General features: G+C 42.7%; 6 protein-coding genes and 4 non-coding genes across 18 annotated transcripts in view; 6 read left to right on the top strand and 4 right to left on the bottom strand.

The window, feature by feature from the left end:
- LOC121935024 (O-sialoglycoprotein endopeptidase) overlaps positions 1-1814 on the bottom strand; it is a 12689-nt gene extending 10875 nt beyond the window's left edge. The window contains exon 1 of one of the 5 annotated variants that reach the window (XR_006104723.1): positions 818-1657. The gene's annotated coding sequence lies outside the window, so the exon portion shown is untranslated. The other 4 variants (XM_042476021.1, XM_042476019.1, XM_042476023.1 and 1 more) reach the window with 4 other exon arrangements.
- On the top strand, positions 1814-11778 carry APEX1 (apurinic/apyrimidinic endodeoxyribonuclease 1). Of its 2 annotated transcripts, none has more exons than XM_042476024.1 (5): positions 1814-1949; positions 5868-6012; positions 7150-7331; positions 9457-9649; positions 10546-11778. In XM_042476024.1, exons 2-5 carry the CDS (start codon positions 5952-5954, stop codon positions 11058-11060), a joined length of 951 nt encoding a protein of 316 aa, XP_042331958.1. In that variant the 5' UTR covers positions 1814-1949; positions 5868-5951; the 3' UTR covers positions 11061-11778. The 2 variants fall into 2 exon arrangements, with proteins under 2 accessions (XP_042331958.1, XP_042331959.1); XM_042476025.1 differs by having other exon boundaries at positions 1822-1949; positions 5871-6012.
- A 2361-nt stretch (positions 11779-14139) lies between these two features.
- Positions 14140-28256, bottom strand: PIP4P1 (phosphatidylinositol-4,5-bisphosphate 4-phosphatase 1). The gene is made up of 7 exons (XM_042475815.1): positions 27783-28256; positions 26076-26278; positions 22006-22112; positions 21169-21274; positions 18280-18332; positions 17779-17869; positions 14140-16311 (listed from the first exon to the last, which is right to left on the bottom strand). Exons 1-7 carry the CDS (start codon positions 27922-27924, stop codon positions 16168-16170), a joined length of 846 nt encoding a protein of 281 aa, XP_042331749.1. The 5' UTR covers positions 27925-28256; the 3' UTR covers positions 14140-16167.
- A 14849-nt stretch (positions 28257-43105) lies between these two features.
- On the top strand, positions 43106-72776 carry LOC121934893 (purine nucleoside phosphorylase). 3 transcript variants are annotated; one of them, XM_042475812.1, is made up of 7 exons: positions 43164-43257; positions 52057-52180; positions 66592-66761; positions 66971-67074; positions 67488-67663; positions 68352-68542; positions 69695-72776. In XM_042475812.1, exons 2-7 carry the CDS (start codon positions 52098-52100, stop codon positions 69910-69912), a joined length of 942 nt encoding a protein of 313 aa, XP_042331746.1. In that variant the 5' UTR covers positions 43164-43257; positions 52057-52097; the 3' UTR covers positions 69913-72776. The 3 variants fall into 3 exon arrangements, with proteins under 3 accessions (XP_042331748.1, XP_042331746.1, XP_042331747.1); XM_042475813.1 differs by having other exon boundaries at positions 43220-43257; positions 52142-52180; XM_042475814.1 differs by lacking the exon at positions 52057-52180 and having other exon boundaries at positions 43106-43257.
- A 1148-nt stretch (positions 72777-73924) lies between these two features.
- Positions 73925-73996, top strand: TRNAP-AGG. The gene has a single exon. It is a non-coding gene; the product is annotated as a tRNA-Pro (tRNA).
- A 6962-nt stretch (positions 73997-80958) lies between these two features.
- On the top strand, positions 80959-81030 carry TRNAP-UGG. The gene has a single exon. It is a non-coding gene; the product is annotated as a tRNA-Pro (tRNA).
- A 768-nt stretch (positions 81031-81798) lies between these two features.
- TRNAT-UGU lies at positions 81799-81871 on the top strand. Its single transcript has one exon. It is a non-coding gene; the product is annotated as a tRNA-Thr (tRNA).
- A 1740-nt stretch (positions 81872-83611) lies between these two features.
- TRNAP-AGG lies at positions 83612-83683 on the top strand. Its single transcript has one exon. It is a non-coding gene; the product is annotated as a tRNA-Pro (tRNA).
- A 1474-nt stretch (positions 83684-85157) lies between these two features.
- RNASE12 (ribonuclease A family member 12 (inactive)) lies at positions 85158-91562 on the bottom strand. Its single transcript, XM_042472148.1, has 2 exons — positions 91544-91562; positions 85158-85845 (listed from the first exon to the last, which is right to left on the bottom strand). Exon 2 carries the CDS (start codon positions 85756-85758, stop codon positions 85309-85311), a length of 450 nt encoding a protein of 149 aa, XP_042328082.1. The 5' UTR covers positions 85759-85845; positions 91544-91562; the 3' UTR covers positions 85158-85308.
- A 4819-nt stretch (positions 91563-96381) lies between these two features.
- LOC121935104 (C-type lectin LmsL-like) lies at positions 96382-108872 on the bottom strand. 2 transcript variants are annotated; one of them, XM_042476231.1, is made up of 6 exons: positions 108754-108872; positions 105496-105574; positions 104755-104846; positions 102721-102861; positions 97208-97307; positions 96382-96995 (listed from the first exon to the last, which is right to left on the bottom strand). In XM_042476231.1, exons 2-6 carry the CDS (start codon positions 105560-105562, stop codon positions 96883-96885), a joined length of 513 nt encoding a protein of 170 aa, XP_042332165.1. In that variant the 5' UTR covers positions 105563-105574; positions 108754-108872; the 3' UTR covers positions 96382-96882. The 2 variants fall into 2 exon arrangements, with proteins under 2 accessions (XP_042332165.1, XP_042332166.1); XM_042476232.1 differs by having other exon boundaries at positions 108750-108824.
- Between the last annotated feature and the right edge of the window lie 3223 nt (positions 108873-112095).

The following is a 112095-nucleotide window of genomic DNA, read 5'->3' as shown; positions in this document are numbered from 1 at the left end:
CACACACTTTCAGCCCCAGAAAACAGGTTTGTGACAAGTTTGGGTCACCATAGGTTGGAAACTGCTTCAGGGCTCACAACAAGGGCAACAAGGGATGTAACCACACTGCAGAAATACAGCAGTTTGACTTCACTTTAACACTCCTGGGATTTGTAGTTTGGTGAGGCTTTCAGCCTGGTCTGTCAAGAGATCTCTGGTGTCTCACCAAACTACAAATCCAAAGATTCTGCAGGAAAGAGTCATGGCAGTTATACTGGTGTCAAGCTGATTTATTTCTTCCGTGTGGATACACCCAATCCTTGCAAAATGCAACCCCCCAATATGCTTGCAATATGCAGGTGACCAGATGTCATAACCACAAAGGAGGACAAGCCACTATAAAATGTTGGGCATTTAAAAAATATATTGCAGTACAAATAAAAGCTAAAGACACTAAACTCATCTGTCTACATTCACTGGGTTACCCAGCTTACAAAATGCAAGATCCAACCTCCTTGCAAGATCCAACATGCTCGCAAAGAGCAAGAGCCAATGTTTGCAGCAACCAAGATGGTTGCAAAATGCAACAGCAATATGTTTGCAATTACCCAAGAGGCTTACAAAATGCAGGGTCCAATCTGCTTGCGAGACCCAACAGGGTTGCAATGCCCAACAACCCCGCCCAAACTCCCAGAATTCCACAGCCTTGAGCCAGAAAAGAGTCAAAGCGTTGGGGGAAAGAGTCAACATGATCTGTTTGACGGCTGGGGCTGAGGGAGGAGGAGGAGGAACTCGGACAAAGGCCACTGAAGGCTCCGGACGTTGCTTCCAAACCTACAGAAGATGCTGCTGCTGCTGCTTCACTTTTTCTGAGGCCAGAAGGGGGCGCTCTCTGCGACCAGCGAAGAGGAGATCATTCCCTCCAAGGCGAGATGGCGGCGCCTAGGCAAAGGCTTTGGGGGCCTTGCAGCCGGGTTCCAGAGCATGAAGGACGAGGCAAGACGGCGCTCGCTGGGGCCCCTGAAGGCCCTGCTGAGGCTGGCAACAGCACGGTTATAATAACGGGTTTGAATGACGTGGGGCCCTGAGGCCACTTCGGTGGACGCTGTGGAAGGATTACGGCCTTCTCAAGGCGGGAGAAAGAACCAGGCAGCCAATGGCAGCCATCTGCCTTCCAGGCCACGCAGGGAGCCTTGAGGAGGTGCTTCTGTGCTCCTTCCAAGGCAGGAAGCTCCCAAGTCTGCCTCCTCCAAGGAAGCTGCCTTCCTTGGGCAGCAAGGGCCAGCGATGGAGACGCCAAGCAGCAGCAGCGGCAGCGCCACCTAGAGGAGGCCATTGACGTTACGGACGCCATTGCTGTGAGGAGACTTAAGGCTTCATAGCGGAAATGGGCCCCTCAGCCCTCACTTCCGGTGCTCCTTCGACACCAGCCACCTCTGCGGGGCAGGCATTGGAGGGGAGTGTTCCGCCTTCTATGAACCGGAAGGAAAACACATAAAATAAAATAGAGGAAAATAAAAAACGTCTCCTGTTCTCTTTCTTTTTTCTTTCTGCTGCGCTCACTTTTTTCCTTTACGGCGTTCAATTGGGAACCGGACGTGTCGAGGCGGTTGCAGCGTCAGCAAAACCTGCCGCTCCCCTTTGGGGTGGCGAAGGGGAAGTACTCAGGCCTTGGGCCCCGCCCACTCTTCGGGTCTTGGGCCCCGCCCACTCAACCCCTGCCCACGTGACAGGTAGAAGCCCCCTCCTCATCCCAGTTAACCCCTTCCTGACCTGAGAGCCGCAACCTTTCCTTCTTGCCAGGCGCTTTCTCTTCCGGCTTTAAGGGGAAGCCCCGCCTCCTGACGTCACCAGGGACCGCCCCCTCAGCCCTTGTCACGTGACGCCAAGGGGCTCCACGTGCTCCGCTTTTCTGTGTTCGGCTCAAAGGGAAGAATCCTTCCTGACCCTCCGCCGTTGTCTCCAAGGCGGTAAGTCTTGGCTGCCCTGAAAGATACTGGCAAGGAATACATGGTTATTATTAGTAGTATGGGTCGGACCCTGAAAGAAAGCAGCCCTTGGTCTCCCGTCTTTGCAGAGCAGCACCTGCAGTAGGCTGGCTTTGCTTTCCCTACGTAGCAGGTTGAAAGTCAACAGGTGCATCATAGCCATTATTACTACTATTGTTATTATTAATTGTATTACTCAGACCCAGAAAAAAGCAGCCCTTGGTCTCCCCTCTTTGCAGAGAAGCCTCTCCGGTGAGATGCCTTCGTGTCCCCCTTTGTAGTAGGTTGGAATTCAACAGGTGCAGCTTGACAGTTGCACTGTTTGTACCTTGAAGCAGAGGAGTGCCTGGTCTCCCATCCTTGCAGGGAAGCCCTTTCATTTGCTTCCCCTCCCATTATGTAGTGGGTCAAAAACAGCAGGTGCAGCTTAGGCCCATTATCTGTTACACTGCTTAGAAGGTTAAAAAAGGAGTGCCTAGTCTTCCATCTTGGCAGAGAAGCATCTGCAGTGAGGTTGCTTCGCTTCTTACTATGTAGCAGGTTGCAGTTCAACAGGTTCAGTTTATGCCCATCATCAGTTGCACTGTTTAGATCGTGAAATAAAGGACAATTTGGTCTTCCATCTTTGCAGAGAAGCCTCTGCAGTCAGATAACTTTGCCTTCTTCCTCTGTGAAGCAGGTTGGAATCCAACAGGTGCAGCTTTGGCCCATCATTGCATTGGGAAAGTTAGTGCTTTTCTTATCCGCCCTCAGAAAATGTGTCTGCATTTTAAACTGTTTGCACAAAACTAATGATGCATTGTTTCTCAGATATCCTAAATATGAAGGCATTTTTCAAGCACACTGTGTGTATAGAAACACCTTCCAGGTATTCAGTGTAGCCTATTCCTAAATAAGATTGCATCCACACTGCAGAAATAATCCAGTTTGACACCACTTTAACTGCCATGGCTCTACTCTGTGGAATCATGGGGATTGTAGTTTGCTGTGGCGCCAGAGAAGACTAAATATCTCATGAAATTCCATAGCATTATCAAACTGGATAATTTCTGCAGTGCAGATGGAGCCTAAGTGTATATATGGTAGGTTGTCAGCAGTCTATTATTTCCAGGAAAAGCTGCAGAACAGCACTGCCTTAATATTGCTTAGTGCTGGATCATTTAGTACATTTCTGACTGATAAGGCCTGTGGAGGGTTATCTTGGTTGTCCAGTTTTGGGCCTTGATTTTGGAGGAGGGGTTCAGCCCCCGCAGCCTAGCCTTGAAGCTGATCCTCCCCATCACCACCAGCTATCTGTTCAAGGCCTGCCACCCAGTCTCAGCAGTTGACCCATTGTAATAAAAGCATAGGAGCACTGCTTGACAGAAAAGATTGGTATCAGTAGTTTATCTGGAGGAGGATGTGTGTGTGTTGTGTGCCTTCACGTCTTTGCTGACTTATGGCGATCCTAAAGCAAACCTGTCATGGGGTTTTCATGGTAATATTTGCTAAAATGTTTCGCCATTGCCTCACCTTGAGAGAGTGTGACTTGCCAGTGGGTTTCATGGCCAAGCTGGGAATCAAACCCTGGCCAATAGTTGTAGTCCAACACTCAAACCACTGTGCCATACTGGTTCCTATCTGGGCAAGATTAGCTGCTTATAATCCTTTTGGGGGATTTTTGAAACAGTAGCCTGTTGATCTATTCCAATGTAAAAGAAAAGAGGCTTGTGACCCCTATTCTTGGCACCTTGAATTTATATGGATTACAGTCCACTTTCCCGGATGCATGGTTCAGGCGTACAGTACGTATATGCACAGTTTACATGGTTGATGGGGTGGAATCAAAGTGAAATGCAATGCAGAAAACAATGATATTATCTGGGCATAATAAATATTATTATTATTTAATTTATATCACACTTCCTCCCTGCATTGGGACTCAGTGTGTCTGGCTCACAGCTTAAGAGCAATGCGATTATGTAGAACATTTTTCTTGAATGTCCTACATTTTGTGAAGCCCTGGCCTCCTTTGCAGTTAGGACATCTGGTCAATTTGCTTGAAACCCACCTTAAGACTGAAGGAATTGGATTAGACTGTTGGACGGGGATCTGCATAATGCTGATTTTAGATGGAGACAAGAATGTTGGTGTGTGGACAGGGAGATAAGAAGTCATGCCTGCCACCTTGAAATCTTTGAAGGTGGGGTGCAGATAAATGTAATTAATGAAAATAATAAGCCTTTGACTCAGGATATGAGATTAATGGGTTTTTCTTTGCTGTCCCCCTCATGTGATAGCAAACTGAGCAATGGGGGAGGATGTTTTTATCCTAATTGGACTCATTGCTTGTCATGCCTCCGATCTTGTGCTCCTGATAAAGCAGTGCATGGCTGCATTCGCTTCCTTAGCTGCCACACCAAATTGCCGGTTTGCGTGCACTTCATTGTCAGTTAAGACATTTATCCCCTTCTTGTGGATATTGCTGCCAAATCAGGTTTCCCCAATTTGATGCCTCTTCCACAGAGAAGGTACAAATTGGAAGAAGGGAATCTTGTGGGAACAGTGGCAATGGCTCTGAAAAAGGCCAAATGCAGCCAAACAGCATCATTTATTTATTTAGGGTCTCATTTATTTATTTATTTAGATTTGTAAGCTGCCTTCAGTCCCTGTACTGGGAAAAAGGCAGGATAGAAATAAACATGCTGCTGCTGCTGCTGCTGCTGATGATGATGATGATTTCATTTGTATGTCTCTCCTGGGCCTAAAACATGGTGAAAGTGACTTCTAGGGGACTAGTGTAGCCCCCTGGCCATCCACAGTTGCCCGACCCAGATTTAGAGTTGTTGTTGTTGCTGTTGTTGTCGTCTGTCTTCAAGTCATTTCCAGCTTACGGCAATCCTAAGGTGAACCTGTCACACGTTTCATGGCCAGATTTGTTCAAAGGGGTTTTTCCTTTGGCTCCCCCTGAGGCTGAGAGAGCATGATTTGCCCAAATCCATTCAGTAGGCTTCCATGGCTGAGCAAGGATTTCAACCCCGGTCTCTAGAGTTGTATCCAATGCTCAAACCACTATACTGTACTACATTGGTGCTAATCTTGAGTGTGTGTTGTGTGCCTTTGGGTCATTTCCGACTTAGGACAACCCTAAGGCTTCGAATCCCAGCTTGGCCATGAAACCCACTGGGTGACCTTGGGCAAATCACACGCTCTCAACCTCAGGGGAAGGCAATGGGAAACCTCCTCTGAATGAGCCTTGCCAAGAAAAAAATGTGATAGGTTTGCCTTTGGGTTGCCATAAGTTGGAAATGACTTGAAGACACAACAACACTACTAAATCAGGGTAACGGTGGAAGACTAGGGGGCTACATTAGTAGCCTTAGGGTTACTATAATCATAAATGTAAAGGCAAACAACACACACACATCTTGATCACACTTTGGTTGGCCACACTTGCTCTGGGTTTCTTCTGTGACATATTGGCAGAAATTGTGTTCTTCATTCTGTAGAGTTGATAAAGATGATGTCTTCTGAGCCAGTATGTTGTTGAATGGAAGGTGGTTACATATACAGTGGTACCCCGGGATACGAATGCGCCGCCTTACGAAATTTCCGGGTTACGAAAAAAATCCATTTAAAAAAACTGTTCCGGGTTACGAAGGTTATTTCGGGTTACGAAAAATTTTTTGGTGCTTTTCGGCGCTATTTCGCACGAAATCGCGGCTTTTCCCCATTAGCGCCTATGGCTTTTTCGCCTTACGAAGATTTTCGGGTTACGAAAGCGGCGGTGGAACGAATTAATTTCGTAACCCGGGGTACCCCTGTACTGTTAAAGTGTTCTGAGTTGATACTCCAGTCCAGGAGGGCACTTGTTTTGAGGGAAATGGGGTGCCATTTACAGTATTTTTGCTTTTTTACCAGAAGACGTTGGTGCCTAAGAATCTGCAGCTTGCAAGACTCAGCCGCCAGCTGCTTAGGGTCAGACCCAGCTGGGAGGCACTTGCGATGCCAAAACGAGGGAAGAAGAAAGAAGAGGATGGAGTCCCACCAGAGAAGGCAGTGGCAGGTAAGTGTTTCCATCTTAGCCATGAAGGTGGGCAAAGGGGGTAACCTTGTTTCATGGGTGAAGGGTTGTGTGTTGTGAGTGCCTTCATTGGGGCATACCCAAATGCCACAAGAATGTGCAAATTTTAATGTTTTGCAGAATCAATCAGACTGGATGGTACAAAGATGAAAAAAAGCGGCCAAAAATTAGGCAGTGTTTTAGTTTTATGGCAGTGGTACTCAAACTTTTTAAACTTAGGACCCGCTTCACATCTACATGCAGACTCACATGCACACTCTTGCCACTATATGAATAAAAATACAGCAGCCTATTCACGTTCACTGAGATTAAGGACACAGGGACCTCATGAAAATGGAAAAACTGGAAATAAAAAACCATTATTATTTTTTTACCGGAAAGATTACCTCTCCTAAGTCCTCCAGTGCAAGTCTATGGTCAACATCTGGCAGAAGCTGACCACACAATTGCACTGGAATACCTACAAATGCCTAGAGAATTGGTCTTTCCAGGAATCACTATGTCCTCCAGCGTGGCATATGGCGAATGCTGATCATAGAGTCATGATGGAAGACCTAGAATTCCTAGAGAGTTGCAACAATCCTTGCGTATCTCCATAACAAATCCCAACTAAGACCACAATGTAGCAACGAAGTAGAGGAAACATGTTCATCAAATCCATGAATCGTCAAAGTCATGGGGGGGGGTGCGACTGTATTTTATTTAGTGCCTGTATTTTCATACATTTGTGCATATTAATATTTTGATATTATATAAGTAAATAACATCATTCAAATTAGAATAGTTTTATTTAAGTAAATTCAATATTTAACTCAATGAATGTGTAAATTTTACACATAAAAAGTTTGGAAAGAGGAAGAATCATGGACCAAGTCTTAAACGCTCTCTTTAGCAGCTCTCGCACCCCCAACCCCCGGTGGGGTCCTGCCCCACCATTTGAGAACCACTGGTTTATGGTGTTTTCTTAAATCAGGGCAGGGTATATACTTTGTAGACTGCAGCCCCCATAACCCCCTCCCATCAGTGCTGGGTATGGCTTTTGGGAGTGACAGTCCAATATGAAAACCAATTCTCTGTGACTGATGAAATGTTTGATTCATACTCTCTTTTCCCATTCAGAACCAGAACCTAAGAAGGCCAAGAAAGGTGGAGCTAAAGCTGAGAAGGAGGCTGATGGCCCCATCATGTATCAGGACCCTCCAGATAAACTCACCTCTCCCGGTGGCAAGAAATACACATTGAAGGTCACATCCTGGAATGTCGATGGGATCCGAGCCTGGGTCAAGAAGAAGGGAGTGGAGGTAATGCATGAGAAGGGCCCTGTCAGAGTCAGGCCAGGAGTATCTTGTATCTTGTTTTCCAGGAGAACCAACCAGTTGCTTAAAATCTGAACATGCATATACTGTTGAGTCTCTCTTATCAGAAATGCATGAGATTGGAAGTGTTTTGGATTTTGAAATATTTGCTTATGCAGAATGAGACAGGACCCAAATCTAAACATAACATTCATTTATGTATCATGTACACTTTATACATGGAGTCTGAAAGTAATTTTATATATAATATTTTAAATAATGTTGTGCATGGAAAAAAGTTTGTGTACACAGAACCATCAGAAATCAAAGATGTTACTATCTCAGCCACCCATGTGGATAATTTTGGATTTTGGAGTACTTTGGATTCTGGAATGGCTGATAAAGGATACAGTACTTAACTTGTATAAGAATCTGCATCCTTGTGGCATCCTGGGAATTGTAATTTGGCAAAAGTTCAGGACTAATGCATGAAAATACAAATCCCAGGATTTCATAGGATTGAACCACAGCAGTTAAAATGGTATCATAGTGTTATAATAATGGAGTGTGAAAGTGTTCATGTCTTTTGACTACATATGGATGTGTCTTGTAAGAATGCCAGGACAGAAGAGGAATGCCTCATAGTTTCTATCCCTTGTCCACTTTATTTTCTACGTCATTGCTGCATTGTGGTCTTAGTTGGGATTTGTTATGGAGATATGCAAGGATTGTTGCAACTCTCCAAGGAAATAATTATAATTGCTTGTCAAGAAGGAATTAGCAGACTGTAGTACAGTATAGCAACCAGATTCATAGTTTAAAGAAGCTGCACCTTTAGAGCTTGAGACAGCTAGGAAATAGCAAAGTCAAGGCTCCAGCTTAATTCCTGGCTTGATATTTCTAGGGCACATTTCCTCCAAGATATGGACAGAAAGAGAGCCAGTGTGGTATAGTAGTTTCAGTGCTGGACTTGGACTTGGGGAGACCAGGGTTCGAATCCCTGCTTGGCCATGGAAACTTATTGAGTGAACTTGGTTTGTAGATTTGAAAGGCACTAGAGCTCTCTGGCAGATGGTTCTCAATATTCTTCCTGGGGAACTGCAAATCCCAGGATTTGATAGGATATTTCCATGGCAGTTACAGTGGAATCAGAATGCTATAACTGAAAGGGACTCTTGTATATGAAAGAATATGCACTATCACTAAGCTACTACACTCCTTTCCCTCTCTTCCTTGGTGGCTATTTGTATGCATGAATTATGTAATGTAAGAATAGGGAAACCAGATAGTCTTATTTTTCTCTTCCCCTTTTCTTTTTGGCTTGTGCCTCTTCAGTTATATGGTGTTATTTTAAATTATCAGCTGTCTTGATTGTCAGGAAGGTGGCCTATACATATAGTAAGCAAACAAATGAATACAAGATTTTCCAGTCACTTTCCCTTCATAATCTCCCTGAAAGGTAGGTTAGGTTAAGAGAAAGCAAATAGCCCAAAGTCACCTGGGGAGCTTCATAGCTGAAGTGAGGTGTTACTTACTTAAACCCAGGAGTCAGCTCACAGTACATAGTTATAGCCATATGACTCCACTTTAACTGTGTTGGCTGCACCCTATGAAATCCTGGGATTTGTAGTTTGGTGAAGCATTAGAGCTCCCTGGTTTAAAATTCTAAATATCCCTATGGCAGTTTAAAGTGGAATCATGGTACTATAATTGTGTAGTCTGAATGGCCCCCAAGTGGCTTTTCTTCCATGTGGGAGAATTCATATTCAAAGCTACACTGCATGCCCTTTGTAAAAAAACAAAAACTAGTTGGCCCACTATATCCATGGATTGTGCATTCAAGGTTCAACCATCCATGGCTTGAAAATATTCTCTTCCAAAAAGCAAACCTTGATTTTTCCATTTTATGTAAGGGACACCATTTTGCTACGTCATTGTATATAATGAGACTTGAGCATCCATGGAACCAAATCCTGGACAATCAAGACCCAGCAGATACCAAGGGCCCACTGTAGTTCTGTGGGGGGAAGCCAATCCAGCTCCCCCCTTTGTAATTTATTAAACTTCTGTTTCACTTTTATGAGAATATGGCAGTCAGGAGATGCTCACCTAAAGCTGTATCTTCACACAGTGGGTATGCGAGGAGAGCCCAGACGTCCTCTGCCTACAGGAGACCAAGTGTGCGGAGAAACAGCTGCCTGCTGAAATCCGGGATCTGGCTGAATATCCCCACAAGTACTGGGCCTGCTCTGATGACAAGGAAGGCTACAGTGGGGTGGCCCTAATCTCCAAAATCAAGCCTCTTGATGTCAAGTATGGTATCGGTGAGAACATGCAAAACCTTTATGGCAAATTTATACCTCCTTCTCCTATTTTGTTCTCTCTGCTTCCCCCTTTTCTTTCTAACATGTGATTTTATTCTTCTTGCCCTCTTGAAAAATTATTTTTTGGGGGACAACTCCTGGAATACCCCTATCCATGCTGGGTTCCTGGGAGTTCTAGTCCAAAAAAAAAAAATCCCCCTAGCTTTTCCAGGCTTTGTATCCAGTTTGCCTACTGCCTTCTATATTCCTAAAATGATGATGAGTACTTCATCTTAGCTTGCTGGAGTTTTCTATATTAAAAATTTGGGCTTTTTATTCAGACACACTCTGCTCCTGAAGAGAGAACTGATATTCTGGCCTTCTGTACACCTCTTTTCCTTATGGCTGGGGTGGGAAACTGCAAGGGGCCTTTGAGGGAATGCATTGGCTCTGTATAAAACAGTGAAATTCTGTACACCTTGCTGTGACACTCCCCACACCTTTGAAACAAATATTTTGAAAAATTGTTTTACCCCAAAATTGCCTCTACAGCCAAAGGCCACATTTTAGACCAGGTTAGTTCTTTCTTTTCCCCACAAAAAAGGTACCAATATGGCTTCTCTTGATACTAAATTAGTTTAACCTTATTACAAAAAGGACCTCTTCTGGGCCTAAAATAACTTTGGGGTGGGTGATGGACACTTTCTCCACCCTCCTTCTTGACTACTGGTTTCCAAACTTTGGTCTTCCAGGTGTTTTGGACTTCAACTCCCTGAATTCCTGAGTGTTGGCTAAACAGGCTGGGACATCTGGGAGTTGGAAGTCTGAAACTTCTGCAAAACCCAAGTGTGGGAACCACTGCTCATGACCAAGATGTCCAACAACCATTTCCATTGTTGGCTTCCACCCCACTACAGGTGAAGAGGAGCATGACAAGGAAGGTCGTGTGATCACAGCTGAGTTCCCTTCCTACTTCTTGGTGACGGCGTACGTGCCCAATGCTGGGCGGGGCCTAGTGCGCCTGGAGTACCGCCAGCGTTGGGATGTGGCCTTCCGCTCCTACTTGCAAGGCCTGGCTTCCCGCAAGCCCCTGATCTTGTGTGGGGATCTCAATGTGGCCCATGAAGAAATTGACCTAAAGAACCCCAAGGGCAACAAGAAGAATGCCGGCTTTACTCCCGAGGAGCGGGCTGGCTTCACCAAGCTGCTGGAAGCAGGTTTCACTGACACGTTCCGTCACTTCTACCCTGACACGGCTTACGCCTACACCTTCTGGACATACATGATGAACGCCCGGGCCAAGAACGTGGGTTGGCGGCTCGACTACTTCCTAGTCTCCAAAGACCTGCTGGAGGGTGTCTGTGATAGTAAGATCCGTTCTACTGCCCTGGGGAGTGACCACTGTCCCATCACCCTGTATCTGGCCATATGAATCAGCAATGGAGGGGGACAGAGGGTGGTTATGACACTGCTAGTGTAACTAGAGCTCAAGGGTGAAGGAGATAACTGTAGAAAACTGGTGTGTGTAAGATAATGTGGTTTGCTATATCCACACCTGTATAGTAGAGGTTTGAATTTCTGTTCTCTTTTTCTCCCTGGCTGAGGTAACTCGAGAGAGAGTGCCAATAAGGTTACCTACTCCTGAGCTGGGAGGTGAGCCCCCTCTCGTACCTTTTCAGGGCCATCACAATTATACACAGTAGCAGCCTCTTGCCATGGATGTGTGCCCAGTTTCCTTTCCCCTTCATTAAATGTAACAAGCAGGACTAGATGGGACAGGGGTAGGATTCTATGTGCAAACAGAATGAGATAGAAGCTGTATTGTCTCTGCCTCACATTGTTAAAAGGCTGAACAGATTATGGCTCTGGTTCATCAGCTGGCAACTCTGCCTGATGATCTCCAAAAGAGACTTAAGTGGCTAATGGACAAGAATTGATGCTCTCTGTCTTTCAGCTTGCGATACTCCACCTAACCTAGTACTGTTCTTAAACTCCCTTGGTTTCCCATCTTCCTCACCTTATTTTTCTATTGAGTAGCCTTTTCTCTTTCAAAATCCTCCTGCTTTTAGAAGGCTGTGGTGCTTCAAGGTAACAGCATAATGTCTCAGAAAAAGAGCATTAAACTTCCTTTTTATAAGATATAAATGAAACAGTTGTTCTGTTTTGTTTGTTCAGTTACTTTGTTCTAAGATTGGGAGGGGATCCTCAGTCAGGGGATTTTGGATTGAATTTAATGGCATTTGTTTGTCTCACACTTCATCTACAGGGCTAGAGGCAGCATATATGTTTTCTCGCTGTTCCTTTCATTCTTACAATGACCTTGTGAGGTTGAGCAGTCATGAGTATGACTGGCCCCAGAGCAACCTGTGAGTTGTAAGATTGGGGATTCAAATGCAGATCCTCCTGCCCAGTGTCGGCTGCCACTTGTTATCGTATGCTATCTTCTTGACTATGACATAGGTCAACCCTATTGTAGGGTTTTCTTGGCAGATTTATTCAGAGGAGGTTTGCCAGCACCTTCCTCTGAGGCTGAGAATGGCATGCCCAATAGCCAAATGGGGATTTGAATGTTAGTCTCCTAGTCCTAAAGCAACACTCAAACAACAACACTGCACTGACTCGTCTGATGCTACATTGGCTGTAAATCAAATGCCAGAAAATCTTTATTTGGTGAATTTGGCCTGGTTTTGCTTATTTTTCTACCACTTCATTGGCAAACTTCAAGAAGCACTAACATTACAAATGAGTAACTAATGTTTACATCCACTTGCTGAAAGCTAGATTATCGGTTCTTAATGGTCTTGTGCCATCCTGGCCAAAACAAGCAGAAAGCAAGCAAAGGGTCTCAAACCATAATCTATTATTTAAATAAAAATATTCTCTCCTAAGAGTTATGTGAAACCAGGGATTGTATGGAGAATTAATTTCAACTTTATTCTGATGGGCAAGTTCATTTGATTTGAGGACCTACCTAATTGCCTTTTGTTGTACCTTGTAGCAAAACAGTTACAGGGGAACACATACACAAATGTGAACAAGGCAAAAAAAGTTACAAAGGTGCAAGATGCAAAAGCAAAACTGATGTATGAATTTGTTCTTTTCTTCCCCAGTCATACCCTGGAATTTGAATATTCATGTCCAGGATGGGGCAGGACACCATGAAGTGGCATGTTAGGGGTCAATGTACAATGATATTGACAATCTAAGCCATTAATTTCAATGATGCATGGACTTCATGGTACATTGTGCCCCATTGTAAAATGGAGGGGAAATCCTCAGCAGTGAGGTACAGGCTTACAATGGTCAAATAAAGCCCTGGTTAAGTCCTTGCCCCTTCTTGTTAGACCACTGAATGTTCTGGGCATCAACCTTCAGAAGTTCCAGCCAATGTGGACAATGGCAAGGGATTATAGTAGCTGCAGATTAAAACAACTGGAGAGCGAAAGAATTCCAACCCTCTTTATCACTCATGACATGAGTCAACAGCCAATGTGATTCTAAGCTACATCAACAAGAGTAGTGTCTACACTGAGGGAAGTTATAGCACCACTCATCTGGAATACTGTGTCCAGTTCTGGGCACCACAATTCAAGAGGGATATTGACAAGCTGGAGCATGTTTAGACGAGGGTGACCAAAATAATAAAAAGTCTGAAAATCATGTTCTATGAGGAATGGCTTGGGTAGCTGAGTATGTCTAGCCTGGAGAAAAGACTAAGGGGTGATGCAATAAAAATGTTTAAATATTTGAAGGAATGTCATATTGAGGATGGAGCAAGCTTGTTTTCTGCTGCTCCAGAGACTAGGACACGGAGTAATGTAGTCAAGCTACAGGAAAAGAGATTCCACCTAAACATTAGGAAGAACTTCCTAACGGTAAATGCTGTTCAACATTGGAACAGGCTGCCTCCGACTATGAGAGTCTCCTTTGGAGATTTTTAAATGGATGGTCATGTCAGGAGTGCATTCCTGCATGGAAAGGAGTTAGGCTGGATGGCCTTGTGGTCTCTTCCAACTCATGATTCTATCGTATAAGAACCCCAGCTAGTTCAGAAAATGGCTGCCGAACAGCACCTACTTGGGCAGATCTATCATCTTAAACAAAGCAAGACGTTTTGATTCAACCCTGCCTCAAGCACCAAAATGGCTATGGGCAACTCCCCTTTAATTTCTAAGAAGATACCAGAGGCAGTATACCTCTATCAGTTGCTCAGGTGCACAAAATGGAGAATGCAGTTGTACTCATGCCCTGCTGTGGGCTTCCCATGGGCAATTGGTTGGCAATTCGGTCAACAGCAGAGGCCTTTGGTCTGATCCAACATGGCTCCTTCAGCATTCTCATGATGAGATAACAAGGCAAAAAAAACCAACATCAACAACCAGTTAAGCCACAGGGGAAGGTCTGCAGGACTTTGCCCTTTTCTAACCACTCCCTGTGCTTCAAAAAATATAGTAAAGGCTGCATTGCAAGCAAAACCAAAGAGAATCCCCCCTCAGAAATACTCCCATCAGTCTATGGAATCTCTACTTTTATTTACAATCATCCAATCATTTTTGTTCATTCCTCCTTTGGCCTGTGGAGAGAAGGAAAGGAGCGCCAGACAAGTTTAATCATGGTTGAAGGAGGAGAAAGTCTGTGTGTCAGAGAGAGAAAAAGGGAGGAGGAGAATGCAGGCACACAGGCAGGCAGCCACCATGGAGGAGTTATCTTTAAATAGCTCTATGTACACATTAATCATTTGTATATACAAGCTGCAACAGCAAGGAGACGGAGGCTACAAGCTCAAAAGCCAGGAGGATGAGGGGACATGTGAGAATAAGAGAATCTGAGACAAGGATGGGATATGGGTTAACAGAAACACCAAGGCAGACAGGCACAAACTGGACTGAAACATTTCCTTTAACTAGACAGTTTCTTTGTTGCACTGCTGAGGGTCTCCTTGCCTCCCCACCTGGGTTGAATCCATTTCTCTCCTGTACCTGCACACACCAAGTATCTCTAAAGGGCTGGAGTTCTTCCAGCTCAACCCCTAGAGACGTTATGAACAGGAATGGGAAGAAGGAGGAGCATGGGGAGAGGGGGGAAATAGTTTTTCAGATCAAATGCAGAAATGAAGGCTGGAAATTAAGCAGAAAAGCAAAGCCCAAGATGGAATTATTGGCAGGAAAGCAAACAGAGCATTTATGTCCTGTACCAAATCATAGAGTCACAAAGCCAACTGATGCGTAAGAGAGGAAAGGAATTCTATCCCAACACATGGGTTAAGCTCAATGGTCTCAGTGCAGTGATGGGAAGGGTTTTTCCTTTTAATGGAGGCACAAATCAGTGGCATGGCAACGGATAAGATGCTGGTCCCTCCTCCCATCCCACTCTTTAAGTTATGTTTCTTAGAAGTGGCAGAAAAGGTCCTCCACCAAGGAATGTGCAAAGGGGAAAATAATTAAAAATGGGAAAGGTTGATGGGGGAAAAGGAAAAAACAGCAGGAAGTGTCCCAAGATTAAGTTTTTGTGAAGCTACTCAAGTTCTTTTGGATTAGGCCTTTGGATCTTGGGACTGGTCACAGAATAGGTGCAGAGAGGCCTTAGGATTGGATTTTGGTGGTACCAAGTGACAGGAGGTTTGAGAAAGGAAGAATCCACTGCACTCAAACCAGGGTACAATGTAACCAAAGTTCTTCCAAGAGGAATGGGAAATTAGCAGCAAGCTGTTTGCCATTCACATCTCTGGCTCCAACTTGCCATCATTGTACAAGGTGCCTCACCTCCCAGCTCATCAGCGGTCCTTTATAGCTGCCCAAATGACAAAGGATCAGCAGCAGGACAGGGCAGGGCAGTGAACAAGGGATGGATCTTTGCAGCAGTGACTGCTTGGTCCAATTCTGCCCCGGCTAAGAAATGTTACAGCAGCAGGAATGAGTTCATTGATTCTTGTGTGCTCTTTTGCAGTGTCCCAGCTGAATCTCTGTAGTGTAGCTCAAGTGGCTGAGGAGCCCTTTGTTGTTGGGGTTTCCACTTGGATTCGACTATTTTAACTGAAGGATCTCAACCTCCCACCTAACTCTGCTGCCCATCTGTTCCTGCACAACCCCATATAGTTCCAACATCTGAAGGAGGCACTCAGCAACGAATGTCAGTTTCTTGCTCTCCACCCCTGGAAAAAAAAATATCCAGCCACAGCTGACTCCTCTTGAAATTGGTTCAGGCAGGATTCTGTTGCCTAAGGGATTTGAGGGGAACTTTTGCTGGCACCGGGGCAGCCCCAGACTTAAGCAATCTTGAGTTCTTCAAGTGCAATTGTTCACGTCTGGTAGCATGCCAAGCTCAGAGTGACAGCTTTAGGGGGGAACCCTGAGTTGCAGCAGGGTTGCAGCAGCTGAGATAACAAAATGGGTGCTGGAACAGCAGGAAGGTGGCACGGAAGATGCCAGCCCTGAAGTGGAGAGAAGAAGAAAAGGGTGGGTGGGACTGGCAGATGATATGCTGGGAGAAGCATCAGCAGCAACAGCAGCAGCTGGGAATGGAAAAGAGCTCCAGGAAGCTCAGGAGAAGTTCTGGACAGGATGGCTGACCCTCATGCAGGCCCAGTACATCGCTCGGCCCAGACACACCAAAGCCAGGAGAATCACCAGAGCCCAAGAGGCGTAGATCCCACTGTACTTCTGGGCTTGCTGCCATGTGCTGAACTAGAGACGAAGGAGAGGCAAAGAAGAGTCAGCAGAAGGGAAAATGATTTCCAGGCTCACTTTTGCTACTTAGGCAAGTAGCAACTTAAAATGTTTACTACAGACTGGTCTCATACCAAAAAGAGTTGTGGCTGCACCTGCTGACTTAACCTTTCCCAACTTTGTCAGCACAGAGCTTGAGAGCCCATTACCTCAGGTACAGCCAACATGTCTTCAAATCACACTTGATGCAAGTACCTTGAAAAATGAACGTGTCACTGTTCTAGATCCTTTTTAAAGTATCATTTTAAACCACTTAATTAGTGTTTGCACTGTGTAATGTCACTCCTTTTTTCTCAGAAAGAGTAAAAAAAATGAGAGCACGATCTCTAAAATGATTCCAGTAGAAGCAGGAAGTAGTGGTCCTCTCGCAGTCTCTACCTGCAGAACAATGGGTAATCTATTCAGGGTTTTTAGGCTCTTTCACTCAGAGACAGAAAAAGGCCAGAATGATTTGTGGACTGAACAACTACTTCAAATAGTGATCTATCATCCCCATTAGACTGATCATAGAAAAAGGCTGTTGTTGTGAACTAGAGACAGGGAAATGTGTGGCTTTACTGTTGTTAGAACCAACCCCCATCATATCCCACTTATTTCCCGAGGTTGCTCAATGAGCAGGCAGGGTGAGAGGCATAGTTTCTTGAATTTTGGGATGGGGAAGAGGTGCTCCCTCCTGCTCTGGTCACTGGCTATTTCTTTACTGTCTTTGGAAACTTCCCAATTGGGAAATTTTGAAAACTATTTAATTGACCAATACTTAGAAATCCCTGCAGTGCAAACCTATCCATGACACACAGGAAATGTGTGGCTCTCCATATCTTGTTGGACTGCAGCTTCCATCATCCCCCATCACTGGCTATGTTGGAAAGGGGTGACACAGCTCAGTTCAGTAATATCTGGAAGCCCATCTGTTCCCTACCTCTGAATGCAGAGTAATGCTTCTCTGGCTTCTGGTACAAATCTGGGCTCTGATGTTGGAGTCAGGTGGATCTCCAGATCTTGATGGACTGCAGCGCCCAATATTCTTCACTACTGGCCACTGGGACTTGCAGAGCCCGGTGGCACAGTAGTTAAATGCCTCAAAACCACTCACTCAAAACCATAAGGTTGCAAGTTCAATACTACCCAGGGCTCAAGATCGACTCAGGCTTGCATCCTTCCGAGGTCACTAAAATGAGTACCCAGATTGTTGAGGGCAATTAGCTTACAGATGTAAACCACTTAGAGACTGCTTAGTTCAGTAAGAAGCGGTATATAAATGAAGCTGCTAGTGCTGTTGTTACAAAAAGTCTAGAAAGCAACACAACTCCCAGCTCAGTTCCAGACATTTCACAATAAAAGTTAAAGTGCTAAAACTTGTTTTGGTTTCCAATCCAAATGCCAACAAGGGCTGTGTGGGGATTGTGTCCTCTTGCTCCTACTCACCGCGAGTCCTGTTGCTGTCACAGCCATTAACAGACCCAGTAGGAAGCAGCAAAAGCATCTCTTCCGGGGGTAGCGGCGCCCAATGGAGGAGCTGGCAGCAGAAAGGAGGACACAGAAAAATCTTTTGATTTCCTGAAATGGGCTATGTTACAGGTCTCAGCTCTCAGATTTGAGCTCTCAAGGATACAGTGTTTCTTCAGGAAGCTGCTGGACTGGCCCACCCAGACCAAGTGGCAAACTTCTGCTCCAGAGCCCCATGGACATACACCTCTTGATCTCAAATGTCCTGTCTCAAAAGGCATCCTCCCTTTAGGCTGGTGTCCCCACCTCAAACAAGCAGAAACTCCATCTGGAACCCAATATTCAATACAGCTTGTAGAACTGAGCACTCAGGGACTGTTCTTGAGACTTTTCTCTCAACCCCTACTAGTGTTGCTACTCTGCCTGAAAAAAAACCATCCTCTCATGCCTTTTTGATTGAACAAGAGTAGGTGAACTCACACTTTCCGGCAGTGGGGACATCGGGCTAAGGTGCGGTCTGTAAATTCTGTCCACTAGAGGGAAGAAGAGGAAGAGGAGAAAAGAGAAAGGATGAAGAAATGTTAGTAAACTCTGCAGGAAGAATATATGATCTCCAATGTATTCACCTGTCAAGGAAGCAGTATATTAGGTGTGTGTCTGCTATTGATTTACCAACTATTCACTGAAGATCCCCAGTGTGCAAAAACAGAGTGGTCATGATTACAGCTTACAATCATTTCAAAAATTTTGTGAGAACCATCTTACTCCTTGGCTATAAGCATGTTGGCCAATCCATTTGGTAACTACACTTCAATAATAATAATAATAATAATAATAATAATAATAATAATAATAATTATTATTATTATTATCCCGCCTCTCCCTGTATTGGATCGAGGCGAGTAACAAGATATCAAAGACAATAAAATCAAGTAAAAAAAAACATGGAAACAATAGCTAAAAGACATTACATTTCAAATTCCCAAACTCCCTCCCACCCTTTAAAACAATAAAACAATTCCCAACCGATGGCCAATAAAATCAATCAAGATCATTCAATCCAATGGGAACAATTAGGTAAGTGGAAAAATTGGAAGTCAATTCGGGAAGGCTTGCCAGAAAAGATCCGTTTTTATTGCCTTCCTTAAGGCACCTAAAGATGTTATTTGGCGGATCTCATCCGGTAAATCGTTCCAGATTTTTGGAGCGGCAACAGAAAATGTCCTCTGGGAAGTGCTTAATAGTCTAGTTTTCCCTGACTGCAATAGATTCATCCCAGAGGACCTGAGAGTGCAGGAAGGAATATATAGGAGGAGGTGTTCCCTCAGGTATGTTGGACCCAAGCCATTTAGGGCTTTATAGGTAATAACCAACACCTTATACTGTGCCTGGAAGCAAATGGGGAGCCAGTGTAGGGATTTTAAAATAGGTGTAATGGGTTCAAATTTTGAACTGCCATATTTTGTACCAAGGTTGCCCCAAGTAAAGCGTATTGCAGAAATCGAGACGAGAGGTTACCAGTGAGTGTACAACCGTTTCTAGGTTTTTCCGTTCCAGGAAGGGTCATAGCTGGTAAATCAGCCAAAGCTGATAACAAGCACTCCTGGCTGTCGCATCCACCTGAGATGACAACTGAAGCGACGAATCCAGGAGTACCCCCAAGCTACGAACACAGTCCTTTAGAGGAAGTGTGACCCCGCCCAGAACTGGAGAACAGATCACCATACCTGGATTGGGATTACCTATAGCGAGTACCTCCGTTTTATTAGGATTCAATTTAAGTCTATTTTATCTCATCCAATCCATTACCGACCTCAGACAGTCATTCAGAGGGGAGATGTCATCCTTGATCACTGAAGCAGTCCGAGACATAGAGAAGCAGATTTGGGTGTCATCAGCATACTGATAACACTGAGCCCCATGTCTCCGAATGATCTCACCCAGCGGCTTCATGTAAATGTTGAAAAGCATTGGTGACAGTATCACGCCATGAGGGATGCCCGATGTGAGCTCCCTCTTGGTCGAACAACTGTCGCCAAGTGACACCATCTGGAATCTGCCCAAGAGATAGGACCGGAACCACTGCGGAGTAGTGCCCCTGATTTCCAATTCCCTCAGGTGTTCCAGAAGGATAGCATGGTTGATGATATCGAAGGCCGCTGAGAGGTCCAAGAGCACCAATAGGGCCACACTTCCCCTGTCGATGCACAGACGGAGATCATCGATCATGGCGGTCTCCACTCCGTATCCATGTCCAATCATGCCCTTCCTCCAAGGAGCTTAGAGGAAAGGATATGGCTTCCCAACTAATTTTATTGTTTTTTGCTGTTGCATGCTTTCAAGTCATTTCCTACTAATGGCAACCCTAAGGCAAACCTATCACAGGGTTTTCTTGGCAAGATTTGTTCATAGGAGGGTTGCCTTTGCCTTCCTCTGTGGCTTGAGATAGTGTGACTTGTCCAAGACAACTCAGTGGGTTTCCCATTGCTGAGTGGGGATTCGAACCCTGACCTCCAGAGTTGTAGTCTAATATTCAAACCAATACACCACACTGGCTCTCAACCCATTTGTTGTTACATGTCTTCAAGTCATTTCCAATTTATGGCAACTCTAAGGCAAACCTATCACAGGATTTTCTGGGCCTGAGACAATTTGATTCACCCAAGGTCACCCAATGGGTTTCCATGGCTAAGCGGGAAATTGAACTTGGATCGCCAGAGTTGTAGTCCAATATTCAAACCACTATACCAGGTTGGTTCTCAACCCATTTTAGGTCCATAAAAATCCTGCAAGGCAGATTAGTCTTAGAGATCTAAGGCATATGAGTCTTAGAGGGAGCCTTAGAGGCAAAGTTACTAACTGTGTATGTTTTTCCTGGTACTGTATAAATCTCACACTCTGACCAGCTTAGCTAAGCCTGACCACATTTTGGAGGTGACTTCAGAACAGCTATTTTGTGTCTGGTTATGGGGCAACTGTGGCATGTCCAGCGGCACTGTTTTCCCCCTTGAACCCTCCAAGGGTTGCATGGATTACAAAATATGCCAAAAATGCAGTCCACATCCAGTTATGAAAGATGGGTAAATTTTGATGTTGAACAGTATACAAGAACCCAGTAACCTATCTGAAAGACAAATCGCAACATCAACTGTGAGAACAACGCATTATTTTGGGGGATGGAAAATGAAAAAAGGTGGCCTGGGAAGTCTGGAGAACAGCCTTAGAAAAGAACCTCAGGGCCACACCTTGCCCTCCCCTGCTTTAGGTTTGTCACTTTAAGCAGCTTTCTTCAAACACCAGCAAAAATTTAAGTACTGAACCTGATGGTGCCAGACTCTTCTCACTCAACCTCCCTCAAATTTCACTTACCAAGAAATTATTTTTGCAGTGGCCACAGTTGACACGGACACCAACTGGCTGGGGCTCAGGACTCAAAGGACCAGGATGCACTGGGCCCAAATTAATGACTCTTTTACTGGGAAAACAAAGACAAAAGAGTTGTCTCAACCCTTTTCCTCCTGTTCAGAGCATCTGCTTCCCAATGCAAAGCTATTATTATTCCTTTATTCTTCACCAGGCCATTTCTAGGTGCATATCAATTAGTTTCTACTGCTCAAATAAAGCCCCCTCACCCACCCTGTCCTGTTTGGGCCTGGTGATCTAGCCTGACAGAATTTCAGTTGCTTTCAATATCCAAATACCTACTCTCAACAATCCTGCACCACTGCTCCCTCTTCCTCAACAATGATATCTCTTTCTTTTTGGGATGGTGCTTTTACAGTTCCTACTTGCAACAAACAATGTCTTTGGATAATTATAACTGCACAATAAAATAGACATCTTTCAGGAGTGCTGTAGTTGTATATTCCTGGATGGCAGGAGGGTAGACTGGGTGCCTTTGTGGCCCCTTCCAAATGTTAAGATCCTATGAAACTTTGCTTCCCAGTATGGAAGCTTTCTTCTTGAAAAGAAGAAAGGAAAGAACTGTAGTTCACACTGGATCCTGCCCTTCATGATCGACAGCTTTCTAGTAATTTTTATCACCACATCCTTACTGAAACACACTCGTCATAACATGTCAGGCTAATTACAGTTACATATTTTTAGGCTGTGCATCTGTCACATTCCCTAACCAATACAACAGAGCCAGAGGAGTGGAATTCAAAGGTTTCTCTGGGTCAGAACCTCGCCACTCTCTTTCCTTACCAGTAGTTCCGAGGACAAGCAATACGCTGTGACGTCACCTTGCAGATTAAGAGGCAGTTGCACGGGCATCTCACATACTTTTTACCAGGTGGAGCATTTTTTATTGGCTGGAGCAGAAAGAAAGAAACAGGATCCAGAAGTTAAAAGCCTCAAGGCCAGGATATACATTTCAGTTTAAGAAGCAGCAGCAAGAGAATACACACACACACACACACACATATATGGGAGCACAGATCAAACAACCCTGTGGAAAACTGAGATGAATGAAATGGTCATTTGGCTGCTGTGTAGTCACAGAACATCTACAGACATTTTAATTGCTCAAGGTTGAATGAAGAACTTAAGCTGGACAACTTGCCCAAGGCAAGTGTAAGTCCATAAAAAAGAAACTGCAGGAAGTACATCACTTGTGGGATATGCAAAGGAGAGCCAGAGTGTGAAGAGCGCTCAATGGTAGGGGTAGCTAAGAAAGTTCATGAACAGATTAAGAAGTGGGGGGGAGTGTTATGGAAAAGTCTCACACAGGGCCAGAACAGTTGGTTTGTGAGAAAATTTGGTGGTGATGGTGCTTATGAACCGAATTAGAAAGTCAGCAAGGACAAAGAAGAATGGTATTTTGCTTTCAGTTTAATACTCTGCCGCCAAATGTTCTGATCACAAGTCTCTTAAAAGAAGTTCAAAAGACAAACACAAATGCATTATAGAAGAGAACACTGTAAAAGACTGTCTTGACAGATGGTCTTGAGAGAAACCCCAATTCTACCCCAAACCTTTTCCAATGATTTATTTAAAACATCTATTGAAAAACGCTCCACTACCCAATAGAAACAAAACAAACAAACAAACAATACCCAGTGACTACATTCAGACACTACCAATTTAAACTGCAGGTCAGGTTCACATACACACGAGCTTCCTTCCTCCTCTTAGCTGGATCACTGATATAACAAACAAGGCACCCCAATGCGATGTCCTCCAGAAGTTCTGTACTACTACTTCCATAATCCCTGAGTATTGCCCCTGGTGACTGGTGAAGGTGTGTTGGATTATGACTCCCATCTTCCCCAGACAGAATGGGGAATTATGGCAACAGGAGCCCAAAAATTCTGGGTAACACTATGTCAGAGAAGGCTGGTTTGAGGGGTAGGAATCCCATGTGGTCCCAGATCCAATCTCCACCAAACTCAACATTTGGGGAAGAGTGACAGCTCATTGGCAGTGCACATACTTTGCATCAAGAAGTTTAAGGGTTCAACCCTTGATCTTATTAAAAGTAATCTGATACTACCTGATAGAAAGACAACTCCATCACCAAGACCCTGGAAAGCTACTGTCAGTCAAAAAACCAACCAACCAACAAAGAAGGAACATGATGTTATCTAGAAATTAGGGGATCCGCTCAACTGATATCTGTGAGAACCAGGATTTATTTTAGCACCATGAGTAAGCAAGGCATTATACTGAAGGGCTGCATTCTCTGCCTTAAGGACTTCTAATCTACATGGGACAAAACAGCCATAAGGAAAAGAAACCAAATGCCAGGAACAAAGCATGTCGAATGTGCAGAGAGAGTCTGTGGTCTTCTTAATTCTTGTTACAGTCCTGTGAGGTAGATTTTGTTTTTGCTAATGGCAGCCAGGGGTGGGGTAGCTGGAAGGAGACTATCAAGGCTACCTGCTGAATTCATAGCTAACTCAAGGTGTAATTCCATGTCCAAAGTCCAATAATCTACTCTGCATAACCACCCATAATTTTAACACCCATAAATGGTGTCTTACTTTCAGAATAAGAAACTGAGCAAACTGCTGTCAGAGAGGCTTATCCAGGCATTGTGTATAGGGGGAAGGGATTAATTTCATTTCAGTTACATATTCTAGAAAGAGAATGAAACAGCATCCAGAATCCAGCCTCAGATATTTGATTTCAGACTCTGGATGGTGTCCAAGTAGCAACACACCACTCCAGCTCTGTGAAGTCTGCATCCCAAGGAATTAAAACTGCTGCAGGCTAGCAATCTCAACTTTGAGATTTACAATGATTTAAGTTTTTATCTTAAATCTCTCTCTTTAAAAAAAGAAAAGAAAATGGAAGACTTCAAGATCCAGAAACCTTGCAAAAGGATTAACAGAGAGAGGAGTAAAAGTAAAGGAGGATGCACTAAAAGGTTCCTAACTTAATGAAACCAAATTACACCAACTGAGCACTTTGTGTTTGTTCAAACCAGTTCATATAAATTATCTCAGCAAGTTTTACAATAGTGTTGCTCCCAGCCTAAGGCTCTCCAAATGTCACTGACTCCAACCCATAATACCTGGCCATGACAGCAGAAACTGATGGGAACTGTAGTCCACTATATCTGCAGGGCTCCAGATTGGAATAGGCTTACATCAGCCTCTCTTATAACAAAGCAGTATTATTGGGATCTGTAAGGTATTTGGAGGAGGGAGTGCCCTTCTTGAACCCTCCCATATAATATTTCCATAGAGGGGACTTGAAGGGGGGCAAATCTGGTCAGAGATGTAAACTGCCTCTTTCACAAGCTCTTACTAATAGTCATGCTAGATAGGTATTATAAAATGAAAAATCTAGGGAGTAAAAAAACAACAACACAAACCCAACCCATAAGGATTGTGTGTAAAGCATCCAGGATTCGCTTTCAATCTTAAGCACATAAAAGCCCCACTGGATCAGGAAATGTGGTCCATTTAGTCCAGTAGAGTAGTTCTTCAGAACTGTCAACTGGATGCCTTTGGAAAGACCATAAGCCTGAAAGCAATAGTTTCACTCCTTTTTTGTTTCCCTCAGAGACTCATAATCTGAGTCATACTACCTCTGAACCCAAGGATTCACAACTAGTAGCTTTTGACAGACCTCTTTACCCTTCATGGATTTGGCTAATTTCATTTTAAACCCACCTATGAAGTGACCAGCCCCCTTGGGAAATAAACTGTGGCATGTACAATACTTCATTTTATTCTTTCTAAATCTCCTGCCGATCACTGTATGACCCAAGGTCTCAAATACTTTGAAAGAGAGAGAAGAAAATAAACCTTACATACTTTCTTCTCCCCTCCACCCCAAAAAGACTGAAAGGAAGCAAAATAGTTTCTTCTCATAAGTCAAACCAATAAATGAGATGTACATTCTCAATTATGATATTCATAATTGCTTTTTAGGGAAACCCCCCTAAAAAGTAAAATTAGTTGTTTAATAATAATACTTTTTAGGAACCAGAAAGCAACAACAATTAATCATAAGCAGCATGCTTATGATTAGAACCCACTACAAGAAAAGTCACTTCAAAGTTTCAGCTTAAATCCACACTAAATTCAGCAAGCTAATAAAATCCTTTTGGCAGAAAGGGATACAACTGACACTTAAGCACTTTTCTAGAAGCTGCTTTAAACTGTAGTTAAGCCATTAGAGTTCCTCTAATTTAATATAGACTGCTGTGGAGTGGTGGCGATGACTTTCTTATCCTTAAGATATTGTGGATATTACAACACCCATCATCCCTATTGACCATGCTGGCTAAAGCTGATGAGAAATGGCAAGCAACAGGATTTTGTTACAAGTCTGATGTTTCCCTCGTCTATGCAGATTGGAAGTAGCTCTCCAGAATTTTAGACAAGAGGCTTTCCTATGTTGCAAAACAGGTACTCTTATCATCAAGCTACATCCTTGTACTTGTGTTCTGTTGTCACCTGTCTAGATTAAATGAGTTGTTCCTCCCATATCAAAGCCTAAACAGCACTTCTCCAAATACTAGGGATGAATCTTAGGAACACAAGCCATCAGACTGGATGTAATCTAGCATTCTACCGGGTTATGATTTCGCTGTCTGGGGAAATGATACTGAATACGGCTGGCAGAAGCAACTGAAGACGAGAGAAAATGGCATGTCTCTGGCTATTCAGCTGCTTCAGAAAGTTGGGCGATATGAGGTGAGCCTTGGCTTAAACATCATACTTCCTGGCTCACCACTTACTCCGACTATCAGTACCGCAAGTCCAGTTTCTGGCAGAACTGCCCTATCCTGCCCATCCTGCTGCCCTTCCAAGGCTGCTTACCGTGGCCTCATTACAGACGCTGCATTTCACCACATGCTGATGCATCTTGCCCTCCACATTGATGGGGCTCTGGCAGACCCTGCAAGTGATCATGGGAGCACTGCCGCTCTCTGGGGAGGCCATCGGAGAGTAGGGCGGGGGGTCCTCTCCGGGCAAAACGGCCGCCTGGCCCCCATCATTGATGCCACCGAAGGAAGGAAACCCTTTGCGAGAGAAAAGGAAGAGAGTTATGGAAAGGGAGTACTGGCTAGAAGTATCCAAGATTCAAAAAGTCGGTGATCCAGTCAATCTACTCTTTGTTTTATTCTACTTTTAATGGCAGTGTTCAGAGTGATGGATCTATTTAGTAAATACGATTCAGAACTTTGGAGACCTCCTTTAAAGCCTAAAGTAGTTCCAGCACACGGTGGACACTGGCGCCTCCAGCTGCACCCAGATCAGCCCTTTTCAACACATCACTGCCTCCATTCCCACCTTTTTTGTGCTTGCTCCCATTTAATTCTGTTCATTTTCTTCCACAATCCCTTTTTGATTCCCATTGAGAGCAGAAAACACTCCTCTTCGGCCACATTGGTTCTAGGCTGCTCCTTCTCTACTTTGTCTCTCAGGCATCTGAGGAAAGTGTTTGGGTTAAATGTTTTCTACAGAGTCCAAATAAGATTCTGACCCAAAATTGGGACCAATGCATTATTACATTACCTCTTGCACAGACCCAGACTCTGAGGTGCTTTCCTGGAGCAACCCCTATTTGCATAGAATCATAAGAGTTGGTAGGGCCATCCAGTCCAACCCCGTTCTGCCATGCAGCAAATCGCCATCAAAGCATCCCTGACAGAGGGCCATCGAGTGTCTGTTTAAAGACTTCCAAGGAAGGAGACTCCATTACACTCCAAATGAGTGTGTTTCACTGTCTGAATCTTGACCAGGACTGAGCTTTAAGAGGTTATTGTTGTTGTTTGGGTCACAAACTAAGAATTTACCAGCCAGCTTGGACTCTGACCATCATGTTTTTTTCTTATACAGGCATTATTATTATTACACTATTATTACAACAAGAACAACTTTCTCAGGCTCTAAAATCTCCCTTCTTAGGCCGTGCCTCCCAACATTTTGCCCTCAGCTCCTTCAGTACAGTAAAGAGCCCAAACCACTTCCTCAAGTGCATCTACACTGTAGAAATAACGCAGTTTGGCACCGCTCTAAGGCCTGTTACAGACTGCCAAAATAAAGCTGCTTTGGGTCTCTTTGGAGGTATGCTATTTAAATGATGCATGGGTCCTAAGAGTCCGGAGGTCACGCCAAAGCCACACTCCATTCCTAAGCACTGGAGTGCAGCTTTGGTGCAGCTTCCGGATTCTTAGGGTACATGCATCATTTAAACAGCATACCTCCAAAGAGACCCGAAGCAGCTTTATTTTGGCAGTCTGTAACAGGCCTAAGTGTTGCTCCCCCATCCCTGGGGTTTGCAGTTTGACAAGGCCTTGAGCCTTCTCTGCCAAAATAGAGAGCTGGTACGTCACAAGACTATAAACCCCAGTGGGGTGGAGCCAGGGGCCGTTAAACCGGTGTCAAACTGCGTTGATCCTACAGTGTAGACACACACAAGGGCAAAGCCCCGCCCCTCTCACCGAGGTGCTTTTCTCCCTTTGCAGGACCCCTCCCCTCCCAGCTGCCCCTCATGCATATTAATAAGGGGGCGAGGCTCACCCTGAGGAGGGTTCGGCTTCCCCGGAGCGTTCGAGGCGGCGGTGCCTGAGCCCAGCCCCGCCGGCCCCACCAAGCCTCCGACGCCGCTCCCATCCCCGGACTCGGCCGGGAGCAGCGGGGAGCGCTCGCCGTCCGCAGCCATCGCCGCCACCGCGCCGCGTCGCTCTCGGCTTCCGTAGCGCCCCACTCCGCCCCCCACCCGCGGCGACTCCCGGCACGTGACGCTTGACGCGCTTTTCCGGAGTCATCAAGACCTTGTCACGTGACGAGGGGAAACGTTGCGTCAGCAGCGCCTTTGTTCTCTGATTCGTCAACCGCGTACCCTCCCCTTGCGCTTATTGGTCGACAAAAACGTCCGTCTTGCTCCTTCCGACACCCTCATCACGTGACTCCCTCTCGGCCGTCTCATTGGTTGCCCTAACCCCTGAGGCGTCGTATTGTTTTCCCTATTGGTTGTAAATACACAACAGGTGAAGGCCTGAGGGGATGGAGGCTCGGCTCGCTTGAGGAATGAATCTGCCTTGTTATTGGCTGAGCCCAGCCGCTGTTCCATAGTCTGATACCTGAGCCGAGCACTCATTGGTTGAGGGAGAGGCATCCTACGCTGTTTGGACAGTCTCAAACTCGACCCCGCCTTTCACTCAAAGCTGGCCCCGCCCCTTCTTTGGAGTTCTGGTGGTTGGCCCCGCCCCTCTCCAACCTCCCTATTGCCCCGCCCCTTTCAGAATGATTGACAATCCAGTCAATTCTGTTTAGAAAGGGAGGGAGTGGCCAGGACTGAATTGTTTTAATTCTTTAATTATAATTATACGGTTTATGTAGGTAAAAGAATTGCTGTTGGGAGTTTAGGATTAAAATCTGGATTAAGAAAATTAGGTTTAAATTACATATAATAATAATAATAATAATAATAATAATGTTAAATAATAAAAATAGGGTTAAAATTTAGTTAAGGATTAAAATTCAGATTTAGAATTTAGGGTTAAAAACCTGTCTGGGGTTAATAGGAACTGAAGTCCCAAAACATTGAAGACCAGTATTTCCCACTCTAACGTTTAATGCTTACATTGTGGAAATAACAGTTATAATCAATATATGACTGGGCTGAAATCTCATTCTCAAAATGCAACAAGGATGGAAAGCGAGGAGATGAAAAGCAGCCAAAGGAAGGCCACACTTAATTGGAAGAGTTTAAAACAAGGCAACTCACTTCACAACAACTGCCCCAGTTGCTGAATCCAAGGAAGCAGGGTGTGAAGCCATGGACAAGGACAGGTTTCTCCACAGTTTAATGGGAGATGATTCCCTTAGAATCATAGAATCATAGAGTTGGAAGAGATTATAAAGGCCATCCAGTCCAACCCCATTCTGCCATGCAGGAAATCCAGATCAAAGCATTCCTGACAGATGGCCATCCAGCCTCTGTTTAAAGACCTCCAGGGAAGGAGACTCTATCACCCTCCGAGGAAGGAGTGCATTCCACTGTCGAACAGCCCTTACTGTCAGGAAGTTCCTCCTAATGTTCAGGTGGAATCTCTTTTCCTGCAGCTTGCATCCATTGCTCCGGGTCCTGTTTTCTGGAGCAGCAGAAAACAAGCTTGCTCCCTCCTCAATATGACATCCCTTCAAATATTTAAACAGGGCTATCATATCACCTCTTAGTCTTCTCTTCTCCAGGCTAAACATACCCAGCTCCCTAAGTTGACAGGGGAAGTGTGACCCTGTTGGTGCTCTTGCACATCTCAGTGGCCTTCGATACCATAGACCATGGTCTCCTCCTGGAACGCCTGAGGTTTAGGTATCGGAGGCACAGTTTTGCTGTGGTTCAGGTCCTACCTCTCAGGCAGAGTCCAGATGGTGTCGGTTGGGGACAGTTATTCATCCAAGAGGGAATTCATATTGGGTGTCCCTCAAGGCGCGATACTGTCGCCAGTGCTGTTCAACATTTACATGAAGCCGCTGGGAGAGATCATCTGGAGACATGGGGCAGGGTGTTATCAATACGCTGATGACACCAAAATCTATTTCTCTATGTCTCCGACTGCTGCAATGACTAAGGATGGCATCTTTCCTCTAGATGCCTGCCTTGGGTCAGTAATGGACTGGATGAGGGAAAACAAACTCAGGCTGAATCCAGAGAAAACAGAGGTACTCGTGATAGGTACCCTAAGTCCGGGCATGGAGATTTGTCAGCCAGTCCTGGACGGGTCACACTTCTCCTAAAGGACGAGGTTCACAGTTTGGGAGTACTCTTTGATCCATCTCTGCAGTTGTCATCTCATATAGATGCGACGGCCAGGAGTGCTTGGTATCAGCTTCGGTTGATACGCCAACTGCGTCCCTACCTGAACTGAAAGGACCTTGAAGCACTGGTACTTGCACTGGTAATCTCTCGTTTAGATTTCTGTAACACGCTCTACTTGGGGCTACCCTTGTACCAAGTCTGAAAGCTTCAGTTGGTTCAAAATGCACCAGCCAGATTGGTCACAAGTACATCTAGGTTTGACCATATAACACCAGTATTAAAATCTCTTCACTGGCTGCCAATTACCTTCCAGGTGCAATACAAGGCATTGGTCATTACCTTTAAAGCCCTACATGGCTCGGGCCCAAGTTACTTGCGGGGGGCGCCTCTCCCTACACAATCCGCCCTGCACTCTCAGAACATCAGGAAACTATTTACTGGAGTACCATAGTACCAGGTTAATGACAACTTCCCACAGGGCGTTTACAGCAGCGATCCCAAAATTATGGAATAGCCTACCGGAAGAGTTCCGTTACATTACTACCTTAGAGACCTTCTAGAAGGCACTCAAAATGGATCTCTTCTGGTGGGCTTATCTATTAGATTCTATATAGAAGTCGATGATAATATCCCACTCTTGACTGTGATCATTGACCAGTGACAAATTGATTTTAGAGTACTAATAGGAATTGGTAAATTCAATATTAGTGTTTTATTATATTTTGTACCATTTCTATTTCCTTGTATTATTTTATTGTTGTAATCCAGCCTCGATCTTCGGAGAAGTGGGAAATATAAATAAACTCTATTGTTGTTGTTATTATTATTATTATTATTGACCATTTGGGGGTCCAAGTACTGAAAAGGAAAGTTGTTGTTCTCTGCCTTCTTCTTCGGTCACTTGCTGAGTCTCCCAATGTTTTGGGGGTCATTAACATGTCATGTGAATAAATGAGTAAAAATACAGGGTTCAGGCTGTCAAGGACTGCATCTACACTGCAGAAATAATCTGGTTTGACTCCACTTGAACTTCTTGTGGCAAATTACAGTTCCCAGCATTCCATAGCATGGAGCCATGGCAGTTCAAGTGGTGTCAAACTGGATTATTTCTGCAGTGCGGATGCAGCCTGGGGTCAATGAAGCTATAGGACTTAAAATAGTTTCATGTATTAAAATTTCTGTGCTTGTCATTCATTAACTTACTCATTCAATTTTTCTGCTTTCTTGTTCCTAGAACAGGTCACCCGAATGTAGAAAAGAGGCACTGGTTTTTTAGAATTTCTCATGGGTTTTCCAGCCTCTACGGAGTAATGCAAATGTCTGATGTGGAGGTCATGGATCTGCAAACTGGGGACAACAGTTTATCAAGGGACTGGGTTTTCAGTTTATAGCTGACACATGTATCCTCATCTGGACTCAGACTTGCACTTTGTTGTTGTTACAGTGGGCCCTTAGTATCCACTAGGGTTTGTTTCCAGGGCTCCCTGTGGATAGTAAAATCCATGGATGTTCAAGTCCTATTAAATACAACGAAGAATAAAATGGTGTCCCTTATATAAAATGGCAAAACAGGGTTTGCTTTTTGGAATTTATATGTTTTTAAAAATACTTTCAAGTTGTGGATGCTTGAATACATGGATAAAGAATCCGTGGATACCATCCGAGGGCCAATTGTATTTACCAACTTTGATTTATGGCAACCCTATGATTGGGAGACCTCCAAGAGCCCCAGTCATCAACTGCCCTGCTCAGGTCTTGCAAATTCAAGGCTGAGTCTCCATACAAATATTAGAACAGTCTTTCTTAACCCAGACCCTCCTCCTGCACAGTGAGTTAGATGTCCCATCATCTCAAACCAGGGAGTAATGGGGATTATAAAGCTGAAGAAAGCCATGTTCTGTTTTTACAACAATATATATGGAAGGGGCCAAGTGAGGAGTTGTAAGATACACTTTACAGCAAGATGTAAGACAGAGGGCCAACATGCCATAGTGGTTTGAGTGTTGGACTATGACTCTGGAAATCAGAGTTTGATTTCAAGCTCAGCCATAGAAACTCAGTGAATGAACTTGGACAAGTCACACACTCTTTTAACCCAAGAAAACCCCATAATGGGTTCACCTGAGGATCATCAGAGGTCAGGCAAAAACAAAGATTAAGTTTAAGTTATTGGCTCAATATGCAATTTTTTTTAAAAAAATGTTTATTCCAAGGATTGCCATACATTTATCACAGTTTATACATTTCACATAATGCATTCCTTAATTTAATTATTTACTAACAAACTCGGAGCTAATTTCCAAAATCGACTAATATAGCATATAGTTAGCATATATACTAACTATATAGGTATATAATATATATATACCACCCTTCCCAATGTTTCCCTGCCCTCCAGGGATCAGTCTATTTATTTATTATAATTGATATAATTGATTATAATTGATATTATAATTATTTATTATAATTGATACCTTTGATATGGGGTATAATTTCAATAGTCCTATTCATATCCTTGTCTTTCATCTCTCTCTTTTATATTCTCAGTCAATATCCTCCAATTTCTAAACCAAACCTCTTCCTTCAATTGTCCCATATAAACCCCTCTTTTTCCCACTAAGTAGTCAAAATCCATATATTCTACTCAGTACCCAAGTTTGACCCAACAATTACAAAATTTTGAACTCAATGAACTCATTCAGTAATAGCCTCAGGCAATGACCTGCGGAAGTTCCTCTTTGCAAAACAGTCATGCATTCACAAATGAACACAGCATGCTTTCCTGTGATGAGGAATGGAAGAAAGAAGTGCTGTTCCCCAGTTTTTCTCAATGAATAAAATAAGTAGCACAAGAGGAACAGGATGGCTTAATTTCTGCAGGAGATCATTAGTTAACGTAATTAGCAAATGCAGTCCACGTACATACTGGTTCCTGTACACTTTATTAAATGGGACCACTCTCATTCTCAAAGGATTTCTCTTTCACAGAGGATTTTGATAGTCCTTTTCTGTTTCTTTGCCTTGATGCTTCAGATTTAGGACAACAGTCAAAATCATCACGATGGCACAAGTGGCTCATCTGGAATGGTTGATGTGAGGAAGCCCATGTTTTAAATCCCTGCTCAGTCACAGATCTTAATGGCTTAATTCACCCATAATGTTAAATCAGTGATGGGGACTATATAATCTAGTAGCCAGTATACCCAATGATGAAGGACTATGGGAGTTGCGATCCAACAACCTCTGGAGGGCCATCCCTCTGCCTGAGATCATTTAACGTTTCCTCCCGTATTTGCAAGCTTTCCTCAGCCCTCTCCTCCTCCAGTTCACTCATGAGGAAGAGAATAGAATTCTTTGCTTCTCTTTTCAACTAACTATGGTTACATGTTACCTCTGAAGTTGGACAACTATGGTTAATTTTAATGCTGGTAAGAGAAACATGCCTATTCTAAGCAAGATTCAAGCAGAGATCAAGAGCGCTTTGAAAGGAAAAGTCCAGAAATTTTCATTCTCCTCCTTGCAGTGACATATCTCCTGCCACCATCAGAGGAGGATGCTGTGTGTTTTCATCCCTGTCCAAAGGCAACAATCATATGCTATTGTTTAGTCACCATCTTTCAGTCAAATGTACCTCACAGGGTTGCTGTAAAAATCCAAACCTTCCCTCTGCAACTGACATATCATTCTGAGTCTGATGGGTGAGATTTGTTGTTGTGTGCCTTCAAGTTGTTTCCAACCTATGGCAACTCTAAGGCAACCTTATTGCGGGGTTTTCTTGGCAGGTTTCTTCAGAGGGGTTTGCCATCACCATCCTTTGAGGCTGAGAGTGTGTGACTTGCCCAAGGTCAGTGGATAGTAATAGTAGTAAAATTTATTCAGTCTTTGACCAGTATAAAGTCAGTGGATTTACATGGCCGAGCCAGGATTCGAACCCTTTTCTCCAGAGTCACAGTCCAACACTCAAACCACTGCATGCTGTCTGTCTGGTGAGATTAGAATATCATGAATGAAACTGATCTCTTTTTATTATTTGGAAAATGGAAAAAAGAACAAAACTTTGCTGATGTCCTTCCTATGCAATGCGTGTAGTAGCTCTTACATAAAATGCCCATGAGGTTTGCAAGAGCTGAATTCCTTTTGAAACACCTTGCTGTCCAAACCCACCAGTGCCATTGAACTCCTGCCCCTCACCTGCCCTCTCTAATGCCACCATGGCACACGGTTATTGGCTTGGCACAATTAGCACTGACGCCCCTGACTGCTCTTCCAGGAACACTGCAGACGCAATCAAATTACCTTTTTCCCCTTTGTTTGCTCTTGTGAAAGTTTTTTTTTTAGAGTTGTCATCATCTTTATATAAAAAAGGCCTCCACCTGCATCCATATTCCACTATCTTTGTTTACTTAGGTTTCCTCACTGTAATAAAATAAGCAAGATACGGTATAAAGCTGATAAATAACACAAGAGTGCAATCTCCCTGGCTAGGTGCAGACTGATAAGGGGCCATTGAACCTTTACTGAATAAGCAGATTAGAGTCATGTTTCTAAGCATTTTCTCTGCTAGAAATGCAACGTGTCTTCTCCTTTTTTCCAAGCCCCTAGCCCTTCCAAAATGTGGGGTGCAGCTTAAATGCTGAAGACATAGTCCTCTGGAAAGGTAGCAGCCAGCTTTGATAAACTGGACTGTAACTTTGTGAAAGTTGTTTTTGGATTACAATTCCCAAACTCTTCCAGACTGGCAACAAGATTCTGGGAACTGTCCTCCATATAAGTAACATTTCCAAGCACCAAGGTACAAAACACACTGCAGAAATAATCCAGTTTGAGACCACCTGGCTCAGTGCTAGGGAATCCCGGGAATTGTAGTTTATCATGGCACCAGAGATCTCTGACAGAGAAGGCTAAATGTCTCACAAAACTAGTCCCCAGACTTCCCTAGCATTGAGTCAGGGCAGTTAAAGCTGTCTCAAACTGGATTATTTCTGCAGTGTATTTTGGACCTAACTGGACCTATCTTGAGCAATTAAGTGACATATAATTAGTGGAGGTCATGAAGTCAAAATGACATAGAGAAAGAGAGATGGATATAGAGTAGTAGTTTCAAATTCCAACTTAGTTATCTAGCTTGGTGTATGGTTGTGGGTTAATCACTGGATGTATCCACACCGTGCAATTACAGGAGTTTGACACCTGTTTAATTGTTGTGGCTCCTTTCCATGGAATTCTGGGATTTATAGTTTGGGAAGGTACTTAAAATTCTTTCCTAGATAACTCTAGTCCACCTTCATGCACTACAACACTACAGCTCTCCAGCAGAGAATGCTAAATATCTCACCAGACTGCAAAGCCCAGGAGCCATGGAATAAAGTCATGGCAATTAAATTAGTTCCAAGCTTTTATAATTATGCAGTGTGAATATACACAAAGTCTCTCTATACCCTGCCCCCAGGCCCCATAGCACCATTGTGATGGCTAAAAAGAGGAGAGGACAGAATATCCCTTGTACTCTATGATTTGTAGTTGTCAATTGCTGTCAAGCTGGCTTAATTTATGGCAGCCCCATGAATGAGTGATCTCCAGGCACTCCAGTCATTAGCTGTCCTGCTCAGGTCTTGCAAACTCATCACTGTGGCTTCCTTCCTTGAATCTATTTACCTGTAATGTTTTTTTCCTGCTTTTCCTACTGCCTTCCACTTTACCAAGCATTAGTCTTTTTTTAATGAGTCATGTCATGTCATGCTGTGTCCAAAATAGGGCCTTAGCCAATTTTTCCACTATGTCCTGCTGAGGCTGCCAAATATGCTCCCCTCTAAAAAAATGTAAGTTCTTTAAATCCATTCTAGTTTGGAAAACACACACACACACACACACACACACACACACACACACACACACTTGCAGATATTAAACTGTTTAGGGAAGCCCTGCAACCTATTTAAAGGATATTTTGCTGCCTTAAGTGTTGCTGTTGTGTGCCTTCAAGTCAACTCTGATATATGGTGATCTTTACAAGATTTGCTCAGAGGAGTTTGCCATTGCCTAACAAAGCTTATCTGCCACTCTGTATACCCCCCCACACAAAGATTGCTAAGACATCATGGAGCATGGGTAGGCTGTGCTCCATGTGCTGAGGACCAATGCTCAGATGCACTTTTATTTTAATCTATTGATAATAGCATGTTGGCAAGCCATTATGTTTGACTAATGGACCTTTGGCCAGGAGCTTTTAATTGGGTGACAGATGTCTGCAGGGTAATCAGATACAGCAGGTGGAGCAAATGTGCATTGACAACGTGCACAACAATGGACAGCAAGCAATGCGCATCCGCAATAAGATTGTCTCTTTATTTCTCAGCACAGCACCTTCTGTATGGAGCCTAGTTAGAAGGCACAAACAAGTGAAAGAACGAAGCATTGGTATAATTTCCTCACTGCCAACTACTTGGATTAAAATCCATTGCACTACCTCTCAAAACAAGCCAGCTAGCCAGGAAAGGAGGGGAAAGTGATCTAATGTACCCAGGAGTTCACATACAACCATTTCCCCACTGAATTTATTTTACTTATTTATTTGTATGCCGCCTTTCTCCCAGAATGGGACCCAGAGAGAATCAGTTTTTAAAATTTACCAATAATGTGTGAAAAAAACAGTATAAAAATCATTTCAGAGGCATATAAAAGTAAGTAAACATCCCAATAAGCTTCCCTGTTTACACATTAAAAGCCTGTGTGTGTGTGCGTGTGCATGAGAGAGAGAGAGAGTGTATGTGCCTTCAAGTGGTTTGTCGACTTATGGCAACCTTAGAAATTTCATAGGGATTTCTTAGGCAAGGAATATTTTGTCAGTTCCTTCCTCTGAAATATAACCTATAGCACCTGCCTTAAATAAAAAGGTATTTTTTCCCTGCTGGTAAAAGAGAGAGGGACTGAGCCAGCATGGTGTAGTGGTTTGAGCATTGGACTGAGTCTGGAGACCAGGGTTTGAATCCCTGCTTGGACATAGAAGCCCACTGGGAGACCTTAGGCAAGCCACACTTTGTCAGCCTCAGAGGATGGCCATGGCAAACCACCCTCTGAACAAATCTTGCCAATAAAACTCAGCAATAGATTTGCCTTAGGGTCACCATAAGTCAGAAACAACTTGAAGGTATCTAACTAGTGACTTCATCATGAGCAGAACATTTCATTCTGTCCAGAAAGAAACAGGTAGCCAGTGAAGCTGTTTTAACGTGGGAGTCCTCATTGGAATGAGGATAGGGATGATCTAAGTTGTTTTACTGTACAGAACAAGATGGCACCCTCTTTCTGCATTAAAACTCTGCCACCACAATTGGTAGGGTTTTAATGTTTTTCTTCAACAAGGGCAGTCAAAAATATCCTCCACTAAGGCAGCATAGGAGACCCTTTATCTGTCTTCTCAATTGACAGTGTGTGGGTGTGTGTGTATGTGGCAGAATTGTGTGAGAAGTAAATTGAAAGTAACAAAAGCAACAACACCAGCTGATTCTGGGGCATTTGAACTGGCTAAACCTGTTCCCCAGCTCTGAGTCATTACAGGTACACAATAAACTCTGAATCATTACAGGCACACATTATGCATTGCAATATTTGCACACAAAGTATCTTCCTGGTATCTGATGGGTTTTCCTCATGCATTTTCTTATACTGTTGATACGAGGGTGTAGCCACACTGCAGAAATAACGAAGCCTGACGTCATGCAAACGCCGGCCATGGCTCAATGCTATAGAATTCTGGAGTTTGTAGTTTTGTGAGATATTTAGCCTTCCCTGTCAGAGTGTTCTGGTGCCACAACAAACTGCAAACCCCAAAATCCACAGCACTGAGCCAAGGAAGTTAAAGTGGTGTCAAACTGCTTTATTTTTTGCAGTGTGACAGAAGCCATAAGCTTGCATCACTCTCCCATAATCCTTACTGCTAGACCTTTTTTTGTCCACGGACATCTTTCATGCGATCTCTACTGTATCTCAGCCTTTTTCTTGAGTTGAGTCCATATCTTCTTGACTGGAGAAAGCAGATCATACAAAGCAAATTGCTCTTCTTGAGTGTTTTCTCAGTTCCCCAAGGAATTCAGCTGACTTCTGGGACCCTTTCACACTACACAGGTATAGCACAGTTGTTCCACTTGCACTGCCATGGCTCCACCCCATGGGCATCTGGGATTTGTTGTTTAGGGAGGGTAATTTCGAATTCTCAGCCAGACTGCTCCAATGCCTCACCAAACTACAAAGCCCAGGATAATAATAGCACTATAATTATGTAGTGTGAATGGGCACCGGGTCTCCACCAATGGCACAAACATCAGCGGTGGACTGCAGTGATTTCAGTGGTTACAGAGGTTTCTTCCAAGATTTTAAGTGAGGAATATTATAATGCAGAATATCATAAAATCACAGAGTTGGAAGAGACCTCAAGGGCCATCCAATCCAATCTCCTGCCATGCAGGAACTCACAATCAAAGCATCTCTGATAGAGGGTCCTCCAGCCTCTGTTTAAAAAACCTCCAAACAAGGAGATGCCATCACTCTCCAAAGGAGTGTGTTCCACTGTTGAACAGCTCTTAATGTAAGAAAGTTCCTCTTAATGTTGAGGTGGAATTTCTTTTCCTGTAGCTTGCATAAACTACTCCAGATCCTGTTCTCTGCAGCAGCAGAAAACAAGCTTGCTCCAGCCTCCATATGGATACCCCTTCAAATATTTGAACAGGGCTATCATATCACCTCTTAACCTTCTCTTCTCCAGGCTAAACATACCCAGCTCCCCAATACCAATACTCAAAGCTTGAAGGATGTAAAGTGTTTAGGCCAACAGGTCTGAGGCAAGGCGAAAGATACCACCATCCACTCAGGGCAAGAATCATCATCCTGTCCCATTATCCTCTCCATAGCACCTGCCAAACACCTGACGAAGCCTCATCTCTTATCATACACTGATTCACATCCTACGATCTCAGTAGCTTCAGATTTTTCTTGAGATTTCTGTCTAATAGGGGTCAATGATTCAATCAGTCACTGATTTATTAGATGCCTTTGGGATGAGCCCGTCTTCTAATTGCAAGCAAGGAAACAGAAGAGGCAGGCAAAACCTGAACGCATGTCAACCTGGCCTTGTTGTTGGCATTGGCGATCCTTTTGAATTAATTTGCTTCCCGGAATATATGTCTAAGCTTTAGATGAGAGAGGCAAACATACATTATGTGAGTTGCCTTCTCCAAGGCTGGCACCACACCTGACGTTTTTGGGCAGCTGCCTGGGCCCTGGCATCCTAGCAGATGATACCACAAATTCCTGTCCTGGGCCTGCCTTTATGTATGGTATTTTTCCACTCTTGCCTTGCATTTCAAGTAGGAGCATGTGGCTGGGTCTAGCTCTTGTTTTAATTTTCTGAGTATCCCTGCAGTGGTAATCTGAGGATAAGTTTAAATTGTGAACAGAATCAGATCTCAGGTGCTGCTAGGAAGGTAGCCCCTTGTATGTTGACAAAAAGAGAATACAGTGGGCTTTTGGTATGTGCTAGGTTTTGGTTCCAGGACCCCCTGTGGATACCAAAATCTGTGGATGCTCAAGTCCCATTAGATACAATGGCATAGTGAAATGGTGTCCCATATATAAAAAGGCAAAATCAAGGTTTGCTTATTGGGATATATATATATATATATATATGAATATTTTGAAGCTGTAGATAATTGAATCTGTGGATAAAACAAATCTGTATATTTGTTATTAACTGCCCCCAAGTTGATTTTGACTCATGGCAACCTAGTTGTTTGAGTTTTGGACTGCAATTCTGGAGACCAAGATTCGATTCCAAGCTTGGCTATGAAACCCACTGGGTGACCTTAGGTAAGTCACACACTCTCAGCCGCAGGGGAAAGGCATGTAAAACCTCCTCTGAACAAATCTTGCCAAGAGAAACCCATGATAGGTTTGCCTTAGGTCGCCATAAGTTGGAAACAAAGACATACAACCATAAATGAATGAGAGACCTCCAAGTCACTCTGTCATCAACAACCCTGCGCAGGTCTTGCAGACTCAGGGCCATGACTTCTTTAATTGAGTCTGTTCATCTGAAATGTGGTCTTCCTCTCTTCCTAATGCCTTCTTGTCTTACCAAGCATTATTGTGATTTCTAGTGCGTCATGTCTTCTCATGATATGGCCAAAGTATGACAGTTTCAGTTTAGTCATCTTGGCATGTAGGGAGAATTCATGCTTGATTTGCTCAAGAACTAACTTATTGGTGGCCTTTTAGCAGTCTGTGGTAGCCACAGAAATCCACTCCAACACTACATTGCAATACAGTACCTTTAAAATTAGTTAATTTTCTTCCTATCAGTTTTCTTCACTGTCCAGCTTTCACAACCGTACATCAAAATGGGAAATATGATAGCATGGACAATCCTAACTTTAGTATTCAATGAACTATCTTTACACTTCAGGATCTTATGTGGGTCCTTCATGGCTGCCCTTCCAAGTCCTATTTTCCTCTTAACATAAAGGAGGACATGAATGTGCATAGCATTTGCATATTGTTTAGATGCAATCTGAGTAGTTTTTACTGTAATTTAAATAGAAAAAAAAATTATTTCACAACAACACAACAAGAACTTAAATGGTTTAAATGTAAAACAACAATTTAGATAATTTAAAATAGTAAACCAATGCAAGTTAACTATCTCTAAGCTGCTCTAGGAGCCTTTGTGGTTGAAGAGCAAGGTGTGAACTGTTGTTGTGTGCCTTCAACTCATTTCTGACTTATGGTGACCATCATGGGGTTTTCTTCCCATGATTTGTTCAGAGATTTGCCATTACCTTTCCCTGAGGCTGAGAGCATGTGACTTGCCCAAGGTCGCCCAGTGGGTTTTCGTGGCTGAGCAGGAAATTGAACCTTGGTCTCCAGATGCCGGCATATTTCTGGAATATTTTTAGGCCATGAATAGATAGTTGAATCCATGGATATGGAGGGCCAACCCTATATGATGATAGGTAACAAAAGATATTCATCAGATACAAAACAGAAATGCATTTTGAGTTTACAAAGTTGGAAAGTATGCACCAATGAGACAATTTCTACGAGAAAACTATCAACAACATTATGAAGTTTGAACAGCAATTTGTAACTTATGGATGAAAACATTTTGGACTGGAGTCAAATTTAGCCATACTTAGAGTAGACCTATTGAAATCAATACGTCTTAGCTTAATCATAATTAAACTATATCCCATTCAGTGGGTTTACCCTGCACCAGACTATCTGAGGATGCCTTTTGCTTTTCCATATAAAAATTATATGAGGACACAGAGAGTGTCTTTTTTCAGTCCCAGGAACGCTAAGCCTGGAAACTTCCCTGGTTTTTTGGCAGTAAATTTAAACAAAATACAAGGGGAAGACTGTTAAGTAATGGAAAATTTGCATGTCATAAGACGTAATGGAATCAGGGAAGAAAATAGCATGGGAAAAAGATGAAGGTGATGATAAACGTTGTTTAGCTCTTTTCAAATCATTTGTATTTGATAAAGCCATGATTTTAAAACTTACGGTACTAGAATTGTTATGACTTTTCTCGTATCTCTAGCTGTACCAAAAATAGGTGTTTTCTCATAATAAAAAAAGGAAGGAAACAGAAGGAGATAGAGATACACCAGAGAAACTTTAGAAACCTGGGGGCGGTTGTGTGTACGTGCCTCTGATCCAAGCTGCCTATCAGCGTATGACGATTGCATGAACTTCATAAGGTTTCCTTAGGCAAGGAATACAGTACTCAAGAAATGGTTATAGCCATGGTTATGTTATACTGTCTTGTCCTATATTACATTACGTATCCTGCTTTGCTATCAATGGTTATTTGTTGTCATTGCTATGTGCCTTCAAGTCATATGCAACCTATGGCAACCCTAAGGCAAACCTATAATGGGGTTTCCTTGGCAAGATTTGTGCAGAGGAGGTTTGCTTTTGCCTTCCCCTGAGGCTGAGAGCATGTGTCTTGCCCAAGATGACCCAGTGGGTTTCAATGGTTATAGCCATGGTTATATTATACAATGGATCCTTGTTAGCCACTGGGGTTTGGTTCCAAGATCCCCCGTGGATAACAAAATCCGTGTATGCTCAAGTCCCATTAAATATAATGACAGAGCAAAATGGTGTCCCTTATAAAAAATGGAAAATCAAGGTTTGATATTTGAAATGTATACTTTTTTGGAACATTTTCAAACGGTGGATGCTTGAATCCATGTATAAAAAATCTGTGTATAAGACTGTACTACCCTGTTCTATATTCTATAACACATCCTGCTTTGCTATCAATGGTGATAGCCATGGTTATGTTATACTATCCTGTCCTATTATATCATATCATATATCTTGCTTTGTTACTACTGTAATTGTTATAGCCATGGTAATATTAAACTATCCTGATTATATTATATACCCTTCCTTGATACCAATTGTTATAATCATGGTTATATTTGTTGTTGTGTGCCTTCAAGTCAACCTATCCGGGTTTTTTTTTGGCAAGTTTCTTCACAGGGGTTGGGGTTTGCCATATATATATATATATATATACACACACACACACATATATATGTAAAATATATATTTTATAATTACAGTATATAACAATTATAGTATATATTTTATATATTATAATTATATATTATATAATTTTATATAATATATATATATATATATAGAGAGAGAGAGAATTTTACACATATTGTGTGTGTGTGTATATATGCCTGCAGCCTCCTGCCTGAGGCAGAGGTTTCTGAGGGGCCTATCCTATATCCATCAATCACTGAGGCGCCTCAGTCCTCCTCTCTCTCTGTGTCCCCTACTTCTTCCCGCCTCCCACGTGACCTGAGGAGGACGTGCGGATTCCTCCTGTCTCCCAGCAGTGGCCACTAGGGGGCGTCGGTGGCAGAACGTCCGGGGCTGCATGGGGTGGGCGGGGCCTTAGCGGTCCAGAAGCCGGCGATGACGACAGAACCCTTAGCGTCTCCAGGGCAACCTTTGTTGCCGGCTGAGGGAAGCCTCCTATTGGCCGGCGGAGACTGTGACGACACAATTCTTTCTTGTGGAGGCCGGTAATAAAAAAAGGAAAGAAAGAAAAGGGCTGCTGCTGCTGACGAGAAGCGGATCAGTCGAGAGGAAGGGAGCCGGCGAGGAGGAGAGACTCAGCGAGGAATCCGACATGGACGGACCCCGAGAGGAAAGGTCAGCAGCCCAGCCAATATATATCTATATCTATAAATAATAGGCCCATTGGGGGGGATTTTCGGGGGAGGATTTGCCAGCACGTGGTCAAATGTGATCACTTGTGATCAACTGTGATCTGTAGTGATCAACTGTGTCCCGTTGTGCTCCGTTATGACCAACTGTGATCTAGTATGATCAACTGTGATCCAGTATGATCAACTGATCTAGTATAACCAACAGTGTCCCATTGTGTTCTGTTGTGATCAACTGTGATCTAGTGTGATCAACTGTGAGCCATTGTGATCCGTTCTGATCAACTGACCTAACTGTGATCAACTGTGATCTGTTGTGATCAGTTTTGATCAATTGTTGCTCTCCCTCCCCGCCAAAAAAAGAGAGCAATCCAAGATGAGATCTCACTTTTTCATCGCTTTTATTAGTGGCCTACCTTTAATATATATATATATATATATATATTAAACAATAATCTGCTCAGAGTAATTATGGCAGCGTTTCATATCAGCGTCTGCATCTGCACTGCAGAAATAACCTGCTATAATTATAATTATCGTTATAACTATAACTGTGGAATTATCTAATAATCGTAATAATATTATGTATTCTTATTTATTTATTGTTTATTATTTTGAATTATAATATATTGGGAGAAAGGCAGGATATAAGAAAATAAAATAAAGTAATAATAATATTAATAATTTCCCTGGGAGCCAACGTCATGCGCTGGACTAGGGCTCTGGACCAAAGTCTGAATCCCGGCTCAGCCATAGGAGCCCATTGGCTGACCTTGGGCAAGTCACACTCTCTCAGCTTCGGAGCATTTCTGAACAAATCTTGCCAAGAAAACCCCATTAGAGTCACCATAAGTTGACTTGAAGGCACACAACAACAACAACAACAACAGATGCACCCTAGGTTTACTTTCTCACTGCAGTCCCTTACAACAACCCTGTAAGGTCCACTGGCACTCTTCTTCACCCTCTTTACTTCTTCATCCTTTCCCTGGGAAGGGTTGAGGGAGGATGGCTCCCTGAAAGCTGCAAATCACAGGACCCCCGTGAATATGGAGAAACCGTAAATAACAAAAACACTATCTTTCTACATGAGAGGACACCTCTCTAGGAAGCTCTAGGTCCTCTGTGGTCAATATCTACCAGACATTGGATTGCGCTGGAGGAGCTACAGATGCCTAATTAGTATGTTCTCTCTAGGAATCTCTAAGTCCTTCAGTGTGACCTTTGGTTAAAGCTGACCATGGAGGTGCTCTGAAGGACTTAGAGATTCCTAGAGAGAACAGATTAATAAAATCATGAATCATCAAATCTGCAAAAGTCAAAGCTGCGAATGTGGCGGGACGAGTGTATAGCCCCCTCTTGCAGATCTTAAAGCTCATTTTAATGAGGATGCTTATATAGGTTCCAGGTCTCCTGAGTGTATCGCACACAGACACAGGCGCACACACAAAATCAAAATATCACAATGGTTCCTGCCCTTTCCGTGAACAGCTCAGGTTGACTCCATTGACCTCCTCTCCATTCACCCATTTACAGTCGCCCCTTGGTTTCTGCTAAGGTTTGGTTACAGGACTCCCCTTGGATAACAAAATCCATGGATGCTCAAAATCCTATTAAATACAGTGGCATAGTAAAAGGGTGCCCCTTGTATAAATTGGCAAAACCAAGGTTTGCTTTTTGGAAGATAGATAGACAAAATATATAGATAGACAGATCAGACAGATAGATGATTGATAGATACATTTATAGATAGATTCCTTAGTATCTGCTGGGGTTTGGTTCCAGGACCCCCGCCATGGATACCAAAATCTGTGGATGCTCAAGTCCCATTAAATACAATGGCATAGCAAAACAATGTCCCTTGTATAAAATGGAAAATCAACCTTTGCTTTTTGGAATTCATATATTTCTGAATATTTTCAAGCTGTGGATGCTTGACTCCATGGATAAAAAAATCCATGGAAGGTCGACTATTTTCACCACAACCTTGTGAGGTACACAGCTGAGGGATAATGACTGTCTCAAGATGGCCTATTTGGGTAAGTAGGCTCCTGGTTCGAATTCAACATTCCGGTTCCTCTCAACAGTCCTATCTAAAGCTGTTGCTTATCAGTATGAGAAGTGAATGCGCAACTTTCCCCGCTCCCTTCTGCTCAATTGAAGGGAAGGGAACTGAGTCTTGGTGAAGAACTGCAGGTTGTCTGGATAGGAAGTGCGTTTATGGATGTTGTGGCATGTCGAAAATAGGGCTACAGTTGCGTTTAACAAAGAAGAGCCTTAGATGTCAGACAGCTTGTGAGTCAAATATACTCTTACCTCATTTTTCCTAATGACTCACCAATGTCAAAAGTTTCAGACTCCTTTTCCTGTCTGTCTATTGAAAGGTGCCTTGTCTCATAGTCTGGATTTCCATGGTTGAGTGTGGATTTGAACCCTGGTCTCCAGAATCATACTCCAACACTCAAACCATTACACCATGCTTGCTCAACAACTGTGTGCCTACAAATCATTTCTGACTCAGGGCGACCCAACGATGAAACTGTCATGAGGTTTTCTTGGCAAGATTTGTTCAGAGGAGGTTTGCCACTGCCTTCCCCATGAAGCTGAGAGTGTGTGACTTACCCAAGGTCATGGCAAAGCTGAGAGTTGAACCCTGGTCTCTAGAGTCATAGTCCAACACTCAAAACAGTGCACCATGGCTATGGCTCATTTGACAACTCCCAGTATCCACAGCTACCATGGCCAAAATTTGAATTTTTCCAAGCTTTGCACCCTTCTGGCTTGACTGGCAGGTGGACAGGTGGATGATGGGTTTTAATAAGGCCCAGAAACAACTGTGGATGGCTTGTGCTTGAATTATGGGCAACCAGCGGCTTTGGGTAGCTAGGTATGGTTGAAAGTTTACTAGTACTGTAATAGCAAATCATTATTAACAAATCAATGTAGTGTTACTACACAGTTTTGCTGGTTGCCAGCAATGTAAAGGGCACAGTGGAATTTCTGAGTATTGCAATCTTTAGCTGTTATGCAACTTGGCTTACTTCTTTTTCCTGGTTGTACTGCTGTCGAAGGGACATAGGGAATCGCTGGGTTTCGTTACAGCAAGTTGAGTTTCAGTATAAAGGACTAATGATATTTCTGCACAGTTACAGCAGCTTTGCTGTGTGTCCTGGCTCCAGCCTCTGGAATCCTGGGATTTGTAGTTTGTTTAGGCAATTAAAATTTTCCGCTAGAATGGTTCTCTAAACTACAGCTCTCTAGATTCCTTGATTTAATACTTAACCCTTCTCTTCTGAGACTACCTTGGGAACTGTAGTTTATGGGAATTTCTGTTGACCCTCTCTAGCAGAGAATTCTAAGTACATCACCAAACCATAGATCCGAGGAGTCCACAGGATGAAAGCATGGCAGTTAAAATGGTACAAAATTGCTATAATCATAGTCTGGTTGTACCCTAAATATATGCAAATCTGGATGTAAATATATTAGTCCCACCTTTCTTCCATTACTTCGTGTCCCATCATCCTCTCCTAGTACAAGCTTGTATCTCATCCACTTCGTACTTAAAAATGGTTCATTGACATATGAGGTGGATCCATATAAAGACAGACGCATTTTTCTGGCAGTATCTGAAGGCATCAGATCCTGTCTGATTTTTGAAGCCCAACAGAATCAGGCCTGGTTAGCATTCAAATGTGTTGGACTACAACTCCCATTCTTTATTTTTATTTGATGGGATAAGAGTAATTAGTCCCCTTGATTCAAACAAAAATGAAGAATGAGGAGGGGAACATTTGGCTGTCCAGATGTTTTGCCCCTCAATTCCCATCAGCCCTCCTCAGCACAGACAATACTGGGAGATTTTGGGAGTTATAGTCCAACACAATTGAATGTTCAAATGTGCCTAAGCCTGAAAACTCATGCACACCAGGGAATAAGTCTCATTGAACTCTTCTGAGTTTAGTTCTTTTCCAGGTTTACTTGTGAATGGACATACATATTAATATAAGCTTGAAGCCAGTCATCAGTAAGCCAGGATTTTAGATCATCCTGGCTTACTGGAAGTAACTTGGCTGCTAGTACATGCATCCTGTTCCTTCCCACTTTAGCCATACTGTTGTCATGAACTACTAAACAAACTGAAAAGAGTTTTGTTTAGCAGATTGTCTGAACTTGAGAGCCAAAAGAAACCAGGATTTGTAAGTCTAGAACAAATGCGGATTGATGTCCCTGGCTTTTAAATGGGAGCAACAAGCCAGGATTCCATTCCATGGAAACACAAGGAATAGGTATTTTTGAAGAGGAGTCTTGTAAGATCTGGAAACTTGCAATACTTTTAGAAACAACCAGTGCGATAAATAAAAGATAATGTATTTACATTGGAACATAACAATTTTTTGATACAGGAGGTGTTATAGTGGTTTATTAGTTATTTTAAGGGAAGTTTTCTCTTTCTGTAAAGCGTTAGACTCTTTCTCATAAAAAGCTGACCATATGAGGGTTACTGTCTTTGAACTGTTCAATGAGGGATGAGGTTTTACTACTCACAAATGTATGTGAAAAGGTTGGTTTTTCTACCCACTTGGCCACAGTCAATAAGTAAGAAACCCATTTTCTATTTCTGCAAACCTTTGGACTCCTTAGTAAGCTAAAGGAGAAATTGTTGAGAGGTAGGAAAAGAGGAGTTGAGGATTTCAGTTTCCAGGGTGTGTTGGTTTTGATCCATGGTCAGGGATTTGTGTCCTTTTGAAGCAAAGAAATTTGTGGCTGAATCTGAGTTCCAAAAGATCCAGAATTAAAAGCCAATTGGTTGACTTTCACTACGGCAGCATCCGCACTGCAGAAAAAGTCCAGTTTCACCCCACTTTTACTGCCCACTTGATGCCACAATCACTCTGGATTATTTCTTCAGGGCGGTTGTGAGGCACAAGTTAGGGTCTTTCAGTAGTCCTCCTTGCAGGGCTGTTGTGGATGCAAATGAAAAGTGCAGAAAATGGATAGGTCTGTTTTGGTAGCAAAGATGGAGATTGTTTGAAAAGTGATAGTTTTACAACAGTGAAGGCAAGTGGTTGCAGAAAGCGGACTGACTTTAGTTTAAAAGAATTTGGCTTCGGTATATGGATCCATTTTGTTCTTGCAGTCCTTCCCTGTGACACACTCCTAAGAAAGCTGGTGTCCTTCCTTGTTATCATGTAAGCATTGTTTGTTTGTTGTTGTTAATAATAATAATAATTGTTGTTGTGTGACTTTAAGTTGTTCCTGACTTATGGCGACTCTAGAACCTATCATGGAGTTTTCTTGGCAAGAGTTGGTCAGAGGAGATTTTTCATTGCCTTCCCCTGAGGCTGAGAGAGTGTGACTTCTTGCCCAAGGTCACCCAGTGGGTTTCATGGCCAAGCAAGGAACTGAATCCTCATCTCTGTAGTCTAACACTCAAAACATTATGCCACATAATGCCATTTATTAATGTATCACTGGATTTCATGTATACTAAAATTGTTGTTGTTGTTGTGTGCCTTCAGGTCATTTCTGTCCTATGGCCACCCTAAGGTGACCCTGTCATGGGATTTTCTTGATCAGAGGAGGTTTTGCCATTTCCTTGATTGCATAAAACCCTCTGAAGGGATTTACACAAGAAAAACTAATACAGCAAGAGAAACCAGATGATTGATAAATGCCAGAGACAATAGGAAAGAAACTACCGCTTGAGACATGTGTAGCATCCAGTACAAAAGAAACGTTAAACTGAGTGCAACCCAAGAAAAAGGAAATAAATCCAAAACAAATAATAATAATTTCTTTTGATCTATTAAAGAAGGTACCTTCTGCATATTTGGAGAGTTCATCTGAGCTCACAGCTCCTTGCTTTGGCTTCGGTGGCCTCGATCTTGGCTGCAATCCTGTTGGCCGGATGAAGTGCCAGATTTAATATGTGGGAACAAAATTGCTAAGGATTTTGAGAGTCTTTGTAAAAGGCTAGAAAATGGCAAGTTGGGTGGAAAGTAATAGCCAGCCTGTTCCCTTGTAAGTGCAAATTCATCTGAATTCGCAATTACAAGGAACAGGCTGGCTATTACTTGCCACTCAGCTTGCCATTTTCTAGCCTTTTACAAGGACTGATTTAATTTTTCGCATTTTGTTCCCAGATATCTCTGGAAGCCACTTAAAAAGGCCAGAAGAGTAACAATGGTTGTGTGTATGTTGTTGTTTTGTTTTTTTGTCCTACCGGAGTTGGCATTGCACAAGTGCTGACGCAGAGACCTGGGGTTGGAGGTCAGCCCTGTTCAAACAGGAACATTTTTGCCACATTCTCGTTCCTTCCTGTAAGGTTTGGAATCGGAACTCGTGACTCATCAGGGCGGCCTTGCACCTTGCTGTTGTCGGCAAGAGACTTTCTTCAGGCACCCAAAATTGTCACCCCTTGTTGCTGTCTATATGCATGTGAACAGGATCTCCTTGTTCCTTGCAGCAGGTGGATCTTTTCTGCACACTCTCTTCCCTTTCCTTCTCTATCTCTGCAATTGATTTCTCTGCAGTGGCACTGTTTCTTTCCAGAGTTGCATCACAGTCCTGCCCACAGGCTGCCATCCAATGATGGTTTTTCTCAGCCCACACACCCCTCCATTACATGGGCGAGCAAATACAGGAGCCAGACACCCTGATGCAACTTCTTCCCCGCCCCAAGTTGAAGTTCAAGATGCAAAGCCAGCAGGCACCCGGTCTTGAATTCCTGGCATGAAAACCTTACTGTACTTTTTGCAATTTTTGTTTGTTCGTTCTCTGACCCTGTTTTCCTTGATGCCCTCCATCTGAACCCATAATCTCTTTTTTCTCCATTGCCCTCAGGCATCTTCTTATAACCAGCTGGGGCACAGGTCTTAGTTGCTCATAAACTCAGGGACAGTCCCTGTTTTCTATTGCCAGTTCTTGGTATATCATTGGAATACATTTTTAATTTCATTCCCAACTAGGGATTGTTGTTGGGTGCCTTCAAGTTGTTTTCAACTTATGGCAACTCTAATGTGAAACTTATCACCGGGTTTTCTTGGCAAGGTTTGTTCAGAAGGGCTTTTGCCACTGCTTCCCTGTGAGGCTGAGAAAGTGTGACTTGCTAAGGTGACCCAGTGGATTTCCATGGTTGAGCAAGGATTCAAACCCTGGTCTCCAAAGTCATAGTCCAACACTCTAACCACTACACCATGCTTGACCATTTGCTGTTGCTGTCTGCCTTTGAGTTGTTTCCATCTTATGGCCACTCAGAGGCAAAACTATCATGGGGTTAACTTCGCAAGATTTGTTTAGTGGAGGTTTGCCATTGACTTCCCTTGAAGATGAGAGAGTGTGACTTTCCCAAGGTTACCCAGTGGGTTTCATGGCTGAGTGGGGAATCAGACCCTGGTCTCCAGAGTTGTAATCCAACACTCAAACCACTACACCACTCTCGTTGTTGTTGTGTGTCTTCAAGTTGTTTCTGACTTAAGGCGACTCTAAGGCAAACCTATCATGGAGTTTCCTTGACAAGAGTTGTTCAGAGGAGGTTTGCCATTGCCATCCTCTGAAACTGATAGAGTGTGACTTACCCATGATCACCCAGTGGCTTTACATGGCACACTCATTATGCACTAGGAAATCAACATGGATGGTATGTGTGGTTGTCTCTCCTAACCTCCCACCCTGTGGACCTGTTGTTGTTTATTTTACTAGAAAGTTACTGAAGCACTTTCCAAATAGATGCATAGAATCACAGAACTCAAAGGGACCAGCCTCATAGGCTGTAGAATCCAACTCCATGCTCAATGCGGGAACTTTTCAGTGGTTCCCAGAAGCGCTTTGGTTCTCCAGGGTTTTTGGATTCCCAGAATTCCTGACTGTTGACCAAAGTAGCTGGGGCTTCTAGGAATTGAAGTCCAAATACCTGGAGGAGCAAAGTTTGGGAATCACTGAGCATCCCCAGCAGGTAGTTGACCATCCTCTTTTTGTTTTTTGAAGATGTCCTGAGAAAGAGACCCTACCACCTCCTTAGGCAGTTGGTTTCATTGCCAAATCTCTCTTACCATCAAGATATTACTTATAATGTTCAGTCGAAATCGACCCTTCAAAACCATTAGACCTGCTCAACCAGAGAACCAACCTTCTCCTTCTTCTCTGTGATAGCCCTTGAGGTATTTAGAGTGCGAGATTTGTGATGTTTAATGCTTTTTTGCTTTGCTGTCACTCCGAGTGTCCATCTCAAAAGGGGTGAATGACCCCGCAGAGCAGAGCAGAGTGTCCGAACTTGGCATTTTGTATGTGCCAAATAGTGGATGGGTCACGGCCGGGAGCCACTAGTAGTCACACATTAACCTGAGAGTGTGCCTGGGGTGAGATCTCCTGGAGATGTTACGCATGGTAAGTGAACAAGGAAAGCTAGCATGGTTTGTGTGTAGTGGCTTGAGTGTCTATGACTCTGGAGACCATGATTCGATTACTTGCTCAGCCACGAAAGCCACAAGCCACATGCCCTCAACCTCAGAGGAAGGCAATGACAAACTTCCTTTGAAGACATCTTGACATGAAAACCCCATGATAGGTTTGCCTTAGGGTACCCAACTATGGAAAGGACTTGATGGCATATAATAACAATTCACACCCTGCTCTTCAACCATGAAGGTTCCCAGAGCAGCTTAGAGACAGTTAATTTGCATTGGTTCAACTACTTACTTTATCTAAATGGTTTTTTGCATTTAAACTATTTAATCTCCTGTTGTGTTGTTGTGAGATGTATTTTTTTCTATTTAAATTACAGTAATGAAGGCTCAGTTTGCATCTAAGTCTAGAGATTAGCATATGCAGATGCTATACAAATGCATGTCCTCTTTTCTGTTAAAAAGAAAACTAGGAAGACTTGAAGGCACACAACACACATACAGGTGAGCAAGCCAAAGCTTAGAGTCTGGATTTGAAATGAAACATTATTGAAATTCATGGGAAAGTTGCATTCTTTAATTCTTAATTGTTTTAATAGCCCACCATCTTCCCAACACTGGGACTTAGGGAGTCTAAAACCTTTACAAGGTCTTTACCCTTTTCTGCCAAAGCATGCTGGTGCTTCACCAAACTACAAATCCCAGGATTCTGTGGAATGGAGCCGTGGCAATTGAAGTGGTGTCATACTGCATTATTTCTTCAATGCAGGTGTACCTATCAATAAGAAAATTTACCAAAAAGACAATTAAACCATGCATATAATTAAGGTGTAGTGTAGTTGTTTAAACGTTGGACCATGACTTTGGAGACCAGGATTGGAATCCCATCTTGGCTATGTAAACCCACTGGGAGACTTTGCGTAGGTCACACTCTCTCAGCCTCAGAGGATGGCAATGGCAAATCCCCTCTGAAGCAATTTGCCAAGAAAACTGCTTTAGGGCAGTGGTTCCCAAACTTTGGTCCTCCAGATGTTTTGGATTTCAGCTCCCAGAATTCCTGATTGTTGGCGAAATTGGATAGGGCCTCCTACCCCTTATGTGTTCCCCTGGGCTCTTTTTTGAGGCCCCCAATGCCCCCCTGAATTTTTTTGTTTTGTTTTAATACGCATGGCATTTTTCCTTTTTTCCAGTCAAATGAGAGAGGTTATACATTCATACCCTTGGCATTTGCTTCCTTCCACTCTCATGTTGTTCTTGTAAAACTTCCTCTGGGAAAACAGTTTGTCCTTAGCAAGACAGGGGTACAATAAAAATGATTTATTGCTGCTGCTTTTGTTAATGAATGTTATGGCAGTATTGAAAATCTCCCTTTTTTTACTGCAATGCCCAGAATCCTCAGCCAGTAGGGTTTAGAGAGTTCAGAACAAGTGACTTTTCCTAGCTTTAGAAATGGTACAGTGTTTTCTTCTTCGATGTTTCATTTGGCTGCAGGAGTAGAAATTACTTTGGAGACCAGGGTTCGATTCCCAGCTCAGCCATGAAACCCACTGGGTGAATTTGTGCAAGTCACATACTCTCAGCCTCAGAGGAAGGCAATGACAAAACTTCTCTCAAAAAATCTTACCAAGAAAATCCCATAAGTTTGCCTTAGGGTCGCCATAAATCAGAAATGACTTGAAGGCACACGACAACATGAAAAACATGCCAACAATTTTTGCATTAATTATGAGTGTGTGAGAGAGAGGAAGGAAGGAAGGAAAGAAAGAAACTGATAAGGTTTTTTAAAGATTGCCAAACTGAAAACAAGAAGGCTCCTGTCCAATTAAAGGTGTGCAGAAAAGGGAATTTTGACACCCAGGTAACAACACCTGCTGAAAACCCCATTTTACACAACTATTAAAGGGTGTTTAATAGGAGGCATCTCCATTTTTAACTCCGGCAACTCTATTTGTTTCTTCCCATTGCTGCTGCTTTCCCACTTACAAAGGCTTGTGAAACTGTCTGTGTGTGCACCTGGACTGCAGATAATTTTTCAGTTTCTCGAGTGGCATGTGACATTAAAAAAACGTTTGGTACCCCGGGATACGAATTACCCAGGTTACGAATTTTTCGGGTTACGAAAAAATCCCATAGGGATTTATTGTTTCGGCTTACGAAGGTTTCTTCGGGTTACGAAAAAACCTCGGCGCTATTTTCCGCCACCGGAGGGCAGCAGAGAGCTATTTTTCCATTAGCGCCTATGGCAATTCGGCTTACGAAGGTTTTTCGGGTTACGAAATTAGCCGCGGAACGAATTAATTTCGTAACCCGAGGTACCACTTTACGAAACCTGTGAGTCAGCTCAAGTGCTGTGGCTTTTGGTAAACAGTCTCGATTCAAATCAGCTTCGCCTCAACCTCAGCTGAAAAAAAATTGAGGACTAGGATACCTGCTGGGTGACCCTGGGCAAGTCACACTCTCTCAGCCTCACAGGATGGCAATGGCAAACTCCTCTGAACAAATCTGGCCAAGAAAACCTCATGATAGGGTCTCCATAAGTTTGAAATGACTTGAAGGCACACAGCAACACCACCACGAGGAAGTAGACTGTACCCCTTGAGTATACACAAGGGTGTGTGTGTGTGTGGCATTATTTTTTAAAACCCCACCCCGTTGTTCTCTAAAATTGCAAGTTTTTTTAAAAAATGAGCACTTCGGAGGAAGAAGTTGTTGTCTTCTCTCACTTCCCAGCAGAAATAAATTTTGAAATGCAGACCTTCCTTATGACAAATTTGTGGCAACATCTGAAGGAAAATCCCAAAATGCAGGCAGCTGTGCCCATCTGTATTTTTTAAAGCTAATTTCATCTCCATCAAAGTCTTTGTAGAGCTATTGAGCCTTGTCCATTGAAGATCAAGCTGTCATAGCATACTTGAGATGTTGTAGAAATAGCTCATAGCAATACATGGTTGGTGGGAAAACTTGTTTCCACTCCAGCTAATAATAATAATAATGATAATGATAATAGGCTGTGGAGTCAGAGTCAGTAAAAATGTCCCGACTCTTGGTTCAACATAAAAATGTGTAATAATAAAATGGTAATAATAAAATGGTACCATTTTATTGCAGTAAATTTGGTATTACTAATTAATATATGGAGAGGCAGCATGGTATAGTGGTTTGAACACTGGATGGTGACTCTGGAGTCTAGGGTTTGTGTCTTGGCTTGAACATGAAAACCCAGTGGGTGATCTTAGGCAAGCCACACACTCTCAGCCTCTGAGTAAAGCAATGGCAAACCTCCTCTGGACAAATTTTGCCAAGAAAACCTCATGATTGGTTGGAGAAAGCTTTATACTTCAAGTGAATAAATAGCACCACTCAATCGGCTTTGGTAAGACTTCACCTGGAGTACTGTGTCCAGTTTTGGCACTACAATTAAAAAGGATACAGTGGGCCCTTGGTTTCCCCTGGGGTTTGGTTCCAGGACCCCTTGTGGATACCAATAGTTGCTCAAGTCCCATTAAATACAATTGCATAATAAAATGGTTTCCCTTATATAAAATGGCAAAATCAGGGTTTGCTTTTTGGACTTTATATTTATTTTTAATATTTTCAAGCTGTGGATGGTTGTATCTGCGGATAAAAAAAACCGTGGATATGCTTGGCAGGCTATATTAACAAACTGGAACATCTCCAGACAAGGGGACCAAGATGGTAAAAGGCCTGGTAACCAATCATTGAGAGGAAAGGTTGAGTATGTTTAACCTGAAGAAGAGCAAACTGATGCATTAGCCAACAGGAAAGTTTAGGTAGACCCAATTCTAGGTTCAATTTTGAAATGGGCTTCTTTAAAAGGTGGCAAGCTCTCTTTCATTGAAGGTTTTTAACCAGATATCTCTCATGGATGTTGTAGTTTTCCATCCCTGCACAGGTGCAGAATTGAACTAGATGATCCTTGGTATCTCATCTAACTCAGATGATTCTGTGACACTCCTGTTTCGCCTGGTTATCTAAATGAGTGCAATAAATCCTGGCTCAGATTAAACTCTGTTAGCAGAAATCGAAAGTGAGCCTTTGCACAGAAGAGTGTGTTCATCTATTTACAGGAAACTCAGCTTAGTTTGTGCCTGGATCCTGTGTGACTTTGCAGGGATGTATATGAGGGTGCAGAGCCAGTGTGGGGTAGTAGTTTGAGTGTCAGACCACAACTCTGGAGACCAGGGTTCGAATCCCCACTCAGCCTTGGAAACCCACTGGGTGTCCTTGGGCAAGTCATACTCTCTCAGCCTCAGAAGAAGGTAAACACAAACCTCATCTGAACAAATCTTGCCCCCACATCCCCATGCTAGGTGGTTTGCCTTAGGGTCACCATAAGCTGGAAACAACTTGAAGATACACAACAATAACAAGTGATTTGGAACCTCCAGCCTACAGCTGAATGTCTGGAGAAGAAGCTTCTTCTGCTCTTATTTCTAATCATTCTCTCTTTGATCAGGGAGAAAATTGATTGTATTAAACTTTCACGACCCTGTATAGCTGGGGCTTTGTTATTGTGTACCTTCAAGTCATTTCCAATGTATGGCTGACCTAAGGTGAACTTATCAGGAGGTTTTCTTGGCAAGATTTGTTCAGAAGAGGTTTGCCATTGCCTTCCCCTGAGGCTGAGAAAGTGTGACTTGCCCATGTTAACCAGTGGATTTCATGATTGAGCTGGAAAACAAATGTCCAGAGCCATAGTCCAATACTCAAACCACTAAGCCACACTGGCTCCCATTGTGGGCTATAAAACTATCCTTGGTCATGATCTGGACATAGTGGTCTAGACAAGTAATTTTTCCAAGATTAGTCCAGTTGTTGGCTAGGTCCTTCTGAATAGAGCAAAACACATGCTATTTCTATCTGATATAAAGAGGCTGTGGATGCAAGATAATGTGCCATGCATCCAAAACATATCTCCATACTTCTAAGAGTTCTTCTTTGAGAAGGCTTAGCCCAAATGGTGCCATTCCTGTTTGAGATGATTAAATTCCACCCATCTGTTTCATATAACTTTAACCTCTTGTAAGGCTTCTATGTTTACATATGTTTGTATTTATTCATTTGTTGGTTTTTTTTCCAGTGCTTCCTAAAATAGATTTCTCTAGGTGTAATGCTGTATTCATTCAGTGAATCCTAAAATAGATTTGTCCAGGTGTAATGTCTCTCGAACCTTGAAGAGATGACAGGAAATAAATGGATGATGATGATGATGATGTAATTTATGTTGTGGTGAGCAGTAAGCATCTCTCCAGATGCTTTCAGACTACTATCCTCATTATTCCCCCATTACTACTAACTGTGGCAAGGGCTGATGGGAGTTGCCATCCAACAACATCCAGAGGGCCAGAAGGTCCCTGTTTCCTTTCCCATGAAAATAATAAGATAGTTGGGCTGTTTCTCTGGACACCATGGTTCAAATTCCTGCTCTGCCACGTAAACCCACTGTGTGACCTTGAGTAGGTCACACTTTCTCAGCCTCAGAGGATGGCAATAGCAATTCCCCTCTGAAGAAACTTTCCAAGAAAACCCTATAACAGGTTCACCTTAGAGTTGCCATTAGTGGGAGGTGAACTTGCTGGCACACAACAAGAACACAAACATAATAAAATGCAGAAGAATCAGAGCCAACACACACAAATGAAGACCTACTGTCTGATAGTATATGATAGGACATGTTGTAGAACTTAAAGCCACCCTGTGGTATAATAAAGAGTTGAAACCTCATTGCAGGGATTAAAAATAAGTGTTAAATACTTTAAAAACAAAAAACTGAAAAGCTTTAAGGAAGTCTGTAGGTACCAAATACAAAGGTGGTTACTTAAATATGCAATCTTCATTGTGGCTTCCGATGATATCATCTGCCACCATCTGAAGAAGAATGGACCCATTTAAGAAAATTTCCATTTAAACCTCTGCATGTCTGTCACAGAGCTGTGAGCTATTCAAATGCGCATTGCCCACACAGGAGAAATCCCCTCCTGGGAAACTCCTTGTACCCCAGGGTATTTTTGACTACCCTATCATGCCAAGATTAGCTCTGTGGGGGGGTTTCCTATTGCCTTCCTCTTATTCTGAGTGTGTGACTTGCCCAGAATCAACCAATGCAGCACTTCACATTCTTGTAGAATTGGATTGATTGGATTATCTCCACCAACTGCTGTTAACCTATTCATGGAATATATTTAGAAGTTGTATAATTAGTATCCATGATGATATCTTTGACCTAGTTTGCTTGTTTTGCAGACTGCTTCAGGAAAATTTGGTTTTCTCTGTCAGAGCGCTCTGGTGCCACAACAAACTACAGATCCCAGGTTTCCATAGGATGGAGCTATGACAGTTAAAGCAGTGTCACATTGCATTAATTCAGCAGTGTGGCAGCAGCCAGGGTAAATTCTGATATGCATAAAGCCAGAGTGAAGTAAAGGCTCTCAAGCCAAGTAGAAAATTGGATGTTTGCCTCCACTTCCACCATCCTCTCTTCCCACTGTGAAAGGAAGACTAAAAATAAAACCAGGGAGGGTAGTGATTCCTCCCCGCCCCATCATCCCTCTTTTCCTGAATAATTTTTCATTTTTCAATGGAACATCTGGAAGCTTTGGGGAATGTAGAAAAAGACTCTGCAAAATATATTTGATATGAAAACAAGTTTCACATTTATTTCATTTCCTCTATAATTTTTATTTCCTTGTCCCCTTCCTCCCCCCAAATCTTGGGGAACGCACCCCTCCCCACGGTATCAAAAATTCTGGAAATTTTACGTCTCTACTTCTCATCCATAAATATTGTTCTTCCCTGTTTCAGATTAGTTCTGTTAAAAGTGATCATATACTTGTGATGGCTTTAGGAAAGTGCATTAAATTATCTTAGAGCTTCCGGGAAAGATTTTTAATAGCTTTATACAAGGGCCAGAGGGTGACTCAAAGAGTTCAGCATGAGGCACAGGGAGATTTTCACATGCCTCTGAATTCTTTTATTTTAGTTTCATGGTCCTTTCCTGTGTCTCTGTCTGTCTGTTTGTCTTCCAGGATCCTACAACCTTTCAATAGGGTCTTTGCCTTTTTATGGGAGGAGAAGACCAATCTAGCCTCCCTAGGGAGGGGGTCCAAAGCCTAGGGGCAGCCACTAAGAAGACCTTGTCTCAAGTGTCCATCAAAAGTATTTGTAAAGGTGATATGGCTGAAGACCTCTCTAGAAGATCCTAGGACTTGAATGGGCTCATATGTGGAGATCAGATCTGTCAAATAGCCTGGGCTTAAGCCATGAAAGGTCTCATAGTTCCCATTTGGTATTCACTGCTGAGCTATGGTGGGAACAGTTAAGTTGTAACACCTTGGAGGCCCAACTGTGCAAAAGGAGTTGTGGTAAAAGCTTTTGTAGATGCATCTGAGGAAGTAAATGAAAGCTTTTGCTGCAACTTCTTTCACACAGTTGGTCTCAAAGGTGCTGCAAGATCCCTTTTCATCAGGAGTTACAGGCTTTCATCTTTTATTTAGCCCATCTAGAGTAGATGGATTGAATGAAGGGTTGACATGTCAGTTAATCCAATTGATTAAGTGAGATTAACTATTTGGGATTAAGAAGAGAACTCGGGACATAGTATTACACAGGCAGGACAGACACGGAGTTCACAATCAGAATATCTGTTTGCAAAATCTCAGGCTTTTGTGGACGCGGTGTGAAAACCACTGCTTTGTATCACGTGGCACTGGCTTAAAATAAAGCCTTTTGTCTCCTGGAAAAGTTTGAATTTGAGAAGGAATTGAAGTTTTGCCTTCATTTATGCTTTCTCTCATTTCCCCATTCATGGTTGGGTAGATGGCACCCAGTCCCAAGTCTAATCCAGTGAAGTTGACTTCCTTTTTTCTTGGCTTCTCTATTGACTTTGTGGGCATTCTTTTTACATACCGGTAGTTTGATGCCATGGTGATCTGGCCTAATAGTATTTATCATGAAGAATAATTTAGATTACTTCCGGCTTGGATGTACATCTAATCTGGTCACACGAGGAGCCTTTCCATCCGATTACCATATGCCAAAAGATTGCAGGATGACTATGGGTTGGGACATGATGCTTGTGTAAGTGAGTTCCACTCCTTTCCAGAGGAATCAGATGCAGCATTTCTCTTCTATTGTACGATAAACAGGTAAAGCAGGTGGCATATGGAAGAATAAAATGTGACTATCCTTTGGGGCATATATATTGAACTCGGAGCATATCCAGAGCAGAGCAACCAAAATGGTGAAAGGTGTGGAAACCATTCCCCTTGAGGAGTAGCTTAGGGAGCTGAATATGTTTAGCCTGGAGAAACAAAGCTTAAGAGGTGACGTGATAGCCATGTTTAAATATTGGAAGGCATGACCAATTGAGGATGGAGCAAGCTTATCTTCTGCTGCTCCAGAGACTAGGATATAGAACAATGCAGTTGTCAAAGTACAGGAAAAGTTATTCCACCTAAACATTAGGAAGAATTTCCTAATGGTAAAAGCTGTTCAACAATGGAACACGCTGTCTTGAGTGAGAGTGGTGGAGTCTCCTTCTTTGTAGTTTTTTTTAACAGAGGCTGAATGGCCATCTGTCGGGGGTGCTTTGATTATGAGTTCCTGCATGGCAGAATGGGGTGGACTGGATGGTCCTTGGAGTCTCTTCCAACTCTATAATTTTATGATTCCTGTAAGGAGCCCATTGTAAAGTACACCATTCTCTTCCTGCTGAAGCCCTACAATGAACTTATAGGGCAGGGGTGGGCAATGCCATGGGTGCCAGGAATGGTTCCCCCCACCCAGCAAAATGAAATATTTCATCTGCGGTCCTTTTCAAAATGCTGACAAGGAGTGACAGAACATCTCTTCCTGTTGCCATCTTGAGAGAGGGATTCCAGAGAAGTGTTTGGCTTGGAGTTCAGCATGTTGTAGAAGTTTCAATGCAGGACTAGGAGTTTGGAAAGAAGGGTTTCAGTCCCCACTTGACCATGGAAGCTCACTGGGCAAGTCACATTCTCTCAGCCCCAGGAGAAGGCAAAGGCAAACCTCCTCTGAATAAATCATGCCAAGGAAACCCCATGATAGGGTTACCTCAGGGTTGTCAAAATCAGAAGTGACTTGAGGGCACATAACAACAATAATCGCTCTGTTGGCTTCTGCAGTGGAAATCTACAAAAGAAATTGTCACCTGGCCGGTTCCTTTAATGGAAATTTTTAGCTGCTGTGTAACTGCATTTATCAAAATGGTTGGAGGAGGAGGAGGAATGGTTAAGGAATATCAGTTTCCTTTACTGGCATGTGGTGTGCCCTGGCAACACTGGTTAAACTACAAGTCCTGTTCTTTCAACAACAACAACTCCGCCGACAATGCTTTTAGTCCCAAGTAGGTGAAAAGGAAGAGAGGAAATCTTGGAGTTCATTTTGCATAGTGCTATTATTCTACTTTATCTTGTGGAACCCAGGGATTGGCAAGTTGGGGGGCCATTTAGAATTGTCAGCCAGAGAGCTCTAGAGCCTCAAACTACAAACCCCAGGATTCCAGAGGATGTTGCTATTGACATTCAAATTGGAATATAGCACTATAATTGCGTAGTATGACTTGGCCTGTTGAGAAGGGTAACCAAAAGCAAAGTACAGTCAGCTCTCCATAGCCATGGATTTGTTATCCATGGATTCAGTCATCCATGGGTTGAATTTTTTTTAAAAAAAAAATATAAATTCCAACAAGCAAACCTTGATTTTTCCATTTTATATAAGGGACACCATTTTACTAGGCCACTGTGTATATAATAGGACTTGAGCATCCACAGATTTTTATATCCACAACTGGTCCTGGAACCAAACTCCAACAGATATCAAGGACCCACTGTACATTGAATAAATAGCTCAATTATACCTGCTTTAAAAAAAAAAAAAGCTTAGCTAAAACTATGATCCAAGAACTTGAGTTCAAATAAAACGTCCTTGTATATGAGCATGGGCCTTTCACATTACACAGTTATAATGCTATGATTCCAACTACCATGCTTCTGTCCAACGCAATTCTGGAAATTGCTGTTCTGGAGGGATGAAATGTCCTTGTCCGTTCTTTTCCTGTTCTTATAGCGCGATCACTAGAAGATTTTAATATGATGTCACACTTATTCCATCATTATCCCATCCAGAAAGTGTGATTGACTGATTGTACGAAAGACTTTCAAACGACATTGCACAGATCCCATCATTGTCCCATCATTGAAGCAGCATTAGCTGCCATTTTGCATTTACAGGAGTTTGCGTTAATGTAATGCTGCTTCAATGATGGGACAATAGTGTTGCAATCTGAAATCCTTTCATGGGATTCCAGTCAAAGACAGGATAAGGACAGGGAGCGATAATCTCCTGTGTGGCTGAGAATTATAAATATCTTTTCCTAGAGTGCAAACCCTCTGGATCTGAGCTCCTTTGAAGCATAGGTTACACATTTAATAAATAGTAAATTACATTAATTTGTCTCTTTGGCAAACTGATGTTGCCTCAGTCCCCCAGTTCCCAAGATGGCGGATGGTATTATTACTGGCCTACCTTGTAGGATTGTTGGAAGGATCATTAGAATTTGTGTGAGAGGTGTTTGCAACAGTTGAGCTGCATAATATGGAATGCGTTATTTAAAAGCCTTTTAAGAAGCTACAATGATGTAACAGGGGGGTTTATATATTCAGGGCTAGCTGTGTTGGCTGTATAGCAAAGTACAATAACATCCCAAATCCACAAAACAGTGATAACTTTATTCGGCCAACCAAAATGCACAACATACATATTGCAAGCTTTTGGAATTGTGAGTTTTCCTTTGGAAAACAATAATATTTTAACTACTCAGAGGGGGCATTTTCTGGTAGAAGAGCAGTTTGTGCAAATTCCTTTTCATAATTTCCAGTGTTCTAATTGAAGATTGCAAAACCTTTAGGATTAACCTGTTTCGGTCTGTCGGACGCTCTCTTTGGGAGTTTGCTGCCCCCTCGTGGTGTGAAATGAGTCCTGCTGCTTTATTAGCTCTGTCATTTGCATCTCATTCCGGCCATCTATCCCACCTATTCCACTGTTTCCATGATGGTGGGATTGTGAACTCCTGTGAGTCAAGAGACTATGCTGAAAGCAGCAATACTGCTGGTAGAGTTTACCATATCAGACAGCTTTTGCTGAAGATCCGGACTAAATGTGCCAAACAGTTACTGGACTACAGCAGTAGTAGAGGGTTAGGGTTGCCATTTGTCCTGGAAAATCTTGGATTGAAAGGACTAAGAAATGTTCCCACCGGCTGAGCCAGTTGAAGCAGTAAATCTCAGATTTGTCCTTCGTCACAGGCTGATGGCTAGGTTATAATGAGGCAGTGACAGTGAAGCAGGAAACTGTGCAAGACATCTGGCTTTGGTGGGGTGCCTCATCCCACCCTGGTGGCTCCGGTTGCTACTGTACAAGGGTAGCATTGCCACCTTATTCATCCCTTTCGTCTCCTGCAACAGATCCAGAAGGTGGAAAAGGAAAGGAGACAAGCAGAGATGGCCTTGTGTTTTGTGGTGATTGTGTTGGTGGATAGGCCTAGGCATCACTATGGAACTCCTTTTACTTTCTGGGGATGCTTGGAAGCCTCCCTCTCTTTATACTAGTTGAGGGTAAGAAGAAAAAGAGAGCTCTTAGTTTGATACTGGCACTGAAGTTGAAACATAATGGTAGAAAATGTGCAATGCTTATTTGAATTTGTATAATCAGAATGCAAATTAAAAATATGCACTACTAAGAGTAGTTCTGTGGCTAATGATGCAACTGGACTCATGCTTAAAAGACATTCAGCTGTTGACTTGGTCAGTGGTGAAAGCAGAGTCTGAAGCTGCACGACACGCGTTAATGGAACACGGAATGTGAGACGCATGAATCAGGGGAAGTTAAATGTAGTAAAACAAGGAATGGAATGTATAAACATTGCAATGCTTGTGATGAGCAAGCTCAAGTGGATAGGACATTTTGAGTCAGATAATTAAACAGTGTTTTACAGATGGATAGAGTCAGTTAAGGAAGCCATGGCCCTGAGTCTGCAAGACCTGAGCAAGGTTTTTGATGGTAGGGTGACTTGGAGGGCTCTCATTCATAGAACCACCATAGGTTCCTCCTTAGCAAGAACTTCCTGAGGGTAAGAGCTGTTTAACAGTGGAACATACTCCTTCAGAGGATGGTGGAGGCTCCTTCTTTGGAGGTTTTTAAACAGATGCTGGATGGCCATCCATTGGGGTGGGGTGGTTGGATTGTGTATTCCTGAATGGCAGGAGGTTGGACTGCATTGCCCGTAGGGTCTCTTCCAACTCCGTGAGTCTATGATTCTAAGTCAAAGTTACCTGGACACACTTAACAACCACCACTTATATATCTTCTGTGTATCTCAGTTAAACTTTTTCTTGGTCTTAGGCTTTGGCACTCTCTCCCTAGGGAGGTCAGGATGGGTCTCTTCTTGTTTTTGTTTCTGTTGGCAAGTGAAATTCTGATCTCACCTTAAGTAATTCTTAATACAGATACACACACAATGTTTTTTAAATATCTAAAATGTCAAACACATGAAGAATAAAACCATTTCTAGCTAGGCAATGCATAGTAAATAGTTTCTTGTTCCAAGTTCATAGTGTGTGTGTATGTATGTATGTACGTGCCTTCAAGTTGCCTGTCAACTCATGGTAACCCCATTATTTTAATAGGATTTTCTTAGGCAGGGAATACTCAGAGATGGTTTTGCCAGTTCTTTCCTCTGAAATATAGGGCCCATACAGACAGGCCAAAGTAAAGCTGCTTGGGGTCACTTTGGAGGTATGCTCTTTAAATGATACAATACTGGAGCATGGCTTTGGCGCGGCTTCCAGACTCTTAGGATGCATGCATAATTTAAGAAGCATACCTCCAAAGTGACCTGAAGCAGCTTTATTTTGGCCTGTCTATACGGAGCCATAGTTTACAGCACCTAGGATTTGATGGTGATCTCCAATACAAATACTAACAAGGGATGAGCTTCCAAGAGCAGATGGGATCTGTTGCCTTTAAGGTATTCATAGAGCTGGTAGTATTTCAGTTTTACACAGTATTTCTGTGTGGTTGTGTAGTCTGTCAGTATTTGATGTGCCTGCAGGGTGGTGGAATACTTCGAGAATTTGTGCCAAAACTTCAAGTAGCCTTTTGAAGGCTTAAAAGCAGAGATGGGTATGTTGGTGTATGACAAGGAAATAAGTCATGTATCTCTAAATTTGTCTTTTGTTTTGCTGTTCTTTATGGCTTGCATCTGGTATGCTAATTTTTCATTAAGCGAAACTGTCTTGGCACTGTTAAGTCAAGCAGTTATGCTTAGCTCCTTTAAATCTTACCAATGGTGGGAAATATCTGATCTGACTACTGTTCTTAAGAGTGCTGGTAAACCTTTGTGTGACACCTTTTTATTGTTGCCTATGGAAAGTGATGATTTAGTAGGCGACAAGCTGAATCTGAATCTAAACAACCAATGCAATTCTAGGTTGCATCAATAAGAAATAGTGACTAGCTGAATAGCACCACCACAGCTGTGATAAGACCTCACCTGGAATATTGTGTCCAGTTCTGAGCATCCCATGTTGACAAGCTGGAACATGGTCAGAGGACCAAGGTGATAAAAAGTTTGGAAACCCACATCAGTGAGAAACAGTTTAGGGAGTTGGGTTAGTATGGCTGGGTGAAGAGGAGATGGAAAAGTGATGTTGATAGCTATCTTTCAGAACTTTGCAAAAATGCCCTGTTGGAGATGGAACCAGTGAATTGGAATTTGAAGGGAAAAGGTTCCACTTAAATGATACAAAGAACTTCTTGGTGGTATAAGTTGCTCCGCAGAGGAACGAACTGCCTTATAAAGTGATGGACACTTGCTCTTTGGAAGTCTTTAAACAGAGGTTGGGTAGTCATCTTTCAGGAATGCTGTAGTGGTGTATTCCTGCATTGTAGGTTGTTGGTCTAGATCAGTGTTTCCCAAACCTTGATCCCCCACATGTTTTTGACTTCAGCTTCCAGAATTCCTGACTTTTGGCCAAGCTGACTGGAGGTTCTGGGAGTTGAAGTCCAAAACACCTGGAGGACCAAAGTTTGGGAATCACTGGTCTAGATGGCCATTATTGTCCTTTCCATCTCTTATGATTTTGTATTCTACAATAACTGTAACAATATCCTGTATTTGTTCTGGTGAATAATAATGATGATGATGATGATGATGATGATGATGATGATGATGATGATGATGATAATAATAATAATACCATATCCTTGCACCAAAACACTGACGTTTGTACAGTCCAAAAATAGATATCTAGTTTGACCATTTTCTCTCCAATATGATTTGTTGATTTTAGAGTGTGTGTGTTTATCTGTGTATAAAGTTGCCTTAGGCAAGAAATACTCCAGAGGTGGTTTTGACAGTTTCTTCCTCTGAAGTATAGCCTAGAGCACCTGATATTTGTTGTCTATCTCCCATCCAAGTACGACCCTGCTTAGCTTCGAAGATCAGATGGGATCTGGTGCTTTCAGGCTATTCAGGCCACTATTAAGATAGTTTAGATCAGCTTTTAGGAACTAACTGCAAGAACCTTTAGTGGTGTGTCGTTTTTGCTGATTTTTATCATTTGCCTCTTAATGGATTTTCTTGAAATGGCTTTAGTTGTATGGATAATTTAAAAGTTAACATATATATATACAGTATATATATATATATATATATATATATATATATATATATATATCTTGTGTGCCTTTAACTGAGTTTTAATTTTTTCAAGTCACCTTGAGTCCCAGTATCAGCAAAAATAAAAAAGGGAGGATAAAATGAATGAAAAGTAATAGTGTAGAAATAATAACAATATCAACAATCTTTTTCACAGATATACCTATGAAGACTTCAAGCGGACAGCAGATTGGCTTCTGGCGAACACCAAGCACCGGCCCAGAGTTGCCATCATCTGTGGCTCAGGCCTTGGAGGGCTGGCTGACCTCTTGAAGGACCAAGTCGCTTTTGAATATTCCAAGATTCCCAACTTTCCCCAGAGCACAGGTAAATAAAGAAGGTGACTTGGAGGTTTCTCATTCATAGAGGCACCATAAATTAACAACAACAAAAAGACACACCTGGGCTGTACAGCCCAGTGAAGGGCAGTAGTGGATACCAGAAAGCAACAGAGAGAGAAGAAGCTTCATTCTGTGCAAGACGGTGGCCACTGAGGGGAATCAAGAAGCATTAACTTTTTCCTTCTCTTGTTTCAGTGGTTGGTCATGCTGGAAGGCTGGTGTTTGGGAATCTTAGTGGCACACCCAGCGTGGTCATGCAAGGTCGCTTCCACATGTATGAAGGCTACCCGCTCTGGAAGGTAAGTTGCTGCACAACCACTGTAAGCTTCTTTGAAACAACTCTGAGGATATTCAGAGTTTCTTTATCACTTCTGTGTCTGAAGGCACATGATTTCTCTATGCTTTGGCCATTTTTCCTTGTGCTTCAGAATTGAAGGGTTATCTTTAGGGGAAATATGGGGCTCTAGTTGTTAAAAATGTGGAGCTGGAGAAACCCAAGTTCAGATCCCTGCTCATTTATGAAGCTTCCCAGCTGCCCTTCAGTCAGGTATGTTCTGCCAACATAAACTACCTCACAAGGCTATTTAGAGAACTGTAAATCAGAACAATAGATACAACTTCATTGGGACGTATTTTTTGTGCCTTGCTCTGATTCTACTGCTGGAGAAACCTACCCACCTCTCACATGTACTCTTTCTGTTCTCCCTTCCAGGTGACTTTCCCAGTCCGAATCTTCCATCTCCTTGGAGTGGAGACCCTCATTGTAACCAATGCAGCAGGGGGGCTCAACCCTGAGTACAAGGTGGGAGACATCATGGTGATCCGAGACCACATTAACTTACCTGGGTTTGCTGGGCAGAACCCACTGGTGGGACCCAACGATGACAGGTAAGGCAGGATAAGTCTTTTCTTTGGATAATTTTCCAACTGATGTCCTGTCTCTGAGGTTTTCTGATACAGTAGTTTGGCCCTGGTGTTCTTAGGATGAGGGAGTAAATGCCCCCCCCCCCCCATCACAGACCACAAATTCTCATAGACGGAACATAGAAAAGTTGTTGTAGTTGTTGTGTTTCTTATTAGATACTATCCCTAATAGCTGCCAGGGAGACATAGAGATTTTGAGAGGCATAGCCCCCCAAAAAGTACATTTTCCAAGAATGCTCTTGAAACATTGGAACCATATGCAAAGCAAAAGCTGTAAGGATGATAGATGGCACTTCCCACACATCTGAACAATAGAATCTGAATAGACTGGTTACGCAGAACTCTTGAATTTACACCGAGGGCTGGGCTGACCTAGGATATTTTGCTGCCTGAGGTAGGACGGCAAGCGACACTCTGCCCCCTTCCATTTGAATCTAAAGTACTAAGTTTAAAAACTGCAATTTCTTTAGATACAGGAAGTAGAGTCTCTTCATCTCTGGCAAGAAAACAAAATTCAGTAATATCAAACAGCAAACAGTTTTGCTGTGCTGTTGCATGCCATCCAAAAGCTGCTCCCTCACTCTCCTCAATTGTGGGACCAACTCAGTTTTTTTTCTTTTAAACATCTCCTGTTCTCCTTCCCTCTTAACAGATTTGGTGTCCGCTTCCCACCCATGTCAGATGCTTACAACCAGGACTTGAGGAAGCTAGCCCACACCGTGGCGTCTGAGATGGGATGTTCTGGGTGTGTCCGTGAAGGTGTCTATGTTGCTTTGGGAGGTCCCACCTACGAGACCATTGCTGAATGCCGCTTCCTGCAACGACTGGGTGCTGATGCTGTAGGTCAGTTGGGGGCAGAGTTAAGGGGAAACGTTTGTGGCGATATTCTATGCTAGGCTTAGCTCAAAGTATTTATTGAACGATGGCTTGAGTATTTCTTCTTCAGCCATCTTGGCAGTGTACAACTTTGGGGTTGTACAGTTGGCCCTCCACATATACAGCTTTGAACACATCCTCATTTCTTCCTCCCACTGAATGGAATCCAGCTGGTGTTTCATTCCTCCTATATCCCTATCCACAAATAAGCAGCAACTGCCGTTTTTGAGAGCTGCCAGGGAGAAAGGATGCAGAACAACACAGGCATTTAGCCACGATGTTCTCTTGTTTACACACCTGTACCAATGGCAGTTTTTTACTTTGGAGAGGAAATACTATACAGAGACAATTTATTGATGAATCTGTTTTAGTTAAATTACTAAGGTGGGTTATACACCACCATTTAGTACGCGCTCCGCGCGTCCTAGGGTTAGGAAGGGGCGTGCTAGGGTTAGGAAGGTTCTCACCTTCCTAACCGCTCTTCTCCCTAGGACGCGCGGAGCACGTACTAAATGGCAGCGCCCATCCACATGGGCGCTGCCATATTTACATCTTGGACGCACAGTGTCCAGACATGGCGCGGTAGAAGTGACGCCGCAAGTGCGCGCCTCGTGGCGCCACTTCCAGGGGCCAAAAAGGAGCGCCATTTCGGCGCTCCTTTTTAGCTGTGCTGGGAAGCCTCGTGGTCTGGCCACTGGGGCTTCTCGATGTAGCTAATAGAGCCGGCGCTAGACCGCCCGCTTTTGGGCGGTCTGTAACGCGCCTATGTGACTATTTCTGCTGCTCCATCGAAGTGGTGGAAACAAAACTGGTGCCTTAACCTCCTCCATCCTGGAAGTTCTTAATAATCCTTGATTTCTTTCAGAGCTTTGGCAAGCATTTCTATATGCCCATTACATTTCTATATGTCACTACAGATTTCTGTTCTAGTGTCCTCTCCTGTTTTTACCCCAGTATTTTCCCAGCTGCACATTTTATCAGTTTTCCACCTGCCCATTTTTTTCTCCGACTGCCATTTTTTCCGCAGCTGTACACTTAAAAAAATCCATGAGTAGGTTCTTCAGAAGCCTATAATGCAGAAATTTTGCAACTCTTTCCCCCTTCTGCTCTCTCCTACAGGCATGAGTACGGTTCCTGAGGTGATTGTGGCCCGCCACTGTGGCATGCGTGTCTTTGGTTTCTCCCTTATCACCAACAAGGCTGTCCTGGACTACGAGAGCAAGGAAAAGGCCAACCATGCCGAGGTCCTGGAAGCCAGCCGGCAGAGCGCCCGCACCCTTGAGAAACTGGTTTCCCTGATGGTGCAGCACATCGAACACAACAACAATGTGGCATAATGCATGGGGCGGCAGTACTGATGCCCTCGCTGCTGGCTTCTCATGCAAGGAACCCTCCAGCTCTGCGCAACGAAGGATCACCTCCCTGGGAGCGAAGAGCATGTTGACTCTCCCATCTTCCTTCTCCTGCTTCCCTAAATATTCATCCTGGTCAAATCCTGCGGCTACATTTTTTTTGCTGTCAGCTAGTTTTGTCCTGCTTTTGTGGCAGACAGGCTTTTGCCACCAATGGATTGTCTTTCTGTTCCTATATTTGATCTGTGATGCAGTATCAGTCCATCTCTGTCAGTCTGTCTCAGTCTCTTTCAGAATCTTATTCCTCATGTTATGTGTCTCTCCTTTCTTCTCATAATCTGTGCCAGGGAAGTAGGTTCTGGTGCTAGCTATCAAGATCACTTGGGCCTCCAACAGCTCACCACCTGAATGGCCTTCAGATTTAAAAAAAATACTTGAGGAGGTAGAGAATATGTTTCTGAAGCTCTGAAAGGTTCTGCTTCCTATTTCAAAATGGTTGCTCTCTTGTTAACAGCTTAATTGAATCAGAACTGGGATAATTACATTTCTCTGGTGATGTTGGTCCCTAGAATTCATTTGTCTTAAAACATAGAATCCTAGGGTTGGATGAGACCTCAAAGCTCACATTGTCTGACCTCCTGGATACTAATGTGTCCACTTTTCTTCTTCTGTGTGGTCTCTGGTTGCTGTGTGGTGGCTTTTGTGTCCTTACAGCCAAGATTTGACCTCTGATATTTGAAGTATTGTCCCTTTGTCCTACATGGTGGCATGTTGTCTGTTGGAGCTGTTGGTCTCTCTTCCTCCACATGGTGATTTATCCTTCACAGCTTCTTTCTGAGAGGAACTTGTGAACTGGAGTGATGAGGAACACCCTTTCACCTAATATCTAGAAAGAGAGTAGGCCTCATTTTGTCCCACAACACTTGTGCCCCAAAGTGAGTGAGCTCTTGGACTCTCCATATGCAGAACATTACTCAGACCAGGCTTCCTCTTTGTTCTCAGAAACTATAGACTTAAAGTGGGTCAATCTATTTCAAAGTGCCGATGGAGCCTCTTGTGACTTGAATGCCCATCTGTGCAAGAAAATGTATATATATATTTTAAAAACCCGCATGTAGAAAATTAGCACATCAGGAAGAAGGCTAGAATGCTGATGGGCTAGCTTTCTGTTTGCTGGGATGATTTTGTGTGGAGGAGCATTCATTGATGTGAGCCTGAAACATTTCTGTTATCTCAGAAACAGAAATAGGCCTGTGGTCACAGGCTGAGACTGTTCTCAAAATGCCATCCCTTTAGGAACCAAAAGAGCAACCTTGTGTGTGCTTTTCGGTCAACTCTTGGAGGTAGTATGCTTGCTTTCCAAATCCCCCAAGCTGTGTAGCTAGATTTCTAGTAGAACCGACTGGTAGGAGACATCATTGAGAGATGCCTGTCACAGCCAGTAAAATTGTGCTGTGGGCTTTTGGTTGTTCTGCAGTGGACAATGTGTTTGGACCATCACACCTCACTCTCAGCATCTCAGATTTTGGAATGTGAGGCATGCTGGCCATCGGAGGGCACTATGCACATTACCATGTGCCCTGCCATTGTTCAGGAATCTAGATGTGGCAAAAGCACAGAAGCAAAAGTGGATAATTCTGTTGTAGGGGATGTCTTCTTTCTATTCATATTTCTTACAAGAGGAAGGGATAAATGCTCTTCATTTGGGGGCTTCTGTCATTCATATCTTAGTACACTGTATGGTGGTTTTAAAATGGGAGCAAATGACGAGGGAGCTTCAGAGCTGCTCAAGAGTGTGTTTGTGTGAATTGGATAGGGAATGCAGGCTCAAAAAAAGCAAAGACCAAAAAAGTAAAATCTTCCATCTCCCCCTCAAAGGGACTCCTGTTGTCAATATCTTTGGCCCTCTTGACATGATCAGGAATAATCTGTGAGGATCCAACTGCTTTTGTTGTCCTCTTATTCCTGGAAAGGTTGGTTTCATCATATCTTATTCATTTCCTGGCTTATTTATAGTCTGAGAATATATGAGCAGCAGTGTACTTTTGAGAGAGACAGAGAGAAAGGAAAGACAGATCCTTTGCAAAACATCCATGCTTTGAGAGAGCCTTGCACTTAGCGGAGGTGGGTGTAGGGTTGCCAGCTGACCAAACCTGCTATGCTCTTGTGTCTTTTGCAGCCACTTAATGTGCAGAATGTAGTAAGGAGAAGGTTTTTTTGCACAGAGTGGCAAGGTATTGAATATTATCCTCTAATGTAGGAGGTGGGCAACATGTGCCTGCTTCAATATTGTTGGACAGCAATCCTCATCATCCCCAATGTGAGCTAGGGACTGGTGGGACTTGCAGTCCAACAATGCTTGGAAGGCTACGCATCGTCCAGCCTTGATCTAAGGTTTCCAGGTCCAATATCAGTTTGAGGCCAGACACTGGTGAAATCTGGATATGGCAAAATCCAGATATAGTGGCTTATTTGCTTTGGAAGTTGAGCTTTATGTCTGTTGTAGTTTCTGCCAATGGCAACTCCTTCTGATCTTCCTTTCGACCTTTACTCATACTGTAATTCCAATCCTGGCCACCCAGTAACCTTGCAGATGGCAGTTTATGAATGCCAAGAAATTGGATGTGATGTCAAGGAATGTGTGCATGAAGGACAGTGGCTCATATCTACTCAGAGACTCTAACGGTCTCGACAGGTTGAGAAATATATATATATATATGATATTGATATGTCTATTTTTTTAGAGGAGTATCAGCATTCTGCACTTTTTATTTTTATTTAAATGAACGGAGCCCTGGTTTATTAATTGTAAGATGAATAAATAATAAAGGAAGTTGGAATGGACTGAATTATGAGATGGTTGCCTCCTTTGTTTCTTTGTCTCTAATGCTACCTCTAAGATTGTGAAACCTGGATGGAAGTTATCACCTTTTGGGGATGGTTTCAATCCTTATAATTTTTCAGAGCCTGTGTTGGGAAAAATAGTTTTGCAATAGGCCAGAAAGCCTGAGGTCCCAAATGGATCCTGTATGTATGAACTGGCAAGTTCAAAACATAAGAAGAGCCATGCTGGATCAGGCCAGGAATCCAGTATTAAGTTCCCACAGTGGGCAACTAAATGTGACAATGGGAAGCCCAGAAGCAGGGTTTGAAAGCAACTGTGCCCACAATACAATGCCAACAACTGGCATTGAGATGTATGTGCCTCTGATCCTGATATGAGTCCTGGCATGTGACATGGCAATTCAACAGGTTCAGCTTGTACATTCAATGTCCTGCTGGGAAGCTTCACCTTTTGGATTTCCACCTGTTACACATACACACACCGCAAAGGAGACCTTTCCAAGAAGGCAACCGTCTTCTTGGAAAATCAGCTCTGAATCTCAAACAGGAAGGGCTGAAAATGACAAGTAAATCCATTTACTAGCAACTTTCTTAATTCAGATTTAAACAAATAAGAAATGCATATTTGCAAAATGAGGAGCACTATTTGTTGGCTTCCAAATCAACATATGCCGACAAGATGAGTACCATATCATTTAAGTTTTAAGGTTTGTATTGTTCAGTTGTTTGTTTAAATTTCATATTTAGACATTTTAATGTTTTTGTCCTGTTTTTAAATTGTATTGCTTTAATCGCTTGCTGCCTTGAGTCCCTACATTGGGAGAAAGGCGGGATATAAATAATGATAATGATAATAATAGCAGTAGCAGCAACATCCAAAATCCACAATACAGTGATGCTTTTATGTCTTGTAGATTTTTGGATGTTATCGTATATTGCTGGAGTGCACAGAAATGTGAAAATTTCAAACACATCTTTGAAAGGTGCAAAATTATATTCCTAACCAAGAAAGTACTCTCAGGTGACACTAGGTGGCGCTAAGACCAATGCATTTCAATAGGATGGAAATTGTCCTGTATATACAGTAATTCAACGTGGCACAAGATGATTGAAGTTGGTAGAGAATCTTTTTGCAAACCCAGTATTACTATCTGGCTCGTTGGTCTAGGGGTATGATTCTCGCTTAGGGTGCGAGAGGTCCCGGGTTCAAATCCCGGACGAGCCCTGCTTTTATCACACTCCTTAAATTTTTTTAAAATTTTTGTTTTAAAACTACAGAGATGTTACATACACCTTTGCAATATGACAAAACTCCAGATTTAAGTTCTTTTCATGCAGTGGTTACTACTCTTGCATTTTTCTCTTCTATTTGGTCTATTTCTTTCCTTTTTTTTTCTGGACATGAGACTTTTTCAAAGTAACATTTACAAATACAGTAAAAAGTTTGCTCCTGGTCGGGGTGGAAAAATAAAGCAACATGTTTGATATTTTGAATGGTTTATGCAATCCTTTGAATATTTACTTGTGAGTAAGGCCTATTGAACCCAGTAGAAAGAGTAAACATGTTTCCCCAAAATGTCAAATTTAGGATGCTTTTGATTTAAGTGGCTTTTGGAAAATCTGCAGCTGAATTGTGTCTATATTCAGCAAAAAAGAGAAGACTGATGTCACATGATAGATAAATATCAAGGGATGTCATTGAGAAGATGGAGCAAGCTTGTTTTCTGCTGTTCCAGAGACTAGGAAATGGACAAGGTGACCCATGTCCTCCTTTTCCAGGACATGCCCTCCATTTTCAACTTTCTGTCCAAGAGGAAATTTTATTTGGTCATGCCCTACATTTTTCCTCAAATGCCCTACATTTGGCAGTGCCTTGTCCTCCTTTGCAAGATAACCAGATGTCCTCCTTTTCCAGGACATTTCAAATTTCTATCCAGGAGGAATTCCAAAATGTCCTCCAGTTTGTGCAGGACCAAGGAGCATGAATTTCTATTTCTATGATGTTTTTTTAGCTTCATACATGTTGCTTGAATGTCCTACATTTTACACTGCCTTGTCCTCCTTTGCGGTTAGGACATCAGGTCACCCTGCCAATGGACTTCAGTTCCCAGAAGCCCCAGCCAACTTGAACAACAATCAGGAATTACGGGAGCTGATATCCAAGGCTGCAGAAATAATCTACTTTGGCATGTTGTTGTTCCTCTTGTCATTATTAGTATTACTAATATTAGTACTACTACAGATTGAGTCTCCATTTACCAGGATTCTGAAATCCAAAATATTCCAAAATACTTTTTTTTCATGGGTGGCGGAGAAAGTAACACCTTTGCTTTCTGATGGTTCATTGTATACAAACTTTGTTTCATGCACACAATTATCACAAATAGTGCATAAAATTGCCTTCAGGCTATCTGTACATGGTGTACATGAAACATGCATGAATTTTGTGTTGAGGCTTGAGTCCTGTCTCCACAATGTCTCATTAGGTTCATATATGCAAATACGCTGTTGTTGTGTGCCTTCATTCCTGACTTATGGTGACCCGAAAGCAGCCCTACCACAGGGTTTTCTTAGCAAGTTTCATTCAAAGGGAATTTGCTATTGCTGTCCTCTAAGGCTGAGAGAGTGTGACTTGCTCAAGGTCAACCAGTGAGTTTACAGTGGTTGAGCCAGGATTCGAATCCTGCTCTCCAGAGTCCTAGTCCAACATTCAAACCACTGCACTACAATGCAAATGTAGGTATTCTAAAAATAATTTTGAAAATCTAAAATTCAAAACACTTCTGGCCTCAAGCCTTTTGGACAAAGGAGACTCAACCTGGACAGCTATTCTAGATTAAGACAAAGGAGTTTATCACGTGAAGGCAAACAGGAACTTATCCTGTGAATATCCTGGAAAAATTGCATAATTACGTGAAACGATTTCACACAATGTCACACAAAACCAGCCATTAAAGTGGTCATAGAGAAGCATTAACACCCATCTTTTTTCGGGATTTCAGCGACAATGCATTTCTGACATGACTTTATTTGCGCAATTGCGTGTGATAATCATTCGCGCAATTGCCATTTTTGCTTGATTTGCGGGATGCTTTAAATGTGCTTTAATCTCTCCTTAATGCCGAAATGAGCCCCCAGTGTGATAAACCCCCAAGTCTTTGTATTTGTTTCAAGTACTGTTATCTATGTCATTTTTAAGAAGCACTGCTGAAATCAATGACATGCTTTTAAAAAAAGGGTGCTGTTATTGCAAATGAGCAATGTACTCTCTGCATCCACACTGGAGAAATAACCTGGTTTGGCACTGCTTTAACTGCCCTGGCTGAAGGCTATGGAATTCTGGGTGTTGGAGTTTGTTGTGGGGCCCAGAGCAGCCAGGGCAGTTAAAGCGGTGCCAAACCAGGTTATTTTGCCAGTGTGGATGCAGCTTCAGATTCACATTTCTTCCTTCCTCTCTTCTGCAATCCCAACAGAAGGCAATTAGACTGCACACAACCCAAGAGAATCTTAAGCTTAAAGGAAGCTGTGAAACCACAGGGCTTTGGGGACAATTAAACACACATCATCCAGTCCCAGACATTTCATATCTAGGTAACAAAGGAAGGCAGGAATAGCTACAATTAAAGCGCACTCTGAAGCACTCTTTTCCTCTCTGGGGGATCGTGGGAACTTCAGATCTCTGAGAAAATTATGACTCTCTGTTTCTCTAGTGGAGATCTCAGCATCGCTGCTAAACTACAGACATTCCCTGGATTCTTTGGGGAGAGGGAAGAGGGCATGAGGCTATGATCTATGGACTTTATCACACTGGGAAAATTGGCGATTAGTCCATGAAAATCGGTCAATCGCGATTAAGATTTTTGCACGACATCGCCATCAAAGTGCCATTGTCCTAGGAATAAACTGGCAACAAATGGTGTGAATGATTTGTTGCTGTTTATTGCCTAGTTATTCCTTCGTTATTCCAGAATAATGGCTCTTTAAGTGCCATGTCTGTGAAAATGTTTAATCGCGACTGCATGATTTGCACAGGTTAATTGCCTATTAAACCCCCAGTTTTCCCAGTGTGATAAAGCCATATGACCTTAAGGGGCTCATTCACACTACAAAGTTATAGTGGTTTGATTCCACTTTAACTGTCATGGTTCCATCCTATGTTAATCCTGAGATTTGTAGTCTAGCGGGGCACTACAATTCTCTGGCTGAGAATTTCAAATTTGTCATTTTGCCATTGTGTACCTTCATGTCCTTTCTAACTTATGGTGACTCTAAAATGGTTTGAACCTATCCTCAGGTTTTCTGGACAAAGATTGTTCAGAGGAGCATGTCATTGCCTTCCCCTGAGGCTGAGAGAATGTGACTTGCCCAAGATCACCCAGTGAGCTTCACGGTTGGAATCGAACCCTAGTCTCCAGAGTCTTGGTCCAACACCCAAACCATTATGCCATACACTCTTGATATAATAATCTTTGTATGGAGGTATCTGTATTGTTGTTCTTGGGTGCTTTCAAGTCGTTTCCGACTTACGGCGGCCCTAATTGCGTTTCGTGGCTAAGCATGGATTTGAACCTTCGTCTCCAGAGTAATAGTGCAACGCGCAAACCACTGTGCCACATCATGCTTGGACCATGGTTCAATCATCTTTTTGTATATTTTATTATTGATGATGGGTGCATCTACACTGTAGAACTAGTTCAGTTACAAATCACTGTTCATGGGCAAAAGCATCCTGTAGGTATTTTAACAATAAAACAAAAGCTTGAGGACTCTCCAGTTTTGAATCAGCCCCTGCAGCTGTTCCTTTAAAAGCAGCCTGAGTCACAGCCTCTGGCAGATGGCTGCAGATGGTTATAATGGTTCCCTCTGGGCCTTTAAAGGATTCACTTGCAGATTTTTATTTTTTGCATAGCAAACTCCTTCTAAAGAAAAAAGAGAATGTAAGGTCCTCTCTTTTCCTTCTCTGTCTTTGTTAGACCAAGACCATAACATTCTTTTCCCAACCAGGTGATTTAGCTGCAAAACTGGGAGGAAGGAGAAGGCATTCAGATGAGAGTGTTTGCTCAGCATCAGATCTTTTCCAGGTTAGGATACAGCAGGTTTCTTAAGAAAATAAAATAGTATTGTGATTTGGGTAAATCATAAATGAGATGGCTAGCTGCAACTAACTAGGAAAGAATAGCATAGCCATAGCCTGTGTTTGAGGTGTTAGCTATTGGGGGGAGGGGGGAGGAATGAGAACAATTTCCTTCATAAAGATGAATTCTGTTCCCCATGAAATTTTCCAGCAGTCTCCAAATTTCTAGCATTGCAGTCACTTAAAACTTCAGCCAAGCATTTAGAAATAATGAGTTTAGGCATCCAAAGAAAAAGGTCAGGCAAAGTGTCCAAGAGAATGCAAACTCAGCCAATGTGAAGAATTCTCAGTGGCAATGATTCTCAATGTGAATAGTTTCTGCAGTGCTAGAGATTTAGGATCTGAAGGAAATTTTAATGGGGAAGACAGAATTCTTGTTTTGGAAAGGCAATGATTTTGTTCTACACTTAACAACATAGAGAAGGAGCTGGAGAAGTCTGGATTGTCGGATCACACTGGATTCCCAATTCCCAGCAGCCTTAGCCAGCTTAGGCAATGGTGAGGAATGATGGGAGCTGCAGTCCAACAACATCTGAGTGACTGCTTGTCCTGCTGTGGCACAGAGGAAAGCTAAGCCAAGGTTTTCCCAACCTGGAGATAGGAAAGCCTATTCCCAGTTTGGGTGCATTTGCACTGTAGAAATAATGCAGATTGACCCCACTTTAACTGCCATAGCTCCATTTTATGGAGTCCTGGGATTTGTAGTTTGGTGAGGCAGAGAAGTCTAAAGACCTTGTAAAATTATAAATCCCAGGATTCCATGGGTTGGAGCTACAGCATTTAAAGTGGTGTCAAACTGCATTATCTCAACAGCATAGATGCTCCTTTTGCATCTGCAGAGCATGCTGCAGTTAAAGGCAGAGGCACAGAAGCCAGAAAGAAAAGGTTGGCACCTCTGCTCAGAAATCATTTGAACATTGGAATCCTTCTTCCTCTGTATTACTTTTAAGATTTTTATTTTCCCGGCTTGTATGTCATTAAAGCATGGCAAGATAGTTGATCCCTGGTGGCTGGAGCATGTGATCGGAGCCCTAAAGGGAAAATCTCTGCCTGCTCCTCCTCCAAATACCCCCAGCGCTGTGAAGTTTTCTGATAAAACTTTTGCAAGATTTAATGAGGTCCCTGGAGAGGCAGGAGAGCAGCTGCTCAGAGATGGGGACATAATGGGAGGCAGGCAATTCCTTGGGGATGATCTTCAGAAAAGTAGCAATTATCTTTCCCTGGCATCCTCAGAGATGGCATTAAAGCCAAGTGGCATAGTCATTTCCACTGGGGATTGGGGAGTTAATGAGAAGGCTGGCAAGATGGTTAACTATACAAGGGGGACTCTTTTGGGCCTGGTTGTATGTAGGAGGAAAATAGCTCTACTATGAGAAAAAGCTGGGACTATGGGTGCCACTAGGAAGGTGTGGGAGGTACAGACCACACCAGGTGACACTATAATGGGGGTGACACCACTGCACCCCAAATATCTGCCTTTGCTCCTTTAAAAGATTGGAGATGGCATGAGTGGGACAAGACTCAGTGGGTGCAGAAAGGAGACTTAGGAGAGGCACCAAGTTTTTGATTGTAAGAAAAGCAGGCTTGGACACAGAAGAAGGAGGAGTGAAAACAGGAGGACGGAATATCAACAATCTGAGATACTCAGAGAACACCATAAGACTAGCCTCAGAAAACCTCAGAGAAGAAAGTGCAAAGCCAGGTTTGTTGTTGAACATAAAGAAAACAAAAATAATGACAATGGAGAATCGTGACAAATTCAACTTAGACAATGAAGAAATAGAAGTGGTAAAAGAGTTCTCATACCTGGGATCAAACTTTGATAGAAATGGAGGCTGCAGCCAGGAAATCGGAAGAAGATTAAAAATTGGGAGAGAGGCTATGAAAGAACCAGAAAAGATTCTAAAATGCAAAGATAGACAACTAAAGACAAAAGTGAGAATCATATAAGCCATTGTGTTCCCTGTTACCATGTCTGGACGTGAGAGCTGGACAGTGAAGAAAGGAGATAGGAAGAAAATCAATGCATTTGAGATGTGGTGCTGGAAAAGAGTGCTGAGGATCCCATGGGTGGCCAAAAGGACAAACAAGTGTGTCATAGAGCCGATCAAGCCAGAGATCTCCCTGGGGCTGCTGTACTTTGGCCACATCATTGGAAAAAACAATAATGCTAGGAAATGTGGAGGGAAGTAGAAAGAGAGGAAGGCCACATGCGAGATGGATGGACTCTGTTAAAGAGCTATGACTTTGCAGGATCTAAGCAGGATCTCAGGTCTTGGAGATGTCTCATCCACAGGGTCAACATGGGTCGAGATCAACTTGAGGGCAGTTACCAACAACAACTAAGAATGGTGTGAAATAGGAGGAGGTCAATGGGTGTGTGTGTGAGACACCAATCATTGTGATGCCACTGCTGCCAACTTTTTTCTTTCTGTTAGTCTCAAAGGTGCTAGAAGATCTCTCTACATACTGTGCGCCCATGTCATACACAGGTGCGACATACGCGGCTTTCAGCATACGCTAAAAACTGTGCACTGGAAGAAGCAATGGCATGCATGCCTGTGGCACACATGCTGCACTGCACTGCAGGCACAAGCCCCATTGTTTTTAATCGGGCTCCACCATATGTGGTATTTTCCTGATGCATGAGGAGTGTGGTCTGGAACATATCCCCTGAGTAAAGGAAGGGTGCACTGTACTTTCTTTCTCCCTAACAATTATTTTCTCCAATTATTTTCCCCCCTCCTGTTTTGTTTGTAACCTCTTGCCTGATGAAGAAGAAGCCCATGGAGCTTCGAAAGCTTGCAACAAGTATATTGTACATTTTGGTTGTTCCAATAAAGGTATCACTGATGGATATTTTGGGTTGGAGTTGTTAAATGGCCAACACAGCTAGGTTTGCATGGCTCCTTTCTCCCTGGTTTGAGGCAGCACTTCCCACTTTCGACCAGGAGGTGGCGCCAAATCTCAAATCGAGAACAAGAACAAACATAAGGGAAGCAAGCTGTTCTTTCAAACTTTTTAAAGACCAGTTGGACAACTTAACATCATCTGGCTCGTTGGTCTAGGGGTATGATTCTCGCTTTGGGTGCGAGAGGTCCCGGGTTCAAATCCCGGACGAGCCCAGTTTTTTGTCCACTCAATTTTTACAAAACAAAAACAACACACAAAAACCCCAAGTTGGTTAGCTGCAAAACAAGCCAAAAACTGCATTGAGAGAGAGCAGAGTTTCTGCAGTGAGGAATGGGCAGATCCTAGAATATCCCCCCCCCCTTGTTATTTTTTTGCATTTATGGGATTGCATTTTAAAAGGAAAAAATGAAAAGGTCTCAGCTCTGGGCTGTGAGCATAGAGAGGGCTTTCTTCTTTTGAGGAAAGAAAGAGCAAGCAGGTTTCCATACCTGCGCTGTGCAAGAGGAAATGAACCCTATTTTGTATGGTTGCAGGTATCTTGGACACGTGGCCAGTTGTTGTGGTTCTGTTTTTATTGATGAGTTCTTATTTTTATTGATGAGTTCTTTCCTTTATTAGTTCTCCCTTCTTTGCTTTGCAATGGCTTTGCAATGTGGCTTTTCTTTTGAATTTTAAGTTATTCTTTGGGGAGGGAAATGAGGGTTGTTTTTGGAGCAAGGAGTGCTGGGTTGTCATGAGCAGATGGGGCAAATATCTATCTATCTATCTATCTATCTATCTATCTATCTATCTATCCCCCCTCTCTCTAAGCTCTCTCTCCCTCTCTCTCTCTCCTTCCCCTTCTCTCTTTCCCTCTCTCTAATCCATCCACCCATCCATCCAGTAAAGAAATAAATCCAAGGAGGAAGCAGGAAAAGGAAACCACTGTCTTTAGGTTGCAACCTTCCTAGAGCATTGGCTTAAGCTGCAGTTGCATGCAAGGCTCCATAGCTCAGGGGTTAGAGCACTGGTCTTGTAAACCAGGGGTCGCGAGTTCAAATCTCGCTGGGGCCTTTGTTATGTTCCTCCTGGAAAGGAGGTTTCTTCCCTCTAAACAATGTCTAATACTGTACTGGTTTCCCTGCAACATTGTTGGTATGCTGCTGAACGTTACTGTTACATTTTTCTTTTGCCAAGTTCCTGTTCCTCCTGGATGTGGACCTCCTGGTCTGCATCTGCACTGCAGGAATGATCCACTTTGATGCCACTTTAACTGCCATGGCTTCCATGCAATGGGGTTAGTCTTCTGAGATATTTCCAGCCTTCTCTGAGTCTTTGTACTGGGAGGAAGGGGATATACTGTATAATAATTCTGTAAGAGATTTTTGACAGGATACACACACACACACACACACACACACACACAATAAAATTTATCATTATTAATTATTATTTATTATCCATAATAATTAGTATTATCCATAAGTAATTAATAATTATTATCAATAAAAATAAAATATTATTATAACAACAATGAATAAATATTATTAATAAATAATAAATAATAATTAATATTATATAACAAGGGTGAAATGTAAACAATAAAATTATCCATTATTATTAATGGTTAATAATAATAACTAATAATATATAACAATAATGATATCTTAAGGATGCTTGTTTAATTATATATGTACTTACGGTTTTACGTATTTTGTACTTAATGTATTGTGCAATTGTATTTGATTGTCTTGTGAACCGCTTTGATCACTGCAGAAAGGTGGTATATAAAGTATTATTATTATTATTATTATTATTATTATTAGTAAACAATAAAACTATTAATTATTATATAATATAATAATGTACAATAAGAATTATATATATGTATTTCTGTTCATGTATATAAATATATGTGTGTGTGTGTCTATCTATCTATCTATCTAGATCTATTGCATATCTATCTATCTATCTATCTATCTATTGGATATGTGTGTGTAATTCTGTCAGAGAGCTCTGGTGCCAGACTACAAATCCCAGAATTCCCTAGCACTGAGCCATGGTTTTTAAAGTGGCCTCAAACTGGATTATTTCTGCAGTGTGGACACAGCCCTAGAGGTATTCAGCTATTCATGATTCAGGCTGCATCTGCACTGCAGAATTTGATGCTGTTTTGACACCTTGCCTCAATGCTATGGAATCCTGGGATTTGTAGTATTATCTGCAACTGCCCTGCAGAATTAATACAGTTGACACTGCTTCAACTGTCATGGCTCAATGCTATGGAATCCTAGGAGCTGGAATTGTGGCACCAGAGCTCTCTGACAGAGAAGGCTCAATGTCTCACAAGACTACAATTCCCAGAATTCCATAGTCTTGAGCCAGGGCAGGTAAAAGGGTGTCAAAGTGGATTATTTCTGCAGTGTGGATTGGATCTGTGCTATTCTCCTTCCCTCCCCAAGTTCAGATTGCTTTATTTCCTGGTTCTTTTTTCTTTCTGGGGGAAAAAAGGGTGCAGGAGAGAATGCAGCTGAATGTCAACCTGTTTCTGTAACTTAATCTCAGTCTTTGGGGATGAGTCTGGATCCCTTTTAAAAAAGAAAGAAAGGAAGCTGGAGGAGGAGACAGTTTGGTTTGAGAAAAGTGGCTTTAAAGTGTAAGAAAGAAAAATACAGAATGGAAAGCACAATATCAATGTTGCCACTAGGTGGCACTAGAACAGAAAAAATATAGAATGGAAAAGATAATATCAATAGTACCACTAGGTGGCACTAGAACAGAAAAATCTTAGTTCAAAGGGCTATGCAACGGCGTGGCTCGTTGGTCTAGGGGTATGATTCTCGCTTAGGGTGCGAGAGGTCCCGGGTTCAAATCCCGGACGAGCCCAATTTTGGTTGTTCATATTTGGAAGTTTACTAGGAGACAAGATTACACTAACTTCTGGCATCTACATTATCACTTCTTCTTCTTCTTCTTCTTCTTCTTCTTCTTCTTCTTCTTCTTCTTCTTCTTCTGTTGCTGCTGTTGTTGTCCCTACTATTGCTATTATTTTGTATAATCAGGCTGTATGGATTCTTTGTTGGTAAGCATTCCCTACTTTAAAAATGCAGACAGCAAAACTGAGATTTATTTTTAAGATATAGAGTTATTTTATTTATTTATTTATTTATTTATTTATGGTATTTATACACCACTCTTCAGCCCTAAAGGCTCTCAGAGCGGCTTACGATTATTATTATTTTTAATTAGACTAAACAGAACTCAAGAATTGTTCGCCACTGTCAACAACAACAGCAACAACGACAACAACAAAAAAACAAAACCAAGACACTTCTTGCAAAATAAATAAATAAAAAATGGGAAGCAATGTTATTAAACTCATCTTATTTTATTTTCAAGGTACCAGTCAGAATATGCAGATGCAACAGAGATTTTGCAGTTAGTAAAACAATACATTTGGCAGAGGGAAACCAGGACAGAGAGAGAGATGTGCCCAAGCAAAATCAGTGTGAGGTTAAGATGGTAAAAATTATTAATGAGAAAGACAATACAATCTAGGAAAGGCTGCCACAGTTTGTTTTTGCCTGAGTCTGCAGGGAAGGACAAGATCTTGGTTGCTCCTCTCTTCTCCTCTTTGCAGAGGATTAATTGGGACTTCATTGTTATTGTAGCTGTTGTGTGTCTTCAAGTTAATTTTGACTTATGGTGAACCTGTCATAAGATTTTCTTGACAAGTTTCTTCAGAGTGGGTTTGCCGCTGCCATCCTTTGAGGCTGAGAGAGTGTGATCTGTCTAAGGTGGATTTCCATGGCTGAGCTGGGATTTGAACCCTGGTTTCCCAGTGTCCTAGTCCAATTCACAAACCACTACGCCATGCTGGCCCTCAAGGACTAGTCCTCCCAAACGGGGACAGTTGGAGCGTATGAGTAAAATTTAAGAAATAACGCAAAGACTTATAAGTGAACACACAAGTTAGAATCGTATGAGCCATTGTTTTCCTTCTTACCATGTCTGGATATGAGACTAGAAAGTTAAGATAGAAGACAGGAGCAAAATCAATTTATTCAAAATGTAGTGCTAGAGAAGATTGCTGAGGATACCATGGACAGCCAAGAAGTCAAACAAATGGGTCCTAGAAAAGATCAAACCAAAAATCTCTCTGGAAGACAAGATGACTAGACTAAGGCTGTTGTGCTTTGGCCACATCATGAGAAGGCATGACTCATTGGAGAAAACAATAATGCTAGAAAAGGCGGAGGATAGTAGAAAGAGAGGGAGACCGCATGTTAGATGGATGGACTCTGTAAAAGAGGTTATTGGTATGAATTTGTAGGACTTAAGCAGAGCAGTGGAGGACAGGGAGTCTTGGAGATGTCTCCTCCACAGGATCAAAATTGACTTGAGGGCAGTTAAGAACAACAACAAAGGGAAAAAATTAAGGAAAGTGAAAGAGAGTGAATGCATGATAAATTGATTTGTTTTTTTCCTGGCCCCATATTCTCAGAGAGGCCTCAATAATTGGGGACCTCGGTTTGCAAGTGGACAGGGAAGCCATCCACACAGGTGATAATGATCCTCTCGATGCCATAGGTGCCGTTGTATCTGCAGTCGGGAGCCCAAGAGCCCCTTTGAAGATGGCATACTGTGAGGGGGAAGCTGGCGTCGCTTTCTCGGAGGTCACCTGTGGTGGGTTCCCCCGCCTGGCCACACACGGCTTGGATTTGGGCGGTGTCCACATGGAGGAAGGTGTTGAGGTGTTTGCAGTAGCTGGACGTCGCCATTTTGCGGCGTTGCATCATGAGGTCACAGTAATGCTGGTCGTCGGGAACTTGGGTTGTTGGGTAGTCAACATGTTCCCTCAGGAACTTCTGGTAGCTTTCTGCACTGACCATGGTCGCCCATGTTGCTGCCATCATGATGAGTGCCATACTTAGGCCCAAACATTGGCTTTTATGTGCCATTGCTGTCTCTGTTGGTGTCGGTCAGGAAGGAGGAAATCGAGAATATGGAAGTGGAATTGGGCAGGAACACAGAGAGAGATTGGGTACCTGAGGCAGAAAAACAAAATGGCATCATCAATGCATCGGCACTGCAGAAATAATACAGTTTGACTTTTCCTTTTCCCTTCTTTCTCTCTTTCAGAAACCACCTTCTCTCTCTCTCACTGGCCCACTCGAACTTCCACTGCATACACACTACAGGACTGATACAGTTAAAATGGTGTCAACCTGGATTTAACTGCCATGACTCCATGCTATGGGATTCTAGAGTGTCATTCACACTTGGGAGTTTATCAAACAAGGGAAACTGGAAGTATAATCCAATGTCATTTCTGAACGCAATCATGGGGTTTAACGTTATTGCGTGATAGACTACCCCACGCAATTTCGGGTAATGGCAAGCTATTTTGGGGCAATGGGAAGTCAGTCTGAACGCAATTCGAATTCATGTAAATTTGCTGAACTAGCGAATTCACGTGAATGCATTCTGGCCCCACTTTCCTTTCATTCGAAATTAAGAGAAATTCCTCTCATGTGATAAACTCCTTACCTTTTTGAACGAAAAGATTTGCATCTCCGCACTGATTCAGAACCAATTCTGAATAGGTTTGGTGTTCCCATTATGTTTATGGTGATCGAATATCTCAGTGCCATTTTAATCCTGTTGCTGTTCACATTTGCCACCATATGGATTTAAAAAGGAGGCAACTCCATTTCTGGGAATGATGCAGCGCAATCTGAATCAATTCAGTAGCATGTCACACTACCAAAAATGTAGATCATTAGGGTCTGGTGCCAAATGCACTGGTCTAAGTGGCCTTTTCTGTCAGAGAGCCCTGGTACCCCACCAAATGACAAGTCCCAGAATTCCATAGGATGGAGCCATGAGAGTTAAAGTGGTTTCAAATGGCATTAATTCTGCAGTATGGCACCAGCCATGGGTAGCAACAACATAAATAACTGCTAGATATTTCCCCAGAAAGCTGCTCTGTAAGATATGGTACAGTGTAAAGTCTGAGGCAAAAATTAATAAAATAAAGAAATAAGAGTCCTTTCCCCACTAGAACATACCATGTAACCAACTGTGGCTGCATCTATGATGCAGAAATAATCCAGGTTGACACCAGTTTAACTGCCATGGCTCAAGGGTATGGAATTCTGGGAATTGGAGTTTTGAGAGACGTTTAGCCTGCTCTGTCAGAGAGGTTTGATGCCACAACAAACTACCATTTCCAGAATTCCAGAGCCTTCAGCCATGGCAGTTAAAGTGGTGTCAACCTAGATTATGTTTCTCAAGGTTATGATGGGAAGTCAGGGTGGAATTTGCTCCACTATGTTATTTATTTATTTGACATATCTTTACACATTTGGTCATTGCTGTGCCTTCGAGTAGTTTCTGACTTACGTTGACCCTTAGGCAACTCTATCACAAGGTTTTCTGAGGTTGAGAGTGTGTGACTTGCCCAAGGTCACCCAGTGGGTTTCCATGGCCAAGCAGAGAACTGAACCCCAATCCCCAGTATTTCACTCCAATGCTCAAACCATTACACCATATTTTATCTGTACCTAAAGATTTCAGTGAGTTGAACATTAAACATAAAACTAGTTGATTCTAAAAACAGTTAAACAGCTAAGAATAATTTTGATATTATAGTAACAATTATTTTAAAAAAATATATCTCTCTAGTACAGTAAAGAAAGTATATTTAAAATAACTGGCCAGCAAAAGAGAGAGAGAGAGAGAGCAAACAAAAGGCACAATTGAAATGAACATTATGTTCCTATCTCAGAAAAGATAAGAGCTAGAAAATCTCAGAAATATAATATGGAAGGACATTCCAGAGACTGCAGTGGAGCAGGACCCATTTCTTGTTGTGGCTAGTTTGGCTTTGGATTTAAGAAACCGTCCTGAGCACCTTTTTGGTAGTCTATAGAAAGCAGATATGGGATTTCATGTTTGTAGCGATGTCCTTATTCTGGGTGTAACATCACCTCCTTCACTAGAAGTTAGACACTTCTTTCCGCTTCTCCCTCTGACGAAGCTACATTCCTTCTGGAATAAAGGTTGCAATATTTCCATTTTTGGAGTATAATTCCCAGATTCTAGGATGTCTAGAATCCAAAGCTTGGAAAATTTACTTTCTTGGAGGCTGAGAGCATGTAACCTGCCCAAGATCACCTAGTGGGTTTCATGGCTAAGCTGAGACTCAAACCCTGCTCTCCAGAGTTGTAGTCCAACACTCAAACCACTACACCACACTGGAGTTGCCTCCTCCTTTTTTCTTTCTCCCATCCCTTCTTTCTTCTTTCTCTTTTCCTGAAACCACCTTTTCCCTCACTGACCTCCTCTAACTTCCATCAGTTTGCTGGCAAAGGGATGGGTCACTTTTGCCAGATATCCAAGTGCATTGCTTCAGAAGGTCCCCTAAAGGTAGGCTGCAGGCCACAGATGGTCTATCCTTGCTCTAAGCATTGGAATAATGGTTATTGTCAGAATCATGGCAGACCTTACTGTCTGGAATGCTTTTCCTAGACAACACTGAAGCCATAAGAGAGATTATACCTGAACCATATAACGCCTTTGGTCACAGCACCATTCTGTTCTTTGAGACATGGAGCAGGGGTCCTGTCAAACTACTGCACATCATTATAGCATAATGGTTTTGCTTTAGCTGCTGTGGCAACATGCTAGGGAATCCTGGGGCATGTACTTTGGGAGGCACACTAGAGCTCCCTGCTGTGAAGTCTAACTCCCCCCTCCAAACTGCAAATCCCAGATGATGGAACTATGTCCATTAAAGTAAAACCATAGTCCTACATTGAAGTCTTACAGTGCATCTACACTGTAGAAATAATGCAGTTTGACACCACTTAACGGTCAAGGTGCCATCCTACAGAATCTTGGTATTTGTAGTTTTGTGAGGCACCAACCCTCTTTAACAGAGAAGGCTAAAGACCTTATAAAAATGCAGACCTCAGGATTCCATGGGATGGACCTATAGGACTTTTGGTGGTGTCAAACTGCATTATTTCTACAGCATACATGCACCCTCAGCCTTACCTGAGCTTTGGTTGGAGAGGGCTTCTGTTGAAGAGCTGGACCGAGAGCTGTTTCGGCAAAAGCAAAGCCTTCCCTGTCAGCTTTTATACAGAGAACCCAACCTGACTTGGAACCAAGGACACTTTCCAGGACAAAATCCCACAAGGTGACCTCTTTAATAACACAGGAAGGAACAAACAACCCAGCAGACTTCAAATAAAAGGTCTACAGCTCATGTTCTGACCCAAGCTGGAGGTGACTTTAATGCATCATCAGGGTGTCAGCTGGCTGGCATACACTCAACATTACCTCACTTGATGTGTGTATTGTTACCTTGTATTACCTTGCTTGCAGCAGGAATGAGCAATTGTAAAAGGATGGAGGGCATTTCTTCCTGACTGCCCCATAGGCTGGATGGTTGCTTCTGGTGCAACGGTAAGCGATGTCTTATAATTTCTAGTTCTGAGATTCAGTGGCAAAATGAGCTATTGGGGGGCTTTGGGGCAGAATAAGGGATCTAGAAGACTATTAATGAGAAGTGCAGCTATGAAGAATTAGACAAGATCCTAAGGAGTAAAATTATACAACTAAAGTTAGAATCATCCAAGCCATTGTATTCCCTAGCATCTTGTACAGATGTGAAAGTTGTACAGTGAAAAAAGCAGATAAAAAGAAAACAACTCATTGGAGATGTGGTGCTGGAGAAGTGCTGAGGATCTTGTGGACAGTCAAAGAGACAAACAAATGGGTTGTTGAACAGATCAAGCCTGAAATACCCTTCGAAGCCAAGATGATCAAATTGAAACTGAGAACTCATAGGGTATTATCACATGGGAGGCTGACCATCGATAAAACATCAATAACACATTCCTGAAGCGCAAAGGTGTCATAGACAGTCACGCTTCTAAATCATCAGTGAGGTGTCCCACTCCTCTCTCATCCTCAAAGTATTCATGGAGCAGTCATTTCTTCAATGACAGAAGTTCATGTTATTGAAGAAATGGCTGCTCTGCGAATGCTTTGGTGATGGGAAAGGAGAGGGGACGCCTCAATGACTCTTCAGAAGCCCGACCAGCTATCACACCTCCACACTTCTGGACTGTTTTGCAGGCGATTTAAGCACACTAAGTGCCTCCATGTGATCATTCCCATAGAATTGGCTTGGGTTGTGAGTATCAAAAAGCAAAGCAAAACAAAACAAAACAACAATAAAAAATCCCTTCCACCCATTCTTAAGAAGTTAGGAATTAATATCAGGGTTTCAAGGTGGGAGAGAAAACATCAGTATCAAGTTGGATGCCCCCTTCTCTCCATCCCAAGCATTGGCATCACTAGGGGGGTGCTGGGAGTACAAACAGCACCAGGTGACATCCAGAAGAGGGTTTGGGTCCTCCTTCCCCTTCAGGGCAAGAGGGACACATATGTGTCCTTTCCTACTGCTCCAGCCCTGGGCTTCCTCTCCAGACAGAAAGTGCATGACTGGAGGAGGAGGGACATGTGCTACGGCGAAGCCTGGAGGGTAACCATGCTACTGCTGTCCCCCAAGCATGCCCCCACAACAGGTGACACCAGGCATGGGGATGAGACTGACCCCAAGCTGTGATGTTCCTTTTCTATGCTCCTTGTTTTGGAATCATTGAGCTGGTTCCATGATGACTTGAGATCCTAGTAATACACAACACCAACTACAGTACACAAATAACCGTTCTAAAGTCCTATTTAGTCATCCTTACGCTAGAAAAGTGGCAAGAACCATGGTTCTGTCCAAAGTTTTCTAATGGCAAGGGGTTGGACTGGATGGCCCTTGCGGTCTCTTCCAACTCTATGATTCTATAATTCTATGATTCTATGATTCTAATTGCATCTCCCATCCACTGCAGCCAATAAAGCCAATGGTGAGGGGATTCTGGGAGTTACAGTTCAGCATCAGCTTGAGGGCTACACAATCCCTTTTCCAGGAGAGAAGATCTACTGAACTGAGTACCACTGATTGCAGTAGGTCTACTTTGAATGAATATGGAGCCAAACCACTAGGATGCTTTAAAAAACAACAACAACCTTGAAATATCTAAATAATGAATAAATAAAAATCCATTGTTAAGCTGAGAAAACTCCTAGAGACCAAGAGGTGGTTCTTAAACATTTCTCTAAGTAAGTTTAATGAATTTATGACAAATAAATCTGCAAAAGATCAGGATTTAGGAGATGATTTTAGTTCATGTGGCAACCCCACTGGCAAAACCATAGGGTCGTGACCCTCTCTCAGGATAGCAATGCTCATCAAGATTGAGATGTGGCAGTTCTGCTGGCAAACAACAGGATTGTGACCCTCTCTCAAGATAACAATGCTTTATCCATAATCAGATAGATAAGTCCATGCTGACTTAGCCGGTCTTCACATCCTGCTTCCACTGCAAAAAGGGCACGTAACCTAGCAAATGATTGTAAGGCAAACAACGGACTAATGTAAGCAAAATGACAATAAAAGGCCCAGCCAAAAACCTGGCTGGAAGAGACTTGTGAACCCCACTCTCGTCTCTGCGTCTCCTTGCCGCGACAAGTTCATATCTCACCCATTTCCTAAAGTTAAGGAGTAGCTGTCTATAGTTACCACCTTTCCTTCTTTTCATTACAGCTTGTTCCTAGAATGCAAGAAACGGAAATCATAAATCTACTGTTTTAACCCAGCTGTTTCTCAAAACTCACCTTTGTATTATGATGCACTGTCCTCTTCTGAAACCATCCCTGGATTAAAAGGAAACCCAGGCACTTTAAAGTGCATTGAAAAGCAAGAAGGTAATTATTCCTGACAAGTCAGTAGTAAGGGCTGACCAACAGGAAATTCCAGAGATGCTTCCAAGCAGTAGCAGAAAGAAGCAAGAAAGTGCCGGAGGCCTCCTCTTGTTGCAAAGCATCTCTGCCAGCATGAGGACTAGAAACCTATTTGAATGATGAAAGCTAAGGAGGAGCTTCCTGACCAGAACAGGGGAATGGAGATAAATTTGCACTACTGTATTTGTATCGTGTAGTGCATGGTATAGTGGTTTGAATGTTAGACTGCAATTCTGGATTTGATTCCCGCTCGGCCATGAAAGCCACTGGGTGACTTTCGGCAAGTCACATGCACTCAGTTTCAGGAGAATGGCAAGCCTCCTCTGAACAAATCTGCCCAAGAAAACCCATGATTGGTTCGCCTTAGAGATGACTTAAGTTGGAAATGACTTGAAGGCACAACACATACATACACACAGTTTATGTAACCCAGATGCTTCTCTAAGCAATAGTTAGTGGGTGTTTCAGAAGAGTTGTTGTTTAGAGTATAGCAAATGCTTTGCATGCAGCAGTTGCCATGTTCAATCTGAGGAAGCACATGTACCATAATAAGCATGTTTGGTCTTAAAATATGGGCATGTTTTTCCAACATCACTTCTAGTGATTTCTTTCTTTGCCAGTAGAGGGAAGTGTTGCTTAAGGACAGACCAACATAATTTCCATGAATTGTGGACTATTATTTGGAGGAAGAGGGACACACCATTAAACCAATGATACTCAGAATTTGATCTTTCCTGTATTTTACTACTGGAATCCTTGACAATTGGCCAAGCTGGCTGGGACTTCTGGGAGCTGAAGTGCAAAACATTAAAGGACCAAAGCTTGGTCTAAAACAGTGGTTTTCAACTGGTAGTATGCATACCAATGGAGGGACTGAAAGGCAGCATACCCCCCCCCCCCAACTATTCAGGTTTGGCAGGGATTATCCAGATAATCCTTTGCCCTCACACTTTTTCAGTGGCTTCTATAATGTCATAGGAGCATAGAGTTGGAAGAGACCACAAGGGCCATCAAGTCCAACCCCCTGTTATGCAGGAAATCATGGTCAAAGCACCCCCAACATATGGCAATCCAACTTCTGTTTAAAGACATCCAAAGACAGAGACTCCACCACTCTCTGACAAAGTGTGTTCCACTAGTGAACAGCTCTTACTGTCAAGAAGGTTCTTTCTAATGTTGAAGTGGAATCTCTTTTCCTGTAGTTTGAATCCATTGCTCCGTGTCCTGTTCTCTGGAGCAGCAGAAAACAAGTTTTCTCTATCCTTAACATGACACCCCTTCAAATACATAAACAGGGCTATCATAACACCTCTGACTGTCTCTCTTCCAGGCTAAACCTAAGTCGTTCCTCATAGGACATGGTTTCCAGACCCTTCATCATTTTAGTCACCCTCCTATGGACACATTCCAGCTTGTCAACATCCTTTTTGAACTGTGGTCCCCAGAACTGGACACAATATTCCAGGTGAGGCCTGACCAAGGCAGGGAGGAGCTGACCTAGGCTTGTCTAACTATGGAGTTTATCACACAGGAGGAATTTCTCTTAATTTCGAATGAAAAGAAAATGGGGCCAGAACGCATTCATGTGAATTCGCTAGTTCAGCAAATTTATGTGAATTCGAATTGCATTCAAACTGACTTCCCATTGCCTGAAAATAGCTTGCCATTGCCCGAAATTGCATGTGGTAGTATATCATGCAATAACGTGACACCCCATGATTGCATTCGGACTGACTTCCTATTGCCTGAAACTGCATGTGGTAGCCTATCACGCAGTAACATTAATCCCCATGATTGCGTTCAGATTGACATTGGATTATACTTCCAATTTCCCTTGTCTGATAAACTCCTATGCTTCCCTAAGAACTGAGACTGACCCCAGAAACAACACAAGTAGCTTGTACTGTAGTTCAAACAAAAATTTACTAATGACTTTAATCAATATATCCATAAAAACTATATCCTAATCTAGCTAGTGAACGGTTCAGGTAGAAAAGTAATCTTTATCTTATCATCTTCTGTCCAAAGAAAGATGAGAGAGAGGAATGTGGAAAACATGCAGTTCAGGTGAAATCTTCAGAGAGAGTGTCTGTTAGTCCCAAAGAAAGTGACTTAAATCACATAGTTGAATGAGAGAGAGAGAGAGAGAGAGAGAGAGAGAGAGAGAGGAGTTTGCATGCAGGAAATCCTTATCTATCTAAGGAGAGAGAAAGAGAATGCAAAAATCTTCCAACAAGGTGTACCTGTTACAGGGCTTTTTTGGCCAGATTTGTTAAGAGGGGGAGGGGGATTGCCTTTGCTTTCCCCTGAGACAGAGTGTGACTTGTCCAAAGTCACTCGACAGTTTTTTGTGGTTGAGTGGGGATTCAAACTCTGGTCTTCCATGGTCCCACACTGAATTTGCACTACAGAAATAATGCAGGTTAACACACTTAAACTGCCATGGCTTAATGCTATGGAATGCTGGGATTTTTAGTTTTGTGAGATGTTTAGCCTTCTCTGTGAGATAGTACTGGTGCCCTACCAAACCACCAATTCCAGGACTTCATAGGATGGAGTCATGACAGTTAAAGCGATGTCAATTGCATTACTTCTGCAATGCACATTAAGCCCAAGTCTAATACTTTAACTACTACACCACTCTTCTTTATAGTTAAATATGGTGCCATTGCTGTTATTTCTCAGAGATACTCCTCCCATATACTATCGCTGCTGCTCAGCAGCTGTTTGGAACATTAGGTTGGGCTGCTCAGCAAAAGCCTTGACTTGGGACTTTATCACACTGGGAAAATCGGGGGTTTAAACAGCGATTATCCCCAGAACATCACACAATCACAAGCAACATTTTTACATGACGTTGTGATGAAAGTGCCATTATCCTGTTGCAATAAACAGCAACAAATCATTGATGGGGAAAATCTGTGAATGATCTGTTGTTATTTATTGCCTGTTTATTCCAGGGATAACGGCTGTTTAATCGTGATGTGTGTGAAAATGTTAATCGTAATTGCATGATTTTCACAGGATGATCAATGTTTAAATGCCCGATTTACCCCATGAAATAAAATCCTTGGGAGATGTGACCAGTAGCAATGGTACTGTCAGCAAAGCCCTTGCCATTCTGGAGCATGCAATCTCACCACCACAGAAAATGGTGTCGAGGCAGGTTTTTCATTGTATTCCCGCCAAAATGGTGGGCGAAAGCAAGGTTGTTCCACTTCCCATCTGGGATTGGATATGGCCAAAATAGAGGGTTTTAGGGAAGATTCTGGGTGTAAGTGCTAGGTGTGTGTCGGAAGGCCTTCTTCTGTATTTTAGTAAATTGGGGGGGGGGGGGATGGCTGGCTGGCATGATTTCAAGCAAAATGTTCCCCAAAACCATGCCACAAATGTTGGGTCTTTGGGAGCTACTAGTGTTGGATTTGAAGGCCATACTTTCCACAACCGAGTTTTAGCAAGACCACAAGAGAAAAGATATAGGTTATTATTATTATTATTATTATTATTAACCTTTATTTACACAGCGCTGTACATGCAATCCTTTTAGTTAGACGGTTCCCTGCCCTCAGGCTTACAATCTAAAAAGACATGACACAGAAGGAGAAGGGAGTGGTGACGGGAAAGGGTAAGAGGTCCAGCAGTTCCTCTCAACCTCCGAGGCCTGGACCAAGGCAGATGGACTGAAGGGAGGGCTTGGCTTCAAAATGGAAGGTTAATCATTATCCAGGGAAAATACATACTCACAAGTAGGATAATACATATACAGTACATAGCAATACAGGAAATGGATCAATAAACAGTCAACAACAGAACATCAGATAGTAAGCGACAATTATGTGATGCCTGGGAAGGCTTCTCTGAACAGGATGGTTTTCAACTCCGTTTTGAAGCTGGTTAAAGAAGTGATGGCTCTTGCTTGTGGAGGAAGAAGGTTCCAGGAGTGAGGGGCAGCAAGTGAAAAGGGGCGAATCCGGGATGGGGCAGAGGAAATCCTGGGCTGAGACAGCAGACCTTGACTACCAGAACGGAGGGCCCTGGTGGGAAGGTGAGGAGAAAGAAGGTCTGATAAGTAAGGAGGGGCCAGTCCATGGAGGGCTTTAAATGTCGACAGCAGGAGCTTATACTGAATGCGGAAAGGGAGGGGGAGCCAGTGAAGGGATGCCAGCACAGGAGAGATGTGGTCAGAGCGGTGGGCGGAAGTGATAATGCATGCAGCTGAATGCTGGACAGAAATTAAAGGACGGAGGTGAGAAAGAGGAAGCCCAGCCAGGAGGACGTTACAGTAATCAAGTCGTGAGATCACTAGGGCATGGACCAGGATCTTGGCAGTAGAGGCAGAGAGATATAGTCGGATTTTGGCAATATTGTACAAAAAGAATCTACAAGCCTTGGCTGTGGTCTGGATCTGAGGGATACACGACAGAGAAGAGTCAAAGATAAAGCCAAGACTGCGGGCTTGCTGGACTGGTTGAATGGAAATGTTGTCCACAGAGACAGAAAAGGAGTGTTGAAGGTTGGGCTTAGGAGGAAAGACAAGAAGCTCCGTCTTGGACATGTTGAGCTTCAAATGCCGATGGCGCATCCACTGTGAGACAGCTGTAAGGCAAGACGAAACTTGCTGTTCAAGCCTTGGGGAAAGGTCAGGGGAGGAAAGATACAGCTGGGTGTCATCGGCATACAGATGGTAGGAAAAACCAAAAGAGCTGATGAGTTTTCCTAAGGACAGTGTGTAGAGAGAAAACAGAAGGGGACCCAGAACAGAGCCCTGGGGAACTCCAACAGATAAGGGAACAGGAGAAGAAGTCTGACCCCCTGCAACTACTGCAGAATGCAGGAGAGGAAATTTGGGCATGTGAAACTTTCCTTACTGACTGAGAGAAGCTATCCTGCACAAATTCTCTCTTCTGTGAAAAAGCAGAAAAGTCCAGGAGGAACCTTCTGCTGGTCCTTGAAGTCACCCAAGGATGAGTGGAGAAAGAACATTTGGGAATTACAGAAAAACACCAGCCAACACATGCATCAGAGGATGTTTATTAATTTTCTGCAGGGCACCAGGACTAAAGAGAAGTAGATTTTGTGATGGGGCTTTTGGAAGAAGGTGGAGGGGAAAGTCAGTGGCTTTCTTCATTGACTGGGGACAGTATCAGAGATCAGCTGGTCTAGAAGTTCAACATCAAGCAGGCATAACTGGAAGCTTCCATCTTCTCTAGAGCTCATATTTGCAGATCTGGGCTTGAACTCATATTTGCAGATGTAGGCTGGAGCTCATATTTGCAGATGTAGGCTTGATGGGATCGACAGTCTCTAAAATGCCATTCTGCCAAATCTGAAATGCAAACAGTCACATGAACCAGGACTGTTTTTAAAGTGCATGGACTCAACAGTTCCCTGACTCCCTGAATTGACAAGAACATGATATGTCTGGATTATGGCCAATTTGGGGTAAGGAGTTTATAAATAGTATAAATAATTATCCACACCAGCAACTATGTCACGAAGGCATATGTGTCCTAAGGCACCGAGAAAGTGTTTACTCACTTGTGCTTTGAATCAACGCTGCACAGAATATATTTGGCTCACAACTGACCCAGGTTGCGTAATTGCTGACTGATTTATCTGACCAACTCCACTTGCCAGTCTGTAGAAATGGGAAAGATAGATTTTGTGATTAGTAGAGATATAAATTCTTTGCTCAGGTCCAAAAGTTTGTACAGACTTGCCCATCTGTACCTGACAAACTTACAAATGAACTGTAACTCACTGACACACCCATTTCCACACTTTTCATTATTTTGTAATCTAGTTTGTCACACCAAAAGTGCATTTCTTAATTTTTTATTGTAAAGTTTTAAAATGATTTAATATATGAATTACTTTGGGTTCCTTTGTGGGAGCAAGGCACCATAGAAATGAAATAAATTAATAAATTGAAAACAGAATAGTGCCTAAATACCCTGAAGGCACCAGTTCCTGTCTTGTTTTGGAAGTTAAGCAGGGTCAGCCCTGAGAGACCACCTATGAATGCCAGATGCTGCAGACCATATTTCATCTCTGAGTATTCCTTGCCCAAGAAACCTTTACGAAATCCATGGGACTTCCTGAGATCAACAGTCAACATGAACATATGTACCCATGCACATGAGGTCAGAAGATTTCCATTCAACATTTCCATTCAACCAGTCCAGCAAGCCCGCAGTCTTGGCTTTATCTTTGACTCTTCTCTGTCGTGTATCCCTCAGATCCAGACCACAGCCAAGGCTTGTAGATTCTTTTTGTACAATATTACCAAAATCCGACCATATCTCTCCGCTTCTACTGCCAAGATCCTGGTCCATGCCCTAGTGATCTCACGACTTGATTACTGTAATGTCCTCCTGGCTGGGCTTCCTTTTTCTCACCTCCATCCTTTAATCTCTGTCCAGCATTCAGCTGCACGCATTATCACTTCCACCCACCGCTCTGACCACATCTCTCCTGTGTTGGCATCCCTTCACTGGCTCCCTCTCCCTTTCCGCATTCAGTATAAGCTCCTGCTGTCGACATTCAAAGCCCTCCATGGACTGGCCCCTCCTTACTTATCAGACCTTCTTTCTCCTCACCTTCCCACCAGGGCCCTCCGTTCTGGTAGTCAAGGGTTCCTGTCTCAGCCCAGGATTTCCTCTGCCCCAACTAGGATTTGCCCCTTTTCACTTGCTGCCCCCCACTCCTGGAACCTTCTTCCTCCACAAGCAAGAGCCATCACTTCATTAACCAGCTTCAAAACGGAGCTGAAAACCATCCTATTCAAAGAAGCCTTCCCAGGCATCGCATAATTGTCGCTTACTATCTGATGTTCTGTTGTTGGCTGTTTATCGATCCATTTCCTGTATTGCTATGTACTGTATATGCATTATCCTACTTGTGAGTATGTATTTTCCCTGGATAATGATTAACCTTCCATTTTGAAGCCAAGCCCTCCCTTCAGTCCACCTGCCTTGGTCCAGGCCTCGGAGGTTGAGAGGAACTTCTGGACCTCTTACCCTTTCCCGTCACCACTCCCTTCTCCTTCTGTGTCATGTCTTTTTAGATTGTAAGCCTGAGGGCAGGGAACCGTCTAACTAAAAGGATTGCATGTACAGCGCTGTGTAAATTTACAGCGCTTCATAAATAAAGGTTAATAATAATAATAATAAGAAGAGAAGGGTATGTGAAAGGCATTTCCCCCATATTTGGGGTTTCCCTGTTTCCCTCCAGGGAGTCAATTGTTTTGTAGATTCCCCTCAGTTTTTGGTTTAAAATGTCCTCTAGAAGTGTTGGCTGGTGGCAGGGATGGTGGTGGGAATACCATGTTTTGGCTACTTAGACTGATGTAGGCCCAAGGAAAATGGGAAGAACAAATAACCCAAGAAGGCTTTAAAATATGGAGAATATGTCTTGATGCCCCCAGAAGGCTTTGTGGGCATTTGTGGGCAAAATGTGATTTTTAAATTTGTGTTTGTCTCTGTGTTGTAATGTGGTGGTTGTAGCTCCCCAAGATCTCCTGCGAGACTAATGTAGTCTTTTATCATTTGAACATAGGGATTCACCAGTGGGCTCTAGTCATTGTCCAGCCTGCTTCATATTTCTAAGATGCTCTGTATACCACAGTTTACAATTTGAAGCAGGTTGGAAAGGATGCTTAAGAGTGAGTGTGTCTATAGACTTGGTAAGATCTCTATTCCAGGTACCAACCAAGACTTCAATGGAATCACCGGTTTCTCTTTCAATTTTTACATTGTCCGTCATATTCAGGAGATACATCTCGGTCATCAAACCCTCTTCACATTTGAATATATATTTTTTTATTTCTGAATGAATATTTTTCCAAAAAGCTTTGGCGTTAGCACATTTCCACCACATGTGCATGTAATTTCCAACTTCTTTTTGACATTTCCAGCATGTGTTCTTGGTATGTTTAAACATTTTTGCTAACTTATATGGGGTAAGGTACCATCTGTACATAGATTTATAGATGTTTTCCTTCAAGTCTACACTTATAGCTTGTTTGATTTTTGTCTTCCAAAGCCTTCCAGGTACCAACCAAGACCTCAATGGAATCACCGGTGTTACCAACCATTTAACCTCCTAGGGCTTTCTGGAACCCAGCAGGTTCCATCAGCCTTTGTGGGCAGACCATTATAATGGGTCTGCCACCCCCGAGGGGTTGAATAGTGGCCTTTAGTCCAACCTTGAGCAGGAAATGATACGTCCATGACAATGCGGTGATAATAAATACCTCTGCCCACGGATATAATAAATAATAATAAATAAAAGTTTTATTTATATACCGCTTTTCTTCAAATCAAAGCGGTTAACAACATCTATACATTCAATACAAAGCCATCAAATACAAACCAAAATTACACATTAAAACCACAATTAAAACCACATCTCATGCCAGCTCAACAATGCTGACGAGGGGGGGGGGGGACACATCGGATGTCAGGAGTCAGGAGTCAGGGGTATGCCTGCTTGAAAAGGTGTGTTTTAACCCCTTCTTAAATTGGTTCAGTGAGGTGGCCGAGTGGAGCTCATCGGGAAGCAAGTTCCAGAGGATGGGGGCCGAAGTAGAGAAGGCCCTCCTGGTGGTGGTAACTAATCTAACCTCCGGAGGAACCCTTAACAGTTGCTTCCCGGTTGATCTGAGTGTGCGGGGCGGATTGTACGGAGAGAGGCGGTCCTCCAAGTACCCTGGGCCCAAGCCATTTAGGGCTTTATAGGTAATAACCAACACCTTGTATTGTGCCCGGAAGCGAACAGGCAGCCAATGAAGGTCTTTAAGGATCGGTGTTATATGACTGGTCCTAGGTGTATTAGTGACCAGTCTTGCCGCCATATTCTGCACCAATTGTAGCTTCCGGGTATGGTACAAGGGTTGCCCCATGTAGAGCGCATTGCAGAAATCCAAACGATAGGATACCAGAGCATGTACTACCGTTTCAAGGTCCCCCCGGCCCAGGTAGGGAATGCAGCTGGCGTATCAGCCTAAGCTGATAACTGGTGCTCCTGACCGTCGCATCCACCTGAGATGTAAGGTGAAGCGACGAATCAAGGAGCATCCCCAGACTGCGTACTGAGTCCTTCACGGGAAGCGTGATCCCGTTCAGAACAGGTGGAATCACCGCCATCCCTGGGCCAGGGGAGCCTATCACGAGTACTTCCGTTTTCTCTGGATTCAGGCTGAGTCTGTTTTCCCTCATCCAGTCCATTACCGACTCTAGACAGGCGACGAGAGGAGAGATGCCATCCTTGGTCACTGAATCAGTCGGAGACATAGAGAAGACTATTTGGGTGTCATCAGTGCCCCATGCCTCCAGATGATCTCTCCCAGCGGTTTCATGTAAATGTTAAAGAGCATGGGGGACAGAATGGCTCCTTGAGGGACCCCTCTTATCAGAGCACACGTCCCCCAGCTGCACCATCTGGAACCTCCCAGAGAGATAGGATCGGAACCACTGGAGCGCAGTGCCCCTGATTCCCAGCTCCACTAGGCGCTCCAGAAGGATACCATGGTCTATGATATTGAAAGCCGCTGAGATGTCCAAGAGCACTAACAGGGACACGCTACCCCTGTCCATGCCCAGACGGAGATCATCGACCAGGGAGACCATGGCAGTCTCAACCCCGTAACCTGCCTGAAAGCCAGTTTGAAATGGATCTAGATAATCCATTTTGTCCAAGATCGATTGAAGCTGGATTGCAACTGCCCTCTCAATCACCTTCCCCAGAAATGGCAATAGCGATACTGGCCGACAATTATTATGCATCAGGGGGTCAAGGGAGGGCTTTTTTAATAAAGGTTTTACAATGGCCAATTTTAAACTCGATGGAAATTGCCCATCCCTCAATGATGTATTAATTATACGGTGTAACATAGAAGTTACTACCGTTCCCCCCTGAGCCGCTAGCCATGAGGGACAGGGATCGAGGGAGCAAGTTGTCTTCCTAACGCTTCTAAGGATCTTGTCCACATCATCGGTATCTACAGACTCAAAGTGATCCAGTATAATCGAGTCCACGGAGGCTCTGGATACCTCTACTCTGGTTTCTGTACTAATACTGGCTTCGAGTCCTTCCCTTATCCTAGAGGTTTTATCCGGGAAGAAGTTGTTAAATTGGTTGCAGCAGGCCTTAGATGGTTCTAAAATAGGGTTCAAGGCAGGGGGGAGCTGAGTAAGCTCCCTCACTACCCTGAACAGCTCTGCTGGACGCAACTCCGCGGACGCGATACGTGCACCAAAGAAGGAGTTCTTTGCTGCATCCATCGCCTCTCCATAGTCCTCCAAAAGACGGTCTAGGAGAGCCTTGTCGGATAAGCACTGGTGTGCCCGCCGGTCATGCTCTAGCCGTCTCAGCATCCGCTTCCTTGCCCGGAGATCTTCCGTATACCAGGGCTTCTTTTTGGAAGCAGGCCTAAGAGGGCGCTTGGGAGCGATGCTGTGTATAGCCCTGGAGAGATCACTGTCCCAGATGTTAGTCAGGGCATCAACAGAGTCGTCGTCATTCCCAACCATATGCCCCTCTAGGGCTTCTTGGAACCTTTTGGGTTCCATCAGCCTTCGAGGGTGGATCATTTTAATAGGTCCGCCACCCCCGGGAGGGATCTGGGTAGATGCCTTGATTTTTGCCTCCACCAGGAAATGATCCGTCCATGACAGGGCGGAAATGTTGGTTACTTCCGCCCACGGAATTTCAATGTCCGTACAGACAACCATATCAATACCTGTTTTGTACTAAAAACCACATCAAGGGTATGACCTGCACAATGTGTAGGCCCGGAGACTAATTGGGCCCATGTCTGTCATGGAAGCCACGAACTCCCAAGCTGCAGACATTAGATTTGTTGAACCAACCTCGAGTGGAATGTTGAGGCCATTGAGGACTAGAAGCCTAGGCGATTCCAACACTGACTCCGAGACCAGTTGTGTCGGCTCGGCTAAGTTTAAAATCAGTGTCTAGAATGGAGTCACCAAAGTCTCTCTGGTCAGTGTTGATGAGAATTTTTGAGCAAAACAGACAAGAGAGATGCTTACCGGAAAAGAAGCACGGCGACCAATCCAGACATCACTTGGTTTCTTTTGGTTAGTGGAGATGTATTGGACGATGAAAACTGACTCTGACATGCTGTGAACAGAGGCAAGATGGGCCCCGGGGAAATAGTTCTGGCATTCAATCTGAGGATAGAGAAAAGACGGGGAATGAATTTTATTGACATGCTGCTTTATCACACTAGTGGGCAAACAGGATTTAAACAAGAGTTAAACTAGAGAAAACCAGGAAATGCCTGAAGTTTATCACATGATGTTTCCTGGTTTTCTCTTGTATACTCTTGTATAAAAACCCTTTGCCCGCTAGTGTGATAAAGCAGATGGTCATCTTCCACAAAGGGATAAGAACAGAGTTGGGGTTCTTTGAGTGTAACACTGTCAGTGCTTCTCTAGGCCTTTTGCTTTCAGAATTTTTGTTTTGGAGATGCTGCTTTGAGTGATTCAAATCAATTTCACAGCAGAAATGGCTGGGAAACTGGTATGACAGCAACTACCAGGAAAGGAACTTGTATAGTGAACAAATTTTAAAGACATGTTTTTCAAGTGTTAAGAAACCTGAACAAGAAGAATCCCAGAGTAGGAAGAAACTCCGTGGTTGAGGACTTATTCTGCACTAAATGCACATGGGGTTGTTTTGTGAAGAAAACAGGATGGCTTACATAGGAAACAACAAAAATAGCATTTCTATGCAGGAATTTTACCTTCTGTGCAGATAATGCTGTTTTCTGTGCAAAACAACCATGTGCAAATTTTTGCACAAAATCAGTTCTGAAATGCAAATTGGCACAAAGGATTCCCTTATAGTGGGAAGGGAATTGCTACAATTACACATTGTTTCCTTCAAGGAAAAGTAGTAAAGAACGAAATCCCTACTCAGGCTAGATACAAACATAAACTCAGAGTGCAGAAGTGATGAAAAAGTCAAATATGGATAGATTGTTGACATGATGCTGGAAATATCATGTGTATGGAATTCTCTTTGCTGGGATGACTTCTCAGTAGGCAGATGCCTTGCTGCCTTCAAATCTCCAGCAGATGGCATTATTTTATATGTATCAAGTAAAAAATCCTACTGACATCAATACGGTTTACTCTCAGTAAGATTGGTCCTGGGTTATAGCTTAAATCGAAACTCTAGCTGTAGGAGAGATTTATTTTTCTCATGTCAATCTCAGCAGCGAGCAGTTTAGCAACCGCAGGAAACAGGACATTACAACAGATCAAAGTTGTGACTTTCCAGAAATTGTATTGCATTGCATTGTACTACTTTCTTTATACAGTGGGCCTTTGGTATCCTGTAAGTTTTGGCTCCAGGACTTGTTGTGGATACCAAAATCTGTGGACAGTGACACAGTACAATGGCACAGTAAAATAATGTCCCATATATATATATATATTAATAGATGCTTGAATTCATGAATAAACTGACTGTACCCCATTTCTTCCTAAAGCCTTGGGATTCAAATTAGTTTAAAAATGTAGCTAAAAATGTAAAACAAACAAACAAACAAACAAAAGAACAGATGAAGCTATATTTGAAAATAGCGTTACACTGTGTATGGAATTAAACCATTTGAAATATCTGTTTAAAATGGCTGCTCTCCAATTCACACCAGTTACTACTCACACAGTTAAGGTTGGGTGGTAATGGAAGCAGAAGATTGTGAACCTCTGGAGGGCCACAGGCTTTCCAGTTCTGGGTAGGAACCACACAGTCCTTCAGATACTTTTGCATTACAAAGTCCAGCACTTTCCTTGTTGGCTATATTTCAACCCAGGAACATATGGTTCGCACACTTGGCCATAGCCTGTGGTCTCTTCTTATATTCTTTAAGGATGTTAGCTCTGTATGCGAAATATAGCACATTTCTATGGAGTTCAATATCCCATTCCCAGACAAGTACAACTTCTGCTTAAACCCATGTTCCTTCTGAGTTCCTTCTGTTTTGTGCCCCTCTCCAGAGACCATGGAGTGAAGATGTAGTACTTAGAACTTAACTGGTGGGAAACGTTTCTTACCTCAGCTTGTACCCATGACTTATTGGTGTCAAAATAAGCATAGCAATTCCCATGATTTTCCACCCAGTCTTCGGCACAGGAGTCAGCCTCAACTGCAAAGAGAAAGTAAGATGGATGTGGGACAGGTTGTGGAAGAAGATCAGTATTTCTCTCTTAAGTAGAAAAACCTCTGAACTAGTTTGGGGCGGATGTTCTCTGGTCTTTCAGGAGTTGTTCAGCCTTCCAGCTCCCATGAAATGTAAAAGGGGAATGCGGGTTTCCCCCATCAGCCCTAATCTGTTTCCCTGCTCTGAGCCAATAACAGGTGGAACCATATTCCTCACTTTGGAAAGGCGAAGTGGAGCTATGCTTAGGCTCTTATGGACCACTGTCCGTCATGAATGAAAATAAGCCAGAACTGTACTGCAGTGGATGGACACTGGTAGCCCTTCCATCCTGTGCAGCCCCCTAAATCAGGGATAACAAATATATTATGTGTGCATGGAGGAACTTTGTGGGAATCGGCAGGAGACTTCAGAGTTACAAAAGTAGTGTCCAGGGGCTGGCCCACTTGTTTAGTGAAAACCTGACTTTGCGAGGCAGTGAAAACAGCGTTTGATTTACTCCACATACAGTACCCTTTGAAAGAACAAATTGGTTAACTAAAGGTATCTGAAGATGAATAACAATTGTCTTCAGCTACCTTTAGTCAAAACCCAATTACCTACAAACATAATCTTGACATTTCTTTAAGAGACTTACCTCTTGGAAAAGAACTGGAGAGCAGAAGGCCAAAAAGGCATAGGCTGGCATAGGCAAGGAGTCCCATCTTCTGGATGACCTGGGCAGGGGGAAGAAAACATCCAAAGAAGCATGCTCAGTGAACAGCAGATGCCAAAGCAACAAGAAGTAAATAAATAAGCTATTGAGCCCCATGTCTTTCATTGGTGCTATTAGAAGGAAAATTGCACTTTAAGTTTTGGATAGAATTTTACAGGAACATGCTCAGTGGAATATCATGATGGTGTTTTATGCCCATGTAAGTTCCCCCATGGAAATAGTTGGACATCCCCCTGCCCAATGTAGAACACCTGCCTTCAGTTCAAGGTTCATGAAGTGGAGATGCTCATGTCATGGAAGTGAAGATGTGGATATACATTGGGTTATGCATTAGGTTGTACAATGTTGACATTCAACATGAGAGTTGAATAGCACAATCACTGCATAACTCTGCATACAGATATTTATGTTATACGATCTTAGTAAGATCTTGGCCGTTTTGTTTTGTTGCCATGTTACAAAGAGGGACAAAAGTTGGACCTTGATGGGTCACAATTGCACCCATTACATTCCTGGATTTGTTCCCATGTGTGTATTGGAAAATGCCAATCCCTGTCTTCCATGCTGGCCGAATCTTGGCAACCAGGAAGTGCAAACAGGCTGAAATGGAGAAGGCAACCATCTGGGCCAGACCCTCTGCTTGGAATCCTGACTGCAGAACCTCAAAACTCTCAGACTGGGTTCAGAACTGTCTTATGAAAAGGAAATGGTGAGGGACACCCCTCTGATTTTGATTTAATGAATTAAATATATTGTAATTTCTGGTAAGGTCTTACTTTCTTGGTAAGTAGGGCATAACAGAATGGGGTTGACTCAAACTGAGGCAAAATGGAAAGAAATGGAACTTGATAGAAGCTCAAGTGAAACAAGAGTTCCTTTGGAAACAAAAATGGGCACGCCTTATGAAAGAAAGAGCGGTTCCACCTAAGGAGGACGCAGACCCTATTATTGGGGGTAAGTAGGGGTAACCTTCCACATTCTTTCCTTGCTTGAAGGGGAGCATCAATGAGAAGGATCCACCTAGTTCACAGACAGTGCATTTATCTAGAGCTTCTAATCATGAAGAAAGACCTAAATATCCTGAAGGCACCAGACCCTGTCTGACCTTGGAAGGTAAGCAAGGTCAGGCCTGGTTAGCACTTGGACGGCAGAGTGTCAAGGAATACCAGTTCTTGTAGGCTATATTTCAGAGGAAGGCAATGGCAAACCAAAAGGAACAGTATATGTATACACTGATATCCTGTATTTCATAGTCTTACAATTCTTTTCCATATTAAAAATATCATTAAACAGAGAGCCTATGAACATCTAGAAGGCAATGCCATAATCACAAAAAGTCAACATGTTTCAGAGAAACAAGTCATGTCAGACAAATCTAATCTCTTTCTTGGATAAAATTATTAGCCTGGTAGAGGAAGGGAATGCTGTGGATATAGCATATCTCGATTTCAGTAAGGCCTTTGACAAGGTTTCCCATGACATTCTTGCAAACAAGCTTGTAAAATGTGGGATAGACAAGGTAACTGTTACATGGATTTGTAACTGGTTGACTGGCCGAACCCAAAGGGTGCTCAACTTTTCATCCTGGAGAGAAGTGACCAGTGGGGTTCCACAGGGCTCTGCCCTGGGCCCAGTGCTATTCAACATCTTTATCAATGACTTCGATGACAGAATTGGGGGCATACTCATCACATTTGCAGATGACACCAAATTAGGAGGAATAGCTAACACTCCAGAGGAAAGGATCAACATTCAAAATGGCCTGAATAGACTTGAAAGCTGGGCCAAAGCTAACAAAATGAACTTCAACAGGGAGAAATGTAAGTTACTGCACTTAGGGCGAAAAAACGAAATGCACAGATATAGGATGGGGGACACCTGGCTTAAGGAGACAACATGTGAAAGGGATCTAGGAGTCCAAGTAGACCACAAGTTGAACATGAGTCAACAGTGCGATGCAGCAGCTAACAAGGCCAATGCAATTTTAGGCTGCATCAATAAAAGTATAGCGTCTAGATCAAGAGAAGTAACAGAGCCACTCTATTCTGCTTTGGTCAGACCCCACCTGGAATATTGTGTCCAATTCTGGGCACCACAGTTCAAAAAGGACATTGAGAATCTAGAGCGTGTCCAAAGGAGGGTGACTAAAATGGTGAAAGGTCTGGAAACCATGCCCTATGAGGAACGACTTAGGGAGCTGGGGATGTTTAGCTCGGAAAAGAGACGGTTAAGAGGTGATATGATAGCCCTGTTTAAATACTTGAAGGGATGTCATACTGAGGAGGGAGCTGACTTATTTTCTGCTGCTCCGGAGAACAGGACCCGGAACAATGGATGCAAGTTACGGGAAAAGAGATTCCACCTCAACTTTAGGAGGAACTTCATGACAGTAAGGGCTGTTTGACAGTGGAACACACTCCTTCCTCGGAGTGTAGTGGAGTCGCCTTCCTTGGAGGTCTTTAAGCAGGGGCTGGATGGCCATCTGTCGGGGATGCTTTGAGATTTCCTGCATGGCAGGATGGAGTTGGATTGGATGGCCCTTGCGGTCTCTTCCAACTCTATGATTCTATGATACCTGCAAATTCTATTGCTTTTAAACAGAACTTGGAAAGTTGCATTGTAAAACGAGATTCCTCAGGGTCATCATAATTCCAAAAGTCCAAGAAAGTCGTTGTCACTATTACGACATTTTGGAAAAGATTTTTTTTTTCTCTCGCTGAAGATTTTCTCTCTCTCTAAGTTACACTGCAAAATAGTACTGCCGCTTTTTATGTTACGGTCGTAATGTGATGTATGCCTCATCCACACTGCAGAATTATTGTAGTTTTGCACCGCTTTAACTGCCATGTCTCAGTGCTATGGAATACTGGGATTTGTAGTTTTTTGAGATATTTAGCCTTCCCTTTCACAGAGCTCTGCTGCAACAATAAACTACAAATCTCAGGATGCCATAACACTGAGCCATGGCAATTAAAGTGGTATCAAATTGCATTATTTCTGCAGTGCAGATGAGGCTGTAGTTACACATTTGTTATTGCAAATAACTATTTATTAACTGGTTACTTCAAGCTTCTCCTTTCCCCCCTCTTTCTGGTGATCTTACTTTAAAGGTGTACATATGGAAGATGGAACAAAACAGTCACCGCAAATCAAGATTAAAAATATTTTATACTCACGCACTTGATAAGAGAAAAGGAGGAGTTCTTTCTGTGAGAGCAATTCCAGTTGCCCTTGGGATGGGAAATATTCTCTTCCTGGATCCCTCTGTTATTTCTAGTGTAGAGAGCTCTCATTTATATTCCAGAGCTTGAAAAGCCCCTCCTCTGAATGCCAGCCTCTGAGAAGAAAGCTCCTCCTTGTTTAACCATAAGCATAGGCCAACAAAGGATTCTTAATGTAGCCCAACTACTGCGGGAATCAAACTTTTCAAAAAAGAGTTTGGCCCCATACAGACAGGCCAAAATAAAGCTGCTTCAGGTCACTTTGGAGGTATGCTGTTTAAATGATGGGACTGGAGCGTGGCTTTGGCGCAGCTTCTGGACTCTTAGGACGCATGTATAATTTAAACAGCATACCTCCAAAGAGACCCAAAGCAGCTTTGTTTTGGCAGTCTGTATGGGGCCTTTGACAGATTAGAAGAGTGCCTAGTGGAGAAACAACAACTTGCTTGCTATGACAAAATTGAACATTTAATACACACAGTTTTAATGGAATGTTGAATAGATGAGCGGAGTTGACCTGTATCTTGAGCGCATGCCTAAGAACGTTTCTCATTATCTTTTGTGGTGATGCAGGTGTTCCACAAGGTATGTACTGTATTTTCAAAGTCAATGTGTGGACTTTCCATGATTGGAAAAGCTGAATCCAAAAATCATAAGGTCAGCATCTCCCTGGAGTGCCAGACAGGGGTCTTTCCCATCATCTGCTATTTGGGTGCTGCCAAGTTAGCTGGGTTCACCCATTTTGAGGCATGACATCTGGTGCCCATTTGGAGTCTCAGCTGTCCTGGATTTCCAAGTTTGGTACTTATGAAAAAACCACAAGTCTCTCAGTAAGGGGGTTATGCAATTGTTTTGTGAGAAACAAGCCTGCCCCTACTTTTGACTGCATTTAAGCACTGACTGAACAATCACACCTATAACTAGAATTCCCCATATATCACTGAATGTAATGGCAATGTAAACAGTAACGTTAAAATTATACCTTTAAGTTACAATATCAAGCGCACATCTCAAATTTATGTGCAGGTACATCGTTTCATGTGGTTAAAGTGAAAATTTGGCAAGATGTGGTGTTTTTCAATAAAATTTATAAAGAAGAATTTAAAAACTTTTAATTTTTTAATTTTTTACATTACAAAAAGCCCTGGGGTCTCTCCTTTCTCCTCCCGCTGCGATTCGCCTCATTCACACCATCTCTTTAGAATTGCAAAGGGACACAGGTGAATGCCACAGCCCATTTCTATCAAAATACTTCTAAACAATATCAGAGAAAATCAACGAATTGAAGGATTTAAAATGAGAAATGAAGAATACAAATTAAGAGTATACGCTGACGACCTGGTATTAATCGTAGCCAACCCAAACGAAAACTGTGGAGAGATGACGCAAGCACTTAAAAAATATTCTAGACTAGCAGGTTAAAAAATCAATAAAGAAAAAACAACAATATTAACGATGGACCTAACAAAAGAGGAGGTAGAAGAATTAAAGGGGAAATCAGGTTTTCAAACAAAAAAAGTAATAAAATATTTAGGTCTCAATATTTCCACAAAAATATAGAGCTATTTGGAAATAATTATGAGAAAATTTGGAAAAATATTAAAATGGACTTGAAAAATGGCAAAGTTTAAATATCTCATGGATGGGGAAAATAGCTACAATAAAAATGGCATTATTAGCAAAAATGATTTTCCTTTTCCAAAATCGTCCCTGCAAGAAGAATTAAGGGGAGAACGAATGATTTGTAATTGGTTTACATACAGGCAGTTAAAAGAGAAATAACCAAGGGAATTGGCGCAATAGAAGTTGAATTGGAAAATATAATTAAAGATGAGAGAAAACAATTATCAAAATTTTATAAATTAATAATTGAAGTGGAATTGGAGGAGGAAATAATAAATGAGTTTATGATAAAATGGGCAAAAGACTTAGGCCAACCTATACAATTGGAACACTGGGAGAGAATTTGGAAAAGGAGAATAAAACAAACGTTGTATGAGTTTGAGAGAACATGTCTATAAATCTCAATACAGGTGGTATTTAACCCCATATAAATTATCCAAAATTAATAAAGATAACAAAAATATCTGTTGGAAATGCCATAAGGTGGCTGGGACTTACATTCACTGTTGGTGGAATTGTGGAAAAATTAAAAAATATTGGAAGACAATACATACAGAAATGAGAAAAATATTTAAATTAGAGAAATATGTAGATTCCAAAATGTATCTCCTAAACATCATTGAAAATAAAAAATTGGAAGAGCAAGAAGAAAAACTGTTATTCCATACAATCGTGGCAGCAAGAATGGTTTTAGCAAAGTACTGGAATAAAGAGGAAATCCCGAAGGTGGAGGAGTGGAGGCTGAAGGTAATGGATCTTTACGAAATGGATAAGCGTACCACATTATTAAAAAAACACTCTTTAAAAGAATTCTATAAAGAATGGGACTTACGGAGAGTCTATATACAAAGTAAAAAAAGAGCAGAGAATGATGGGAATTTTTGAAGAATAAACTATTTTTGTTACCTTTGTTATAACGAAGGTAGAAGTATCAATATATAATATAAAAACCGGGAAGAAAGGTTGACAAAGACTTAAAGGTATTTGTTAAAGTGATAAAGATTGAGATAGTAAGGAACACAAACATAAAGGTAGAAGGGGTTGAATCTAAGGTTGGTTTTTTGTTTGGTTGTTGAATATAAGAGTAAGTACAAAATATACGGGTTGTAGATATAGGAATGGTTCTAGCTTGAGGAAGTTTCATTGTAAAAGGAGATTGATAAAGGGGTAAATTGAATGGTAAAGTCATGTAGTAAATGTATTCAATGTAATAATAATTGTCATAGTTGATTTTAAATAATAAAAATTTCAAATTTAAAAAAAGCAGATGTTTGGGGAGCAGTGGCATCACCCCTTTAGCTACCTAAGTTGTCCCCTGAGTTACCCAAATGTAGTCCTCCCCCATTTGATTGGTACAACTTCTTGAGAAGATGACAAGTTCTCTTCCTCTCTTTGCTCTGTGAATTTCAGAGGAAGGTAAAAGCAGAAGAGGCCGGGTATGAAGGCAAGAAGGACGAAGGATATACTTGAATTTCATCAGAAAAGTTGCAATTGTGTAATAGAAAATTACACAAGTATTATTTCATCTGCAAGCCATCAGGCAACATGTTTCTGTTAGCAGGAAAAACAACTCGTCAGAAAAGCATTTAATCACATGGTCTTTCTACCAAAACAAGGTTGTTTTTAAGGGCACTGTGTGAAACAATATGCTTTGTCTGGACACTCTTTGCATTTTCTG

The sequence above is a fragment of the Sceloporus undulatus genome, chromosome 6 (assembly GCF_019175285.1).
Source record: "Sceloporus undulatus isolate JIND9_A2432 ecotype Alabama chromosome 6, SceUnd_v1.1, whole genome shotgun sequence".
NCBI lineage: Eukaryota > Metazoa > Chordata > Lepidosauria > Squamata > Phrynosomatidae > Sceloporus > Sceloporus undulatus.
This window is presented reverse-complemented; position numbering and strand designations above follow the sequence as displayed.

Bases quoted from the DNA above. Each gene is read 5' to 3' on its own strand.
- APEX1 (XM_042476024.1), top strand. From the start codon at position 5,952: ATGCCAAAACGAGGGAAGAAGAAAGAAGAGGATGGAGTCCCACCAGAG. The intron at 6,013-7,149 runs GTAAGTGTTTCC...TTTCCCATTCAG, and splicing joins ACCAGAGAAGGCAGTGGCAG to AACCAGAACCTAAGAAGGCC. The intron at 7,332-9,456 runs GTAATGCATGAG...ATCTTCACACAG, and splicing joins TCAAGAAGAAGGGAGTGGAG to TGGGTATGCGAGGAGAGCCC.
- PIP4P1 (XM_042475815.1), bottom strand. From the start codon at position 27,924: ATGGCTGCGGACGGCGAGCGCTCCCCGCTGCTCCCGGCCGAGTCCGGG. The intron at 21,275-22,005 runs GTAAGGAAAGAG...TTGTTTTCCCAG, and splicing joins GCTTGTCCTCGGAACTACTG to TAAAAGAGTCATTAATTTGG. The intron at 17,870-18,279 runs GTGAGTTCACCT...TTCTGCTGCCAG, and splicing joins TGTCCCCACTGCCGGAAAGT to CTCCTCCATTGGGCGCCGCT.
- LOC121934893 (XM_042475812.1), top strand. From the start codon at position 52,098: ATGCAGATGCTATACAAATGCATGTCCTCTTTTCTGTTAAAAAGAAAA. The intron at 67,075-67,487 runs GTAAGTTGCTGC...TCTCCCTTCCAG, and splicing joins AAGGCTACCCGCTCTGGAAG to GTGACTTTCCCAGTCCGAAT. The intron at 68,543-69,694 runs GTCAGTTGGGGG...TCTCTCCTACAG, and splicing joins ACTGGGTGCTGATGCTGTAG to GCATGAGTACGGTTCCTGAG.
- RNASE12 (XM_042472148.1), bottom strand. From the start codon at position 85,758: ATGGCACATAAAAGCCAATGTTTGGGCCTAAGTATGGCACTCATCATG.
- LOC121935104 (XM_042476231.1), bottom strand. From the start codon at position 105,562: ATGGGACTCCTTGCCTATGCCAGCCTATGCCTTTTTGGCCTTCTGCTC. The intron at 102,862-104,754 runs GTAAGAAACGTT...CTCTATCCTCAG, and splicing joins AGTCATGGGTACAAGCTGAG to ATTGAATGCCAGAACTATTT. The intron at 97,308-102,720 runs GTAAGCATCTCT...CCATTTCTACAG, and splicing joins GTCGCCGTGCTTCTTTTCCG to ACTGGCAAGTGGAGTTGGTC.